The 144,179-nt window shown below is 49.1% G+C and overlaps 2 protein-coding genes across 3 annotated transcripts in view; one reads left to right on the plus strand and one right to left on the minus strand.

Annotated features, from left to right (window-relative positions):
• lamb2l (laminin, beta 2-like) overlaps positions 1–2,487 on the minus strand; it is a 148,159-nt gene extending 145,672 nt beyond the window's left edge. The window contains exon 1 of one of the 2 annotated variants that reach the window (XM_067998345.1): positions 2,409–2,487. The gene's annotated coding sequence lies outside the window, so the exon portion shown is untranslated. Of the gene's footprint in view, positions 1–1,862; positions 1,927–2,408 lie in introns of those variants that run through there. The other variant, XM_067998344.1, reaches the window with a different exon arrangement.
• A 16,199-nt stretch (positions 2,488–18,686) lies between these two features.
• On the plus strand, positions 18,687–80,395 carry aldh1l1 (aldehyde dehydrogenase 1 family, member L1). The gene is made up of 23 exons (XM_067998347.1): positions 18,687–18,800; positions 24,665–24,824; positions 29,966–30,200; positions 33,400–33,565; positions 34,361–34,462; positions 36,298–36,387; positions 39,188–39,322; positions 40,439–40,564; positions 45,158–45,249; positions 46,470–46,617; positions 49,706–49,825; positions 52,066–52,193; positions 53,571–53,721; positions 54,141–54,211; positions 60,355–60,460; positions 62,943–63,030; positions 63,864–63,957; positions 65,066–65,165; positions 69,420–69,518; positions 70,866–71,031; positions 72,895–73,000; positions 75,759–75,958; positions 78,087–80,395. The coding sequence occupies exons 2-23, from the start codon at positions 24,698–24,700 to the stop codon at positions 78,140–78,142; spliced, it is 2,706 nt and encodes a 901-aa protein (XP_067854448.1). The 5' UTR covers positions 18,687–18,800; positions 24,665–24,697; the 3' UTR covers positions 78,143–80,395.
• The last annotated feature ends 63,784 nt before the right edge of the window (positions 80,396–144,179 follow it).

Here is a 144,179-nt window from a genome sequence, read left to right on the forward strand (position 1 = left end):
AGGACTGGACACTGGACACTGGGTGAGGCCCTGATGGGAAATTGACCAGGACGGGACACTGGGTGAGGTCCTGATGGGAAACTGACCAGGGCTGGACACTGGGTAAGGCCCTGATGGGAAATTGACCAGGACTGGACACTGGGTGAGGTCCTGATGGGAAACTGACCAGGGCTGGACACTGGGTGAGGTCCTGATGGGAAATTGACCAGGATTGGACGCTGGGTGAGGTCCTGATGGGAAACTGACCAGGGCTGGACACTGGGTGAGGTCCTGATGGGAAATTGACCAGGATTGGACGCTGGGTGAGGTTCTGATGGGAAACTGACCAGGACTGGACACTGGGTGAGGTCCTGATGGGAAACTGACCAGGACTGGACATTGGGTGAGGTTCTTATGGGAAACTGACCAGGACTGGAAACTGGGTGAAGTCCTGATGGGAAACTGACCAGGACTGGACACTGGGTGGGTTCTGATGGGAAACTGACCAGGACTGGACACTGGGTGGGGGTTTTGATGGGAAACTGACCAGGAGTGGACACTGGTGGGGGTTCTGATGGAAAGCTGACCAGGACTGGACACTGGGTGGGGGTTCTGATGGGAGACTGACCAGGACTGGACACTGGGTGGGGGTTCTGATGGGAGACTGACCAGGACTGGACACTGGGTGGGGGTTCTGATGGGAAACTGACCAGGACTCGACACTGGGTGGGGGTTCTGATGGGAGACTGACCAGGACTGGACACTGGGTGGGGGTTCTGATGGGAGACTGACCAGGACTGGACACTGGGTGGGGGTTCTGATGGGAGACTGACCAGGACTGGACACTGGGTGGGGGTTCTGATGGGAGACTGACCAGGACTGGACACTGGGTGGGGGTTCTGATGGGAAACTGACCAGGACTGGACACTGGGTGGGGGTTCTGATGGGAAGGGCTGTTTGTATTTCAATTCGCCTTCTCACCGACCAAACATTGCTCAGGATTTTTTTAATATGACAAATAGGTAGGAACAAACCCAACGGTCGGTGGCCTCTCCCTGCAGCTCATTAATTTACAAAACCAATCACTGCCTCCCGGTTCAGTAAAGATCCCGGAGGCACAGAAAGGATCAGCGGGGGACTGTCAGCCCCCAGTCCCGGAGACACATCGCGGTCACCCCCCTCTCCTTAAGAGTCGATCCGGGGGGCTGGAGTTATCGAAACAACGTTTACAAAATTAACTGCTCCGTTTATTTCCCCAAACGCTGCAGAGATGAAAAGACTCGCAGTCCAGCCTGTCCCTGCACCTCTCAGAATAAAAGTGAAAACAAACCTTAATTATTTCCACTCAGAGGACAGGACCTCTTTAAATCCTGTATTTGACATTATATTATGTATAAATCACAGCGTTAGAATCACAAAACACGTAAAACCATTGGCAACAAAACAAGTAGAAAATGGAAAGATTCATCTTAACTTTCTGAATGTTTTAAACAACGTTTTTGAAAAATGCTCCTGATTAACGCAACCTTTTTCGAATCCAAAGCACAGACCGAGTCGGTGGAGATGAATCAATCCGTGTCTCACACAGCAGTTTTCAAAAGTTTCTCACACACACAAAAATAAAAAACCCACCCGGCAGATCAAAGATCAGTCTGGGCAAAGGATCAGTAATTCGATGCAAAAAAGGTGAAATCAGCCACAGGTAAAGCAGGCGCGTATCGAGAGAGTTGGATGGGGCAGCCCCCTGGTTCACAGTGAGATTCACCCCCTTCACCACCCCCCCCCCCCCACAGTCAGAAACCTGGAGTAAAAGGGGGCAAATTCCCAGCCTGACACCTGACAGATCGACCCCCACCCCCCCGTCCCAGACTGTGCTGACTTACCTGAGCTCAGCACCTGGAACCAGGGCACAGAGAGAGAGAGAGAGGGAATCAGACACGGTTCTCACTCCTAAAGGCTTTGGGGCGACTCCTGCTGGAAAGTGTGTGTGGGGGGGCGTGGCAGATCATCCGGCCCCCACCCCACCCCCCTCGCCGTGATGCCTTACAATGCCGAATAGCCGACCGCCACTCTCTGCTTAAGCCCCGCGCATCAAGAGTGGCCAATCGAGCCAGGTGAGGCAACTCACAAGCCGAGCAACAGGAGGCAGGCGAGGAACAGGAGGCAAAGTGTGAAAGAACAGGCGGGCAGGGCGGGGGGGGGGGGGGGGGTGGAAAGTTTAGGATGAAAACCTGAATAAACATGGGCAGAATGAATGAATGAATGCAGAGAGTGTGGAGACAAAGCAGGGGGACATCGGACATTGAACTTAACGCTGCAACAAGACAATGGGGAGCTGTTAAAAATAAAAGGAGTGAAAAGGAGATGGAAAAGTTACAGATAAACAGATGTTTTAAATTTCAAGTCACGTTAAATGTGTATCTACTCACAGGGTCTCCTGCACCAGGTAAGGGAATCAGTGTACAGACTTGTACACAGCTCTTGACAGAATGTGTGTGAAAGTCGAGGGGAACTAACTTGATATAAAAAGAAACCTTGAACAAAAACAAACTAGAAATAGCCAATCCCAGAACGTGAGTTATTTTTTTTTCCAAACGGGATGGTGCAGAACAATCAGAATGTAAATTCACTCCGTCTCTCTCTGAAAGCAAGTCCCGTTGCTACGACACTGGAATGCAATGAAGCCCATTCTCCCTCCTGTCCACTCAAACGTATTGAACGGCCGTCTGCAAGCAAAAAGCTTTCTATTCTCAGGCTCTGTGAATTGTTTCTGACAGGTTAGTCTTGCCCCAGGGGGAGTACAGGCGGCCAGGGCTACACGTGGCAAAATTTAAAAGAATCTCAGGACTTTTTACTAGAATGGTACTCGGGATTTCAGTTATGTGGAGAGACTTAGAGAAGCTGGGATTGTTCGCCTTAGAGCAGTAAAGGTTATGAGGAGATTGATTCCTGGGATAAGAGGGTTGTCCTTTGAGGAGAGATTGAGTAGAATGGGCCTATACTCTCTGGAGTTTCGGAGAATGAGAGGTGATCTCATTGAAACATATAAGGTTCTGAGGGGGCTTGACAGGGTTGATGCTGAGAGGCTGTTTCCCCCTGGCTGGTGAGTCCAGACCTGGGGGCATAGTCGCAGGATAAAGGGTCGGCCATTCAGGACTGAGATGAGGAAAAATTTCTTCACTCAAAGGGTTGTGAATATTTGGAATTCTCTACCCCAGAGGGCTGTGGATGCTGAGTCATTGAATATATTCAAGACTGAGATGGATAGATTTTTGGACACCAAGGGAATCAAGGGATATGGGGATAGGGCGGGAAAGTGGAGTTGAGGTCGAAGATCAGCCATGATCTGATTGAATGGCGGAGCAGGCTCGAGGGGCCGAATGGCCTACTCCTGCTCCTATTTCTTATATTCTCAATAGAGGTGTTTGAAACGATGAGGAGATTTGATAGAGTAGATCAGGAGAAACTGTTTCCAGTGGCAGGAGGGTCGTTAATCAGAGGACACAGATTTAAGAAAATTGGCAAAAGAACCAGAGGGGAGATGAGGAGAATTTTTTTTACGCAGCGAGTTTTTCTGATCTGGAATGCGCTGCCTGAAAGGGCGGTGGAAGCAGATTCAATAATAACTTTCAAAAGGGAATTGGATAAATACTTGAAGGGAAAAAATTTACAGGACTATGGGGAAAGAGCAGGGGAATGGGACTAATTGGATAGCTCTTTCAAAGAGCCGGCATAAGTGCAGTGGGCTGAATGGCCTCCTCCTGTGCTGTGTGATTCTATGACTGTAAACGAGCAAATCCAACAAATAACCAAAACCAGTCAACAGGTCGAGTCGGCTGAATTCTGTCTATGAAGGGATTGATCGCCATGCAGGCAAGACACTCAATACTGGAGAGAGAGGTTTCTTCATTCTTGGGATGTGGGCAAAGCTGACATTTATTTATCTATGGAGGAAGTACAAAAACGATTTACTAGGATGATACCAGAACTGTGAGGTTCTACCTATCAGGAAAGATTGAACAGGCTGGGAATCTTTTCTCTAGAAAAGAGAAGACTGAGGGGTGACCTGATAGAGGTCTTTAAAATTATGAAAGGGGTTTGATAGGGTAGATGTAGAGAAGATGTTTCCACTTGTGGGGGAGACCAGAACGAGGGGTCATAAATAGTCACTAATAAATCCCAGAGAGTGGTGAGAATGTGGAACTCACTCCCACATGGAGTAGTTGAGGTGAATAGTGTAGATACATTTAAGGGGAAGCTCGATAAACACATGAGGGAGAAAGGAATAGAAGGATATGCTGATAAGGTGAGATGAAGTAGGGAGGGAGGAGGCTCGTGCGGAGCATAAACACCAGCATAGACCTGTGGGGCCGAATGGCCTGTTTCTGTGCTGTAAATTCTATATAATTTATTCCCATCCCTAGTTGCCCGGAGAAGGTGATATTGGGCCTTCATCTTGAACCACTGGCAGTTTGATATAACTGAGGGGCCTCTTCAGAGGGTAGTCAAGAGTCAACCACATAGGTGTGGGACTGGAGTCACATATAGGCCCAGACCAGGTAAGGACGGCAGGTTTCCTTCCCTAAAGGACATTAGTGAACCAGTTGGGTTTTTACGACAATTGGACAGCTTCACGGTCACTTTTACTGAGACCGGCTTTTTATTTCCAGATTTATTAAATTAAAATCAAATTCTCAAACGGCCAATTTGGGATTTGAAATCACATTCTCTGGGTTATTAGTCCAGTGATAAAACCACCCCACATTTACATGGGGTGTGAGAGGTTGCAGCCCCTAATCTGCTATTTAAGGGGGCTGCTCCCCAACGTTTAGTCCCATGCTTCTGATCTTCGGCCATGCTGAGGGGGGGGAACTTGGCGGAATGGGGTCGGAATCGGGTCGGAGGCAGAAAACGGTGTGGGGGGGTTGGAGATCAGGGGTCTCAGGGCCGAGGGTCAGGAGGCCTGGAACATGGGAAATCAGGGTTCGGGAGAGGCGGTGATCAGGAGGGGAAAGATTGGCGTTCGGGAGGATCGGGGTTTGAGGGGATCAGGATTTGGGGGGATTGGGGTTCGGGAGGATCGGGGATAGGGGATCAGGGTTCGGGGTTAGAGAGGATCGGGGATCGGGGTTCGGAAGGATCGGGGTTAGAGAGGATCGGGTTTCAAGCTGGGTGGGGGGAGAAGCCAATCAGGGTTCGGGAGGATCGAGGTTTGATGGGATAGGGAGACGAGCCAATCGGGGTTCAGGAGGGTCGGGGTTCGGGAGGGTCGGGGTTCAGGAGGGTCGGGGTTCGGGAGGGTCGGGGTTCGGGAGGATCGGGGTTCTGGTGAATTGGGGTTCGGGAGGATCGGGGTTTGATGGGATCGGGAGACGAGCTGATCAGGGTTCGGGAGGATCGGGGTGCGGGAGGATCGGGGTGCGGGAGGGTCGGGGTTCAGGAGGATCGGGGTGCGGGAGGGTCGGGGTGCAGGAGGGTCGGGGTGCGGGAGGGTCGGGGTTCAGGAGGATCGGGGTGCGGGAGGGTCGGGGTGCAGGAAGGTCGGGGTGCGGGAGGGTCGGGGTTCAGGAGGATCGGGGTGCGGGAGGGTCGGGGTGCGGGAGGGTCGGGGTTCAGGAGGATCGGGGTGCGGGAGGGTCGGGGTGCAGGAGGATCGGGGTTCGGGAGGGTCGGGGTGCGGGAGGGTCGGGGTTCAGGAGGATCGGGGTTCAGGTCGGGGTTCGGGGGGTTCGGGTCAGGGTTCAGGAGGATCGGGGTGCGGGAGGATCGGGGTTCGGGAGGATCGGGGTGCGGGAGGATCGGGGTGCGGGAGGATCGGGGTGCGGGAGGATCGGGGTGCGGGAGGATCGGGGTGCGGGAGGGTCGGGGTTCGGGAGGGTCGGGGTTCGGGAGGGTCGGGGTTCAGGAGGATCGGGGTTCGGGAGGGTCGGGGTTCGGGAGGATCGGGGTTCGGGAGGATCGGGGTTCAGGAGGATCGGGGTTCAGGAGGGTCGGGGTTCGGGAGGGTCGGGGTTCAGGAGGGTCGGGGTTCGGGAGGGTCGGGGTTCGGGAGGATCGGGGTTCTGGTGAATTGGGGTTCGGGAGGATCGAGGTTTGATAGGATCGGGAGACGAGCTGATCAGGGTGCGGGAGGATCGGGGTTCAGGAGGATCGGGGTTCAGGTCGGGGTTCGGGGGGTTCGGGTCAGGGTTCGGGAGGATCGGGGTTCGGGTCGGGGTTCGGGGGGTTCGGGAGGATCGGGGTTCGGGAGGATCGGGGTTCGGGTCGGGGTTCGGGGGGTTCGGGGGGTTCGGGTCAGGGTTCGGGAGGATCGGGGTTCAGGTCGGGGTTCGGGGGGTTCGGGTCAGGGTTCGGGAGGATCGGGGTTCGGGTCGGGGTTCGGGGGGTTCGGGTCAGGGTTCGGGAGGGTCGGGGTTCAGGTCGGGGTTCGGGGGGTTCGGGTCAGGGTTCGGGAGGGTCGGGGTTCGGGTCAGGGTTCGGGAGGATCGGGGTTCGGGAGGGTCAGGGTTCGGAGGGGTCGGGGGGAGGAGTGTTTACTTTCAGGTAAGTTACTTACCTTCCTTGTTGTAATTCTCTGTTGCCCATCTGAAAACTCCAGTGCGCTTGTGGATTTCAGTCACATCACCGGACAGTATCCGCCCTCCGCTTCCCCATTCCACCCTTTAGATCCACGCACTTCCAATGGGGAATGACCTGAGTCATGCAATGTCATCCCCCAGAATGCCTCACTTCACTTTGAGTAACTTCCTTCTTTTCTCCCGAAGGCACCGGCTTTAACAGCCCTCCTCATGGAAACTTCTGGAATCTCCCTACTTTCAATCACCCCAGCTGTACTTCCTGGGATCTTGCTCCTCGTGTACGCGAATCAGTAACTGTCAATGTCCGAGTGGCTGTAATTTGTAGAAAGTTTTGCGCCTGCAAAATGATTGGGTAAAAAATTGGGCAAAAAGGTTTTATGCAATGTGATTGGTGAACAGCGAAAGTAGAAATAGCCTATTAGAAAGGAAAACAACAACTTGCATTTATATAGCACCTTTAACGTAGTAAAATGTCCCAAGCTGCTTCACAGGAGCGATTATTGGACAAAAATTTGACACCGAGCCACATAAGGAGATATTAGGACAGGTGACCAAAAGTTTAGTCAAAGAGGCAGGTTTTAAGGAGCATCTTTAAGGAGGAGAGAGAGGCGGAGAGTTTTAGGGAGGGGATTTGATTGCTTTGGGCCAAGACGGCTGAAGGCACGGCCGCCAATGGTGGGGCGAAGGGAGCAGGGGATGCACGAGAGACCAGAATTGGAGGAGCGCAGAGATCTCGGAGGGTTGCACGGCTGGAGGAGGTTAGAGAGATAGGGAGGGGGCGAGGGCCATGGAGGGATTTGAACAAGGATGAGAATTTTAAATTTGAGGCGTTGCCGGTCCAGGAGCCAATGTAGGTCAGCGAGCACAAGGGGTGATGGGTGAACGGGACTTGGTGCGAGTTAGGTCACAGACAGCAGAGGTTTGGATGAGTGGAAAGGAGTTATTTTGTCATCGGCTCTCAGAGCAAGAATCTGGGTAAAGTGAAGAAATGCACAAAAAAAGACTTGCATTTATATAGCGCCTTTCACAACAACAGCCAATGAAGTACTTTTGAAGTGTAGTCACTGTTGTAATGTAGAAAACACGGCAGCTAATTTGCGCACAGCAAGATCCCACAAAAAGCAATGTGATAATGACCAGATAATCTGTTTTAGTGATGTTGGCTGAGGGACAAATATTGGCCCAGAACACCGGGGAGAACTCCCCTGCTCTTCTTTAGTTTAACTTCTCATCTGAAAGACGGCACCTCCAACAGTGCAGCACTTACTCAGTACTGCACAGGAACAGTCGGCCTCGATTTTGTGCTCAAGTCTCTGGAGTGCGGCTTGAACACACGGCCTTCTGATTCAGAGGTGAGAGAGCTGCCCGCTCAGCTATGGCTGACAAACCCCCACATTGTGTGAACAGTTAGAAACTGCAGGAGGTTAGAAAGTTCCTTCGGGATTGGAAGTATCCTCCAGCCCTTCAACCCTCCGAGATCTCTGCGTTCCTCCAATTCTGGCCACTTGCATCTCCGATTTTAATCACTCCACCAATGGCGGTCGTGCCTTAGGAACATAGGAATATAGGAACAGGAGTAGGCCATTCAGCCCCTCGTGCCTGCTCCGCCATTTGATAAGATCATGGCTGATCTGTGATCTAACTCCATATACCTGCCTTTGGCCCATATCCCTTAATACCTTTGGTTGCCAAAAAGCTATCCATCTCACATTTAAATTTAGCAATTGAGCTAGTATCAATTGCCGTTTGCGGAAGAGAGTTCCAAACTTCTACCACCCTTTGTGTGTAGAAATGTTTTCTAATCTCGCTCCTGAAAGGTCTAGCTCTAATTTTTAGACTGTGCCCCCTACTCCTAGAATCCCCAACCAGCGGAAATAGTTTCTCTCTATCCACCCTATCTGTTCCCCTTTTATCTTATAAACTTCGATCAGATCACCCCTTAACCTTCTAAACTCTGGAGAATACAACCCCAATTTGTGTAATCTCTCCTCGTAATTTAACCCTTGAAGTCCGGGTATCATTCTAGTAAACCTACGCTGCACTCCCTCCAAGGCTAGTATGTCCTTCCGAAGGTGCGGTGCCCAGAACTGCTCACAGTACTCCAGGTGCGGTCTAACCAGGGTTTTGTATAGCTGCAGCATAACTTCTGCCCCCTTGTACTCCAGTCCTCTAGATATAAAGGCCAGCATTCCATTAGCCTTATTGATTATTTTCTGCACCTGTTCATGACACTTCAATGATCTATGTACCTGAACCCCTAAGTCCCTTTGGACATCCACTGTTTTTAACTTTTTACCATTTAGAAAGTACCCTGTTCTATCCTTTTTTGATCCAAAGTGGATGACCTCACGTTTGTCTACAGTGAATTCCATTTGCCACAGTTTTACCCATTCACCTAATCTATCAATATCGCTTTGTAATTTTATGTTTTCATCTGCACTGCTTACAATGCCACCAATCTTTGTGTCATCGGCAAACTTAGATATGAGACTTTCTATGCCTTCATCTAAGTGGTTAATAAATATTGTGAATAATTGAGGCCCCAAGACAGATCCCTGCGGGACTCCACTCCTTCTGCAGCCTAGGCCCTTAGCTCTGGAATTCCCTCCCTCTCTCCACCTCTCTACCTCTCTCTCCTCCTTTACGACCCTCCTTAAAACCTACCTCTTTGGTCACCTGTCCTGATATCTCCTTATGTGGCTCGGTGTCAAATTTTATTTGGTAATCGCTCCTATGAAGCGGCTTGGGAGGTTTTACTATGTTAAAGTCGCTATATAAATGCAAGTTGTTGTTGTAGACTCGGGGTATAACTCCTGCCATCGTAGAGAGCTATGATCACCAGAGCTTCTGGCACCTGATGGTTTAGTTAATAGGAATGATTCAATGACAAAGGACATGGTTTAAAATGATAAAGGGTTTTAATAGGATAGATAAAGAGAAACTATTTCTTCTGGTGGGAAAGTCCAGAACTTGGCTTTTTTTCCCTTGAGTACAGAAGGTTGAGGGGTGATCTGATTGAGGTGTTTAAAATGTTCAAGGAATTCGATAGGGTCTATAGAGAGAAACTATTTCCTCTGGTGGGGGGAGTCCAGAACAAGGGGGCAGAACCTTAAAATCAGAGCCGGGCCGTTCAGGGGTGATGTCAGGAAGCACTTCTTCACACAAAGGGGAGTGGGAATCTGGAACTCTCTCCCCCAAAAGGCTGTGGATGCTGGGGGTCAATTGGAGCTTTCAAGACTGAGATCAATGGATTTTTGTTGGGTGAGGGTATCGAGGGATACGGAGCAATGGCAGGAAAATGGAGTTGAGGTGCAGATCAGCCATGATCTAATTGAATGGCGGAGCAAGCTCGACGGGCTGAATGGCCTCCTCCTGTTCCTAATGTTGCCTAAAAAATTGGATATTTGAGTCAGTGAGGCCACAGCGAACTTTCCCGAGAGTGGAAGGAGAGGGTTTGTTTTGCAGTATTCGGTACATGGCCCAGATTATTTATACCCCTGCTGCAAGGTCCTATGTTCTTCATTGGCTGTAAAATGCTTTGGGACGTCCTGAGGTCGTGAAAGGCGCTGTAGAAATGCAAGTCTTTACTTTCTCTTTCTCACACACAGGGCTGTATTATTGAGTTCTGACCTCGGATGGTGTTTTTGTGGAAACTCTTCAGTGATTTGATGGGACTCTGGCATGGCTCACCGCCGCCACCTCGTGCTGCTGTCACCATATTACAACATACTGAAACCACAGACTTCAAGACCATGACATCCCCGACAAATATCTCTTCATTCGTCTCAGGGTTTAATGAAGAAAATCAGACTCTGTCACCTAAGAACACAGGAACAGGAGGAGGCCATTCAGCCCCTTCGAGCCTGTTCTGTCATTCAATTAGATCATAGCTGATCTGTATCTTAACTCCATTTACCCGCCTTGGTTCTGTAACCCTTAATCCCCCTTACCCAACAAAAATCTATCGATCTCAGCTTTTTGGGGGAGAGAGTTCCAGATTTCCACTCCCCTTTGTGTGAAGAAGTGCTTCCTGACATCACCCCTGAACGGCCGAGCTCTAATTTTAAGGTTCTGCCCCCTTGTTCTGGACTCCCCCCACCAGAGGAAATAGTTTCTCTCTATCTACCCTATCAAATCCTTTAATCATCTTAAACACCTCGATTAGATCACCCCTTAATCTTCTATACTCGAGGGAATACAAGCCCAGTCTGTGCAACCTGTCCTCATAATTTAACCCTTTTAGCCCCCGTATCATTCTGCTGACATAAAAACAGAAAATGCTGGAAACACCCAGCAGGTCAGGCAGCCTCTGTGGAGAGAGAAACAGAGTTAACGTTTCAGGTCGAAGACCTTTCGTCAGAACTGGAAGATGTTAAAGAGTTAAAGCTTTTAAGCAAGTAAGGGACTAGAGGGGGTCGATACTGAGGGGATGTTTCCCCTTGTGGGAGAGACTAGAACTAGGGGCCATAGTTTAAAAATAAGGGGTCTCTCATTTAAGACGGAGATGAGGAGAATTTTTTTCTCAGAGGGTCGTGAGTCTGTGGAACTCCCTTCCCCAGAGAGCGGTGGAGGCAGGGTCATTGAATATTTTTAAGGCCGAGTTAGATAGATTCCTGATTAACAAGGGAGTCAAAGGTTATAGTAGGTAGATGGGAAAGTAGGGTTGAGGTCACAATCAGATCAGCCATGGTCTTATCAAATGGCAGAGCAGGCTCGAGGGGCCGAATGGCCTACTCCTGCTCTTAATTTGTATGTTCGTATGTTTGTATGTTCGTATGTAAGTACAGAGCCAGGGAAAGGGGGGGGAAGGCGGAGGGGAGGAAAGAACAAAAGGGAGGGTCTGTGATAGGGTGGAGGGCAGGAGTGATTGAATGACAAAAGGGATGATGGTGCGAGGCGAGGAGGGTGGGAATGGGACAGGGTAAGAAACAAAAGATTGGTCAGGACTAGCTGTAAATGGCAGCAGCAGAACCATTCCCAGCACTGGCTGACCGGAGAAACGGGAGCAGTGGTTCTGATCTGAAGTTATTGGAATCAGTGTTGAGTCCGGAAGGTTGTAAAATGTCTAATCGAAAGGTGAGGTGCTGATCCTCGAGCTTCCGCTGAGCTTCATTGGAACAGTGTAAGAGGCCGAGGACAGAGAGGTCAGAGTGGGAGTGTAACGGGGAATTAAAATGGCCAACGACCGGCAGGTCAGGGTCACACTTGCGGACTGAGCGGAGGTTCAGCAAAGCGATCACGCAGTCTGTGTTTGGTCTCTCCAGTGTAGCGGAGAGCGCACTGTGAGCAGTGAATACAGTACACTAAATTAAAAGCTTGAAAGCAACGGAAACTCGAGGAACAGCACCTCATCTTTCGATTAGACATTTTACAACCTTCCGGACTCAACACTGATTCCAATAACTTCAGATCAGAACCACTGCTCCCGTTTCTCCGGTCAGCCAGTGCTGGGAATGGTTCTGCTGCTGCCATTTACAGCTACTCCTGACCAATCTTTTGTTTCTTACCCTGTCCCATTCCCACCCTCCTTGCCTCGCACCATCATCCCTTCTGTCATTTAATCACTCCTGCCCTCCACCCTATCACAGACCTTCCCTTTTGTTCTTGCCCCCCACCCCTCCCCTCCTTCCCCAACCCCCTTTTCCCTGACTCTGTATTTGCTTAAAAACTTTAACTCTTTAACATCTTCCAGTTTTGACGAGAGGTCTTTAACCTGAATCGTTAACTCTGTTTCTTTCTCCACAGACGCTGCCTCACTCGCTGAGCTGCTCCAGCATTTTCTGTTTTTATTTCAGATTTCCAGCATCCGCAGTATTTTGCTTTTAGCCCCGGTATCATTCTGGTGAATCTGCGCTGCACCCCCTCCAAGGCCAATCTATCCTTCCTGAGGTGCGGTGCCCAGAACTGAACGCAGTCTCTCCAGATGGGGTCTAACCAGAGCTTTATATAACTGTAGCATAACTTTTCCCCCTTGTATTCCAGCTCTTTTGAGATAAAGGCCAACATTCCATTAGACTTTTTGATTATTTTTTCTATCTGTCCACGAGCTTTTATTGATTTTGGTCCTTGGACCCCAAATTCTCTCTGCTCCCCCACAGTTCCCGGCTTCTCACCATTTAGAAAATACTCTGATTTATCTTTCTTAGGTCCAAACTGGATGACCTCACACTTCCCCACATTGAACTCTATCTGCCCCAGTTTCGCCCACTCATTTAACCTCACAATGTCCCTTTGCAACTTTCTGCTCCCATCTACTGTGCCACCTAACTTGGTGTCATCAGCAAACTTGGATATACAGCTCTCTGTTCCTTCATCTAAATTGTAATCAATTTTACAACACCAAGTTATAGTCCAACGATTTTATTTGAAATCTACAAGCTTTCGGAGGCTTCCTCCTTCCTCAGGCCTTCATCTAAGCCATTTATAAATATAGTGAAAAGCTGAGGCCCCAGTACAGATCCCTGGGGGACACCACTAGTCACATCCTGACAATTGGAGTACATGCCCATTCTCCCTGCTCTCTGTCTCCTCCCTCCTGACCAATTCCCTATCCATGTCAAAAGACTGCCTCCAATTCCATGCACCCTCATTTTTGTTAACAGTCTCTTATGTGGAACCTTTTCAAATGCTTTCTGGAAATCCACATAAACCCATAGACACGCCCTTGTCGACCACGTTAGTTACTTCCTCAAAAACTTCAACTAGGCTGGCGAGACATGACGTGCCCTTTACAAATCCATGCTGGCTCTCTCTGATCAGTCCCTACTTGTCCAAGTGCTCAGTCACTCTGTCACCTCAATTTTCTAATCGGTGGAAACGGGACATTGCAAAAACGAGCCTCCGCCCGCCCTCTGTGAGCGGGACCTGTGTGTAATTCAAAGACCAGCTGCATTATTGCCAGGAGATGCGTTCCTTGCATTGCGAACACCAGTGATTGGGAGCTCACCCACTGGGCGGGGGGGCGGAGGGAGGAGATGTGATGTTGCTGCAAGGTTTAAAGGGTTAATTTTCAGCAAATGAGCTGAAACGGTCAACCAGTGGAATCCTTTTCAACGCATGTAGGTCTTACTATGCTGCAAGGGAGCACATTGAACTGTGTGAGAACAATCTGTAACCCCGTTCATCCCTGTTCAATCCCCACCCTGGGCTCTGCCTGTACTCACCAGTGGGGGAATTAGGGAGTCTCTCAGACCTCAGCCAATATTAGTTTTCAACCCAACATTTTGACGTGCAATTGGTTCCCTACAATCACGCACATTAGATCTGTTTCTCATAGGCTGGTGCCGAGCTGGAGGTTACTATGGTGCAAGAGGAGTGTGAAGCAGTGACCTTGTGTGACGAGCACGATACGTTGTACATTAACTGCAGTAACTTGACCTGCTGGAGTCCGTCCAACGTCAAACACTTTCACAGGCATGAGTTGGCAATTTACTTTCGCCACTTCTCTCCCCTCTTCTTCAGAAGACGCTGACTCGTACTGGGGCCCAGTTCCTTCCCCCCGCGGCCCCTGGGAGCTGGTCGACTGTGGGGTCAGCCCGTCCTTCCCCAAACGCCCAGCGCACGTGCCCTTCCCAGCAATCGGGGGAAGGAACGCTGGCCTACATCCCAGTAGCACTGAGGCCAATTGTAGCAATCCCACTGTACGAGCCCAGTGAGGGTCCGATTCAGTGCTGTAATCGCCAGCTAAGTTTCAGTGAAAGATATTCCTCCGTTTGATTAAAATGAACGGTTGAAATATCGGGAGAATGTGAGTCAAGAACAGAAATCTCGGCACCAGAATCTTCAACCTGTGCTCCAGGTGAGTGAGGCTCCACTCCGAGAGGGAATCTCACAATTTCAGGGCTAAATTGCCCTGATGGCTGAGTGACTAAAGACACCGCCCGGTGTGACACTGAGTCACACTGACCCTCAGTGTGTAAATGCACCGCCCGGTGTGACACTGAGTCACACTGACCCTCAGTGTGTAAATGCACCGCCCGGTGTGACACTGAGTCACACTGACCCTCAGTGTGTAAATGCACCGCCCGGTGTGACACTGAGTCACACTGACCCTCAGTGTGTAAATGCACTGCCCGGTGTGACACTGAGTCATTACGTTGAGTAACATTGAATCTACAGCACAGAAACAGGCCACTCGGCCCCACAGGTCTATACTGGCGTTTATGCTCCACATGAGCCTCCTCCCTTCCCTCTTTATCTCATCCTATCAGCATATCCTTCTATTCCTTTCTCCCTCATGTGTTTATCTAGTTTCCCCTGAAATGTATCTACACTATTCACCTCAACTACTCCTTGTGGGAGCGAGTTCCACATTCTCACCACTCTCTGGGTAAAGAAGTTTCTCCTGAATTCCCTATTGGATTTATGAGTGACTATCTTATATTTATGACCTCTAGTTTTGGACTCCCCCACAAGTGGAAACATTTTCTTTATGTCTACCCTATCAAACCCTTTCATTATCTTAAAAGCCTCTATCAAGTCTCCCCTCAGCTTTCTTTTTTTCTGGAGAAAAGAGCCCGAGCCTGTTCAGCCTTTCTTAATTAGTATATCTCTTTCCTGACAAGTATATCACTTATAACTATTGGACTTGCATATTGTTAGTTGAACACTGGGAGGCCCTTTGATGGGAGTAAGCTCATTGCAGCAACTATACCCTGGGGTCTCCTCTTACACTGGAAAGTTCCAGAGTCTCAAATAAAAGCAGCTGTTGTACTGTCACACCAGCTTGAGTGTTCAGTCAGATATAACAGGTACGATGTGGTGACTGGCCCCAGGAGGGTGAGTCTTCGCACTGGGCGAGAACATCAGGAACGTATGAAACATGATGGAGTGGAAAAGCCCAGCTGGTCCATCGAGTCAGACCCATATGATCGTGACGCTTCAAACATCACGATTCACAACAACCCCACCCAACCCACCCCACCCCGACCCCCCCACCTACCAACCCCCCACTCAAACTTCCACCTCCGTAACATCGCCCCTCTCCGCCCCTGCCTCAGCTCATCTGCTGCTGAAACCCTCATCCGTGCTTTTATTACCTCCAGACTTGACGATTCCAATGCTCTCCTGGCCGGCCTCCCATCTTCCACCCTCCATAAACTTGACCTCTACCTGTCACAGATGCATCTGTCCATGACAATATTGGTGGGAGTGACCACCGCACAGTCCTCGTGGAGACAAAGTCCCATCTTCGCACTGAGGACACCATCCAATGTGTTGTGTGGCACTACCACCGTGCTAAATGAGATAGATTCAGAACAGATCTAGCAGCTGGTTGGGGATTCTAGGAGTAGGGGGCACAGTCTAAAAATTAGAGCCAGACCTTTCAGGAGTGAGATTAGAAAACATTTCTACACACAAAGGGTGGTAGAAGTTTGGAACTCTCTTCCGCAAATGGCAATTGATACCAGCTCAATTGCTAAATTTAAATCTGAGATGGATAGCTTTTTGGCAACCAAAGGTATTAAGGGATATGGGCCAAAGGCAGGTATATGGAGCTAGATCACAGATCAGCCATGATCTTATCAAATGGCGGAGCAGGCACGAGGGGCTGAATGGCCTACTCCTGTTCCTATGTTCCTATGTTCAGTTCCATTCGTAACCCCTCAAATAATGAAGCAGTCCGTGCCCGCATGCAGCAAGACTTGGACAACATCCAGGCTTGGGCTGATAAGTGGCAAGTAACATTCACGCCAGACAAGTGCCAGGCAATGACCATCTCCAATAAGAGAGAATATAACCACCTCCCTTTGACATTCAACGGCATTACCATCGCCGAATCCCCCACCATCAACATCCTGGGGGTCACCATTGACCAGAAACTTAACTGGACCAGCCACATAAATACTGTGGCTACAAGAGCAGGTCAGAGGCTGGGTATTCTGCGGTGAGTGACTCACCTCCTGACTCCCCAAAGCCTTTCCACCATCTACAAGGCACAAGTCAGGAGTGTGATGGAATACTCTCCATTTGCCTGGATGAGTCCAGCTCCAACAACACTCAAGAAGCTCGACACCATCCAGACAAAGCAGCCCGCTTGATTGGCACCCCATCCACCACCCTAAACATTCACTCCCTTCGCCACCGGCGCACAGTGGCTGCAGTGTGTACCATCCACAGGATGCACTGCAGCAACTCGCCAAGGCTTCTTTGACAGCACCTCCCAAACCCGCGACCTCTACCACCTAGAAGAACAAGGGCAGCAGGTACATGGGAACAACACCACCTGCACGTTCCCCTCCAAGTCACACACCATCCCGACTTGGAAATATATCGCTGGTTCCTTCATCGTCGCTGGGTCAAAATCCTGGAACTCCCTACCTAACAGCACTGTGGGAGAACCTTCACCACACGGACTGCAGCGGTTCAAGAAGGCGGCTCACCACCACCTTCTCAAGGGCAATTAGGGATGGGCAATAAATGCTGGCCTCGCCAGCGACCCCCACATCCCATGAATGAATTAAAAAAAACTTCAGCTCAACCAAATCTCTGCTGCCCATTTCCTACCTCACACCAAGTCCCGTTCACCCATCACCCCTGAGCTCACTGATCTACATTGGCTCCCAGTCTAACAACCCCTTAAATTTAAAATTCTCATCATCATGTTCAAATCTCTCCATGGCCTCGCCCCTCCCTATCTCTGTAACCTCCAGCCCTACAACCCTCCAAGAACTCTGCGATCCTCCAATTCTGGCCTCTTGCACATCCCCGATTTCCATCGCTCCACCATTGGCGGCCATGCCTTCAGCTGCCTAGGCCCTAAGCTCTGGAATTCCCTCCCTGAACCTCTCCGCCTCTCTACCCCTCTCTCCTCTTATAAGACCCTACTTAAAACCTACCTCTTCGACCGAGCTTTTGGTCACCTGTCTTAATAACTCCTTATGTAGCTCAGAGTTTGAATACACTCCTGTGAAGCACCTTGGGCTGTTTTACTACGTTAAAGGTGCTATATAAATGCAAGTTGTTGTAAAATATGAAGTGGGTTTATGAGGGAGTGAAGTCTATGATGGCCTCGTTCCCAGGCTGTGCTCGAGCTGTCCCTTACACTCAGTTCACCAGCAAAATCACAAGAGGCCACAAGAAGGTCTCACAGCCTCTTGGCTGCAGTTGGTGTCTGGGCCAGAAAGTCTGGAAGAACAAAAGAAGCAAATTCCCTGCAAAATAAAAAAGGAAGATACAGACCATGGAATGGATAAAGGAAATGAAACGTTGTGAACTGGGAATTAGACAGCAAGTCTGGTCCTGAGCTGGAGAGGTCTCAGCTCCCATCCCTGGTCTGTGCTGTGTTAGCTGAGCTCCATTGGAATTGCAGTAGGGGGAGTTACATTTGCCCTACTTATCAGGGTGGGGGAGGGGAAATCAGCCAGGGTTCCTGCTCCTGATCATCGTCCAGTGACCCCTGGGTTAGAGAGAGGGGAAATCAGCCAGGGTTCCTGCTCCTGATCACTGTCCAGTGACCCCTGGGTTAGAGAGAGGGGAAATCAGCCAGGGTTCCTGCTCCTGATCACTGTCCGGTGATCTGATCGAGGTGTTTAAAATGTTAAAAGGATTTGATAGGGTAGATAGAGAGAAACTATTTCCTCTGGTGGGAGAGTCCAGAACAAGGGGGCAGAACCTTAAAATTAGAGCCGGGTCGTTCAGGGGTGATGTCAGGAAGCACTTCCTCACACAAAGGGGAGTGGGAATCTGGAACTCTCTCCCCCGAAAAGGCTGTGGATGCTGGGGGTCGATGGATTTTTGTTGGGTGAGGGTATCGCGGGATATGGAGCAAAGGCGGGTAAATGGAACTGAGGCACAGATCAGCGGTGAGCTAATTGAATGGCGGAGCAAGCTTTGGGAGAGTGGGGAGTGGGGGGCGAGAGAAAGGAAGAACCATAAACTGTAGATATAAAAATAAACTTTGCGTTTCACATCAAATTAAAATGATCTTCATAGGACAGTAGCAGTTTTAATATTGAATTCCAGGGGGAGATTGATTTTTTAAAAAAGCAAGTCAAGTTACTGGGATGCCCAGCTAGTTGGCAGACTGGCACTCGGTCGATTTCTTAAACACACTCGCTCTCCCTCTTGCCCTGTGGAATGGCTCTGGTTCGATGCCAAGCCTGTCACCTGATCCTGCCTCCTCCGGGACCCAGGGCTGCCTCGGGCTCTCCCCCCTCCTCACTCCAGTGCTGGGTCATTCTGTGGGGGACACACAGAGCGGACACTAGGGTTTGCAAACACCCAGGGAGGACGCTGCTGCTGGTAAGTGCTTCTAAAAAAAACCTCAGCTCTCAGTTTCAAGCGAGTTTAGCCTCAGCTGCATCAAAGTCGGTAACACCTCTCTGTCTCTTTCTGTTTAAGGCTCCACCTTGAACCGCTCAGAGTAGAAACAGCGAGCTGCAATATAACGATTGAAATTTAGGGCATTGGATATATTTTATGCAATTAATGGACCGGTGGCAAAGTTTAAAACTTTGACATGTTTGGACCAGGGATTTGTAAAGTTGTCCCGGGACTGTTAATGTTAGAACTTAAACTGCGGTCAAAAAGAAGAGAAAAATCTCTTTGAAACGAACGAACTACAAACTCCAAGTCAGTGCAAACATAACAATACTGGCGTGTGATTTAAGCCCGGAGCGGCCTCTCTCGGTTCTTGTTACTGCATATTTAAAGTTAATGCGATTGGTTTACCAGGTCCAGAAACTCAAACCCGCTGCACCTCCTGTAATATCAAACTGCAAAAGTGTTTTACAAACTTTGTGTTGATATTGTGAAAGAGCGAAATTCACTTCAGGAACGGATTTGTTCATTCCATATTTATTTATCAAATAATAAATGCCTGATCGTGGCCTCGTAGTCATGTTAAAACTCCATAGATTGAAAAGATGAAATTATTACTTTCCTTGGACTAAGTTTGCCGGAAAGTATTTTTTTTGCAACTTTGATGCTGTCACTGAAACTTTGCTAAGGTGCCGTTTGTTGATATCAAAAGTGTTTTCAAAGTTTAATTTCAAGTCTTCGTCTGAAGTCAACATTGCCTTTCGAGTCCAATAAAAACAACCTATTGCTATTTATAACTTTAAATTACCGGTGACTTTTGAACTTCAATAAACTTTAAGGGGAAACCGATCGGTGCGGGGGAAGGGAGCATTGGTGAATATCACATTCTAAAAACATGCAATAGTATTAAATATTAGTATTAATGTCGCTATTGTCCTGGATTTAAGAATGAGCCCAGGTTATTTGCAGGTCTCTTGGATGTTAGTTTCTGCGGAGTGACTGACTGGGACAGAATTGCCTGAGTTACCCGCACTGAGGTGAATCCAAGGTTAATAAGAGAGAGAGAAAGTTTGGCCAACTTTCACCTTTGACCTCGTTGCAAAATACTGCAATGTAATGGGGCTTGTGTAATATGTGTGTCTGATTGGCTAGTGTACATGACATACCCTCACACCCAGGAGACGCCCCCTTTCCGCAGAAGTTGGGAAACACCAGCGTAACTTTATGGCAATGGTCTCACCCTCTCCACCACCGACAGGGCACAAATCAGGAGTGTGATGGAATACTCTCCACTTGCCTGGATGAGTGCAGCTCCAACAACACTCAAGAAGCTCGACACCATCCAGGACAAAGCAGCCCGCTTGATTGGCACCCTATCCACCACCCTAAACATTCACTCCCTTCACCACCGGCGCACCATGGCTGCAGTGTGTACCATCCACAGGATGCACTGCAGCAACTCGCCAAGGCTTCTTCGACAGCACCTCCCAAACCCACGACCTCTACCACCTAGAAGTACAAGGGCAGCAGGCACATGGGAACAACACCACCTGCACGTTCCCCTCCAAGTCACACACCATCCCGACTAGGAAATATATCGCCGTTCCTTCATCGTCGCTGGGTCAAAATCCTGGAACTCCCTTCCTAACAGCACTGTGGGAGAACCTTCACCACACGGACTGCAGCGGTTCAAGAAGGCGGCTCACCACCACCTTCTCAAGGGGCAATTAGAGATGGGCAATAAATGCCGGCCTCGCCAGCGACACCCAAATCCCGAGAATGAATTTAAAAAAAAAATTGTCCAGCGTCTACGTAGATTGTAAAACTTTGACTATTTTAGAACATAAGGAAAGTTTAATTGAAGTGTGGAAAAATATGTTTTTTCTTTGTAAGGACTTTTGTTCCAATGTTGTTCACAAGAATGAAAGATTCCAGTCATAAAGAAAGGCTCAAAAAATTTGGTTTTTTTTCACTAGAGCAGAGAAGAATAAGAGAGATTTAGTAAAGGTGATTGAATAGATGAAAGCCTTTGATTCAGTAAGAGGTGAGCACAGGAGAGCGAGCGTCTGGCTCAGTGATAACCATTCCCGCCTCTGAGTCAGAAGGTGCAGGTTTTGAACCCTCACTCCAGACAGTCCCGGGGAGCGGAGACCGGAGCTCCAGACAGTCCCGGGGAGCGGAGACCGGAGCTCCAGACTGTCCCGGGGAGCGGAGACCGGAGCTCCAGACAGTCCCGGGGAGCGGAGACCGGAGCTCCAGACAGTCCCGGGGAGCGGAGGCCGGAGCTCCAGACAGTCCCGGGGAGCGGAGGCCGGAGCTCCAGACAGTCCCGGGGAGCGGAGGCCGGAGCTCCAGACAGTCCCGGGGAGCGGAGACCGGAGCTCCAGACAGTCCCGGGGAGCGGAGACCGGAGCTCCAGACAGTCCCGGGGAGCGGAGACCGGAGCTCCAGACAGTCCCGGAGAGCGGAGACCGGAGCTCCAGACAGTCCCGGGGAGCGGAGACCGGAGCTCCAGACTGTCTCGGGGAGCGGAGACCGGAGCTCCAGACTGTCTCGAGGAGCGGAGACCGGAGCTCCAGACAGTCCCGGGGAGTGGAGACCGGAGCTCCAGACAGTCCCGGGGAGCGGAGACCGGAGCTTCAGACAGTCCCGGGGAGCGGAGACCGGAACTCCAGACAGTCCCGGGGAGTGGGGACCCGAACTCCAGACAGTCCCGGGGAGCGGAGACCGGAGCTCCAGACAGTCCCGGGGAGTGGAGACCGGAGCTCCAGACAGTCCCGGGGAGTGGAGACCGGAGCTCCAGACAGTCCCGGCCAGCGGAGACCGGAGCTCCAGACAGTCCCGGCCAGCGGAGACCGGAGCTCCAGACAGTCCCGGCCAGCAGAGGCCGGAGCTCCAGACAGTCCCGGGGAGCGGAGACCGGAGCTTCAGACAGTCCTGGGAAGCGGAGACCGGAGCTCCAGACAGTCCCAGTGAGCGGAGACCGGAACTCCAGACTGTCCCGGGGAGCGGAGACCGGAGCTCCAGACTGTCCCGGGGAATGGAGACCGGAGCTCCAGACAGTCCTGTGGTGCAGAGACCGGAGCTCCAGACAGTCCCGGGGAGTGGAGACCGGAGCTCCAGACAGTCCCGGGGAGTGGAGACCGGAGCTCCAGACAGTCCCGGGGAATGGAGACCGGAGCTCCAGACTGTCCCGGGGAGCGGAGACCGGAGCTCCAGACAGTCCCGGGGAGCGGAGACCGGAGCTCCAGACAGTCCCGGGGAGCGGAGACCGGAGCTCCAGACTGTCCCGGGGAGCGGAGACCGGAGCTCCAGACAGTCCCGGGGAGCGGAGACCGGAGCTCCAGACAGTCCCGGGGAGCGGAGACCGGAGCTCCAGACTGTCCCGGGGAGCGGAGACCGGAGCTCCAGACTGTCCCGGGGAATGGAGACCGGAGCTCCAGACAGTCCTGTGGTGCAGAGACCGGAGCTCCAGACAGTCCCGGGGAGTGGAGACCGGAGCTCCAGACAGTCCCGGGGAATGGAGACCGGAGCTCCAGACAGTCCTGTGGTGCAGAGACCGGAGCTCCAGACAGTCCCGGGGAGTGGAGACCGGAGCTCCAGACAGTCCTGGGGAGTAGAGACTGGAGCTCCAGACAGTCCCGGGGAGCGGAGACCGGAGTTCCGGCTCTGAATTCTGGGCTGACATCCAGCGGGATTCTCGTGTTCGCTGGGTGTGGGCGGCCCCTCCTCATTGTTTGGGTTGTGGGAGCCCATAAACCCCCCCCAGATAGGACTAACCCCACTATCGGTCGGTATAGAGACAGTTACGGCCATGGAAGGAGTGTTCATGTCGTGGCCTGTCAGACTGTTAATCAGCCGGCGAATCCTCCCACCACCTCACACTGTTCTCTAAGGGAAGATATGACCAATAAACAAGGGGGCACAGACTGAGGGTTAACACGAGGCTGAAACAAACTTCTTTTACAAGAGGTTTTTCTCATACAAGAAAAGAACAGAAAACGGTGGAAACACACGGCAGGTGAGTTAGTGTCGGTGCAGAGAGCAGAAGGGAAAATATCTCAGGCAGGACCCCCACTTCTGAAGTAAAAATCTCTGCTGTTCGACCGTAACGTGGTCCCCTTCTCAACCTCTCTCCCACCTCCTGGTTCATTACGTAGAATTTACAGCACAGAAACAGGCCATTTATGCTCCACACGAGCCTCCTCCCTCCCTACTTCATCTCACCCTATCAGCATATCCTTCTATTCCTTTCACCCTCATGTGTTTATCCAGCTTCCCTTTAAATGTATCGACACTATTCACCTCAACTACTCCTTGTGGGAGTGAGTTCCACATTCTCACCACTCTCTGGGTAAAGAAGTTTCTCCTGAAATCCCTATTGGATTTATTAGTGACTATCTTATATTTATGGCCCCCCTAGTTCTGGTCTCCCCCACAAGTGGAAACATTTTCTCTACGTCCACCCTATCAAACCCCTTCATAATTTTAAAGACTTCTATCAGGTCACCTCTCAGTCTTCTCTTTTCTAGAGGAAAGAGCCCCAGCCTGATCAGTCCTTCCTGATATTTATATCATTGATCTCGGAATCCCTTGTAATGTGCCCCGGAGCATAAAGACCACTCTTTAAATGTCGTCACTGTTGTGGGAGAGGAAGTAAATCAGGGCAACCAGGGATGGGCATTAAATACCTGTGTCCTCCATATCCCAAGAGCAAATTGCATTGAAATTATAACACGGGAAAAGGCCATTCGGCCCCACCAGTCCATGTGGTGTTTGTCCTCCACACGAGCAGTATCCTAATCCCATGTCCCCGCCCTGTCCCCATATCCCTTTATCCCCCTTTCCTTCAGACACCTCTCTAACCTATTCTTCAATGTTGACATGGTCTCTGCCTCAATCACTAACAGTGCATTCCACGGCCTCACATTCTTCTGTGTGAAAGAGTTTCTTCTGCTCTCTGTCCCAAATCTCTTACATTTAATCTTATATCAATGTCCCCTCGTTCTGGACCCCTCAATCACTGGGAACAATCTGTTTCCATCTACACTGTCCCATCCCTTCATAATATTAAACACCTCTATCAAATTACTCTGTGATCTCCGTTGTTCTAATGAAATCAGCCCCAATTTTTCAAGCCTCTCTGTATATCTGTATTCCCACACGCCAGGCAGCATCCCAGCTAATCTGTGCTCTCCCCTCTCCCTCCTATAATGTGGGGCCAACAACTGCACACAGGCCCCTATCTGTGATCTTATCACTATTACATCGGGACTTTTATTTTCTATACCTCTTGCAATAAAACATTTTTTTAATTGGTTTTCATTTCAGCACAGAGAGAAGTGTGTGGAATATTTGAAGTTTAGAAGGAACAACAACAACTTGCATTTATATAGCACCTTTAACGTAGTAAAGTCACCCCTAGGCCTTTCACAGCAGCATAAATCAGGCAAAATTTGACACCAAGTCACAAAAAGAAATATTAGGACAGATGACCAAAAGCTTGGTCAAAGAGGTAGGTTTTAAGGAGTGTCTTAAAGGAGGAGAGAGAGGCGGAGAGGTTTAGGGAGGGAATTCCAGAGCTCCCAGAATAAAAGAGGAATGAAGCAAACAAGGCCGCAGCACAGAGTGAGAGGTTGGAGGGTTGGAGGAGCTGTGGGTTGTCTCTCAGGTGACCAGGCTTGTTCTTGTATCCTGTCCGGGACCATGAGGGAGGCTCTGGAAGAGTCTCACCAGATTCACACCTGGGACGGACTTGAGCTTTGTAGAGTTACGAGTTGTTGAGGGGAATGAAGTGTTTCCTTGTGGTATTGATATCGATGTATCACATGTTCGGTTTATGTCAGTCTCAGCAGGTCACTGCTCACTGGTGAAGGAGGATGAAGATCGCTGTGATTGGACAGAGCCTCTTTGGCCAAGAGGTGTATAAGGAACTCAAAAAGGCGGGACACGAGATTGTTGGAATATTTACAATCCCAGACAAAGATGGCAAAGAGGATCCTCTCGGTAGGTACAGTCTCTATGGGTACAGTCTCTGTGGGTACAGTCTCACTGTGGGTACAGTCTCTCAGTGGGTACAATCTCTCTATGGGTACAGTCTCTCATTGAGTACAGTCTCTCTGTGGGTACAGTCTCTCTGTCGGTACAATCTCTCAGTGGGTACAATCTCTCTATGGGTACAGTCTCTCATTGAGTACAGTCTCTCTGTGGGTACAGTCTCTCAGTGGGTACAGTCTCTATATGGGTACAGTCTCTCTATGGGTACAGTCTCTCATTGAGTACAGTCTCTCAGTGGGTACAATCTCTCTATGGGTACAGTCTCTCATTGAGTACAGTCTCTCTGTGGGTACAGTCTCTCTGTGGGTACAGTCTCTCAGTGGGTACAGTCTCTCTATGGGTACAGTCTCTCATTGAGTACAGTCTCTCTGTGGGTACAGTCTCTCTGTGGGTACAGTCTCTCTGTGGGTACAGTCTCTCAGTGGGTACAGTCTCTCTATGGGTACAGTATCTCATTGAGTACAGTCTCTCTGTGGGTACAGTATCTGTGGGTACAGTCTCTCTGTGGGTATAGTCTCTCAGTGGGTACAGTCTCTCAGTGGGTACAGTCTCTCTGTGGGTACAGTCTCTCTGTGGGTACAGTCTCTCTGTGGGTACAGCCTCTCAGTGGGTACAGTCCCTCTGTGGTACAGTCCCTCAGTGGGTACAGTCCCTCAGTGGGTACAGTCTCTCTGTGGGTGCAGTCCCACTGTGGGTACAGTCCCTCTGTGGGTACAGTCTCTCGGTGGGTACAGTCCCTCTGTGGGTACAGTCTCTCGGTGGGTACAGTCCCTCAGTGGGTACAGTCTCTCTGGGGGTACAGCCACTCAGTGGGTACAGTCCCTCTGTGGTACAGTCTCTCTGTGGGTACAGTCTCTCTGTGGGTACCGTCCCTCTGTGGGTACAGTCTCACTGTGGGTACAGTCTCACTGTGGGTACAGTCTCACTGTGGGTACAGTCTCTCAGTGGGTACAGTCTCTCAGTGGGTACAGTCCCACTGTGGTACAGTCTCTCTGTAGGTACAGTCTCTTGGTAGGTACAGTCTCTCGGTGGGTACAGTCTCACTGTAGGTACAGTCTCTTGGTGGGTACAGTCTCTCGGTGGGTACAGTCTCTCTGTGGGTACAGTCTCTCGGTGAGTACAGTCCCACTGTGGGTACAGTCTCTCGGTGGGTACAGTCTCTCTGTGGGTACAGTCCCACTGTGGGTACAGTCTCTCTGTAGGTACAGTCCCACTGTAGGTACAGTCCCACTGTGGGTACAGTCTCTCTGTGGGTACAGTCCCACTGTAGGTACAGTCTCTCTGTGGGTACAGTCTCTCTGTAGGTACAGTCTCTCTGTAGGTACAGTCCCACTGTAGGTACAGTCTCTCTGTAGGTACAGTCCCACTGTAGGTACAGTCTCTCTGTAGGTACAGTCCCACTGTGGGTACAGTCTCTCTGTAGGTACAGTCCCACTGTGGGTACAGTCTCTTGGTAGGTACAGTCTCTCGGTGGGTACAGTCTCTCTGTGGGTACAGTCTCTCGGTGGATATGGTCTCTCGGTAGATACAGTGGACATTGTGCTTTAAGAAGCAAATTACCCAAACATTAAACCTGTGGGTGCAATGGTGCCAAGATTCAAAGAATATTAGTGAGTGCCACTCCTGGGTGGTACAGGAGGTTGGCACATTGCCCTACATACCTGCACCTTGCTTCAAGTTCATCCCAGACATGAGACAAGTGTCTCCTCTCTTGTGCCTGTAAGGGTCCTGCATGAAATGGATCTGAGGGAATCTCCGCCCAGTTCTGACGTTGACTGGGCGGGAGTGTCACGCATTCCCTCGTTTCATATCGCAACGAAAGAAAGACAGACTTGCATTTATATAGCGCCTTTCACAACCTCAGGATGTCCCATAGTGCTTCACTGTTGTAATGTAGGAAACTTGGCAGCCAATTTGTGCACAACAAGATCCCACAAACAGCGATGTGATAATGACCAGATAATCTGTTTATTTAGTGATATTGGTTGAGGGATAAATATTGTCCAGGACCCCGGGGAGAACTCCCCTGCTCTTCTTCCTATAGCACCCTGAGATCTTTTCCGTCCCCCTGAAGGGGCAGACGGTTTACCGTCTCATCCGAAATACGGCACCTCTGACTTGTGCTGACTTGGATATTCTCCTGTGTGTCGGACAACTGGTGTCAATGTTTGTTATTCCTCTCCCAGGTTTTATTTCTGCCATGTGAGCACTGTATCCTGTTTGGATATTATCAGTTAGTTCTGGCCTCCCCCGGGTTTTTGTTTGTCGCTGTGTCCTAACGTGTATTGTGCGGCTCAGTCGGTTCCCGGCCCTGCAGAGGGGGATAGATTCTCCACATTTCTCCCGATTGCTTTCTTTCTGGAAAGGGGAGTTTCCCGGAGATCCTCTTCCCCCCCGAAGCACTGACTCTTGCTGGGGTACAGTTCCACAGGCGCCACCAGCTCTGCGATATTTCATCCAAGTTCTTTTCTTCATCTTTAAGCAACAAACAGTTCATCTTGGCAGGCTATTTGACCGTGATGTTTATCACAGCTGAGCTCAATCTGGTCCTCACCTGACAGCTATAAGCTCATACTGTGGATGTCCAAAGGGACTTAGGGGTTCAGGCACATCGATCATTGAAGTGTCATGAACAGGTGCAGAAAATAATCAATAAGGCTAATGGAATGCTGGCCTTTATATCTAGAGGACTAGAGTACAAGGGGGCAGAAGTTATGCTGCAGCGATACAAAACCCTGGTTAGACCGCACCTGGAGTACTGTGAGCAGTTCTGGGCACCGCACCTTCGGAAGGACATATTGGCCTTGGAGGGAGTGCAGCGTAGGTTTACTAGAATGATACCCGGACTTCAAGGGTTAAGTTAGGAGGAGAGATTACACAAATTGGGGTTGTATTCTCTGGAGTTTTGAAGGTTAAGGGGTGATCTGATCGAAGTTTATAAGATATTAAGGGGAACAGATAGGGTGGATAGAGAGAAACTATTTCCGCTGGTTGGGGATTCTAGGAGTAGGGGGCACAGTTTAAAAATTAGAGCTAGACCTTTCAGGAGTGAGATTAGAAAACACTTCTACGCACAAAGGGTTGTAGAAGTTTGGAACTCTCTTCCGCAAACGGCAATTGATACTAGCTCAATTGCTAAATTTAAATCTGAGATAGATAGCTTTTTGGCAACCAAAGGTATTAAGGGATATGGGCCAAAGGCAGGTATATGGAGTTAGATCACAGATCAGCCATGATCTTATCAAATGGCGGAGCAGGCACGAGGGGCTGAATGGCCTGCTCCTGTTTCTATGTTCCTATGTTCCAAGTGTGGGTTACACTTAGTGTACCAAGCAACGGACATCTCCAACAAGAAAGGTCCAGCCACCTCCCCTTGATCTTCAATAGCATCACTGTCGGCAAGTACCCCACCATCAACATCTTGGGGGCGGCCGCCATTGACCAGAAGCTTAATTGGACCAGCTGTACCAATACCATAGCTACAAGAGCAGGTCAGAGGCTGGGTATTCTGCAACGAGTGGCTCACCTCCTGACCTCTCAAAGCCACTTCACCATCTACAGGGCTCTAATCAGGAGTTTGATGGAATATTCATCACGCACCTGGATGGGATGCAGTCACAACAGCACTCAAGAAGCGCGACATTATTCTGGACGGAGCAGTTCGCTTGATCAGAGCCCCAGCCACTGGATTCCGTACCTACTCTCCTCCACCAGCGCACTGTGGCTGCAGTGTGTACCATCCACAGGATGCACTGCAGCAACTCGCCAAGGCTTCTTCGACAGCAACCTCCCAAACCCGCGACCTCTACCACCTAGAAGGATAAGGGCAGCAGGTACATGGGAACAACACCACCTGCACGTTCCCCTCCAAGTCACACGCCATCCCGACTTGGAAATATATCGCCGTTCCTTCATCGTCGCTGGGTCAAAATCCTGGAACTCCCTTCCTAACAGCACTGTGGGAGAACCTTCACCACACTGGGTACAGTAGCATAGTGGTTATGTTACTGGGCTAGTAATCCAGAGGCCCGGACTAATAATCTGGAGTGATAAGTTCCAATCCTGCCATAGCAGCTGAGGAATTTAAATTCAATGAATTAAATAAATTCTGGACTAAAAATACCGGTATCAGTAATGGTGGCCATGAAACTACTGGATTGTTGAAAAAACCCATCTGGTTCACTAATCCCCTTTAGGGAAGGAAACCTGGCCTATATGTGATTCCAGATCCACAGCAATGTGATAGATTCTTAACTGCCTGCTGAAATGGCCAGTGTGCAATCTCACGGACTGTGATAGTTTAAGAAGGCGGCTCACCACCACCTTCTCAAGGGCAATTAGGGATGGGCAATAAATGCTGGCCTTGCCAGTGATGTCCACATCCTGGGAACAAGTAATAAAAACTATATTGTGATCAAGAACTGTAACCTTGGATGACTTTGCCCCATATCCCTAGATCTGTGGCTCTGAGCTCAATTAGCTTTTGCTCTGACTGAGATCAGTGAACTCAACATAGATTGCAGATTGCAGCTGGAACTTTCATGGGCAGCAGGACTCAGTACCTGAATGGGCTGAACAGGCTGGGGCTCTTTTCTCCAGAAAAGAGAAGACTGAGGGGTGACCTGATAGAGGTCTTTAAAATTATGAAAGGGTTTGATAGGGTCGACTTGTGGGGGAGACCAAAACTATGGGTCATAAATATAAGATAGTAACTAATAAATCCAATAGGGAATTCAGGAGAAACTTCTTTACCCAGAGAGTGGTGAGAATGTGGAACTCGCTCCCACAAGGAGTGGTTGAGGTGAATAGTGTAGATACATTTAAGGGGAAGCTGGATAAACACATGAGGGAGAAAGGAATAGAAGGATATGCTGATAGGATGAGATGAAGTAGGGAGGGAGGAGGCTCGTGTGGAGCATAAACACCGGCACAGACCTGTTGGGCCGAATGGCCAGTTTCTGTGCTGTACATGCGATGTACCACTCTAGAGGGACAGATCACCCACTGCGACAATTAGAAAGAGTCACGTTCAGCCTGTGACTGAGGATGGGCTGTGCTTTGAATAACCTTTGTCACATTTTCTCCATCAGCCACAGAAGGTGCGAAGGATGGCACCCCCGTCTTCAAGTACACTCGCTGGCGGACAAAAGGCAAGGCGAACCCAGAGGTGGTGAATGAGTTCTCGAGCCTCGGAGCAGAGCTGAATGTGCTGCCTTTCTGCTCCCAGTTCATTCCGATGGAAGTGATTGACTTCCCTAAACACGGGTCCATCATTTACCACCCGTCCCTACTGCCCAGGCACAGGGGGGCCTCTGCTATCAACTGGTAAGAGGATGCCAGCAAATTAAGAGAATGAAACTTTATCAGTGGATTGCTTAGGCCCCTGCTGGAGTATTGTGATCAACTCTGGGCACCACACTTTAGGAAAGACGTCAAGGCCTTGGAGATAAAAAATTGGAGGTCTATGGGGAAAGAGTGGGGTTACAGTTCCACAGACACTGACTCTCACCGGGGTACAGTTCCACAGACACTGACTCTCACTGGGGGACAGTTCCACAGGCACTGACTCTCACTGGGGGACAGTTCCACAGACACTGACTCTCACTGGGGGACAGTTCCACAGACACTGACTCTCACCGGGGTACAGTTCCACAGACACTGACTCTCACTGGGGTACAGTTCCACAGACACTGACTCTCACCGGGGTACAGTTCCACAGACACTGACTCTCACTGGGTTACAGTTCCACAGACACTGACTCTCACCGGGGTACAGTTCCACAGACACTGACTCTCACTGGGGGACAGTTCCACAGACACTGACTCTCACTGGGGGACAGTTCCACAGACACTGACTCTCACTGGGGGACAGTTCCACAGACACTGACTCTCACTGGGGTACAGTTCCACAGACACTGACTCTCACTGGGGTACAGTTCCACAGACACTGACTCTCACTGGGGGACAGTTCCACAGACACTGACTCTCACTGGGGGACAGTTCCACAGACACTGACTCTCACTGGGGTACAGTTCCACAGACACTGACTCTCACTGGGGTACAGTTCCACAGACACTGACTCTCACTGGGGGACAGTTCCACAGACACTGACTCTCACTGGGGGACAGTTCCACAGGCACTGACTCTCACTGGGGTACAGTTCCACAGGCACTGACACTCACTGGGGGACAGTTCCACAGGCACTGACTCTCATTGGGGTACAGTCCAGACACTGACTCTCACTGGGGGACAGTTCCACAGACACTGACTCTCACTGGGGTACAGTTCCACGGGCACTGACTCTCACTGGGGGACAGTTCCACAGACACTGACTCTCACTGGGCCACAGTTCCACAGACACTGACTCTCACTGGGGTACAGTTCCACAGACAATGACTCTCACTGGGGTACAGTTCCACAGACACTGACTCTCACTGGGGGACAGTTCCACAGACACTGACACTCACTGGGGGACAGTTCCACAGACACTGACTCTCACTGGGGTACAGTTCCACAGACACTGACTCTCACTGGGGTACAGTTCCACAGACACTGACTCTCACTGGGGGACAGTTCCACAGACACTGACTCTCACTGGGGGACAGTTCCACAGACACTGACTCTCACTGGGGGACAGTTCCACAGACACTGACTCTCACTGGGGTACAGTTCCACAGACACTGACTCTCACTGGGGGACAGTTCCACAGACACTGACTCTCACTGGGGGACAGTTCCACAGGCACTGACTCTCACTGGGGTACAGTTCCACAGGCACTGACTCTCACTGGGGGACAGTTCCACAGGCACTGACTCTCATTGGGGTACAGTCCAGACACTGACTCTCACTGGGGGACAGTTCCACAGACACTGACTCTCACTGGGGTACAGTTCCACGGGCACTGACTCTCACTGGGTACAGTTCCACGGGCACTGACTCTCACTGGGGGAGAGTTCCACAGACACTGACTCTCACTGGGCCACAGTTCCACAGGCACTGACTCTCACTGGGGGACAGTTCCACAGACACTGACTCTCACTGGGCCACAGTTCCACAGACACTGACTCTCACTGGGGTACAGTTCCACAGACAATGGCTCTCACTGGGGTACAGTTCCACAGACACTGACTCTCACTGGGGTACAGTTCCACAGACACTGACTCTCACTGGGGTACAGTTCCACAGACAATGACTCTCACTGGGGTACAGTTCCACAGACAATGACTCTCACTGGGGGACAGTTCCACAGACACTGACTCTCACTGGGGTACAGTTCCACAGGCACTGACTCTCACTGGGGTACAGTTCCACAAACACTGACTCTCATTGGGGGACAGTTCCACAGGCACTGACTCTCACTGGGTACAGTTCCACAGGCACTGACTCTCACTGGGGTACAGTTCCACGGGCACTGACTCTCACTGGGTACAGTTCCACGGGCACTGACTCTCACTGGGGGACAGTTCCACAGACACTGACTCTCACTGGGCCACAGTTCCACAGACACTGACTCTCACTGGGGTACAGTTCCACAGGCACTGACTCTCACTGGGGGACAGTTCCACAGACACTGACTCTCACTGGGGGACAGTTCCACAGACACTGACTCTCACTGGGGTACAGTTCCACAGGCACTGACTCTCACTGGGGTACAGTTCCACAGGCACTGACTCTCACTGGGGTACAGTCCCACAGTTACTGACTCTCACTGGGAAACTGCTCCACAGGCACTGACTCTCATTGGGGTACAGTTCCACAGGCACTGACTCTCACTGGGGGACAGTTCCACAGACACTGACTCTCACTGGGCCACAGTTCCACAGACACTGACTCTCACTGGGGTACAGTTCCACAGACACTGACTCTCACTGGGCCACAGTTCCACAGGCACTGACTCTCACTGGGGGACAGTCCCACAGTTACTGACTCTCACTGGGCCACAGTTCCACAGACACTGACTCTCACTGGGGTACAGTTCCACAGACACTGACTCTCACTGGGAAACTGCTCCACAGGCACTGACTCTCACTGGGGTACAGTTCCACAGACACTGACTCTCACTGGGATACAGTTCCACAGACACTGACTCTCACTGGGGTACAGTTCCACAGGCACTGACTCTCACTGGGGTACAGTTCCACAGACACTGACTCTCACTGGGATACAGTTCCACAGACACTGACTCTCACTGGGGTACAGTTCCACAGGCACTGACTCTCACTGGGATACAGTTCCACAGACACTGACTCTCACTGGGGGACAGTTCCACAGACACTGACTCTCACTGGGATACAGTTCCACAGACACTGACTCTCACTGGGGGACAGTTCCACAGACACTGACTCTCACTGGGATACAGTTCCACAGACACTGACTCTCACTGGGGGACAGTTCCACAGACACCTTCCCAACATGCACAATGGGGATGGGACTGGGGATTTTCCTTATCTGTACGGTTTAGGACCACACAAGGTAAATTATCTCACTGTTCGTTACAATGTCTGATTTGCTTGTTTTATCCCCAGGACTCTGATGCACGGGGATAAGAAAGGAGGGTTCAGTATTTTCTGGGCCGATGATGGTTTGGACACAGGTCCCATTCTCATGCAGAAGGAGTGCGAAGTGTTTCCTGATGACACCGTGAACACCGTCTACAACCGATTCCTCTTCCCCGAAGGAATTAAAGGCATGGTACGGCCCACGTGAAACAGGACCCTGCGATCCCTGAGTCTCCACGATGTTTGGAGCTTGTTATCCAAGACTCGGAGATAGACAGAGACCGAGATATTGACTGAGAGACTGTGTTATAGAGAAAGGCTGAAATGTAGGAAATGGGTCAGCCAATTTGCGCACAGCAAGGTCCCACAAACAGCAACGTGACAGTGACCAGTTAATCTGTTTTATTGATGTTGGTTGAGGAATAAATATTGGCCCAGGACACCAGGGAGAACTCCCCTGCTTTTCTTCAAACAGTACCATGGGATCTTGTACATCCACCTGAGAGGCCATCGGGGGTCTCAGTTTAATGTCTCATCCGAAAGACGGTACCTCCGACAGTGCAGCACTCCCTCAGTACTGACCCTCCGACAGTGCAGCGCTCCCTCAGTACTGACCCTCCGACAGTGCAGCGCTCCCTCAGTACTGACCCTCCGACAGTGCAGCGCTCCCTCAGTACTGACCCTCCGACAGTGCTGCACTCCCTCAGTACTGACCCTCCGACAGTGCAGCGCTCCCTCAGTACTGACCCTCCGACAGTGCAGCACTCTCTCAGCACTGGCACTGGGAGTATCAGCCTGGATTATGGGGCTCAAGTCTCTGGAGTGGGGACTCACACCTAGGACCTCCTGACTCGGAGGCGAGAGTGACACCCACTGAGCCATGGTTGACACCTGGGGCTGACATTGGCCATTCTCAGGCAGAGGGTATCAGGATGTCGTCCGATAGCTGGCCTGGACAATATGTAACTTGTGTGTCACCTGTTCCCAGGTGGAATCTGTGGCCCTCATCGCCTCTGGAAAAGCTCCAAGAATCAAACAGCCAGAAGAAGGAGTGACGTATGAGGGAATTCAGAAGAAAGAAAATGCAAAGGTACAGATTCCTTTTTATTTAAAGTCCAATTACGCCACTTTTACTTGTACGATCTTTTTTGAAATAACATTGTTAGTACTGACATCACTGGGGAAGCTCGGGGGAGAGGGGTTACTGAGTGACAGTGTGAGGGAGAGGGATTAACATCAGTAGAGATACAGTCAGTAACACAGGGCGCTGGGGGAGAGGGGTTACTGAGTGACAGTGTGAGGGAGAGGGATTAACATCAGTAGAGATACAGTCAGTAACACAGGGCGCTGGGGGGAGAGGGGTTACTGAGTGACAGTGTGAGGGAGAGGGATTAACATCAGTAGAGATACAGTCAGTAACACAGGGCGCTGGGGGGAGAGGGGTTACTGAGTGACAGTGCGAGGGAGAGGGATTAACATCAGTAGAGATACAGTCAGTAACACAGGGCGCTGGGGGGAGAGGGGTTACTGAGTGACAGTGTGAGGGAGAGGGATTAACATTAGTAGAGATACAGTCAGTAACACAGGGTGCTGGGGGAGAGGGGTTACTGAGTGACAGTGTGAGGGAGAGGGATTAACATCAGTAGAGATACAGTCAGTAACACAGGGCGCTGGGGGGAGAGGGGTTACTGAGTGACAGTATGAGAGAGCTGGATTAACATCAGTAGAGATACAGTCAGTAACACAGGGCGCTGGGGGGAGAGGGGTTACTGAGTGACAGTGTGAGGGAGAGGGATTAACATCAGTAGAGATACAGTCAGTAACACAGGGCGCTGGGGGAGAGGGGTTACTGAGTGACAGTGTGAGGGAGAGGGATTAACATCAGTCGAGATACAGTCAGTGACACAGGGCGCTGGGGGGAGAGGGGTTACTGAGTGACAGTGTGAGGGAGAGGGATTAACATCAGTAGAGATACAGTCAGTAACACAGGGTGCTGGGGGAGAGGGGTTACTGAGTGACAGTGTGAGGGAGAGGGATTAACATCAGTAGAGATACAGTCAGTAACACAGGGTGCTGGGGGGAGAGGGGTTACTGAGTGACAGTGTGAGGGAGAGGGATTAACATCAGTCGAGATACAGTCAGTAACACAGGATGTTCATTGACGTGCATTCCCAGCAGGGCAACAGGACAATGAGTAGAAATTGAAACTCCGACTGGTGTTTCCTTCCCTTGCCCAAAGGCACTGCATTTATTTAGCACCTTTAACATAGTAAAACGTCCCAAGGCACTTCACAGGAGCGTAATCATACGAAAATCGACGCGGAGATCTCGGAGGATTGTAGGTCTGGAGGAGGTCACAGAGACAGGGAGGGGCGAGGCCATGGAGGGATTTGAAAACAAGGATGAGAATTTTAAATTCGAGGCGTTCCTGGAGCAGGAACCAATGTAGGTCAGCGAGCACAGGGGTGATGGGTGAACAGAGCGTGATGGGATAAATAAAAACAGAAAATGCTGGAAACACTCCACAGGTCAGGCAGCATCTGTGTAGAGAGAAACAGAATTAATGCTTTGGGCCAATGACTTTTCATCAGAATGGGAGGAAGTTAAAGATTTAACAGTTTATTTAAGGGAAAAGAACGGGAGCAGTGGTTATGATCTGAAGTTATTGGAATTAGTGTTGAGTCCAGGAGGTTGTAAAGGGTCGAAACGAAAGATGAGATTCTGTTCCTCGAGCTTACGTTGAGATTCATTGGAACAGTGTCAGAGGTCGAGGACAGAGAGGTCAGAGTGATGTGAGTTAGGACACGGGACAGTCTCAGACAACATCAGTAAAAGTACTGGGGTCAGGGGGCGGGGGTGAAGGTTATTAGCCCAATCCCCGCCACCCAAAGGGGCAACTGGCTCATCCATTGCTTTGCTGTTCAGATTAACTGGGACCAGCCAGCGGAGGCCATTCACAACTGGATCCGAGGCAACGACAAAGTGCCGGGAGCTTGGTCAGATGTCAATGGGCAGGTGAGTGCAAGGCCAAGGATAAAAATCCAACTCAACTGGTCTCCATGGTGACCAAAAAAATTGAAATATTCAAAAAATGCCTTGAATTAATCGATTGTAAACAATTTTACAACACCGAGTTATAGTCCAACAAATTTATTTTAAATTCCACAAGCTTTCGGAGGCTTCCTCCTTCGTCAGGTGAACGGAGTGGAAGCCTCCGAAAGCTTGTGGAATTTAAAATAAATTTGTTGGACTATAACTTGGTGTTGTAAAATTGTTTACAATTGTCAACCCCAGTCCATCACCGGCATCTCCACATCTTGAATTAATCGAAGTTGAGGTCCTAATTTCCATGTGTAACCGTGAGGGGGTAGGGTGGGGTAAGGTTGGGTGGGGTGACGTACAAAAGAACATAGGAACAGGAGTAGGCCATTCAGCCCTTCATGCCTGCTCCGCCATTTGATAAGATCATGGCTGATCTGTGATCTAACTCCATATACCTGCCTTTGGCCCATATCCCTTAATACCTTTGGTTGCCAAAAAGCTATCTATCTCAGATTTAAATTTAGCAATTGAGCTAGTATCAGTTGCCGTTTGCGGAAGAGAGTTCCAAACTTCTACAACCCTTTGTGTGTAGAAATGTTTTCTAATCTCGCTCCTGAAAGGTCTGGCTCTAATTTTTAGACTGTGCCCCCTACTCCGAGAATCCCCAACCAGCGGAAATAGTTTCTCTCTATCCACCCTATCTGTTCCCCTTAATATCTTATAATTAGGGGTTATGGGGAGCGGGCAGGAAATTGGACATGAAGCTGAGTTCGGATCGGTCAATGCCCTGTGGGTGGCGGAGAGGGCCCAGGGGCTATGTGGCCGGGTCCTGCTCCGACTTCTTGTGTTCTTCAGATTTGTGGTTGGGATCAGATCAGCCATGATCTTATTGAATGGCGGAGCAGGCTCGAGGGGCCGATTGGCCTACTCCTGCTCCAATTTCTTATGTTCTTATGTTCTTATGTTCTTATAAACTTCAATCAGATCACCCCTTAACCTTCGAAACTCCAGAGAATACAACCCCAATTTGTGCAATCTCTCCTCCTAGCTTAACCCTTGAAGTCCGGGTATCATTCTAGTAAACCTACACTGCACTCCCTCCAAGGCCAATATGTCCTTCCGAAGGTGCGGTGCCCAGAACTGCTCACAGTACTCCAGGTGCGGTCTAACCAGGGTTTTGTATAGCTGCAGCATAACTTCTGCCCCCTTGTACTCTAGTCCTCTAGATATAAAGGCCAGCATTCCATTAGCCTTATTGATTATTTTCTGCACTTGTTTATGACACTTCAATGATCTATGTACCTGTACCCCTAAGTCCCTTTGGACACCCACTGTTTTTAACTTTTACCATTTAGAAAGTACCCTGTTCTATCCTTTTTTGATCCAAAGTGGATGACCTCACATTTGTCTACACTGAATTCCATTTGCCATAGTTTTGCCTATTCACCTAATCTATCAATATCCCTTTGTAATTTTGTTTTCATCTGCACTGCTTACAATGCCACCAATCTTTGTGTCATCGGCAAACTTGGATATGAGACTTTCTATGCCTTCATCTAAGTCATTAATAAATATTGTGAATAATTGAGGCCCCAAGACAGATCCCTGCGGGACTCCACTAGTCACATCCTGCCAATGTGAATACTTACCCATTATCCCTACTCTCTGTCGCCTTTCGCTCAGCCAACTTCCTAACCAAGTCCGTACTTTTCCCTCGATTCCATGGCCCTCTATCTTAGCTAACAGTCTCTTATGTGGGACCTTATCAAATGCCTTCTGGAAGTCCATATAAATAACATCCATTGACATTCCCCTGTCCACTATCGTCACCTCTTCAAAAAATTCAATCAGGTTTGTCAGGCACGACCTACCTTTCACAAATCCATGCTGGCTCTCTCTGATTAACTGAAAATTCTCGAGGTGTTCAGTCACCCTATTGCCCTGGACTTTCCTTTCCCTTTAAAGAGACGGTCACTCAATCACCATTTTAGAGGGGGGAGAAAAGCCAAAATGGTCAATAAGAAACAAAAACTCTCACTTATTCCCCAGGACGTCCCAAAGCATTTCATAGCCAATCAATTATTTTTGAAGTGTAGTCATTTGTTTTGTAGGCAAACATGGCAGCCAACATGCGCACAGCAAGATCTCACAAGCAATGAGATTTATCACCAGATAATCTGTTTTTTAATGATGTTGGTTGAGGAGTAAATATTGGCCCTAGGATGCCGGGGAGAACTCATCTGCTCTTCTTCCAATAGTGCTGTGGGATTTGTTACATCTACCCAAACAGGCAGACAGGGCCTTGATTTACCGTTTCATCTGACAATACAGCACTCCCTCAGCACTGCACGGGAGTATCAGTCTGGATTATGGGCTGAATTGGGCCTTGAACCCATGGCCTTTTGAGTCAGAGGTGAGAGTGCTACTAGCTGAGCCAAGCTGATAGAATCATAGAATGATTACAGCACAGAAGGAGGCCATTCGGCCCATTGAGTCCGTGCCGGCTCGCTGCAAGACTAATCCAGCTAGTCCCACTCCCCTGCCTTCTCCCCGTAGCCCTGCAAATTTTTTCCTTTGAAGTACTTATCCAGTTCCCTTTTGAAGGCCATGATTGAATCTGCCTCCACCACCCCCTCGGGGAGTGCATTCCAGATCCTAACCACTCGCTGTCTAAACAATGATGATATTGGCCTGAACCAATCAGCAGCAACGTGTAGTAGGGAGGAGGGGTGCGTGGCAAAAACGTGACGTCATTTTTTCCCCTTTATTTCAGAAGCTGACGTTTTTCGGCTCGACGCTGATCAGCAACACCCCACCCCAGGGGCAGACGCTGGAGATACCTGGAGCTCAAACACCCGCCCTCGTTGGTAGAAACGGCCTGGTGCTGTTTGGGAATGACGGTAAAATGGTAACAAACCTTTTATGCAAACATTGAATTATGCATCATCTGAAACCCCTCAACAGCAATAACAACAACTTGCATTCATATAATGTCTCTAGTGTAGCAAAACGCCCCAAGGCGCTTCCCAGGAGCAATTATCTGACAAACATAAGAACATAAGAACTAGGAGCAGGAATAGGCCATTCGGCCCCTCGAGCCTGCTCCGCCATTCAATCAGATCATGGCTGATCTTCGTCCTCAACTCCACTTTCCCGCCCGATCCCCATATCCCATAAGAATTTGACACTGAGCCACATAAGGAGATATTAGGACAGATGACCAAAAGCTTGGTCAAAGAGGTAGGTTTTAAGGAGCATCTTAAAGGAGGTGAGAGAGGTAGAGAGGCGGAGAGGTTTAGAGAGGGAGTTCTAGGGCCCAGGCAGCTGAAGGCACGCCTGCCAATGGTGGAGCGATTAAAATTGGGGATGTGCAAGAGGCCTGAATTGGAGGAGCGCAGAGATCTCGGAGGGTTGTAGGGCTGGAGGAGGTTACAGAGATAGGGAGGGGTGAGGCCATGGAGGGATTTGAAAACAAGGATGAGAATTTTAAAATCGAGGCGTTCCCGGATCGGGAGCCAATGTAGGTCAGCGAGCACAGGGGGTGATGGGTGAACGGGACTTGGTGCGAGTTAGGATACGGGGCAGCAGAGTTTTGGATGAGCTGAAGTTTATGTATTGTCTGATTTAAGCAAGGAGAGTGATAAATGTGATACACTGGGGTAAAATTCAATGGAACCCAAAATCGAACAGGTGCTAAAGGGCGAATGAGCCACTATCGCTCATTTTGCATCCCCGCCCAAGTTGAATTTTCATCCCCAATATCCTGTTGGAACTGTAAAAAGTCAGATAGCCCGGTGGTGAGGGATAGATTACTGGAGCCTGGTCTTCAGTTGCTTCCAAGCCTTTATTCACAGAGATCCCATTATACACCGTGCACCCCCTAGATAAGCTCCCATGTAAAAGGATACAAGAGAGTTCCCAATTGGTACCCACCACCTGAATACAATAACACTAATTGATATAAATCACATGGATACAATTAACAGAGACAATGGCTCCTCAAAAGCTTATTGTTCCCTTTCAGGTTTTGGTGAAGAGTCTCCAGTTTGAAGATGGCAAAATGATCCCAGCCTCCAAATACTTTGCTTCTTCAGAAACTTCTTCGTTGGAGCTGACCGAAGAGGAGAAGAAAATCAAAGAGGAAGTCAGAGTAAGAGATTAAGTCCAATAGGGAATAAATCCAATAGGGAATTCAGGAGAAACTTCTTTCCCCAGAGAGTGGTGAGAATGTGGAACTCACTACCACAAGGAGTAGTTGAGGCGAATAGTGTAGATACATTTAAGGGGAAGCTGGATAAACACATGAGGGAGAAAGGAATAGAAGGATATGCTGATAGGGTGAGATGAAGTAGGGAGGGAGGAGGCTCGTGTGGAGCATAAACACCAACATCTTCACTAGAGAAGAAGATTCTGCCATTGTAGCAGGAAAGGAGGAGGTAGTAGTGATATTGGATAGGATAAAAATAGATAAAGAGGAGGTACTTAAAAGATTGGCAGGACTCAAAGTAGAAAAGTCACCCGATCCAGATGGGATGCATCCTCGGTTACTGAGGGAAGTAAGGGTGGAAATTGTGGAGACTCTGGCCACAATCTTCCAATCCTCCTTAGATATGGGGATGGTGCCGGAGGACTGGAGAATTGCAAATGTTACACCCCTGAAGGATAAACCTGGCAATTACAGGCCAGTCAGCCTAATGTCGGTGGTGGGGAAACTTTTAGAGACAATAATCGGGGACAAAATGAATTGGGACTTGGAAAAGTCAGCACAGATTTGTTAAAGGAAAATCGTGTTTGACTAACTTGCTTGAGTTCTTTCATAAAGCAACAGAGAGGGTTGATGTTGTGTATATGAACTTTCAAAAGTCATTTGATAAAGTACCACATAATAGACTTGTTAGCAAAATTAAAGCCCATGGGATTTAAGGAACAGTGACAGCATGGATACAAAATTGGCTCGGGGACAGAAAGCAGAGAGTAGTGGTGAACGGTTGTTTTTCAGACTGGAGGGAAGTATACAGTGGTGTTCCCCAGGGGCCAGTATTAAGACCACTGCTTTTTTTGATATATATTAATGACCTGGATTTGGGTACAGAGGATATAATTTCAAAGTTTGCAGATGACACAAAGCTCAGAAATGTAGTAAACATTGTGGAGGATAGTAACAGACTTCAGGAAGGCTGTGGGGAATTCCTTATTTTGTGTGATTCTTGGACACTGGACGAATAGTCAAGCAGAGAAAGTCACCCTCACTCATGGTAGTTTCATTAATCAAAAGTAATTGTTTAATGATGTTATCGTTCATACGAGCATTCATGAAGCAAAATCAAATCATACAAACGACTTTCCTCTATAACATTCCATTATACACTTAATAATTCACAATGTTATTATGCAGTGACTTAACGATTCATTCATACATCAGGCAATTCATTAATAGATATACAACCTTTAAACCAAGGATTTTGCTCATTGGGCCTGAAGGTTGATCAGCTCTTCAGTCCTTGAGGTCCTCTTCTTGTGTGATGTTCGACTGCAGTGTGCGTTCCTTGTGACTCCCGGGCGGTGAAGAGACTTCTTCTTGCCGTCTTCTTTTTATAAAGTTTTTACCAATAGGGTGTAGGATTGGGGAGGGTCATTCTTTTTGTCCAACCACTCCCTGTCGCTATGCCTCAATCATTAACATACTTCAATGATTGACAGTTTGGATTTTGATCATGTGACCGGAGACCCTTTGATGTAGAAAAGACCATGGGCTCAAAAAGGCCCCTTTACTGTCTCTGTTTATGGCCCTTCATGTAGAGATAGCTTCTTACATTTCTACACCCAGACATTCTTAATGGTCCTGACGTCTCCAATTTTGATGCTTCATTGGCTTCAAATCCATTCCTTACACCATTTGACCATATTCTGGATGCAACACTATTTGATGTTTTACAAATCCCAGTTCTTTGAACAGATTACCAGATAGGAATGAGAGGCCCAATGCTTTTTTCACACCGATCATTGCTTTCCCGATCCGAAGCCTTTGATCTATGTCCTTGTTGCCTTTTCTTACATTACCCCCCGCTGTGTTGAAAAGTTTGTGTTTCCAACAGCCTGTGTGTTTTGAAAACCTGACAATGCTGTAAGCTCAATATTATCCATCGAACTTATGTATTTAATAATCTAGATATCGATCTGCAGGACAATGACCTCGATCCCGAAATTCAGACTTCTCCAATCCCATCAGCGTCAGTGAGGGAAAAACAGAATTTGCGAGGTTTTCAAATGTCTTTGTTTAAAAGGGATACAGTTAACCCTTTCCTTCAAATGTCTTTTGATAAAGGGGTTTTGAACCCCACAGGACATAGACTGGTGAAATGGGCAGACACATGGCAGATGAAATTTAACACAGAGAATTGTGAAATGATGCATTTTGGTAGGAAGAATGAGGAGAGGCAATATAAACTAAATGGTACAATTTAAAGGGGGTGCAGGAACAGAGAGACCTGGGGGTGTATGTACACAAATTGTTGAAGGTGGCAGGACAAGTTGAGAAGGCTGTTAAAAAAGCATAAGGGATCCTGGGCTTTATTAATAGAGGCACAGAGTACAAAAGCAAGGAATTTATGCTAAACCTTTATAAAACACTGGTTGGGCCTCAGCTGGAGTATTGTGTTCAATTCTGGACATCACACTTTAGGAAGGATGTCAAGGCCTTGGAGAGGATGCAGAGGAGATTTACTAGCATGGTACCAGGGATGAGGGACTTCAGTTAATGTGGAGAGACTGGAGAAGCTGGGGTTGATCTCCTTAGAACAGAGAAGGTTAAGAGGAGATTTGATAGAGGTGTTCAAAATTATGAGGGGTTTTGACAGAGTAATTAAGGAGAAACTGTTTCCAGAGGCAGAAGGTAATCAGAGGACACAGATTTAAGGTGCTCAGGAAAAAAGCCAGAGCCGTCATGAGGAAACATTCTTTTACGCAGCGAGTTGTTCTGATCTGGAATGCGCTGCCTGAAAGGACGGTGGAAGCAGATTCAATAATAACTTTCAAAAGGGAATTGGATAAATACTTGAAGGGAAAAATTTGCAGGGCTATGGGGAGAGAACAAGGGAGTGGAACTAATTGGATAGCTCTTTCAAAGAGCCGGCACAGGTACAATGGGCCGAATGGCCTCCTGTGCTGTACCTACTATGATACCATGATACATGGACCAGTTGGGCCGAATGGCCTGTTTCTGTGCTGTATATTCCATGTAATTCTATGTCCTGGGTGCGTTCCTAGCTCAGACTGATGGGCTGCAGGTTTCCTTTCTCTGCTGGCTGTGAGGGGCCTGCATGACATGCGTTTGGGGGGATGTCAACTCAATTCCTCCTGGTTGTGGACCCACAGGACACGACATCACAGCTGATTTGCCACAGCCTTGCTCGACTCGCACAAAGGCTGCAAAATGGGGTATTGGAAAAATGTCACACTGGTGAAGTAAGGGCACTCGTCTGAGGTTGGGACTGAGGCACATTGTTCAGATAGTGTAGAGGGAGCTTTACTCTGTATCTATCCCGTGCTGTACCTGCCCTGGGAGTGTTTGATGGGACAGTGTAGAGGGAGCTTTACTCTGTATCTAACCCATGCTGTACCTGCCCTGGGAGTGTTTGATGGGACAGTGTAGAGGGAGCTTTACTCTGTATCTAACCCATGCTGTACCTGCCCTGGGAGTGTTTGATGGGACAGTGTAGAGGGAGCTTTACTCTGCTTCTAACCCTATACTTGTCCTGGGAGTGTTTGATGGGACAGTGTAGAGGGAGCTTTACTCTGCTTCTAACCCTATACTTGTCCTGGGAGTGTTTGATGGGACAGTGTAGAGGGAGCTTTACTCTGTATCTAACCCGTGCTGTACCTGCCCTGGGGAGTGTTTGATGGGACAGTGTAGAGGGAGCTTTACTTTCTATCTAACCCTATACTTGTCCTGGGAGTGTTTGATGGGACAGTGTAGAGGGAGCTTTACTCTGTATCTATCCCGTGCTGTACCTGCCCTGGGAGTGTTTGATGGGACAATGTAGAGGGAGGTTTACTCTGTATCTAACCCGTGCTGTACCTGCCCTGGGAGTGTTTGATGGGACAGTGTAGAGGGAGCTTTACTCTGTATCTAACCCTGTACCTGCCCTGGGAGTGTTTGATGGGACAGTGTAGAGGGAGCTTTACTCTGTATCTAACCCGTGCTGTACCTGCCCTGGGGAGTGTTTGATGGGACAGTGTAGAGGGAGCTTTACTTTCTATCTAACCCTATACTTGTCCTGGGAGTGTTTGATGGGACAATGTAGAGGGAGGTTTACTCTGTCTCTAACCCATGCTGTACCTGCCCTGGGAGTGTTTGATGGGACAGTGTAGAGGTAGTTTTACTCTGTATCTAACCCGTGCTGTACCTGCCCTGGGAGTGTTTGATGGGACAGTGTAGAGGGAGTTTTACTCTGTTTCTAACCCATGCTGTACCTGCCCTGGGAGTGTTTGATGGGACAGTGTAGAGGGAGCTTTACTCTGTATCTAACCCGTGCTGTACCTGCCCTGGGAGACGTCAATATCGATACTGGCTGCCTCCCATCCTCACCTTGACAAGCACAAAGTTCAGCTAAATAGTTTATAAAAAATGCTAGAAGTTCCGCTCTTTGAGAACGTGCCTCACTGATGAAACCGCTGCTTGTTGACATCGCACTCTGTACCTCCTCCCAGCCATTAATGTTCCTCCATGTTTTGCTTGGACTAGACTCTCTGGAAGGGCGTCCTCTCCAATGTAGCAGAAATTGTGGATTCAACAGATTTCTTCAAGTCGGGAGCTGCCTCGATGGATGTGGTCAGGTAATGTCCCTGCTCCCAGGGTTACAGCGGGCTTATTGACCTTTTGAACTCCACCAAGAGTCTGATTTATGGAGAAGCAATTCAAGGAATGGCTACTGGTGGAAAACTCACTTACCAAAGATGGGGGCCCAATACATGGATGATACCAGAACTGAGAGGTTATAACCATCAGGGAAGATTGAACAGGCTGGGGCTCTTTTCTCTAGAAAAGAGACGGCTGAGGGGTGACCTGATAAGGGTCTTTAAGATTATGAAGGGGTTTGATAGGGTAGACGTAGAGAAGATGTTTCCACTTGTGGGGGAGACCAGAACTAGGGGCCATAAATATAAGATAGACACTAATAAATCCAATAGGGAATTCAGGAGAAACACTGATACTGGAGAATGATAAACATTAAGGTTAAAATCTCTTTGTTTCCACGATTTGCTCCTTGCTGACTCATTCCTCAGTGTAGTTCCATTTACTGGTTAATTACAACTTTAACCGTCAACTGCACCTTCAAGCAGAGTAATGCAGTCATACCCACTCCTGGAACGAGTGCATCCTGAGTTTCCTGCAACTGTTGTTGAATGCACAACAACAACAACTTGCATTTATGTAGCACCTTTAATGTAGTAAAACGTCCCAAGGCGCTTCACAGGAGCGATTATCAAACAGAATTTGACACCAAGCCACATAAGGAGATATTAGGTCAGGTGACCAAAAGCTTGGTCAAAGAGGTAGGTTTTAAGCAGCGTCTTAAAGGAGGAGAGAGAGGGGGAGAGGTTTAGGGAGGGAATTCCAGAGCTTAGGGCCCAGGCAGCTGAAGGCTCGGCCGCCAATGGTGGAGCGATGGAAATCGGGGATGTGCAAGAGGCCAGAATTGGAGGAGCGCAAAGATCTCGGAGGGTTGTAGGGGCTGAGGAGGTTACAGAGATAGGGAGGGGCGAGGCCATGGAGGAATTTGAAAACAAGCACAATAGAAAGAAGGAGCCATTGTGCGTTCCTTTTGTTCCAAACTTAGACGGAAACTAACTCCCCAAACTCCCAACCTAACTCACCCGACTGGAATGGATCGGTCGCCTGTTTTACACACCCAATTTTACTCTTCGTTGACTTCGGTGGGGTGTAAAATCAGGCAGGGTGTAAAATCGGACAGGCTATAAAATCGGGTGCCCGACTCGGGGCTTCAAGATCACCAGCTAAATGTCGGAACCTCCTTTGTCTTTGTTGCCCACAGACTGGTGGAAGAAATCAAGCTGAAGTGTCATGGTCTTCAGCTGCAGAACGAAGATGTCTACATGGCCACCACATTCCAGGACTTCATGCAGATGCTCGTGAGGAAACTCCGAGGGGAAGATGAGGAAGAAGAGCTGGTGATAGACTATGTATGCAGAGTTTGTAATAATAATCCATACACCAAGGATTACCCCTGAGCTCTCTGTTGACACCATGTCCAAAATTCTAATTTCAAAAATTAATTTTTAAAAGTAGAATTACCTCAAGAACATAAGGTTGTAGCAACAAGACACTAGCGTTGTTTCAGCTAGTTTGTGATTGAAGACACAATCCAGATATCTTCTCTCTCCTGTCTGAACCTCCTCTCCCTTCACTCTCTACCGATTCAAGAACTGATTCAAATCCTCTTTGAATCAGAGAATGTTCTAGTCCAAGAACAGCCACCCCATCCCCAGTCTTACCCACTCTCCCGCGCACTCCCCATACCCTTTAATATATCATCCCCAGTCTAATCCCACTCTCCTGCTCATTCCCCATAGCCTTTAATATCCCACCCAGTCTAATCCCATTCCCCTGCTCACTCCCCATACCCTTTAATATCCCACCCAGTCTAATCCCACCCCCCTGCTCACTCCCCATACCCGTTATTCCCCACCCAGTCTAATCCCACTCTCCCCCTCACTCCCCATACCCTTTAATATCCCATCCAGTTTAATCCCACTCTCCCCCTCACTCCCCATACCCTTTAATATCCCACCCAGTCTAATCCCACTCTCCCCCTCACTCCCCATACCCTTTAACATCCCACCCAGTTTAATCCCACTCTCCCCCTCACTCCCCATACCCTTTAATATCCCACCCAGTTTAATCCCACTCTCCCCCTCACTCCCCATACCCTTTAATATCCCACCCAGTCTAATCCCACTCTCCCCCTCACTCCCCATACCCTTTAATATCCCACCCTGTCTAATCCCACTCTCCCCCTCACTCCCCATACCCTTTAATATATCATCCCCAGTCTAATCCCACTCTCCCCCTCACTCCCCATACCCTTTAATATCCCACCCAGTCTAATCCCACTCTCCCCCTCACTCCCCTTACGTTTTAATTTTCCTCTTTTTCAAGCAACTACCGAATTCCCTTTTCAAAGATTTTAGTGCTCTGGTTCAACAATGGAGGTTCTCCAACACTTTGATCCTTGGCTTCAAATCCCTCCCAGTGTCTGGCCCCACCTTACACCCCTGAAACCTCCTCTGGCCCTATGCCCCAGCTCACACTTTCCAATCTATCCTCTCCTAACCTGATGCCCTCTTGTGGGCTTTCCAGCAGGACTCACTGGATTGTGACCAGGAGCAGGAACCCAGGCTGATTTAAAATGAGAAATCGAGGTGAAGGCCTGAGGCCTACAAGGCTGGAAAGTGTCGTTGAGAAGTGAGATAAGTCAAGTCCAGATTCACAAATCATTAAAAGTAGCAACGCAGGTTAACCAAGCACTGGGGCTCATTTCCAGAGGAATAGAATTGAAAAGCAGAGAAGTTATGTTAAACTTGTATAGAACCTTGGTTAGACCACACTGTGAATAGTTCTGGTCTCCATATTATAAAAAGGATATAGAGGCACTGGAGAAAGTGCAAAAAAGATTTACTAGGATGATACCAGAACTGAGAGGTTATACCTATCAGGAAAGATTGAACAGGCTGGGGCTCTTTTCTCTAGAAAAGAGAAGGCTGAGGGGTGACCTGATAGAGGCCTTTAAAATTATGAAGGGGTTCGATAGAGTAGACGTAGAGAAGATGTTTTTACTTGTGGGGGAGACCAAAACTAGGGGCCATAAATATAAAATAGTCACTAATAAATCCAATAGGGAATTCAGGAGAAATTTCTTTACCCAGAGAGTGGTGAGAATGTGGAACTCGCTCCCACAAGGAGTAGTTGAGGCGAATAGTGTAGATACATTTAAGGGGAAGCTGGATAAACACACGAGGGAGAAAGGAATAGAAGGATATGCTGATAGGATGAGATGAAGTAGGGAGGGAGTCTGTGGATGGAAGGGCAGACTGTGGGAGATTAAAAAGTTGCAAAACTATGAAAATTCTGGAAAAGAATGAATTTGCGTCGGTGAGTTAGATTATACGAGCTGTGGAATGATGGAGCTCGCTTGGCCAAATGGGCCTTTCTCATGACTTCTCATGTCATGAGGGAATGTAATCACTGGGATGCTTCCCGGTGCTGTGTCCTGGTCGGCTCGGTGATCTTAGCTGGTTTCACTCCGGCACGACCCTCACAAGGACATAAGGGCCCCGAGTTTCCGCTCGATCGCGCTGGCTTTTTCAACGCAATCCGGCCGAATCAGCGCAAATACATTTCGAATTTGTGCCCAGCCTGATTTGAGTTTCCGCGATCTTTTGCTCAGGCTAAACAAAAAATCGCGAGCAAACTAGCCCCGCCCACAAAACTGGCCTCGTCTCCCCGCTCGAAACAAGAAGGACGGTGAGCTTCCTTTGATCGCGCCCGTCTGCTGCCGCTCGAGGAGGGTTTTAAAATTACATCAGTTTTCTTAGGCACAAAAACACAGTTTAAATGTTTCAAAGTGTTAAAAAATATTAATTTACTAAGAAACTGACTAGTGTACACCAGTGAAAATAGGAAATGCCTCAGTATAGTTTTTTTTGAGTCATTTTCAGTGATTTTAAATCAGGTCACTCACAGGCAGAGGACTGGAGACCTTTATTAAAAATGCTTATTTTTTGTGATAAACCCATTTTCAGTTGCATTAATAAAGCTGCGCTTGGTTTCCACTCTTAAATTCATCAATTGATATTTTTGATTGCCAAAAAAATAATTATGCTCTGTTAAGCTGCCAAATTGCGCTGGTCGATGGCAGATTTTGTGTTTGTGATTATGTTAATGCATTTCAGCGGAAATTCCCCCCGAATGCCGATTGCGCCCAAAGTGGAAACTCCAGTCCAGGGTCCCCAGACCTTAGCTGTTGCCAACCAGCCACTAAGGGCCCTGGAGTTTAGGTCGGCGGTGCGGATCCCCACAGGGTCTGAGTGTACACTCCATATTGGGCAAACATGAACTCTACCTTCGCGGGAGTGTCAGTAGAGGATGGGGACGGGTTTCTGCGTGTGTCAGACACCTGGCTGACCAACCAGAATTTAGGTATCTAATCGCATGCTCCAGGTGATAATCTTTGGCTGTGAATTGCCTTCTGTTTTTTGAATTACTTTACAGTTTGAGATGAGCGCCAATAACCTGACTCTCCGAATCCCTCACCAAGCCTTCATCAACGGGCAGTTTGTCGATGCGGAAGGTGGGAAGTGGTATCAGTCGATCAACCCAACAGATGGCACAGTGAGTTCTCCATCACAGTTAGGTTCACTATCTCCAGTGGAACGAGTTGTAGCGGCCCAGAAATGGGAGAGAGAGACATCCCTGTACACTCTTTCTCTGTTCCCTCTCTGATTCCCTGTGCCCATCTCTCACTCTCTCTCTTATTCTCTCTCACTCACTCTCTCTCATTCACTCTCTCTCTCACGCTTTCTCTTCTCTCTCTCATTCCCTGCCTCTCTCTCTCTCACTCACTCTCTCTCATTCTCTCTCGTCAGGTGAACGATGTGGAAATGTTCACCTGAGGAAGGAGGTAGCCTCCGAAAGCTTGTGAATTTAAAATAAAATTGCTGGACTATAACTTGGTGTTGTAAAATTGTTTACAATTGTCAACCCCAGTCCATCACCGGCATCTCCACATCATTCTCTCTCATTCTCTCTGTCTCTCTCACTCTCTCATTCATTCTCTATCCCTCTCACTCTCTCATTCTTTCATATGCGCTCTCATTCCCCCTCCCCCTACCTCTCTCGAACTGACATTCTCTCTCACACATTCTTTCCCTCTCTGTGTTCTCTCTCTTATTCCCCACCCATATCTCTTGTTCACTGTCTTGCTTTCACTCTCTCTCTCTCACACTCTCTCTCTTTGCTTTCTCTCATTCCCTGTCCCTCTATCTCTCGCTCCGTGTCTCATTGTCTCTCACTTTCTCACTCTGTCTCTCACTCCCTGCCCCCCATCTCTCTCTCACCCTCTCACTCACTCCCTCACTCACCGCCCCCATCTCTCTCTCACTCATTCTCTCTCATTCCCTGCCCTTCTATCTCTCTCACTCTCTCTCATTCACTGCCCCTCACTCTCTCACTTATTCTCTCTCACTCACGCTCTCACTCACTACCCCTCTATCTCTCACTCCCTGCCGCTCTATCTCTCACTCACTCCCTCTCACTCACTGCCCCTCACTCTCTTACTCACTGCCCTCACTCTCTCACTCACTCCCTCTCACTCACTCCCTCTCACTCACTCCCTCTCACTCACTGCCCCTCACTCTCTCACTCACTCCCTCTCACTCACTGCCCCTCACTCTCTGCCCCTCACTCTCTCACTCACCCTCTCTCACTCACTACCCCTCACTCCCTCTCACTCACCGCCCCTCACTCCCTCTCACTCACCGCCCCTCACTCCCTCTCACTCACCGCCCCTCACTCCCTCTCACTCACCGCCCCTCACTCCCTCTCACTCACCGCCCCTCACTCCCTCTCACTCACCGCCCCTCACTCCCTCTCACTCACCGCCCCTCACTCCCTCTCACTCATCGCCCCTCACTCCCTCTCACTCACCGCCCCTCACTCCCTCTCACTCACCGCCCCTCACTCCCTCTCACTCACCGCCCCTCACTCCCTCTCACTCACCGCCCCTCACTCCCTCTCACTCACCGCCCCTCACTCCCTCTCACTCATCGCCCCTCACTCCCTCTCACTCCCTCTCACTCACTGCCCCTCACTCCCTCTCACTCACCGCCCCTCACTCCCTCTCACTCACCGCCCCTCACTCCCTCTCACTCACCGCCCCTCACTCCCTCTCACTCACCGCCCCTCACTCCCTCTCACTCACCGCCCCTCACTCCCTCTCACTCACCGCCCCTCACTCCCTCTCACTCACCGCCCCTCACTCCCTCTCCCTCTCACTCACTGCCCCTCACTCCCTCTTACTCATCGCCCCTCACTCCCTCTCACTCACCGCCCCTCACTCCCTCTCACTCATCGCCCCTCACTCCCTCTCACTCACTGCCCCTCACTCCCTCTCACTCACCGCCCCTCACTCCCTCTCACTCACCGCCCCTCACTCCCTCTCACTCACCGCCCCTCACTCCCTCTCACTCACCGCCCCTCACTCCCTCTCACTCACCGCCCCTCACTCCCTCTCACTCACCGCCCCTCACTCCCTCTCACTCACCGCCCCTCACTCCCTCTCACTCACCGCCCCTCACTCCCTCTCACTCATCGCCCCTCACTCCCTCTCACTCACTGCCCCTCACTCCCTCTCACTCACTGCCCCTCACTCCCTCTCACTCCCTCTCACTCACCGCTCCTCACTCCCTCTCACTCACTGCCCCTCACTCCCTCACTCACCGCCCCTCATTCACTCTCACTCACCGCCCCTCACTCCCTCTCACTCACCGCCCCTCTCACTCACTGCCCCTCACTCCCTCTCACTCACTGCCCCTGTACCTCACGTTCACAGTCTCTCTGTCTCCTTCTCTCAGGTGATCTGTAAGGTGTCCCTGGCCCAGGTATCTGATGTAGACAGAGCTGTGGAAGCTGCAAAGGAGGCATTTGAGAATGGAGAGTGGGGGAGGATGAACCCCAGGGACCGGGGCAGACTGATCTACAGGTAAAGTACTGAAAGCAAGAAAAACACGATCCAGCCATTAAAGAGACAGAATCAACATTTTACAAAGAAAATAAACACAATACAAATCCCAGAGATTGGCTCCTAATCTCAGCTCTAAGAGGGTGGCTGCCATTGGATTACAGTGCCCAAGTGTTTGGAAGGTTCTGGAATACAATGGAAATAGATTCAGGATTAAGAGCTTCATTTCTCACATACTCACCCTGGAGAGGGATGGAAATAATGGAGAATGGAATATTAGTCCCCTTTTGCTGCCATTGTCAGAATCAAACACTCCCAGGGCAGGTACAGGGTTAGATACAGAGTAAAGCTCCCTCTACACTGTCCCATCAAACACTCCCAGGGCAGGTACAGGGTTAGATACAGAGTAAAGCTCCCTCTACACTGTCCCATCAAACACTCCCAGGGCAGGTACAGGGTTAGATACAGAGTAAAGCTCCCTCTACACTGTCCCATCAAACACTCCCAGGGTCAGGGACAGGGTTAGATACAGAGTAAAGCTCCCTCTACACTGTCCCATCAAACACTCCCAGGGCAGGTACAGCACGGGTTAGATACAACAACAAAACAACAACAACTTGTATTTATATAGCGCCTTTAATGTAGTAAAACATCTCAAGGTGCTTTATAGGAGCGATTGTCAAAATTTGACACCGAGCCACATAAGGAGATATTAGGACAGGTGACCAAAAGCTTGGTCAAAGAGGTGGGTTTTAAGGAGCGCCTTAAAGAAGGAGAAAAAGGGCGGAGAGGTTTAGGGAGGGAATTCCAGAGCTTAGGGGCCAGGCAGCTGAAGGCACGGCCGCCAATGGTGGAAAGAATAAAATCAGGGATGTGCAAGAGGCCAGAATCGGAGGAACGCAGAGACCTCCGAGAGGTGTAGGACTGGAGGAGGTTACAGAGATGGGGAGGGGTGTAGGACTGGAGGAGGTTACAGAGATGGGGAGGGGTGTAGGACTGGAGGAGGTTACAGAGATAGGGAGGGGCGAGTCCATAGAGCGATTTGAACCCAAAAATGGGAATTTTAAAATGGAGGCGTTGCCGGACCAGCAGCCAGTGCAGGTCAGTGAGCGCAGGGGGTGATGAACATTCACCGTCCAGACTCACACACGGAGAGCCCCCTTGGGTCTCGCATCAGTGAGCAGCCCTATCCCGGGGAGAGGAGGGGAAGGGAGAAAGCTGGGCAGAGGGAAACCCGAGTCAAATCTCCATTGATTAGCTCGGCCCAGTTATTTACAGATATAAAGAAATATTATTACAAGCAGTCTGGAAAATCTTGCCCTCGCGGATGGTTCATCGCTGCCTGAATTTAAATGCGGACTGATTGCCGCTGAGGATCTGAATTCTCCTCACCTGCAGGCTGGCCGACCTGATGGAGCAGCACCAGGAGGAACTGGCAACAATTGAGGCCATCGACTCGGGGGCCGTTTACACGCTGGCGCTGAAAACCCACGTGGGGATGTCCATCCAGACATTCCGCTACTTTGCTGGATGGTGCGACAAGATTCAGGTTTGTGGCGGTCGTTACCTGCAGCTCCTGAACTACCCATGCATGGCTCACAAAACACCTGTACACCTGCGCACACCTGGATACCTGCACATACCTGGATACCTGCAATCATGCACACACCTGGATACATGCACACACCTGGATACCTGCAATCATGCACACATCTGTAATCATGCAGACACATAGATACCTGCAATCATGCACACACCTGGATACCTACACATACCTGGATACCTGCACACCTGCACTCACCTGGATACCTGTACACCTGCGCACACTTGGATACCTGTACACCTGCATACACCTGGATACCTGCACACATGTATACTTGTAAAGCAGTGCACCTGTACACCTGCACCGGTTGATGAGGGGAAGAGGTTTGTTTAATCACTAATGCTGCCTATCCCCTCTCTCTGTAGGGCTGCACCATCCCCATTAACCAAGCTCGGCCCAATCGCAACTTAACCTTTACTAAGAGGGAGCCAATTGGGTAAGAGTTTGACCTACACTTTAACATTGATGTTTTCCTGCGGGCTGGAGAATCTGTGGCCGAGTTTGTAACATCTGACCATTACCGCTGTAGTAATGGGGAGTAAAGGGGTACGGGACAGAGTGCTTGATTAACAGGGGGTTAACCAAACCCCAACCTATGCCAAAACTCTATGATTGATTCAATTGGCTGATTCTCAACACCGAATGCCACAAGCCCTCACCTTTGAACTCTCCCTCTACCAGCTCACTGCCCCATTGTGACAGGTAGAGTAGCCTAGAGGTCATGAGTTCAAATCACACTTTGGTAAATTGTAAAAGTGAATTCATTAAATTTGGTAATTTGTGGGCTGGCATCAGGAAAATGACCATGAAACTGAAGCAAAACCCAACTGGTTCATTGACATCCTTCGAGGAAGGGAACCTGCCGTCCTGTAGGGGGTGGTGGTCTGTGTCAGCTTCACCTCTGACTTCTGAGCGGTCCGAATCGCTCCCACTCCCTGGGTTCTAGACCTTGGACTTATTTGGGGGTTGTAACAAAAAAATGCAGCAGACAACTGGTTTTGGTACAAGAAAAGAAACTGGGTTTATTGAAGTCACAAATGAACTTATAACATTAGGATAACACTGAGATACAAAGTACACCTTAGTTAAGAATGGGGAACACACGGCATAACGAGGGAAAATCACCCTACTAATCCCCTTACCCTTGTCCCACCCCCAAAACCTAACTAAATTGAACTATGATGTGGAGATGCCGGTGATGGACTGGGGTTGACAATTGTAAACAATTTTACAACACCAAGTTATAGTCCAGCAATTTTATTTTAAATTCACAAGCTTTCGGAGATTTTCTCCTTCCTCAGGTAAATGTTTCAAGATCTCCTTGAAGCCTACGCATTTATACATATTGAATAATACATGGTGTTTACAGACTGCCTCTGCAACTGCCCGTTGCCAAGGCAATCACCGTGTTCAGACAGAGAGGTGTCATCTGCAGAACCCCCGAATACACATTCAACAAAAAAACAAACAGGGAAAAAAAACAGAGAAAAAAAAAGAGAAAAAAAAAACAGAGAGAGAGGCAGAAACATCCGGAAGGCAGAGAGAGCCAGCAAATGACCCATTATATTAAAAACAGATAACATTTGTTCGCTGGTGGGGTAACGTGTAGCGTGACATGAACCCAAGATCCCGGTTCAGGCCGTCCTCATGGGTGCGGAACTTGGCTATCAATTTCTGCTCGACGATTTTGCGTTGTCGTGTGTCTCGAAGGCCGCCTTGGAGTACGCTTACCCGAAGGTCGGTGGATGAATGTCCATGACTGCTGAAGTGTTCCCCGACTGGGAGGGAACCCTCCTGTTTGGCGATTGTTGCGCGGTGTCCGTTCATCCGTTGTCGCAGCGTCTGCATGGTCTCGCCAATGTACCATGCTCTGGGGCATCCTTTCCTGCAACGTATGAGGTAGACAACGTTGGCCGAGTCACAGGAGTATGAACCATGCACCTGGTGGGTGGTGTCATCTCGTGTGATGGTGGTATCTGTGTCGATGATCTGGCATGTCTTGCAGAGGTTACCGTGGCAGGGTTGTGTGGCGTCGTGGACGCTGTTCTCTTGAAAGCTGGGTAGTTTGCTGCGAACGATGGTCTGTTTGAGGTTGGGTGGCTGTTTAAAGGCGAGTAGTGGAGGTGTGGGGATGGCCATAGCGAGGTGTTTGTCCTCATTGATGACATGTTGAAGGCTGCGGAGAACATGGCGTAGTTTCTCCGCTCCGGGGAAGTACTGGACGACAAAGGGTACTCTGTTGGTTGCGTCCCGTGTTAGTCTCCTGAGGAGGTCTATGCGATTTTTTGCTGTGGCCCGTCGGAACTGTCGATCGATGAGTCGAGCGTCATATCCCGTTCTTACTAGGGCGTCTTTCAGCGTCTGTAGGTGTCCATCGCGTTCCTCCTCGTCTGAGCAGACCCTGTGTATTCGCAGGGCCTGTCCATAGGGGATGGCCTCTTTGACGTGGTTAGGGTGGAAGCTGGAAAAGTGGAGCATCGTGAGGTTGTCCGTGGGCTTGCGGTAGAGTGAGGTGCTGAGGTGCCCGTCTTTGATGGAGATTCGTGTGTCCAAGAAAGAAACTGATTCTGAGGAGTAGTCCATGGTGAGCTTGATGGTGGGATGGAACTTGTTGATGTTATCGTGTAGTCTCTTTAGTGATTCCTTGCCGTGGGTCCATAGAAAGAAAATGTCGTCGATGTATCTGGTGTATAGTGTTGGTTGGAGGTCTTGTGCAGTGAAGAAGTCCTGCTCGAACTTGTGCATGAAAATGTTGGCGTATTGGGGTGCGAATTTGGTCCCCATGGCTGTTCCGTGTGTTTGGGTAAAGAACTGGTTATCGAAGGTGAAGACATTGTGATCCAGGATGAAGCGGATGAGTTGTAGGATGGCTTCCGGAGATTGGCTGTTGTTGGTGTTGAGTATTGATGCTGTCGCAGCGATGCCGTCATCGTGGGGGATACTGGTGTATAGTGCCGAGACGTCCATCGTGGTGAGAAGTGTTCCTGGTTCAACTGGTCCGTGGGTACTGAGTTTTTGTAGGAAGTCTGTAGTGTCGCGACAGAAGCTGGGGGTTCCCTGTACGATGGGTTTCAGGATGCCCTCGATGTATCCAGAGAGGTTCTCACACAGGGTTCCGTTGCCTGATACGATGGGACGTCCGGGTGTGTTGGCTTTGTGTATCTTTGGGAGGCAGTAGAAGTCTCCCACGCGGGGATTACGTGGGATGAGAATGCGTAGGATGCTTTGAAGGTCTGGATCGAAGGTCTTGATCAGTTTGTTGAGCTGGTGGGTGTGTTCTTTGGTCGGATCTGCGGGTAACCGTCTGTAGTGTTCCTGGTTGTCCAGTTGTCGGTATGCTTCTTTGCAATAGTCTGTTCTGTTCTGTATGACTATGGCTCCTCCTTTGTCCGCTGGTTTGATGACGATGTTGCGGTTGGTCTTGAGAGCGTTGATGGCGTTGCGTTGTGCTCGGGTGACATTCTGGACTGTCTTCTGAGTGCGGCTGATGAATCTGGCATTGACGCATTTCCTGACAGCTTGAGCATACATGTCCAGCTGAGGGCAGCGACCCTCCGGAGGAGTCCAGTTTGACTCTTTCCTCTTCGGTTGCTGTACCGCGGATCCCTCTGTCTGCTGTTCCGGATCGTCGATTGTCTCATTGGGTTCGCTGCTGAAATCTTGGGGTTTGTGGTAGAATTCCCGGAGCCTCATTCTCCTGATGAATTCCTCTGTGTCCGCCGCGAGACTAGTGGGGTCCATTTTGGTAGTGGGGCAGAAATTGAGCCCTCGGCTGAGAACTTCGATTTCGTCTGGTTGAAGGGTGTGGTCGGATAAATTGACAATAGACTTCCCTGTGGTTGCAACCGTGGTACCAGGGGAAGCTTGGTCGTTGCTGGTGGTGATGCCGAGTTTCTCAAGCTTCCTGCTCTTGGTTTTCATGTAGGCAGCGTAGTTCCGTTGCCTCGTCTGTTTGGCGGTATAACGTAGCTGGTCTGCTGTGTCCTGAGTACAGGTTGAGAGTATGGACTCTATCTTGGTTTCGAGGTTGTGGCGTCTGCTGTAGAGTTGGTGTATGAGATGGTTGCGGAGTGTGCGAGAGGTACGGCGGCAGAGTCTCTCAGCGTAATCCGAGTTGTATGTGGACTTGAGTGGGTTCGTGATCTGGAGTCCTTTCGGGATCTTGTCTGCTTTCTTGCAGCTCTGTAAAAACTTGATGTCTGTGTCTAAATGCGCGATCTTCTTGGATATCCTTTCCACTGTGAGCCGGCAGTTTGTGGTGTCGATGGTAGTCATGATGTGGAGATGTTGAAATTGAACTAGGAGAGGTCAGGGATCATGCTCACCAAACCAGGGTTCCTTGACAGTTCGAAATCCAGCCAGGTAAGCCGGTTTCAGTTTTGGGGTACGCTCTTTGTGTCCTCTGGGCCCTGCCGTCCCCACGTGTTCCTGGTCTGTGGAATCTGCGAAGGTTCTTCAGTTGGATCGAGTCTGTTGGTGCGGTGAGGCGCAGTTGTGGGTGGGCGATCTTCGTGGAGGGCTGCGGTTGCCTTGTTGTTGCTCCAAAACTGCTGTTTAAAACTCAACTGCTTAGAACCTGCTCCAAAACCAACTCTGTGCTTCGTAACTGGTCGCCCAGTTATACTGTTTTTCGAATTTCTTATCTGATTCCAAAACAAGGTTCGTTCTTTGTCTGATTATGGTGGGCTTCTTCCGGTGATTGTTGGTTTCTTGTCCCCGTAACTAGTCTTGAACTGAAAGCCATTGTATTGATGGGTTTGCATAATTGCATTGATTGCTAAGCGATAATTTATGCAAGGTTTTGATGGGCTTTAGTTTCGTGTAAGCTGAAGTCTTTCTCTGGGTTGACAGTTGTAAACAATTTTACAACACCAAGTTATAGTCCAACAATTTTATTTTAAAACCCACAAGCTTTCGGAGGCTTCCTCCTTCCTCAGGTGAATGTGGAAATGAAATCCTCGAACCTATCGCATTTATAATTCACAGAACAATGTCTGGTGATTACAGAGAGTCTTTTCAACTGCCCGTTGCCAAGGCAACCAAAGTGTTCAGACAGATAGGTGTTACCTACAGGGCCACCGAATATACAAACGGCCAGAACAAAAAAAACAGAGGAGATGCCAATTAAAAAAAACAGAGCGAGAGAGGCAGAAACATAGAAACATCCGGAAGGAAAAGACAGCAATTGACCCGTTATATTAAAAACAGATAACATTTGTTCGCTGGTGGGGTTACGTGTAGCGTGACATGAACCCAAGATCCCGGTTGAGGCCGTCCTCATGGGTGCGGAACTTGGCTATCAATTTCTGCTCGACGATTTTGCGTTGTCGTGTGTCTCGAAGGCCGCCTTGGAGAACGCTTACTCGAAGGTCGGTGGCTGAATGTCCTTGACTGCTGAAGTGTTCCCCGACTGGGAGGGAACCCTCCTGTCTGGCGATTGTTACGCGGTGTCCGTTCATCCGTTGTCGCAGCGTCTGCATGGTCTCGCCAATGTACCATGCTCCGGGGCATCCTTTCCTGCAACGTATGAGGTGGACAGCGTTGGCCGAGTCACAGGAGTATGAACCATGTACCTGGTGGGTGGTGTCCTCTCGTGTGATGGTGGTATCTGTGTTGATGATCTGGCATGTCTTGCAGAGGTTACTGTGGCAGGGTTGTGTGGTGTCGTGGACGCTGTTCTCCTGAAAGCTGGGTAATTTGTTTTGGGTTGATTGTTTGATCTCTGGGTTGATTGTTTTAAAAGGGAAGAATGCGTATTCTGTCTACTCTCATTGTCTGGTTTTCAGGAACAATCCACACTGTCCTAACAAGCCCGGGCATGTCTGCAGGGATCCATATTTAACCCAGCAGTTGGGTCCTCTGCCATAAAAGTCCAAAAGTCACATCCTCGTTGATGATATGAAAAATGTGGGAATTTTGAGAACCCTTCAGTCCTTAACTAGTCTGGCCAATTCTTGACTCCAGTGTAAACCAGTTGGGTTTTTATGACAATCCGACAGCTTCAATAAGTCACTTTTACTGACACCAGCTTTTTATTTCCATTTTGTTTTTAAACTGAATTCAAACTGCCACGGTGGGATTTGAACTCATGTTCTGCTGGGTTGTTAGTCTAGGCCTTTGGATTATTAGTCCAGCAACATAACCATTACAGCACCATACCCTACAATATATATTGAAAAAAAGACTTGCATTTATATAGCACCTTTCACGACCCAAAGCGCTTTACAGCCAATGAAGTACTTTTTGAAGTGTAGTCACTGTTGTAATGTAGCAAACACGGCAGCCAAATTGTGCACAGCAAGATCCCACAAACAGCAATGAGATAATAAGCAGGTAACCGGTTCTATTAGTTGAGGGATAAATATCGGCCAGCACCTCCAACAGTGCAGCACATCCTCAGGTCGAGCACTGGATTATGGGGCTCAAGTCTCTGGGACTTCGAACCCATGACCTTCTGACCTCAGAGGTGAAAGTGCTACCCACTGAGCCACGGCAGACACCGTAGTGCGTGTTGGTTAATTGCGATATTTTTACAATGATCTAGACCCGGGGAACACTCTTGGTTTTCTGTTGACGCAGGGTGTGTGGCATTGTGATCCCGTGGAATTATCCACTTATGATGCTGGCGTGGAAGGCCGCAGCCTGCCTTGCCGCTGGTAACACCGTGGTTCTGAAGCCGGCACAGGTGAGTTGACCTTCTCACATTTTTCAAGCGTACGGCAGAATTGTTGTTGTTATCATACAAGCACGGATGGCCAAGTCCCAACATTGGTGCAGTGTTTGGGATATGGTTAACTGGGTTGGAAACTCTGCCCAAAGCCTGAGCTATCCAGACCAGGAGGGTCCCAGGCCTGGTGAACCGGGGCAGCAGTCTAGAACAATTGGCCTCAGGACCCCAGAGCCAACTTGATGTAAAACCTCCAATAGGTGAGAGTGTCAAAGATGTTGGTCCCGAGTCCGTTTCTCAGTAGCTGTGAGGTAACTTGTGCCAAGTAGATTCTTTGAAGGGAGAGTTGGGATAATGGGCAGGTGCTCAAATTGGCAGGGTGTGACTAGTGGTGTCCCACAGGGATCGGTGTTGGGGCCTCAACTATTCACTGTATTTATTAATGACTTAGATGACGGGATAGAGAGTCACATATCCAGGTTTGCCGATGATACAAAGATAGGCAGCATTGTAAGCAGTGTAGATGGAAGCATAAAATTACAGAGAGATATTAATAGATTAAGTGAATGGGCAAAACTGTGGCAAATGGATTTCAATATAAACAAGTGTGAGGTCATCCACACCGGTTCACCAGGCCAGAGGTTCAAACCTGGGACCCTCCTGGTCTGGATGGCTCAGGCTTGGGCAGAGTTTCCAAAAGGATAAATCAGAGTACTTTCTAAATGGTGAAAAGCTCGAAACAGTGGAGGTCCAAAGAGACTTAGGGGTCCGTGTACATAGATCATTAAAATGTCATGGACAGGTACAGAAAATAATCAAAAAGGCTAATGGAATGCTGGCCTTTATATCTAGAGGACTAGAATACAAGGGGGCAGAAGTTATGCTACAGCTATACAAAACCCTGGTTAGACCGCACCTGGTGTACTGTGTTCAGTTCTGGGCACCGCACCTTAGGATATATTGGCCTTGGAGGGAGTGCAGCGTAGATTTACTAGAATGGTACCTGGACTCCAAGGGTTAAATTACGAGGAGAGATTACACAAACTAGGGTTGTATTCCCTGGAATTTAGAAGATTAAGGGGTGATTTGATCGAAGTTTTCAAGATATTAAGGGGAACGATAGGGTAGATAGAGAGAAACTATTTCCGCTGGTTGGGGAGTCTAGGAGTAGGGGGCAGCGCCTAAAAATTAGAGCCAGGATTTTCAGGAGTGAAATTAGAAACATAGAAAATAGGAGCAGGAGTAGGCCATTCGGCCCTTCAAGCCTGCTCTGTCATTCAATATGATCATGGCTGATCCACTATCTCAATACCATATTCCCGCTCTCTCCCCATACCCCTTAGGAAACACTTCTACACGCAAAGGGTGGTAGAAGTTTGTAACTCTCATCTGCAAACCGGAGTTGATGTTAGCTCAATTGTTAATTTTTAATCTGAGATTGATAGATTTTTGTTAACCAAAGGTATTAAGGGATATGGGGCTAAGGCGGGTATATGGAGTTAGGTCACAGATCAGCCATGATCTCATTGAATGGTGGAACAGGCTCGATGGGCTGAATGGCCTCCTCCTGTTCCTATGATTTCATTTGGTAATATAGTGGCTGAAAGCTTGACACAACTTTGTGATCGATCCTCCAAATTCCTTAGAATTAAACAGGCTTAATTGGTGTTCCAGGTCCATTCACGGCCTGCATTCCTTTCTGGTGGGACCTCTGAGTAGCACAGCTAGAATTCTGCAGCTTGTCAAGCCCTTTAGACAAGGCATCTGGGTAATGCCCTTGGGCAAAGTGGCTGAGTGAGGCTTTGGGGCGTTGGGCCCCAGGTAGGGAGACTGGATGAGGCCTGTGGGCCCCCCTTGGTCAGCGAGATCTGGGGATAAGGTGAGAGGCCTTTGGGGAAGGCCTGTGGGCAGAATGGGTGTGTAAGTGATTCGGTCTCCAAACGGCAGTTGGTGCTAGCTCATAGAGTCATAGAGTCATAGAGTCATACAGCACGGATAGAGGCCCTTCGGCCCATCGTGTCCGCGCCGGCCATCAACCCCTGTCTACTCTAATCCCATATTCCAGCATTTGGTCCGTAGCCTTGTATGCTGTGGCATTTCAAGTGCTCATCCAAATGCTTCTTGAATGTTGTGAGGGTTCCTGCCTCCACAACCCTCTCAGACAGTGAGTTCCAGACTCCAACCACCCTCTGGGTGAAAAAGTTCTTTCTCAAATCCCCTCTAAACCTCCCGCCTTTTACCTTGAATCTATGTCCCCTTGTTACAGAAGCCTCAACGAAGGGAAAAAGCTCCTTAGTATCCATCCTATCTGTGCCCCTCATAATTTTGTACACCTCAATCATGTCCCCCCTCAATTGTTAATTTTAAATCAGAGATTGATAGATTTTTTTTTTAACCAAAGGTATTAAGTGGTTGGGTGGGATCTCTTGAGTGTGTAGGATGGGTGAGGCATCTTCGCAATGTTTTATTAATGTAAGGAACGTCCTATTCATTCTGACAGGTGACGCCCTTGACAGCGTTGAAATTTGCGGAGCTCGCGGCGAAGGCTGGATTCCCAAAGGGCGTGGTGAACATCTTACCAGGAGCAGGTAGGCTGAAAGTATGGCGCCAAGTGCACAGAAAGCCACCCAGGCAGCGGGCAGTAGCTTGGCATTCGATGGGAGGCCTTAACACCCTAGATACGTGGAGCACCTCAGCCGCTCAAATCAGTTGACAATAAACAAGACTTGAATGTTGCTCTTGGGCCAGCAGTAAAAGATCAGTCATCGGCCTTTCTCTGAGACTCACCCCTAGTGTTGGAGGAATGAGTTACAAGAAAGTAAGAAAGACTTGCATTTATATAGCACCTTTCAGACTTCAGGACGTCCCAAAGCACTTTACAGCCAATGAAGTACTTTTTTTTAAAGTGTAGTCACTGTAATGTAAGAATTAACGTGGCAGCCAAGATCCCACAAACAGTAACGTGATAATGACCAGATAATCTGTTTTAGTGATGTTGGTTGAGGGATAAATATTGGACAGGACACCGGGAGAACTCCCCTGCTCTTATTCAAAATAGTGGCTGTGGGATCTTTTATATCCTCCTGAGAGGGCAGACGGGGCCTCGGTTTAACGTCTCATCTGAAAGACGGCACCTCCGACAGTGCAGCACTCCCTCAGTACTGCACTGGAGCGTCAACCTGGATTATGGGCTCAAATCTCTGGAATGGGACTTCAACCCACAAACTTCTGACACCTTGTAATGTCTCCGATGAAGCCCTTCTCCAGCTTCCCCATAGTAAAGAAACATTCATCCCTTGTTGGCCCATCCTTTTCCCAGAGCGAGGACCCCCTGGACCAGTGACCAGTCCTAACCCTTGTCCCTGTTGCTGTCAGCTTCTGCTTTGGGCTTCCGCTGAAAGATTATTTTTCTGTCTGACAGGCTCGTTGATTGGACAGAGAATAGCTGACCACCCGGATGTGAGAAAGCTTGGGTTCACGGGGTCAACTCCAGTCGGGAAGCAAATCATGAAAAGGTAACTGGTGAATCAAACAGATTGTAGTGAGATAATCGACTTTACTTCATTAAAGAAAGAAACTGGCATTTCTCCAGCACCTTTCACTGACCTCAGGACATCCCAAAGCGCTTCATCGCCAATTAAATAGTTTTGAAGTGTAGTGGTTGAATTACTGGACTAATAATTCAGAGACCGTGAGTTCAAATCCTACAATGGCTGTTTGAGAATTTGAATTCAGTTCAAAAAAAGTCTGGAAATATTGGCTCTCGATGGCCTTTTCTCACTCTGGATTTTCTTGTGGGATGAAAGTCTCTTCTCTCTGCTGGCTGGCAAGACACAAAGTCCTTGCTCACCTCCAGACTCGACTATTCCATTGCTCTCCTGGCCGGCCTCCCATGTTCCACCCTCCGTAAACTTGAGCTCATCCAAAACTCTGCTGCCCCGTATCCTAACTCGCACCAAGTCCCGTTCACCCATCACCCCCTGTGCTCACTGACCTACACTGGCTCCTGGTCCAGCAAAGCCTCGATTTTTAAAATTTCATCATTGTGTTCCAATCCCTCCATGGCCCTCGCCCCTCCCTATCTCTGTAACCTCCTCCAGCCCTACAACCCTCCGAGATCTCTGCGCTTTTCCAATTCTTGCCTCTTGTGCAACCCCCACTCCCTTCGCCCCACCATTGGCAGCCGTGCCTTCGGTGGTCTAGACCCTAAGCTCTGGAATTCCCTCCCCAAACCTCGTCGCCTCTCTCTCCTCCTTTCAGGCTCAGCTTAAAACCCACCTTTTCAGCCAAGCTTTTGGTCACCCCAGGACCTCCTGGGAAGGGTATAAAAACATCGGCTCCAGTTTCCTACCTGACGGGCTCCCCAGTGAACCCCCACGGTCTGAGGCTGAAGACAAGGTCAGGTTTGGCTGTAATTTCCCTTGTCCCACAGTCAAGGAGGCCGCTGGAGCCCTTGGTGTGAAACCCTGGTGTTTGTAGAATCCCCAGTTGGGTGAAGGGCTGTTTTTCTTTCAGAGGCATCAGCGAGGTGATGGGAGGGAGGGAGGGAGGGAGTGTGGGAATGAAAAAGTGACCAGAACCCAGCTCGCCCAGGATTGTAAATTGTGCTTTGTTCCCCTGCAGCTGTGCAGCGAGTAATGTGAAGAAAGTCTCTCTGGAGTTAGGAGGCAAGTCTCCACTCATTATCTTCAGTGACTGTGATTTAGACAAGGCTGTACGCACGGTAAGGACACAAATCAAAATCAGCGGTTTGAGGCGTTTGAATCTAGAGGGGTGATTTTAACCTAATCTGTCCGTCGGAAACCCAAGGGATCGGATATAACACTGGCTTTACATCCCGCCCGATCTGACTCTATATTGAATTCACTGAAGGGTAATATTGGGCAGAGTGTAAAACCGGCATTCCACCCAATCCCACGGCTTTCCCGCCCGGAGAGTTCGGTTAAAATTACCCCTCTATAGAAGTCAACTATATCAGAAGTAGTGGGGGCTGCAGACAGACTCACCCACCCCAAGTCACAGCCTCCGATTGGTACGTTTCGCTAACTGTGAAGACCAAAACCACAGGTTCAGTCCCCAGACTCTGCTGATCTGAGGTGAGGTGGGCTGCGGTGGATCTCCGCACCTCTGGGTTAAGGAGGGGGGAGAGGGAAGGGGATCAATCAGCCTGGGTTCCTGCTCCTGATCACTGCTTACTGACTCCTGTTGGAAAAGTGGGCATGTAGATGTCGTATGAGGCCAGGAACAGGCTTGGCCCGTGATGCCCCGCTTGGTTGAACAGCCTATCGACACTCCACTGTCTAGGCTTATATATTGCGACTGGCCACTTGGAATAGTCGAGTCTGGAAGAGGAGGAGAGGGGAGGGAGAGGAGGAGGAGAGGGGAGGGAGAGGAGGAGGAGAGGGAGGGAGGGAGGGAGAGGAGGAGGGGAGGGGAGAGGGAGAGGGGAGGGGAGGGGGAGGGGGAGGGAGAGGAGGCGGGGAGGGGAGGGGAGGAGGGGAGGGGAGGGGGTTTTCCTGATTCTGTCACTAACTCCAGTGTAGGGGATGTCACAGTAACACAGACACGAGAGAGAAAAAAATAACAGGACAGGGCTATAATATAGTGGTTATTGTATTAATGACCGCTAGTAATTCATTGGTCAGACTAGTAATTCATTGGTCATGAGTTCGAAACCCACCAGGGCAAGTTATGAAATGGAAACAGAGAGTAGGAATAAACGGGTCTTTTTCCGGGTGGCAGGCAGTGACTAGTGGGGTACCGCAGGGATCAGTGCTTGGGCCCCAGCTATTCACAATATATATCAATAATTTGGATGAGGGAACCAAATGTAATATTTCCAAGTTTGCAGATGACACAAAGCTGGGGTGGAATGTGAGCTGTGAGGAGGATGCAAAGAGGCTCCAATGTGATTTAGACAAGTTGGGTGAGTGGGCAAGAACATGGCAGATGCAGTATAACGTGGATAAATGTGAGGTTATCCACTTTGGTTGTAAAAACAGAAAGGCAGATTATTATCTGAATGGTGATAGATTGGGAAAAGGGGAGGTGCAACGAGACCTGGGTGTCCTTGTACACCAGTCGCTGAAAGCGAGCATTCAGGTGCAGCAAACAGTTAGGAAGGCGAATGGTATATTGGCCTTCATTGCAAGAGGATTTGAGTACAGGAGCAGGGATGTCTTACTGCAGTTATACAGGGCCTTGGTGAGACCACACCTGGAGTATTGTGTGCAGTTTTGGTCTCCTTATCTGAGGAAGGATGTCCTTGCCATGGAGGGAGTGCAACAAAGGTTTACCAGACTGATTCCTGGGATGGCAGGACTGATGTATGAGGAAAGATTGGGTTGACTAGGCCTATATTCACAAGAGTTTAGAAGAATGAGGGGTGATCTCATTGAAACATGTAAAATTCTAACAGGACTAGACAGACTAGATGCAGGGAGGATGTTCCCGATGGCTGGGGAGTCCAGAACTGAGATGAGGAGAAATTTCTTCACTCAGAGGGTGGTGAACCTGTGGAATCTTACAACACCAGGTTATAGTCCAACAAATTTATTTTAAAATCACAAGCTTTCGGAGATTATCTCCTTCGTCAGATGAATGAATGAAAAGGTTCTCAAATCGCATATCTTATACTATGTTGGGACAGCATCACACCAATCAAAAGGTGTCGTTGTTATTCAAACAGGCCAGTCATGGAGAACAGCACGTCCCAGTACACTAGATACACATTGTGTCTATTACACAGGCAGGCAGAAAGAAACTCAAAATGGCAGAGAGAGAGAGAGAGAATTTTTAAAAACATATACATTTTTTCCCCCTTTTTGCTGGTGGGGTTACGTGTAGCGTGACATGAACCCAAGATCCCGGTTGAGGCCGTCCTCATGGGTGCGGAACTTGGCTATCAACTTCTGCTCGACGATTTTGCGTTGTCGTGTGTCTCGAAGGCCGCCTTGGAGAACGCTTACCCGAAGATCGGTGGCTGAATGTCCTTGACTGCTAAAGTGTTCCCCGACTGGGAGGGAACCCTCCTGTTTGGCGATTGTTGCGCGGTGTCCGTTCATCCGTTGTCGCAGCGTCTGCATGGTCTCGCCAATGTACCATGCTCCGGGGCATCCTTTCCTGCAACGTATGAGGTAAACAACGTTGGCCGAGTCACAGGAGTATGAACCGTGTACCTGGTGGGTGGTGTCCTCTCGTGTGATGGTGGTATCCGTGTCGATGATCTGGCGTGTCTTGCAGAGGTTGCCGTGGCAGGGTTGTGTGGTGTCGTGGACGCTGTTCTCCTGAAAACTGGGTAACTTGCTGCGAACTATGGTCTGTTTGAGGTTGGGTGGCTGTTTAAAGGCGAGCAGTGGAGTCGTGGGGATGGCCTTAGCGAGGTGTTCGTCGTCATCGATGACATGTTGAAGGCTGCGGAGAACATGGTGTAGTTTCTCCGCTCCAGGGAAGTACTGGACGATGAAGGGTACTCTGTTGGTTGCGTCCCGTGTTTGTCTTCTGAGGAGGTCTATGCGATTCTTCGCTGTGGCCCGTCGGAACTGTCGATCGACAAGTCAAGCGTCATATCCCGTTCTTACGAGGGCGTCTTTCAGCGTCTGTAGGTGTCCATCGCGTTCCTCCTCGTCTGAGCAGATCCTGTGTATTCGTAGGGCCTGTCCATAGGGGATGGCCTCTTTGACGTGGTTGGGGTGGAAGCTGGAAAAGTGGAGCATCGTGAGGTTGTCCGTGGGCTTGCGGTAGAGTGAGGTGCTGAGGTGCCCGTCTTTGATGGAGATTTGTGTGTCCAAGAAAGAAACTGATTCTGAGGAGTAGTCCATGGTGAGTTTGATGGTGGGATGGAACTTGTTGATATTATCGTGTAGTCTCTTCAGTGATTCTTCGCCGTGGGTCCATAGGAAGAAAATGTCGTCGATGTATCTGGTGTATAGCGTTGGTTGGAGGTCCTGTGCAGTGAAGAAGTCGTGCTCGAACTTGTGCATGAAAATGTTGGCGTATTGGGGTGCGAATTTGGTCCCCATGGCTGTTCCGTGTGTTTGGGTAAAGAACTGGTTATCGAAGGTGAAGACATTGTGATCCAGGATGAAGCGGATGAGTTGTAGGAGGGCGTCTGGAGATTGGCTGTTGTTGGTGTTGAGTACTGAGGCTGTTGCAGTGATGCCGTCATCGTGGGGGATACTGGTGTAGAGTGCCGAGACGTCCATCGTGGTGAGAAGTGTTCCTGGTTCAACTGGTCTGTGGGTGCTGAGTTTTTGTAGGAAGTCTGTAGTGTCGCGACAGAAGCTGGGGGTTCCCTGTACGATGGGTTTCAGGATGCCCTCGACGTATCCAGAGAGGTTCTGACACAGGGTTCCGTTGCCTGATACGATAGGACGTCCGGGTGTGTTGGCTTTATGTATCTTTGGGAGGCAGTAGAAGTCTCCCACGCGGGGAGTACGTGGGATGAGAGTGCGTAGGATGCTTTGAAGGTCTGGATCCACATCACTACCACAGAATGCAGTGGAGGCCAAGTCATTAGATGTATTCAAGAAGGAGATAGATATATTTCTTAATGCTAAAGGGATCAAGGGATAGGGGGAAAAAGCGGGAACAGGGTACTGAGTTAGACGATCAGCCATGATCATTTTGAATGGCGGAGCAGGTCTACTCTTGCTCCTATTTTCTATGTTTCTATGTAATTCAATAAATCTGGTAATTTGTGGGCCAGCACCAGTAAAAGTGACTATGAAGCTGTCGGGTTGCCGTAAAATTATAACTGGTTTGTTAATGTCCTCCAGCAAATGGAACCTGCCGTCCTTACCCAGTCTGGGTCTACATGTGACTCCAGTCCCACACCACCTGGTTGATGCTTAAAGCCCTCAGGGCAACTAGGGATGGGCAATAAATACTGGTCGCTCACACCCAGAGAACAAATATTCAAATCCATGGGCCAGTGAGTGCTGCTGCATTACATTTAACCCTTGCTGTGTTTTCCCAGGGGATGGCGGCTGTGTTCTTTAACAAGGGAGAGAACTGTATTGCTGCAGGAAGACTCTTTGTAGAAGAACTTATCCATGATCAATTTCTATGCAAAGTGGTGAGTCTTACAGTTTGCCACCTGTCTGGATCTGAAGGACAATCAGTTTCAGATACTTACTCAATTAGCAAAGTGCGGAATGAGACTAAGCCGCTCAGCCTATCAAAGTCCATTCCCCGTCAACCGTGGCTCAATGGGTAGCACTCTCACCTCTAAGTCAGAAGGTCATGGTCTCCGGAGACTTGAGCACTGTCGGAGGTGCCGTCTTTCAGGTGAGACGATAAACCAAGGCTCCGCCTGCCCTCCCAGGTGGATGTGAAAGATCCCATGGCCACCATTTCAAAGAAGAGTAGGGGAGTTCTCCCTGGTGTCTTCGGCCAATATTTATCCCTCAACCACCTTCTCACCGTATCCCTCAACCCCACCTACCCATCTCCTCACCGTATCCCTCAATCCTGCCTTCTCACCATATCCCTCAATCCTACCTACCCACCTTCTCATCATATCCCTCAACCCCTTCTCTCTCCAGAAACACATCCAGTTGCCTCTTGATCCCACTTATATTGTCAACTTATTTCATAACTCAATTCCCTTTTGGGTGAATAGGTTCCACCCGATATCCCTTCTTACTCCTAACTTCCTCAGGGAAAAATTTGCCTGGATCGGCTTTGCTAATTCCCTTCATAATCTAGAAACTTTCCAAGGGTTCATTAAATATCCCTAGTAAATTATTGGCAAAGACTTGCTTATGATTGTGTCAGCTGTGGCTCAGTGGGTAGCACACTCCTGCCTCCAAGTTAGAAGGTCGTGGCTTTAAGTCCCACTCCAGAGTCTTGAGCATAAAATCCAGGCTCCCAGTACCGTACTGAGGGCATCCTGTCGGAGGTGCCGTCTTTCGGATGAGACGTTAAACTGAGGCCCTGTTTACCTGTTCAGCTGGATGTTAAAGGTCCCACGGCCACTATTTAAAGAAGAGCCGGGAAGTTCTTCCAGTGTCCTGGGGCCAACATTCCTCCTCCATCCAACATCACCAAAAAACAGATTAACTCGTCATTGTTGTTTGCATTTATTGTTTGTGAGTTCTTGCTGTGCACAAATTGGCTGATATATTTGCCTCTTTGACAGTGGCAATGGATCAAAACAGTAATGACTGGAATTTTAAAAGGCAGGAGGAGGCCATTCAGCCCATCGCAGCTCTTTGAACGAGCTGCACCTTTAGTCCCAGTCCCCTGCCCATCCCCCATCCTCTCTTAAAAATGTTCTTTTACAAATATTTATGCACTTCCCTTTTAAAAGCTTTTATGGACTCTACTTCCAACAAATTCTGGGATGTCCTGAGGAAGTGATCAGGTGCTATATAAATGCAATTCATTTCTTTCCTTCTTTCTTGTTTTCATTTCCTCATAGATAGAAGAGGTGAAGAAAATGAAGATTGGTGACCCCTTGGACAGGTCAACGGATCACGGACCTCAGAACCATAAGGCCCACCTGGACAAGCTGATAGAGTACTGCGCTACGGGGGTGAAGGAAGGGGCCACACTGGTCTATGGAGGGAAGCAGGTACCCAGGCCTGGTAGGTGATCCCAGCGGAGAGTCCACACAAACCGGTAATCCTGGTATCCAGGGCCCTTTTTGGAAGGAGTCCGTACAAAGTGTTGAGCGAGAAAGAAAAAGACTTGCATTTATATAGCACCTTTCACAACCTCAGGACGTCCCAAAACGCCTTGCAGCCAACAAAGCACTTTTCTTCGGTAGTCACTGTTGTAATGTAGGAAACGCAGCAGCCAATTTGCGCACAGCAAGATCCCACAAACAGCAAGGTGATAATGACCAGGTAATGTGTTTTTTAGCGATGCTGGTTGAGGGATAAATATTGGCCCCAGGAAGAACTCCCCATGCTCTTCTTCAAAATAGTGGCCATGAGATCATTTAGGTCTCATCCGAAAGACGGCACCTCTGACAGTGCAGCACTCCCTCAGTACTGGAAGTGTCAGCCTGGATTCTGAGCTCAAGTCTCTGGAGTGGGATTTGAACCCATGACCTTCTGACTCAGAGGCGAGAGTGCTGCTCACTGAGCCACAGCTGACGCTGGACAGCCCTGACTTTGACTGTGACGTCCCGAAAAGGCAAGGAACCACTCGGGGGCGGGGGGGGGGGGAAACTGGAATTGAAAAGTGGGCGTGGTGTAAAACTTGGCTGCCGATTCGTTATCATCCGTTACACGTTTACCAATGTCACCCCCTCAGTAGCTGGGGGAGTGGGGACGGTGGTGGAGGGAGTGGAGGGAGTGGAGGGAGTGAATGGGGGTGAGTGGAGGGAGTGTGGGGGTCACACACAAAGCATTGCCACTTGGGAGAGATAGTATCATAGTATATTATAGCACAGAAGGAAGCCATTCGGCCCATCGTGCCTGTGCTGGCTCTTTGAAAGAGCTATCCAATTAGTCCCACTGCCCTGCTCTTTCCCCATAGCCCTGTAAATTTTTCCTTTTCAACTATTTATCCATTTCCCTTTTGAAAGTTACTGTTGAATCTGCTTCCACCGCCCTTTATCAAACCCCTTCATGATTTTGAACACCTCTATCAAATCTCCCCTTAACCTTCTCTGCTCTAAGGAGAACAATCTCAGCTTCTCCAGTCTCTCCACATAACTGAAGTCCCTCATCCCTGGTACCATTCTAATGAATCTCTGATGAACCCTCTCTAAGGCCTTAACATCCTTCCAACATTTTGGTGCCCGGAATTGAACACAATACTCCAGCTGAGGCCGAACCAGTGTTTTGTGAAGGATTATACACCAAGGAGCAGCAGATGCCTGTGAAACTGGACCCCAGTGTCTTCAGGAGAGTTAGGGCAATTCTGGGAGAAGGAGGATGGGAATCATGGGATGTACCTGCTGAGCTGAATCTCAACACACAGGGAACAGTGCCGGCGTTCATTCCTAGGCTATAATTTTGCACTGCTCACAGTGAGGATTTGCCCAGACTCTTGAGATTAACAGGGACAGAGTTGAGTTTCAGTAATGTAGAAATTTAACCCAAGGGACGGCGGAAATTGATGGGTAAAAAATAGTTTCGTGTCTGCGGAACAGAACACGTCACATTTCAGGCTTCAAGATCACTATCAATTACTCCAAAGACATGTCAAGCTCCCTCTACACTGTCCCATCAAACACTCCCAGGGCAGGTACAACACGGGTTAGATACAGAGTAAAGCTCCCTCTACACTGTCCCATCAAACACTCCCAGGGCAGGTACAGCACGGGTTAGATACAGAGTAAAGCTCCCTCTACACTGTCCCATCAAACACTCCCAGGGCAGGTACAGCACGGGTTAGATACAGAGTAAAGCTCCCTCTACACTGTCCCATCAAACACTCCCAGGGCAGGTACAGCATATTTAATGTACAGTCACCCTGAGTTGCCGTTTCCATTGCAGGGTTTTTCTTTGAACCGACCGTGTTTGTAGACGTGCAGGACGATATGTTCATTGCAAAGGAGGAATCCTTCGGGCCCATCATGATCATCTCCAAGTTCCAAAACGGGTAGGTACTCTCATACCTCCTGCTACAAGTGCACCAGGGAGTCTCTAGATCATTATAAAAAACACAGGGCAGAATCATAGAAAGATACAGCACAGGAGTAGGCCATTTGGCCCATCGTGCCTGTGCTCACTCTTTGAAAGAACTTTCCAATTAGTCCCACTGCCCCTGCTCTTTTCTCGTAGCCCTTGCAAATTTTCACTCAGCAAGTATTTATCCAATTCCCTTTTGAAAGTTACTATTGAATCTGCTTCCACCGCCCTTTCATAAGAACATAAGAAATAGGAGCAGGAGTAGGCCATATGGCCCCTCAACTCCACTTTCCCGCCCGATCCCCATATCCCTTGATTCCCCTCGAGTCCAGAAATCTATCGATCTCAGTGTTGAATATATTCAACGACTCAGCATCCACAGCCCTCTGGGGTAAAGAATTCCAAAGATCCACAACTCTCTGAGTGAAGAAACTCCTTCTCATCTCAGTCTTGAAGTCCGACCCCTTATCCTGCGACTGTGCCCCCTAGTTCTACAATCTTCAACCAGGGGAAACAACCTCTCAGCATCTACCCTGTCAAGCCCCCTCATAATCTTATATGTTTCAATGAGATCTCCTCTCATTCTTCTAAACTCCAGAGAGTATAGGCCCATTCTATTCAATCTCTCCTCATAGGACAACCCTCTCATCCCAGGAATCAATCTAGTGAACCTTTGTTGCACCGCCTCTAAGGCAAGTATATCCTTCCTTAGATAAGGAGAACAAAACTGTACGCAGTACTCCAGGTGAGGTCTCACCAAAGCCCTGTACAATTGCAGTAAGACTTCCTTACCCTTGTACTCCAGCCCCTTGCAATAAAGGCCAACATGCCATTTGCTTTCCTAATTGCTTGCTGTACCTGCATATTAACATTTTGTGTTTCTTGTACGAGGATACCCAAGTCTCTCTCAACATCAACATTTAATAGTTTCTCACCATTTAAAAAATATACCGTTTTTCTATTCTTCCTACCAAAGTGAATAACCTCACATTTCCCCACATTATACTCCATCTGCCACCTTCTTGCCCACTCACTTAACCTGTCTATATCCCTTTGCAGACTCTTTGTGCCCTCCTCACAGCTAACTTTCCCACCAAGCTTTGTATCATCAGCAAACTTGGATACATTACACTCGGTCCCTTCATCTAAGTCGTTAATATAGATTGTAAATAGCTGAGGCCCAAGCACTGATCCTTGTGGTACCCCACTAGTTACAGCCTGACAACCTGAGAATGACCCGTTTATCCCTACTCTCTGTTTTCTGTCCATTAACCAATCTTCTATCCATGGTATTATATTACCCCCAACCCCATGAGCCCTTATCTTGTGTAACAACCTTTTATGTGGCACCTTATCGAATGCCTTTTGAAAATTCAAATATACGACATCCACTGGTTCCCCTTTATCTACCCTGCTAGTTACATCCTCAAAAAACTCTAATAAATTTGTCAAACACAATTTCCCTTTCATAAAACCATGCTGACTCTGCCTGATCATATTATGATTTTCTAAATGCCCTGTTACCACTTCCTTAATAATGGATTCCAGTATTTTCCCGACGACTGATGTCAGGCTAACTGGCCTGTAGTTCCCTGTTTTCTCTCTCCCTCCTTTCTTGAATAGCGGGGTTACATTTGCCACCTTCCAATCCACTGGGACCGTTCCAGAATCTAGGGAATTTTGGAAGATCACAACCAATGCATCCACTATCTCTGCTGCCACCTCTTTTCGAACCCTCGGATGTCGGCCATCAGATCCAGGGGATTTGTCGGCTTTTAGTTCCTTTCAGGCAGCGCATTCCAGATCGTAACAACTCTCTGCATAAAAAACTGTTTCCTGATCTCCCCTCTGGCTCCTCTGCCGATCACCTTAAATCTGTGTCCTCTGGTTACCGACCCTCCTCGCTGTTGGAAACTCGATCAAAACTGTCCATGTCGGAGGAGACTGGCGAGGTAGAGAGAGGTGCGATCCCCTGGAGGAATTTGGAGACAAGGATGGGTATTTTGAATTCAATACACTAGTGGGTGCGGTAATGTAGGGGTTATGTTACTGGACTAATAATTCAGAGAATGTGAGTTTCAATCCCTCAGGAATAGGGGCACGAGTCTCGTAATTTAACCACTATAGTACCGTGTGGGGGTTATGTTACTGGTCTGGTAATCCAGAGGCCTGGACTAATAATCCAGAGAACGTGAATTCAAATCCCACCATTGGTAGTTCGAGAATTTGAATTCAGTTTTAAAATAATCTGGAAATAAAAAGCCGGTCTCAGTAAAAGTGACCATGAAGCTTTCGGATTGTTGTAAAAACCCAACTGGTTCACTCATGTCCTTTAGGGAAGGAAACCTGCCGTCCTTACCCGGTCTGGGCCTCCATGTGACTCCAGCCCCCCACACCCAATGTGGTTGAGTTGTAACAAGCCCCTCAGTTGTATCAAAAACCCGTTACCGGTGGTTTAAGGAGATGGCGGCCCACCACCTTCTGAAGGGGCAACGAGGGACGGGCAATAAATTCCGGCCTTGTCAGTGACACCCACATCCCGAGAATGAATCTTTTTTAAACTGAGGGACAGGGAGCCAGTGGAGTTACAGAGCTTCAGCGCTGATGAGCTTTCACAGATTGACCCTCCGCTCCCCGAATCCCTCCCTGTTTCACCACCGCGTGAAACATCTGACTATTATCTGGAGAACGGTATCCACCTGCTCACCTTGTGTTCCTCTGTTGGTCAGGGATCTCGATGGCGTCTTGAAACGTGCCAACCACACAGAGTTCGGTCTGGCCTCCGGCGTCTTCACCCGCGATATCAGCAAGGCCCTGTACGTCAGCGAGAAACTTCAGGCTGGGACCGTGTTCATCAACACCTACAACAAGACCGATGTGGCCGCACCGTTTGGGGGCTTCAAGCAATCCGGCTTTGGCAAAGATTTAGGTAGGGCATCTGTACGGGAGAAAGAAAGGGCAGTGCCTGGCTCGGCATTGCCCCTAGGGGCTAAGCCGCACAGACCAGGATGGTCCAAGGTTCGATCTTTCCACTTGTGTCGTGTTAGCTGATCTCAGCCAGAGAAACAGCAACAACTTGCATTTATATAGAGCCTTTAACGTAGGAAAACGACCCAAGGTGCTTCACAGGAGACAAAAATTGAGACCAAGCCAAAGGAGGAGGCATGGGGACAGGTGTGCAAAAGCTTGGTCAAAGAGGTGGATTTTAAGGAGCATCCTAAAGGAGGTGGGGAGGCAGAGAGGTTTAGAGGGGGAGTTCAAGAGTTTAGGATCTAGACAGTTGAAGGCACGGCCGCCAATGGTGGAGCGAAGGGATTGGAGGATGTGCAAGAGGCCAGAGTTAGAGGAGCGCAGAGATCTCGGAGGGTTGTAGGGCTGGAGGAGGTTACAGAGAAAGGGAGGGGCGAGGCCATGGTGTGGATTTGAACAGCAGTAGGAACAATACAACCTTTTTGAACATTGTTCTCGGGATGTGGGCATCGCTGGCAAGGCCGGCATTTATTGGCCATCCCGAGTTGGCCCTTGAGAAGGTGGTGGTGAGCCGCCTTCTTGAACCACTGCAGTCCGTGCGGTGAAAGTTCTCCCACAGTGCTCTTGGGTCAGGAGTTTCAGGATTTTGACCCAGCAACAATGAAGGAACGGCCGATATATCTCCAAGTCAGGATGGTGTGTGACTCGGAGGGGAACTTGGAGCTGACGGTGTTCCCATGCACCTACTGCCCTTGTCCTTCTAGGGGGTGGAGGTCGCGGGTTTGGGAGGTACTGTCCAACTTGGACTAGGGGTTCGTTAACCAGTGACTCCTGCTGGAAAGTGAGTGAGTGCGTGGGTCTGCGTGTACCTGTTTGTGTGTGAGTGCGTGGGTCTGCGTGTACCTGTTTGTGTGTGAGTGTGTGGGTCTGCGTGTACCTGTTTGTGTGTGGGTGCGTGGGTCTGCGTGTACCTGTTTGTGTGTGAGTGCGTGGGTCTGCGTGTACCTGTTTGTGTGTGGGTGCACGGGTCTGTGTGTACCTGTTTGTGTGTGGGTGCACAGGTCTGTGTGTACCTGTTTGTGTGTGGGTGCACAGGTCTGCGTGTACCTGTTTGTGTGTGAGTGCGTGGGTCTGTGTGTACCTGTTTGTGTGTGGGTGCACAGGTCTGCGTGTACCTGTTTGTGTGTGAGTGCGTGGGTCTGTGTGTACCTGTTTGTGTGTGGGTGCACAGGTCTGCGTGTACCTGTTTGTGTGTGAGTGCGTGGGTCTGTGTGTACCTGTTTGTGTGTGGGTGCACAGGTCTGTGTGTACCTGTTTGTGTGTGAGTGCGTGGGTCTGTGTGTACCTGTTTGTGTGTGAATGCACAGGTCTGCGTGTACCTGTTTGTGTGTGAGTGCACAGGTCTGCGTGTACCTGTTTGTGTGTGGGTGCACAGGTCTGCGTGTACCTGTTTGTGTGTGGGTGCACAGGTCTGCGTGTACCTGTTTGTGTGTGAATGCACAGGTCTGCGTGTACCTGTTTGTGTGTGAGTGCACAGGTCTGCGTGTACCTGTTTGTGTGTGGGTGCACAGGTCTGCGTGTACCTGTTTGTGTGTGGGTGCACAGGTCTGCGTGTACCTGTTTGTGTGTGGGTAAGAACAAGCTCAGACTCCACTGTGATGCCACACACAGTTGAGTAGCTTGCAGACACTCAGCGGATGAATGTCCATGGTGGAGGGAGGGGGTTCACCCAATTGTCCAACATAACATTGGCGGAAAAGCTACAGAAACCCTGGAAAGGTGGAAGGGGTGGGGGAGGGGGGCAATCAGGAACGCCCCCAGGGAAATTCACCCCTTCTTTGTCTCAAAATGAATGACTACGTGGGGGTTAGTATCCAGCACCTCCCCCCACACAGGGATTCAGAGGGCGGGAAAGGCGTAAATCAGATCACGGAACAGGCTTGAGGGGCTGAATGGCCTCCTCCTGTTCCTAATGTTCTTAAAATTGGTGGGGGAATGGGGTTGGGATGAGGAGGGCGTCACTCTCGAGTAAAGACCTGTTCCCGTTTACGGTATGAAGCTGGAACTGCTGCTCTTTTACTCCACAGGCCAGGAAGCATTGAATGAGTATCTGAAGACCAAAACAGTGACGATCGAATATTAACAGAGGAGGAGAGAAAGGAGGAGAAGGAAAGAAAGCCAAAGATTGGCTCCACCAGAGAGAGAGGAGATTCACCCATCATGGTGCTTTCTGAAATGTAATAAATAATCAGATGGACTTTCGCCAATGATTAATTAACGATCTCTCTTTAGCCACATGTCCGCTGCCATTCCCCAGGTATTCGTACAATGAGCTACCATCGACACTATTGTTGTAATCATTGGTTCCGATCTGAAAAAAGAACCTTTCAGCTGAAATCATTTGGATTTTTACAATCGGTAAGAGTTAATCATCACTTAAATAGATAGGAATAGGAGGCCATTCAGCCCCTCGAGCCTGTTCCGCCATTCAATTAGATCATGGCGATCTGTTCCTCAACTCCATTTACCCGCCTTTGCTCCGTATCCCTCGATACCCTCACCAAATAAAAATCTAACGATCTCAGTCTTGAAATCTCCAATTAACCCCCAGCATCCACAGCCTTTTTGGGGGAGAGAGTTCCAGATTTCCACTCCCCTTTGTGTGAAGAAGTGCTTCCTGACATCACCCCTGAACGGCCTGGCTCTAATTTTAAGGTTCTGCCCCCTTGTTCTGGACTCCCCCCACCAGAGGAAATAGTTTCTCTCTATCTACCCTATCAAATTCCTTTATCATTATAAACACCTCAATTAGATCTCCCCTCAACCTTCTATTCTCTCCCTCTCTCTCCTGGCCCATGCTCGAGCACCCAGCCCTCATGTCCGTTATTAACGGGTGAGGCTTTGGGGGGAAGTTATTACAATCCCACCCGATCCTGCCCTCACCAGACATCCAGAACACACCTGCATTCCCCCGCGGGGGTAAATGAACTCATCAGCCGCAGAATCTCTGTTCCGCTTCTTCTCTTCCCTAGCCCAGGGACACTAAACCCAATTGTAGCCTCCCTGGCTGAGACCAAAGATAGACCCTGGGATCTTCCCGATCTCTGTGGCTCGGTATCACTCGGTACCACTCTGTGTCCCCAATAAACCACTGAGGGATTCAATTACAAGGGTTCGATTGTAGCATTCGAAATCCCAGATAGAATCATAGAAAGGTTACAGCACGGAGGGAGGCCATTCGGCCCATTGAGTCCACTCTGGCTCTATGCAAGAGCAATCCAGCTAGTCCCACTCCCCCACCTATCCCCGTAGCCCTGCAAATTTTTTCCTTTCAAGTATTTATCCAGTTCCCTTTTGAAGGCCATGATTGAATCTGCCTCCACCACCCCCTCGGGCAGTGCATTCCAGATCCTAACCACTCGCTGTGTAAAAAAGTTTTTCCTCATGTCACCTTTGGTTCTTTTGTCAATCACCTTAAATCTATGTCCTCTGGTTCTTGACCCTTCCACCAATGGGAGCAGTTTCTCTCTATCTACTCTGTCTGGACCCTTCATGATTTTGAATACCTCGATCAAATCTCCTCGCAACCATCTCTGTTCCAAGGAGAACAATCCCAGCTTCTCCAGTCTATCCACGTAACTATAGTCCCTCATCCCTGGAATCATTCTAGTAAATCTCTTCTGCACCCTCTCTAAGGCCTTCACATTTTTCCTAAAGTGCGGTGCCCAGAACTGGACACAATACTCCAGTTGTGGCCGAACCAGTGTTTTATAAAGGTTCATCATGACTTCCATACTTTTACACTCTATGCCTCTATTTATAAAGCCCAGAATCCCGTATGCTTTCACACTTTGTGCCTATCCAATCCAATGGGAACAGTTTCTCTCTATCTATTCTGTCTAGACCTTTTAGATCCTATCCAATGGGGCCCCATCGGGCCAGGAATGTACCAATTGGAACCCGAAGAGCCCTCAACGCGACTTTCTCCCCCGCTCCACCCCAGAGCTCGTAACTCGACCGGATGTGTCGTGTAAGCTGGACGAGGGACCATTCACTGCGAGAAACAGGGCACAGCGACAGTGACTGCTCGAATTAAACTGGCTGTTCGCATCTCTCACACGTTTCTCAAAGACTCCACATGCCCGGTATCGGACGGTTTACAAACTCATTCTCCTCTCCTGGTTCATGATTGCTGAGTTCGGGGTGGGTCCTATGTAAAAATGTATTTACATTTCAATTCTCTGCACAGTCTCTGTCCACCATTTATCTTTTGTACTTTGCAGTAGATATTGGAGATTAATGCAGCGTTACTGAAGTTTAATATACCCATAACAAATGCTGTTTAATTAGAAATGTTGTACATTTTAATTCAATAAAGGATAGTAACTCTTGGAAATCTCTCAATTCTTCCATCCAATCTCTCTGGCATTCTGTTATGGTTTGTTATAGGAAGAAGAAGCTGCATTTATATAGCGCCTTTCACAACCTCAGGACGTCCCAAAGCACTTTACAGCCAATGAAGTACTTTCGAAGTGTAGTCACTGTTGTAATGTAGGAAACGCAGCAGCCAATTTATGCACAGCAAGATCCCACAGACAGCAATGTGATAATGACCAGATATTTAGTCATGTTGGTTGTGGGATAAATATTGGCCAGGACACAGGGGAGAACTCCCCTGCTGTTCTTCGAATAATGTGATGGGATCTTTTACGTCCATCTGAGAGGGCAGATGGGCTTAATGTTTCATCCAAAAGACAGGACCTCTAACAGTGCAGCACTCCCTCGGTACTGCACTGGGAGCGTCGGCCTGGATTATAGGTCCAAGTCCCTGGAGTGGGTCTTAAACCCGTGACCTTCTGCCTCAGAGGCGAGAGTGCTGCCCACTGTGCCAAGGCTGACAAAGCTATAGCTCCGTTGGGGGAGAAGATGACAGGGTGAGAGGAGGGAAGGGGATGGGGAGGAGAGAGCTGTTGAGGGTGAGGAAAAGGAAGAGGGGGAGGGCAGGGGGAGAGGAAGGAGATTGGGGCGGAGGGTGGGAGGGGGCAGAGTACAGGGGATGGTCGACCAATGGGATGTGCGGTGCGTTGCTGATTCACTGTATACTTTCAAATAAAGAGCTGGACCAATTTCGGGCTGGGGCGGAGATCATGACCTGCAAAAGGTGCGGGGAGATACTACCTGATATAAATTATGGTCCGTGTGATCTCCTAGACTAGTTTCGATCGCCAAAAGGGTCAGAGGGGAATTTTCCAGATTTATTTTGCCATAAATTGGCCTCTCTCTGTTTTTTTGCCTCTCCCCAGAGGTCACACAGCTGCTGGGGTGAGGGGTCGGGTAGGGGGTTGTCAACCCCCCAGGAATGGCCTGGAGTCTTCAGGAATTAGAACATAAGAACATAAGAAATAGGAGCAGGAGTAGGCCAATCGGCCCCTCGAGCCTGCTCCGCCATTCAATAAGATCATGGCTGATCTGATCCTAACCTCAAATCTAAATTCATGTCCAATTTCCTGCCCGCTCCCCGTAATCCCTAATTCCCTTTTCTTCTAGGAAACTGTCGATTTCTGTTTTAAATTTATTTAATGATGTAGCTTCCACAGCTTCCTGGGGCAGCAAATTCCACAGACCTACTACCCCCTGAGTGAAGAAGTTTCTCCTCATCTCAGTTTTGAAAGAGCAGCCCCTTATTCTAAGATTATGCCCCCTCGTTCTAGTTTCACCCATCCTTGGGAACATCCTCACCGCATCCACCCGATCAAGCCCCTTCACAATCTTATATGTTTCAATAAGATCGCCTCTCATTCTTCTGAACTCCAATGAGTAGAGTCCCAATCTACTCAACCTCTCCTCATATGTCCGCCCCCTCATCCCCGGGATTAACCGAGTGAACCTTCTTTGTACTGCCTCGAGAGCAAGTATGTCTTTTCTTAAGTATGGAGACCAAAACTGTATGGATTAAGGATTAATCTCCAGGTTACTACTGAGAGAAAAAAACCTGGGGAGAAAAATCATAGGGTCATTAAAAAAATTGTATTTTTGAATAATCTTTGAACACTTTTGTTTAACAAATATAAAAATATCATAGTTGGGAGGAAAAAGGCTGTTTTGACTATCAGTCAAGAATCGTTCAATCGGGTAACAAAGAATCTGTTCACTTTCCAATTGGGTTGGGAAGACCGGGCATGGAGAGGGTGGACATGTCGGGCGACCAATGACAGGAGTGTGGGGGCAGGGCATGGAGAGGGTGGACATGTCGGGCGACCAATGACAGGAGTGTGGGGGCAGGGCATGGAGAGGGTGGACATGTCGGGCGACCAATGACAGGAGTGTGGGGGCAGGGCATGGAGAGGATGGACATGTCGGGCGACCAATGACAGGAGTGTGGGGGGCGGGGCATGGAGAGGATGGACATGTCGGGCGACCAATGACAGGAGTGTGGGGGCAGGGCATGGAGAGGATGGACATGTCGGGCGACCAATGACAGGAGTGTGGGGGCGGGGCATGGAGAGGATGGACATGTCGGGCGACCAATGGCAGGAGTGTGGGGGCGGGGCATGGAGAGGATGGACATGTCGGGCGACCAATGGCAGGAATGTGGGGGCAGGGCATGGAGAGGATGGACATGTCAGGCGACCAATGACGGGAGTGTGGGGGGGGGGGCGGGGCAGGGAGAGGATGGACATGTCAGGTGACCAATGACGGGAGTGTGGGGGCGGTTGGCGGGAGGAGGTCATGTGACGAAACTTCGAGGAATACATCCAACCAGAATTGGCCACACAAGTGGTGGGGTGAGTGGGGGAGAGGTTGGGGGGTTGAGAGGGATTGTGGGGAGGGGGTGGGGGTGGGTTGGATGGGGTATGGGTGGTTGTTGTGAATCGTGAAGTTTCAGGCATCACGGTGTATGAGTTGGGCTCGATGGACCAGCTGGGCATTTCCACTCCATCATCTTTCATACATTCCTGATGTTCTCACCCAGTGCGGTGACTCACGCTCCTGGGGCCATTGTAGCAAAATTCATGCCTGTTATGTCTGACTGAACACTCGAGCTGGTGTGGTAGTACAACAGCTGCTTTCATTTGAGACTTCGGAACGTTCTGCCAATGATACAGAATTCCAGTGTAACAAGAGACCTTGGGGTGTTGTTACTGCAATGAGCTTACTCCCATCAGGGGGCCTCCTAGTGTTCAACTAACAATATGCAAGTACAATACTTATAAGCAATGTACTTATCAAGAAATTCTGAACAGGTTCGGGCTTTTTTCTCTAGAAAAGAGAAAGCTGAGGGGAGACCTGATAATGGTTTTTAAGTTATGATAGGGTTTGATAGGGTAGACGTGGAGAAAATGTTTCCACTTGTGGGGGAGACCAGAACTAGAGGTCATAAATATAAGATAGTCACTAATAAATCCAATAGGGAATTCAGGAGAAACTTCTTTACCCAGAGAGTGGTGAGAATGTGGAACTCGCTCCCACAAGGAGTAGTTGAGGCGAATAGTGTAGATACATTTAAGGGGAAGCTGGATAAACACATGAGGGAGAAAGGAATAGAAGGATATGCTGATAGGGTGAGATGAAGTTAGGAGGGAGGAGGCTCGTGTGGAGCATAAACACCGGCATGGACCAGTTGGGCCGAATGGCCTGTCTCTGTGCTGTAGATTCAATGTTACTCAATGTAATACGTATCACTGAGCATCATGTTTACACCGATTTTCCGGGTTTCCTTGGATTTTCCTCGGAGGTTATGGTGGACGATCAGGGACCTCCCACGCAGATGGAAACCCACTGATTTTTGGTGACTCTGTAGGGCAGATGGGGTCCCATCAGGATCTGCCGGTGTAGCCACTCTTCACCTGCCGAGGGTCAGTGTGACTCAGTGTCACACCGGACGGTGCATTTACACACTGAGGGTCAGTGTGACTCAGTGTCACACCAGGCGGTGCATTTACTCACTGAGGGTCAGTGTGACTCAGTGTCACACCGGACGGTGCATTTACACACTGAGGGTCAGTGTGACTCAGTGTCACACCGGGTGGTGCATTTACTCACTGAGGGTCAGTGTGACTCAGTGTCACACCGGGCGGTGCATTTACACACTGAGGGTCAGTGTGACTCAGTGTCACACCGGGCGGTGCATTTACACACTGAGGGTCAGTGTGACTCAGTGTCACACCGGGCAGTGCATTTACTCACTGAGGGTCAGTGTGACTCAGTGTCACACCGGGCGGTGTCTTTAGTCACTCAGCCATCAGGGCAATTTAGCCCTGAAATTGTGAGATTCCCTCCCGGAGTGGAGCCTCACTCACCTGGAGCACAGGTTGAAGATTCTGGTGCCGAGATTTCTGTTCTTGACTCACATTCTCCCGATATTTCAACCGTTCATTTTAATCAAACGGAGGAATATCTTTCACTGAAACTTAGCTGACGATTACAGCACTGAATCGGACCCTCACTGGGCTCGTACAGTGGGATTGCTACAATTGGCCTCAGTGCCACTGGTTTGGAGGGCAGCGTTCCTTCCCCCGATTGCTGGGAAGGGCACGTGCGCTGGGCGTTTGGGGAAGGACGGGCTGACCCCACAGTCGACCAGCTCCCAGAGGCCGCGGGGGGAAGGAACTGGGCCCCAGTACGAGTCAGCGTCTTCTGGAGAAGAGGGGAGAGAAGTGGCGAAAGTAAATTGCCAACTCATGCCTGTGAAAGTGTTTGACGTTGGACGGACTCCAGCAGGTCAAGTTACTGCAGTTAATGTACAACGTATCGTGCTCGTCACACAAGGTCACTGCTTCACACTCCTCTTGCACCATAGTAACCTCCAGCTCGGCACCAGCCTATGAGAAACAGATCTAATGTGCATGATTGTAGGGAGCCAATTGTACGTCAAAATGTTGCGTTGAAAACTAATATTGGTTGAGGTCTGAGAGACTCCCTAATTCCCCCACTGGTGAGTACAGGCAGAGCCCAGGGTGGGGATTGAACAGGGATGAACGGGGTTACAGATTTTTCTCCCTTGCACCACAGTAAGAGAGGTGTCAGTAGTGGTGCAGTGGATAGCCCTCTCGCCTCTGAGTTAGAAGGTCGAGTATTCATGCCTAACTTCAGAAATTTGAGCATTTAATCCCAGGCTGATACTCCCAGTGTGGTACTGAGAGCACTGCACTGTCAGAGGTGCCAGATTTCAGATAAAATGTTAAACCAAGGCCCTGCCTGCCCTCTCAAGTGGCTGTAAAAGATCCCATGGCCACTATTTCAAAGGAGAGTTCTCTCTGGTGTCTTGGCCAATATTTATCCCTAAACTAACATCACTAAAACAGATGATCGGGTCAATATCACATTGCTGATGTGGGATCTTGCTGTTTGCAAATTGTCTGGTGTGATTCCTACAGTGACTACAATCCATTGGCTGTAAAGTGCTTTGGGAGGTCGTGAAAGTTCTTTCTTTTACATGAGTTGGAAAGGATTTCACCGGTTGACTGTTTCAGCTCGTTTGCTGAAAATCAGCCCTTTAAATCTTGCAGCAACATCACATCTCCTCCCTCCGCCCCCCCGCCCAGTGGGTAAGCTCCCAATCACTGGTGTTCGCAATGCAAGGAACGCATCTCCTGGCAATAATGCAGCTGGTCTTAGAATTACACACAGGTCCCGCTCACAGAGGGCGGGTGGAGGCTCGTTTTTGCAATGTCCCGTTTACACCGATCAGAGTGACTGATTATCATCATGAAACCCTCAGGCCAATGATGAGCTATTTGATGGGTAGTTTATGGTCTGTGGTGTCGGTGTGTTGTAATACGGCGACACCAGCACCAGGTGGCGACCGTGAGCTGTGCCAGAGTCCCATCAAATCACTGAAGAGTTTCCGCAAGAACCGTTCGGGGCTCGGATTTTCCGTTAGGGGTGCGATCGGCAAAGTGCGCCCAGAATGCACCGCACACTGCGTCAGGTTTATTGCCGAGGTGAAGTTATGTTGGGGTTTCCCCGCGGCCTCATTAGCGTAAGTTTGAACGTAAAATCTCCTCTTGAATCAGCGCAATCAAGGATCGCAATCGATTCGTGACTGGAACACGGTCAATAAGGTCTCAAGGTGCTGGGTGATGGGGAGTCGTAGAAAAGGCAAAGAACACAAAGATTTACCTTCAGAGTGAAGCTGAAGATCACAAGGTAAGAAACTCCTACAATTCACTTTAGCTCACTGCTGTATTCCATTAACTAATTACCGCAGCAGGACAGGAAGTGCCTATCATAGTGTCATAGTAGGTACAGCACAGGAGGAGGCCATTCGGCCCATCGTGCCTGTGCCGGCTCGTTGAAAGAGCTATCCAATTAGTCCCACTCCCCTGCTCTTTCCCCATAGCCCTGCAAATTTTCCCCCTTCAAGTATTTCTCCAGTTCCCTTTTGAAAGTTATTATTGAATCTGCTTCCACCGCCCTTTCAGGCAGCGCATTCCAGATCATCACAACTCACTGCATAAAAATATTTCTCCTCATCTCCCCCTCTGGCCTTTTTGCCGATCACCTTAAATCTGTGTCCTCTGGTTACCGACCCTCCTGCCACTGGAAACAGTTTCTCCTTATTTACTCTCTCAAAACCCTTCATGATTTTGAACACCGAGGAACATAGGAACAGGAGTAGACCATATAGCCCCTCGAGCCATCCAAAGAGATCATGGCTGACCTGTGACCTAACTCCATTTACCCGCCTTAGCCCCATATCCTTGAATGTCTTTGGTTAACAAAAATCTATCAATCTCAGATTTGAAATTAACAATTGAGCTAGTTTCTGGAAGAGAGTTCCAAACTTCTACCACCCTTTGCATGTAGAAGTGTTTCCTAACTTCACTCTTGAAAGTCCTGGCTCTAATTTTTGGGCTATGTCCCCTAGTCCTAGACTCCCAGATCAGCAGAAATAATTTCTCTCGATCAAATCTCCCCTTAACCTTCTCTGCTGTAAGGAGAACAAGGTGTGGAGATGCCGGTGATGGACTGGGGTTGACAATTGTAAACAATTTTACAACACCAAGTTATAGTCCAGCAATTTTATTTTAAATTCCACAAGCTTTCGGAGGCTTCCTCCTTCCTCACACCATTCACCTGAGGAAGGAGGAAGCCTCCGAAAGCTTGTGGAATTTAAAATAAATTTGTTGGACTATAACTTGGTGTTGTAAAATTGTTTACTAAGGAGAACAATCCCAGCTTCTCCAGTCTCTCCACATAACTGAAGTCCCTCATCCCTGGATCCATTCTAGTAAATCTCCTCTGCACCCTCTCCAAGGCCTTGACATCCTTCCTAAAGTGTGGTGCCCAGAATTGAACACAATACTCCAGCTGAGGCCTCACCAGTATTTTATGAAGGTTTAGCATAACTTCCTTGCTTTTGTACTCTGTGCCTCTATTAATAAAGCCCAGGATCCCCCATGCTTTTTTAACATCCTTCTCAACTTGTCCTGCCACCTTCAGCGATTTGTGTACATACTTCCCCAGGTCTCTCTGTTCCTGCACCCCCTTTAAAATTGTATCATTTAGTTTATATTGCCTCTCCTTATTCTTCCTACCAAAATGCAGCACTTCACATTTTTCTCCGTTAAATTTCATCTGCCATGTGTCTGCCCATTTCAGCAGTCCGTCTCTGTCCTCCTGAAGTCTGTTACTATCCTTCACATTATTTACTACATTTCCAAGTTTCATGTCATCAGCAAACTTTAAAATAATATCCTCTATATCCAATATCCAGGTCATTAATATATATCAAAAAGAGCAGTGGTCCTAATACTGACCCCGGGGGACACCACTGTATACTTCCCTCCAGTCTGAAAAACAACCGTTCACCACTACTCTCTGTTTTCTGTCCCCGAGCCAATTTTGTATCCACGCTGTCACTGTCTCTTTAATTTTGCCAACAAGTCTATTATGTGGTACTTTATCAAATGCCTTTTGAAAGTCCATATACACAACATCAACCGCACTACCCTCATCAACCCTCTCCGTTACCTAATGAAAGAACTCAAGCAAGTGAGTCAAACACGATTTTCCTTTAACAAATCCGTGCTGACTTTGCCAAATGCCAATTTATTTTGTCCCTGATTATTGTCTCTAAAAGTTTCCCCACCACCGATGTTAGTCTGACTGGCCTGTAATTGCCGGGTTTATCCCTCTCCCCTTTTTTGATGTGGAGATGCCGGTGATGGACTGGGGTTGACAATTGTAAACAATTTTACAACACCAAGTTATGGACGCCATCCTACAACTCATCCGCTTCATCCTGGATCACAATGTCTTCACCTTCGATAACCAGTTCTTTACCCAAACACACGGAACAGCCATGGGGACCAAATTCGCACCCCAATACGCCAACATTTTCATGCACAAGTTCGAGCAGGACTTCTTCACTGCACAGGACCTCCAACCAACGCTATACACCAGATACATCGACGACATTTTCTTTCTATGGACCCACGGTGAGGAATCACTAAAGAGACTACACGATAACATCAACAAGTTCCATCCCACCATTAAGCTCACCATGGACTACTCCTCAGAATCAGTTTCTTTCTTGGACACACGAATCTCCCATCAAAGACGGGCACCTCAGCACCTCACTCTACCGCAAGCCCACGGACAACCTCACGATGCTCCACTTTTCCAGCTTCCACCCTAACCACGTCAAAGAGGCCATCCCTTATGGACAGGCCCTGCGAATACACAGGGTCTGCTCAGACGAGGAGGAACGCGATGGACACCTACAGACGCTGAAAGACGCCCTAGTAAGAACGGGATATGATGCTCGATTCATCGATCGACAGTTCCGACGGGCCACAGCGAAAAATCGCATAGACCTCCTCAGGAGACTAACACGGGACGCAATCAACAGAGTACCCTTTGTCGTCCAGTACTTCCCCGGAGCGGAGAAACTACGCCATGTTCTCCGCAGCCTTCAACATGTCATCAATGACGACGAACACCTCGCTATGGCCATCCCCACACCTCCACTACTCGCCTTCAAACAGCCACCCAACCTCAAACAGACCATCGTTCGCAGTAAATTACCTAGCTTTCAAGAGAACAGCGTCCACGACACCACACAACCCTGCCACGATAACCTCTGCAAGACATGCCAGATCATCGACACAGATACCACCATCATACGAGAGGACACCACCCACCAGCTGCATGGTTCATACTCCTGTGACTCGGCCAACGTTGTCTACCTCATACGTTGCAGGAAAGGATGCCCCAGAGCATGGTACATTGGCGAGACCATGCAGACGCTGCGACAACGGATGAACGGACACCGCGCAACAATCGCCAGACAGGAGGGTTCCCTCCCAGTCGGGGAACACTTCAGCAGTCATGGACATTCATCCACCGACCTTCGGGTAAGCGTACTCCAAGGCAGCCTTTGAGACACACGACAACGCAAAATCGTCGAGCAGAAATTGATAGCCAAGTTCCGCACCCATGAGGACGGCCTCAACCGGGATCTTGGGTTCATGTCACGCTACACGTAACCCCACCAGCGAACAAATGTTATCTGTTTTTAATATAACGGGTCAGTTGCTGTCTTTTCTATGTTTCTACCTCTCTATCTCTGTTTTTTTTTTGTTTTTTGTTTTTTTTTGGTGATTTGTATATTCTGAGACCTTGCAGGTAACACCTGTCTGTCTGCACACTGATTGCCTTGGCAACGGGCAGTTGAAAAAACTGTCTGTAATCACCAAGCATTGTTCTGTGAATTATAAATGCGATTTCATTTCGAGGATTTCATTTCCACATCGTTCACCTGAGGAAGGAGGAAGCCTCCGAAAGCTTGTGAATTTAAAATGAAATTGCTGGACTATAACTTGGTGTTGTAAAATTGTTTACAATTCCCCTTTTTTCAACAGGGATGTAACATTTGCAATCCTCCAGTCCTCCGGCACCATCCCCATATCTAAGGAGGATTGGAAGATTGTGGCCAGAGCCTCTGCAATTTCCACCCTTACTTCCCTCAGTAACCGAGGATGCATCCCATCTGGACCGGGTGACTTTTCTACTTTGAGTCCTGCCAACCTTTTAAGTACCTCCTCTTTATTTTTATCCTATCCAATATCACTACTACCTCCTCCTTTACTCTACAGTGGCAGCATCCTCTTCTCCAGTGAAGACCAATGTGAAATATTCATTCAGTACCTCAGCCACGCCCTCTGCCTCCACAAGAAGATCTCCTTTTCTGACCCTTTTACTATTTAGATGTTTATAAAAGACTTCAATCTGTGTGACTTCAATTGACTGATGGTCACAGCAGGTACAGGTGATTAACGCCAGCTTGATGTGACCCACGGGAGCCTGTGCGCCCGAGAATCTGGGCACGATGCAATGGACCCGCGTAATGAGCAGAAAGTGGCCGTTGCAACCTGGGGGCGTGGCCTGTTTAGTCGGCCGTCGAATGGACTTTTGAAACAACGTAAAAGGTCGCAGATACTCCAGCGTGAAGTGGTCACGGGCACAACTCACTTGTGCTGAAAATTCCGCCGCCTTTACCGCTATTTCATTCAATTCCACCCAGATTGCGCTGATATTTGGGTGGAAATCATACGGAAACTCAAGGCCTGACTGTGGTCAAAGCACAAAATATGGTCACATTTCATGCTGTAACGGGGAGTCAAGAGTGTGCGGATATCGCCCTCTATAGACACGGGGCACCAGTAGAGTGCGGATATCACCCTTTATACACATGGGGGCACCAGTAGAATGCGGATATCGCCTTTTATAGACAGGGGGATACCAGTAGAGTGCGGATATCGCCCTTTATACACATGGGGGCACCAGTAGAATGCGGATATCGCCCTTTATAGACACGGGGATACCAGTAGAATGCGGATATCGCCCTTTATAGACATGGAGGCACCAGCAGAGTGCGGATATCACACTTTATAGACAGGGGGGCACCAGTAGAGTGCGGATATCGCCCTTTATAGACACGGGGATACCAATAGAGTGCGGATATTGCCCTTTATAGACATGGCGGCACCAGCAGAGTGCGGATATCGCCCTTTATAGACATGGGGGCACTAGTAGAGTGCGGATATCACCCTTTATAGACACGGGGCACCAGTAGAGTGCGGATATCGCCCTTTATAGACGGGGGATACCAGTAGAGTGCGGATATTGCCCTTTATAGATAGGGGGATACCAGTAGAGTGCAGATATCGCCCTTTATAGACACGGGGATACCAGTAGAGTGCAGATATCGCCTTTTATAGACGGGGGATACCAGTAGAGTGCAGATATCGCCCTTTATAGACAGGGGGATACCAGTAGAGTGCAGATATCGCCCTTTATAGACAGGGGGACACCAGTACAGTGCAGATATCGCCCTTTATAGACACGGGGCACCAGTAGAGTGCGGATATCGCCCTTTATAGACAGGGGGATACCAGTAGAGTGCGGATATCGCCCTTTATAGACACGGGGATACCAGTAGAATGCAGATATCACCCTTTATAGACACGGGGATACCAGTAGAGTGCGGATATTGCCCTTTAAAGACAGGGGGCACCAGTAGAGTGCAGATATCGCACTTTATAGACAGGGGGCACCAGTAGAGTGCGGATATCGCCCTTTATAGACACGGGGATACCAGTAGAGTGCGGATATCACCCTTTATAGACACAGGGCACCAGTAGAATGCGGATATCGCCCATTATAGACACGGGGCACCAGAGAATGCGGATATCGCCCTTTATAGACAGGGGGATACCAGTAGAGTGCAGATATCGCACTTTATAGACAGGGGGCACCAGTAGAGTGCGGATATCGCCCTTTATAGACACGGGGATACCAGTAGAGTGCGGATATCACCCTTTATAGACATGGGGGCACTAGTAGAGTGCGGATATCACCATTTATAGACACGGGGCACCAGTAGAGTGTGGATATCGCCCTTTATAGACAGGGGGATACCAGTAGAGTGCGGATATCGCCCTTTATAGACACGGGGATACCAGTAGAGTGCGGATATTGCCCTTTATAGACAGGGGGATACCAGTAGAGTGCAGATATTGCCCTTTAAAGACAGGGGGCACCAGTAGAGTGTGGATATCGCCGTTTATAGACACGGGGATACCAGTAGAGTGCGGATATCACCATTTATAGACACGGGGCACCAGTAGAGTGCGGATATCGCCCTTTATAGACACGGGGATACCAGTAGAGTGCGGATATCGCCCTTTATAGACACGGGGATACCAGTAGAGTGCGGATATCGCCCTTTATAGACACGGGGATACCAGTAGAGTGCGGATATTGCCCTTTATAGACAGGGGGATACCAGTAGAGTGCAGATATTGCCCTTTAAAGACAGGGGGCACCAGTAGAGTGTGGATATCACCCTTTATAGACACAGGGCACTAGTAGATTGAGGATATCGCCCTTTATAAACACGGGGCACCAGCAGAATGCGGATATCGCCCTTTATAGACATTGGGGCACTAGTAGAGTGCAGATATCGACCTTTATAGACAGGGGGCACAAGTAGAGTGTGGATATCGCCCTTTATAGACAGGGGGATACCAGTAGAGTGCAGATATCGCCCTTTATAGACAGGGGGATACCAATAGAGTGCGGATATCGCCCTTTATAGACATGGGGGCACTAGTAGAGTGCGGATATCACCCTTTATGGACACGGGGCACCAGTAGAGTGCGGATATCGCCCTTTATAGACAGGGGGATACCAGTAGAGTGCAGATATCGCCCTTTATAGACACGGGGATACCAGTCGAGTGCGGATATCGCCCTTTATGGACACGGGGATACCAGTCGAGTGCAGATATCGCCCTTTATAGACACGGGGATACCAGTAGAGTGCGGATATCGCCCTTCATAGACACGGGGATAACAGTAGAGTGCGGATATCACCCTTTATAGACACGGGGATACCAGTAGAGTGCGGATATCGCCCTTTATGGACACAGGGATACCAGTAGAGTGCAGATATCGCCCTTTATAGACACGGGGATACCAGTAGAGTGCAGATATCACCCTTTATAGACAGGGGGATGACAGTCGAGTGTGGATATCGCCCTTTAAAGACAGGGGGACACCAGTAGAGTGCGGATATCGCCCTTTATAGACATGGGGGCACCAGTGGATTGCGGATATCACCCTTTATAGACACGGGGCACCAGTTGAATGCGGATATCGCCCTTTATGGACATGGGGGCACTAGTAGAGTGCGCATATCGCCCTTTATAGACACGGGGCACCAGTAGAGTGCGGATATCGCCCTTTATAGACATGGGGGCACCAGTAGAGTGCGGATATCGCCTTTTATAGACAGGGGGATACCAGTGGATTGCGGATATCACCCTTTATAGACACGGGGCACCAGTAGAATGCGGATATCACCCTTTATAGACAGGGGGATACCAGTAGAGTGCAGATATCGCCCTTATAGATGGTGGATACCAGTAGAGTGCAGATATCGCCCTTTATAGACAGGGGGATACCAGTAGAGTGCAGATATCGCCCTTTATAGACACGGGGATACCAGTAGAGTGCGGATATCACCCTTTATGGACACGGGGATACCAGTAGAGTGCGGATATCGCTCTTTATAGACAGTGGGATACCGGTAGAGTGCAGATATCTCCCTTTATAGACGGGGGATACCAGTAGAGTGCAGATATCGCCCTTTATGGACACGGGGATACCAGTAGAGTGCAGATATCACCCTTTATAGACACGGGGATACCTGTAGAGTGCGGATATCACCCTTTATGGACACGGGGATACCAGTACAGTGCAGATATCGCCCTTTATAGACACGGGGATACCAGTAGAGTGCGGATATCGCCCTTTATAGACAGGGGGATACCAGTAGAGTGCGGATATCGCCCTTTAAAGACACGGGGATACCAGTAGAGTGCAGATATCGCCCTTTATAGACAGGGGGATACCAGTAGAGTGCAGATATCGCCCTTTATAGACACGGGGATACCAGTAGAGTGCGGATATCACCCTTTATGGACACGGGGATACCAGTAGAGTGCGGATATCGCTCTTTATAGACAGTGGGATAACGGTAGAGTGCAGATATCGCCCTTTATAGATGGGGGATACCAGTAGAGTGCAGATATCGCCCTTTATGGACACGGGGATACCAGTAGAGTGCAGATATCACCCTTTATAGACACGGGGATACCAGTAGAGTGCGGATATCACCCTTTATGGACACGGGGATACCAGTACAGTGCAGATATCGCCCTTTATAGACACGGGGATACCAGTAGAGTGTGGATATCGCCCTTTATAGAAAGGGGGATACCAGTAGAGTGCGGATATCGTCCTTTATAGACACAGGGATACCAGTAGAGTGCAGATATCGACCTTTATAGACACGGGGATACCAGTCGAGTGCGGATATCGCCCTTTATTGACACGGGGATACCAGTAGAGTGCAGATATCACCCTTAATAGACAGGGGGATACCACTGGAGTGCAGATATCGCCCTTTATAGACACGGGGATATCTGTAGAGTGCGGATATCGCCCTTTATAGACACGGGGATACCAGTAGAGTGCGGATATTGCCCTTTATAGACAGGGGGGCACCAGTAGAGTGCAGATATCACCCTTTATAGACACGGGGATATCTGTAGAGTGCGGATATCGTCATTTATAGACACGGGGATACCAGTAGAGTGCGGATATTGCCCTTTATAGACAGGGGGGCACCAGTAGAGTGCAGATATCACCCTTTATAGACACGTGGATACCAGTAGAGTGCGGATATCGCCATTTATAGACAGGGGGGAATCATTAGAGTGCGGATATCACCATTTATAAACATGGGGGCGCCAATAGAGTGCAGATATCGCCCTTTATCGACAGGGGGATACCAGTAGAGTGCGGATATCGCCCTTTATGGACAGGGGGATACCAGTAGAGTGCAGATATCGCCCTTTATCGACACGGGGATACCAGTAGAGTGCAGATATCGCCCTTTATAGACAGGGGGATACCAGTAGAGTGCGGATATCGCCCTTTATAGACAGGGGGATACCAGTAGAGTGCAGATATCGCCCTTTATAGACACGGGGATATCAGTAGAGTGTGGATATTGCCCTTTATAGACAGGGGGATACCAGTAGAGTGCAGATATTGCCCTTTAAAGACAGGGGGCACCAGTAGAGTGCGGATATCGCCCTTTATAGACAGGGGGATACCAGTAGAGTGCGGATATCGACCTTTATAGACAGGGGGCACCAGTAGAGTGCGGATATCGCCCTTTATAGACAGGGGGATACCAGTAGAGTGCGGATATCGCCCTTTATAGACATGGGGGCACTAGTAGAGTGCGGATATCACCCTTTATGGACACGGGGCACCAGTAGAGTGCGGATATCGCCCTTTATAGACAGGGGGATACCAGTAGAGTGCAGATATCGCCCTTTATAGACAGGGGGATACCAGTAGAGTGCGGATATCGCCCTTTATAGACATGGGAGCACTAGTAGAGTGCGGATATCACCCTTTATGGACACGGGGCATCAGTAGAGTGCGGATATCGCCCTTTATAGACAGGGGGATACCAGTAGAGTGCAGATATCGCCCTTTATAGACACGGGGATACCAGTAGTGTGCAGATATCGCCCTTTATAGACACGGGGATACCAATAGAGTGCGGATATCGCCCTTTATGGACACGGGGATACCAGTAGAGTGCAGATATGGCCCTTTATAGACACGGGGATACCAGTAGAGTGCGGATATCGCCCTTTATGGACACGGGGATACCAGTAGAGTGCGGATATCGCCCTTTATAGACACGGGGATACCAGTAGAGTGCGGATATCGCCCTTTATGGACACGGGGATACCAGTAGAGTGCAGATATCGCCCTTTATGGACACGGGGATACCAGTAGAGTGCAGATATCACCCTTTATAGACAGGGGGATGACAGTCGAGTGTGGATATCGCCATTTAAAGACAGGGGGACACCAGTAGAGTGCGGATATCGCCCTTTATAGACATGGGGGCACCAGTAGAGTGCAGTTATCGCCATTTATAGACAGGGGGACACCACTGGATTCCGGATATCACCCTTTATAGACACGGGGCACCAGTTGAATGCGGATATCGCCCTTTATCGACATGGGGGCACTAGTAGAGTGCCGATATCGCCCTTTATAGACAGGGGGGCACTAGTAGAGTGCCGATATCACCCTTTATAGACGGGGGATACCAGTAGAGTGCGCATATCGCCCTTTATAGACACGGGGCACCAGTAGAGTGCGGATATCGCCCTTTATAGACATGGGGGCACCAGTAGAGTGCGGATATCGCCTTTTATAGACAGGGGGATACCAGTGGATTGCGGATATCACCCTTCATAGACATGGGGCACCAGTAGAATGCGGATATCACCCTTTATAGACAGGAGGATACCAGTAGAGTGCAGATATCGCCCTTTATAGATGGTGGATACCAGTAGAGTGCAGATATCGCCCTTTATAGACAGGGGGTTACCAGTAGAGTGCAGATATCGCCCTTTATAGACACGGGGATACCAGTAGAGTGCGGATATCGCCGTTTATAGACAGTGGGATACCGGTAGAGTGCAGATATCGCCCTTTATAGACAGGGGGATACCAGTAGAGTGCGGATATTGCCCTTTATAGACAGAGGGATACCAGTAGAGTGCAGATATCGCCCTTTATGGACACGGGGATACCAGTAGAGTGCAGATATCGCCCTTTATAGACACGGGGATACCAGTAGAGTGCGGATATCACCCTTTATAGACACGGGGATACCAGTAGAGTGCGGATATCACCCTTTATGGACATGGGGATACCAGTACAGTGCAGATATCGCCCTTTATAGACACGGGGATACCAGTAGAGTGTGGATATCGCCCTTTATTGACACGGGGATACCAGTAGAGTGCAGATATCACCCTTTATAGACACGGGGATACCACTGGAGTGCAGATATCGCCCTTTATGAACAGGGGGACACCAGTAGAGTGCGGATATCGCCCTTTATGGACAGGGGGATACCAGTAGAGTGCGGATATCGTCATTTATAGACACGGGGATACCAGTAGAATGCGGATATCACCCTTTATAGACAGGGGGGCACCAGTAGAGTGCAGATATCACCCTTTATAGACACGGGGATATCTGTAGAGTGCGGATATCGTCATTTATAGACACGGGGTTACCAGTAGAGTGCGGATATTGCCCTTTATAGACAGGGGGCACCAGTAGAGTGCAGATATCACCCTTTATAGACACGGGGATACCAGTAGAGTGCGGATATCGTCATTTATAGACACGGGGATACCAGTAGAGTGCGGATATTGCCCTTTATAGACAGGGGGGCACCAGTAGAGTGCAGATATCACCCTTTATAGACACGGGGATACCAGTAGAGTGCGGATATCGCCATTTATAGACAGGGGGAAATCATTAGAGTGCGGATATCGCCATTTATAGATATGGGGGCGCCAATAGAGTGCAGATATCACCCTTTATAGACACAGGGCACCAGTAGAATGCGGATATCGCCCTTTATAGACAGGGGGACACCAGTAGATTGCGGATATCACCCTTTATAGACACGAGGCACCAGTAGAATGCGGATATCGCCCTTTATGGACATGGGGGCACTAGTAGAGTGCAGATATCGACCTTTATAGACAGGGGGCACCAGTAGAGTGCGGATATCGCCCTTTATAGACATGGGGGCACTAGTAGAGTGCGGATATCGCCCTTTATAGACAGGGGGATACCAGTAGAGTGCGGATATCGCCCTTTATAGACACGGGGATACCAGTACAGTGCAGATATCGCCCTTTATGGACACGGGGCACCAGTAGAGTGTGGATATCGCCTTTTATAGACAGGGGGATACCAGTGGATTGCGGATATCACCCTTTATAGACACGGGGCACCAGTAGAATGCGGATATGACCCTTTATAGACAGGGGGATACCAGTAGAGTGCAGATATCGCCCTTTATAGATGGTGGATACCAGTAGAGTGCAGATATCGCCCTTTATAGACAGGGGGATACCAGTAGAGTGCAGATATCGCCCTTTATAGACACGGGGATACCAGTAGAGTGCGGATATCACCCTTTATGGACACGGGGATACCAATAGATTGCAGGTATCGCCCTTTATAGACACGGGGATACCAGTAGAGTGCGGATATCGCCCTTTATAGACAGTGGGATACCGGTAGAGTGCAGATATCGCCCTTTATAGACAGGGGGATACCAGTAGAGTGCGGATATTCCCCTTTATAGACAGAGGGATACCAGTAGAGTGCAGATATCGCCCTTTATGGACACGGGGATACCAGTAGAGTGCAGATATCGCCCTTTATAGACACGGGGATACCAGTAGAGTGCGGATATCACCCTTTATAGACACGGGGATACCAGTAGAGTGCGGATATCACCCTTTATGGACACGGGGATACCAGTAGAGTGCGGATATCGCCCTTTATAGACAGGGGGATACCAGTAGAGTGCGGATATCGTCCTTTATAGACAGGGGGATACCAGTAGAGTGCAGATATCACCCTTTATAGACAGGGGGATACCACTGGAGTGCAGATATCGCCCTTTATGAACAGGGGGACACCAGTAGAGTGCGGATATCGCCCTTTATGGACAGGGGGATACCAGTAGAGTGCGGATATCGTCATTTATAGACACGGGGATACCAGTAGAGTGCAGATATCACCCTTTATAGACACGGGGATACCACTGGAGTGCAGATATCGCCCTTTATGAACAGGGGGACACCAGTAGAGTGCGGATATCGCCCTTTATGGACAGGGGGATACCAGTAGAGTGCGGATATCGTCATTTATAGACACGGGGATACCAGTAGAGTGCGGATATTGCCCTTTATAGACAGGGGGCACCAGTAGAGTGCAGATATCACCCTTTATAGACACGGGGATATCTGTAGAGTGCGGATATCGCCATTTATAGACACGGGGATACCAGTAGAGTGCGGATATCGTCATTTATAGACACGGGGATACCAGTAGAGTGCGGATATCATCATTTATAGACACGGGGATACCAGTAGAGTGCGGATATCACCCTTTATAGACACGGGGATATCTGTAGAGTGCGGATATCGTCATTTATAGACAGGGGGGCACCAGTAGAGTGCAGATATCGACCTTTATAGACAGGGGGATACCAGTAGAGTGCGGATATCGCCCTTTATAGACAGGGGGTTACCAGTAGAGTGCAGATATCGCCCTTTATAGACAGGGGGATACCAGTAGAGTGCAGATATCGCCCTTTATAGACAGGGGGATACCAGTCAACTTCATTTCTTTTTTGGGAGTTCAGAGAGATGGAAGAATGTTTGATTGATTGGTGAATTCTGGCCTGTGATTAGCATTGGCTCTGAGCCCCCGCCCTCCTGTTATTCAGGATTCCGGTCTATTTAAAGCTTCCCTTGGGTAGATTCCACAACCACAGTGATGCTATTATTGGCCGCTGCCCTTGCTGCCGCCACAAGGTCAGCCTAACATGGCCGAACAGCCGGCTGGTATTAGCCAATGTCAGGGTTCCAATGAAAACCATCCATTCGGTACCAGAGGCAGGGGACAGTAAACCCCACCCCCCACAATGAGATTCAGCCCCTTCAGGAGAGGAGGGAGCGGAGAAGCCTGCTAGAGCGAGCGGAACTTTCAACAGAAGCCCGGCTGACACCTTGCACTGGAGTCGGACACATTGAAGATGATATTTGGCAGCGGTGCATAATTAAGGCGCTATTTATAACCCGACTCAGTCAGGTGACAAAATTCCTCTGTTCTGGGACATTCGCCAGTTCTATCTCTCTCTCTCTCTCTGCTGTTGGCCCATGCAATGGAAACGAGTTTCCAAATTCGATTTTTTAAAATCTCCCCTTTTGTGCTCGTTACTGTATTTACGCTTCTGAGATAATTCAAGGTTCCCTTTCATCTCCCTCCACCCTCCCCCCTCCGCCCCGAGTCCAGCGCCCGAGCTGCTCACAAGGATCAAAGGGGTTTAAATGATTTATGAATGTTTCTTTGATGGTATCTTTCTCTGCGCACGCTCTCAGCACAAATCCATGGTCAGCTAGTCAACAATGGATTTACACAACTGGTCTGAATGGGTTATCACTGTCGTTTTATTTATTTGTTCTTGGGATCTGGGTAACACAGTCAAGGCTGTATTTATCACCCATGCATAGTTGTCTTGAGGTCATTAAGAGTCAACCATCTAGTGTGATCCCGTTGAATGTCAAGGGGAGGTTCGACTCTCTCTTAGAATCATAGAATGATACAGCACAGAAGGAGGCCATTCAGCCCATCGTGCCTGTGCCGGCTCTTTGAAAGAGCTATCCAATTAGTCCCACTCACCCCCTGCTCTTTCCCCATAGCCCCGCAAATTTTTTCTTTTTCAAGTATTTATCCAATTCCCTTTTGAAAGTTATTATTGAATCTGCTTCCACCGCCCTTTCAGGCAGCGCATTCCAGATCAGAACAACTCGCTGCATAAAATTTATTTTCCCCACGTCTCCTGTAGAATCAGTATAGGTGGAGATAAGAAATAACAAGGGGCAGAAAACATTGTTGGGAGTAATTTATAGGCCCCCGAATAGTAGTTATTGTTGGACAGTGCATTAATCAAGAAATAATAGGAGCTTATAACAAAGGGAATGCAATAATCATGGGGGATTCAATCTTCATATAAACTGGGCAAATCAAATTGACAAAGGTAGTCTGGAGAACGAGTTCATGGAAAGCATTGGACACAGTTTCCTGGAGCAATATCATGGAACCAACCAGGGAACAGGCTATTTTAGATCTTATATTGTGTAATGAGATAGGGTTAATTAGTAATCTCACAGTAGATAGAATTTCACATTGAGTTTGAGATTGACATACTTAAGTCCGAAACTAGAGTCTTAAACTTAAATAAAGCCAATTGCATAGGTATGAGGAGCGAGTTGGCTAAGGTAGATTGGGAAATTAGATTAAAAGCTATGACGGTAGATAAGCAATGGCGAACATTTAAAGAAATATTTCAAAATTATCAACAAATATACATTCCATTGAGAAATAAAAACCCCACAGGAAAAGTGATCCATCCATGGCTAACTAAAGAAATTAAGGAGAGTATTAGATTAAAAGAAGAGGCCTATAATGTTGCCAAGAAGAGTAGTAAGCCTGAGGATTGGGGGAGTTTTAGAAACCAGCAAAGGATGACCAAATAATTGATAAAGAGGGAGAAAATAGAATAGATCAGTGCTTGGGCCTCAGCTATTTACAATCTATATTAATGACTTAGATGAAGGGACCGAGTGTAATGTATCCAAGTTTGCTGACGATACAAAGCTAGGTGGGAAAGTGAGCTGTGAGGAGGACACAAAGAGTCTGCAAAGGGATATAGACAGGTTAAGTGAGTGGGCAAGAAGGTGGCAGATGGAGTATAATGTGGGGAAATGTGAGGTTATTCACTTTGGTAGGAAAAATAGAAAAACAGAATATTTTTTAAATGGTGAGAAACTATTAAACGTTGGTGTTCAGAGAGATTTGGGTGTCCTTGTACCCGAAACACAGAAAGCTAACATACAGGTACAGCAAGTAATTAGGAAAGCAAATGGCAGGTTGGCCTTTATTGCAAGAGGGTTGGAGTACAAGAGTAAGGAAGTCTTACTGCAATTGTACAGGACTTTGGTGAGACTTCCTGGAGTACTATGTACAGTTTTGGTCTCCTTATCTAAGGAAGGATATACTTGCCTTAGAGGCGGTGCAACGAAGGTTCACTAGATTGATTCCTGGGATGAGAGGGTTGTCCTATGAGGAGAGATTGAGTAGAATGGGCCTATACTCTCTGGAGTTTAGAAGAATGAGAGGTGATCTCATTGAAACATATAAGATTCTAAGAGGGCTTGACAGGGTAGATGCTGAGAGGATGGTTCCCCCGGCTTGAGAGTCTCAAACTGGATAAGGGGTCGGCCATTTAAGACTGAGATGAGGAGGAATTTCTTCACACAGAGGGTCATGACTATTTGGAATTCTCTACCCCAGAGGGCTGTGGATGCTGAGTCATTGAGTATATTCAAGACTGAAATCGATATATTTTTGGACTCTAAGGGAATCAAGGGATATGGGGATTGGGCGGGAAAGTGGAGTTGAGGTAGAAGATCAGCCATGATCATATTGAATGGCGGAGCAGGCTCGAGGGGCCATATGGCCTACTCCTGCTCCTATTTCTAATTTTTAAAATGTCACCTCTGATTCTTTTGCCAATTACCTTAAATCTGTGTCCTCTGTTTACTGACCCTCCTGCCACTGGAAACATTTTCTCCTTATTTACTCTATCAAAACCTTTCATGATTTTGAACACCTCGATGTTGGAGATGGTCATTGCCTTGGCACTTGTGTAGCATGACTGTCACTTGCCATGTATCAGCCTAAGCCTGGATGTTGTCCAGGTCTGGCTGTATGCGGGCTCGGACTGCTTCATTATTTGAGGGGTTGCGAATGGAACTGAACACTGTGCAATCATCAGCGAACATCCCCACTTCTGACCTTATGATGGGGGGAAGGTCATTGATGAAGCAGCTGAAGATGGTTAGGCCTAGGACACTGCCCTGAGGAACTCCTGCAGTGATGTCCTGGGACTGAGATGATTGGCCTCCAATTACCACAGTAATGTTCCTTTGTGCTAGGTATGACTCCAGTCTCTGGAGAATTTCCCCCCGATTCCCATTGACCAGTTTTAGTAGAGCTCCTTGGTGCCACTCGGTCAAATGCTGCCTTGATGTCAAGGGCAGTCATTCTCACCTCACCTCTGGAATTCAGCTCTTTTGTCCATGTTTGGACCAAGGCTGTAATGAGGTCTGGAGCCGAGTGGTCCTGGCGGAACCCAAACCGAGCATCGGTGAGCAGGTTATTGGTGAGTAAGTGCCGCTTGATAGCACTGTCGACGACACCTTCCATCACTTTGCTGATGATTGAGAGTAGACTGATGGGGCGGTAATTGGCCGGATTGGATTTGTCCTGCTTTTTGTGGACAGGACATACCTGGGCAATTTTCCACATTGTCGGGTAGATGCCAGTGTTGTAGTTGTACTGGAACAGTTTGGCTAGAGGCGCAGCTCATTCTGGAGCACAAGACTTCAGCACTACAGCCGGGATGTTGTCAGGGCCCATAGCCTTTGCTGTATCCAGTGCACTCAGCCGTTTCTTGATATCATGTGGAGTGAATTGAATTGGCTGAAGACTGGCTTCCGTGATGGTGGGGATATCGGGAGGAGGCTGAGATGGATCATCCACTCGGCACTTCTGGCTGAAGATGGTTGCAAACGCTTCAGCCTTGTCTTTTGCACTCACGTGCTGGACTCCATTGAGGATGGGGATGTTCATGGAGCCTCCTCCTCCCGTTAGTTGTTTAATTGTCCACCACCATTCTCAGGAGCCTATCGCCTGTTTGAGGTCCCCACTGCAAGATTGTTTTGCCCAATGGCAGTCAGCCCCGTCACCAGGCAAAACCAGGCCTGCATGCGGCCTAACCGGTGACCCTTAAAGGGACCGCTACAGACCACAGCCAGCAAGGTACGTTTGTTCCAAATACTTGCCTGTATGTGGGGCAAGGAGGAGCAGGAGTCCCAACCCCCACATTACAACCGTGAACCTCTGCCCCTCCCCAGTTCGACCCCGACTCTACCGCACGCTCCCCCCTTCTCCGACCCCCAACCCTCGCTCCCCCCCCACTCCAACCCCCATCCCCACCGCTCGCTCCCGTCTCCCCCCACTCTGACCCCAACCATTACCCTTTGATCCCCCCTCCCGCTCCGATCCCCACCGCTCGCTCCCCCCTCGCTCACCCCTCACTCCCCACCTTCGACCCCGACCCCCACCACTCACTCCCCCCTCACTCCCCCCATCCCCTGACCCCAACCCCCACCACTCGCTCCCCCCTCGCTCACCCCTCACTCCCCCCAACCCCCGACCCTGACCCCCACCACTCACTCCCCCCTCGCTCACCCCTCACTCCCCCCAACCCCCGACCCTGACCCCCACCACTCACTCCCCCCTCGCTCACCCCTCACTCCCCCCAACCCCCGACCCCGACCCCCACCACTCACTCCCCCCTCGCTCACCCCTCACTCCCCCCCCCCCGACCCCGACCCCCACCACTCACTCCCCCCTCGCTCACCCCTCACTCCCCCCCCCTCCGACCCCAACCCCCACCACTCACTCCCCCCTCGCTCACCCCTCACTCCCCCCCCCCCCGACCCCAACCCCCACCACTCACTCCCCCCTCGCTCACCCCTCACTCCCCCCCACCCCCGACCCTGACCCCCACCACTCACTCCCCCCTCGCTCACCCCTCACTCCCCCCCCTCCGACCCCGACCCCCATCACTCACTCCCCCCTCGCTCACCCCTCACTCCCCCCCACCCCCGACCCTGACCCCCACCACTCACTCCCCCCTCGCTCACCCCTCACTCCCCCCCACCCCTGACCCCGACCCCCACCACTCACTCCCCCCTCGCTCACCCCTCACTCCCCCCATCCCCTGACCCTGACCCCCACCGATCACGACGCCGGGCCCCCCTTCCCCCGATTGAAGGTTCCGGACTGACAAGCTGCGGGTGCCAATCGCAATTTATTCCAACAAGGCCCGAGGATAAATTTCGGATGGTTCTGTGGCCCCTCCCTTGGGACGCGCGAGTTCAGCCCCCTGATCGTATCACGCCCCCTGTCAGGCGCTATCGAATTCAGGCCCCCAGATGAGGCAATGCAAGCAGGGCAATGGGATGGGAGGGGGCAAAGGCAAGAACTTGCATTTATACAGCACATTTCACCATCTCGGGGCATCCCAAAGCACTTTACAGCCAATTAAATACTTTTTTGAAATTTGATCTCTGTTCTAATGTAGGGAAACGCAGCAGCCAATTTGCGCACAGCAAGATCCCAATCTGTTCTTTAGTGATGTTAGTTGAGGGATAAATATTGGCCAGGGCACTGGGAGATCTCTCCTGCTTTGTTTTGAACAGTGACCGTGAGAGGGCAGACGAGGCCTCGGTTTAACATCTCCTCCGACGCTGCAGCACTCCCTCATTACTGGCACCGTCAGCTCAAGTCTCTGGGGTGGGGCTCAAACCCACGACCTCCTGACTCAGAGGTGAGAGAGCTGAGCCATGGCGGACACGAAACTCAGACGGAGGTCCCCACTCGGCTGCTGCACCTCCCAATGACTGCCCACAGAGGGAGCCTGAGTGCTGTTGGCTTAAACACACAGTCGAAGAAAGAAAATAGGAACATATCGACTATTCGATGAAACGAACATCAAATCTCAGTCAGACCACACTCGGATACAGAGTTAGACCACACTCGGGTACAGAGTTAGACCACACTCGGATACAGAGTTAGACCACACTCTGATACAGAGTTAGACCACACTCGGATACAGAGTTAGACCACACTCGGATACAGAGTTAGACCACACTCGAGTACAGAGTTAGACCACACTCAGGTACAGAGTTAGACCACACTCGGATACAGAGTTAGAGCACACTCGGATACAGAGTTAGAGCACACTCGGATACAGAGTTAGAGCACACTCGGATACAGAGTTAGACCACACTCGGATACAGAGTTAGACCACACTCGGGTACAGAGTTAGAACACACTCGGGTACAGAGTTAGAGCACACTCGGATACAGAGTTAGAGCACACTCGGATACAGAGTTAGAGCACACTCGGATACAGAGTTAGACCACACTCGGATACAGAGTTAGACCACACTCGGGTACAGAGTTAGACCACACTCTGATACAGAGTTAGACCACACTCGGATACAGAGTTAGACCACACTCGGATAAAGAGTTAGACCACACTCGGGTACAGAGTTAGACCACACTCGGGTACAGAGTTAGACCACACACTGATACAGAGTTAGACCACACTCTGATACAGAGTTAGACCACACTCGGATACAGAGTTAGACCACACTCGGATACAGAGTTAGACCACACTCTGATACAGAGTTAGACCACACTCTGATACAGAGTTAGACCACACTCGGGTACAGAGTTAGACCACACTCGGGTACAGAGTTAGACCAGACTCGGATACAGAGTTGGACCACACTCGGATACAGAGTTAGACCACACTCGGATACAGAGTTAGACCACACTCGGATACAGAGTTAGACCACACTCGGATACAGAGTTAGACCACACTCGGATACAGAGTTGGACCACACTCGGATACAGAGTTAGACCACACTCGGATACAGAGTTAGACCACACTCGGATACAGAGTTAGACCACACTCGGATACAGAGTTAGACCACACTCGGATACAGAGTTAGACCACACTCGGATACAGAGTTAGACCACACTCGGATACAGAGTTGGACCACACTCGGATACAGAGTTAGACCACACTCGGATACAGAGTTAGACCACACTCGGATACAGAGTTAGACCACACTCGGGTACAGAGTTAGACCAGACTCGGATACAGAGTTAAACCACACTCGGATACAGAGTTAGACCACACTCGGATACAGAGTTAGACCACACTCGGATACAGAGTTAGACCACACTCGGATACAGAGTCAGACCACACTCGGATACAGAGTCAGACCACACTCGGATACGGAGTTAGACCACACTCTGAGACAGAGTTAGACCACACTCGGATACAGAGTTAGACCACACTCGGATACAGAGTTAGACCACACTCGGATACAGAGTTAGACCACACTCGGATACAGAGTTAGACCACACTCGGATACAGAGTTAGACCACACTCGGATACAGAGTTAGACCACACTCGGATACAGAGTTGGACCACACTCGGATACAGAGTTAGACCACACTCGGATACAGAGTTAGACCACACTCGGGTACAGAGTTAGACCACACTCGGATACAGAGTTAGACCACACTCGGATACAGAGTTAGACCACACTCGGATACAGAGTTAGACCACACTCTGATACAGACTTAGAGCACACTCTGATACAGAGTTAGACCACACTCTGATACAGAGTTAGACCACACTCGGATCCAAAGTTAGACCACAATCTGATACAGAGTTAGACCACACTCGGATACAGAGTTAGACCACACTCGGATACAGAGTCAGACCAAACTCGGATACAGAGTCAGACCACACTCGGATACAGAGTCAGACCACACTCGGATACAGAGTCAGACCACACTCGGATACAGAGTCAGACCACACTCGGATACAGAGTTAGACCACACTCGGATACAGAGTGAGACCACACTCGGATACAGAGTTCGACCACACTCGGATACAGAGTTAGACCACACTCGGATACAGAGTTAGACCACACTCTGATACAGAGTTAGACCACACTCGGATACAGAGTTAGACCACACTCGGATACAGAGTTAGACCACACTCGGATACAGAGTTAGACCACACTCGGGTACAGAGTTAGACCACACTCGGGTACAGAGTTGGACCACACTCGGATACAGAGTTAGACCACACTCGGGGACAGAGTCAGACCACACTCGGATACAGAGTCAGACCACACTCGGATACAGAGTCAGACCACACTCGGATACAGAGTCAGACCACACTCGGATACAGAGTCAGACCACACTCGGATACAGAGTCAGAGCACACTCGGATACAGAGTCAGAGCACACTCGGATACAGAGTCAGAGCACACTCGGATACAGAGTCAGAGCACACTCGGATACGGAGTTAGAGCACACTCGGATACGGAGTTAGACCACACTCGGATACAAAGTTAGACCGCACTCTGATACAGAGTGAGACCACACTCGGGTACAGAGTTAGACCACACTTGGGTACAGAGTTAGACCACACTCGGGTACAGAGTTAGACCACACTCGGATACAGAGTTAGACCACACTCGGATACAGAGTGAGACCACACTCGGATACAGAGTTAGACCACACTCTGATACAGAGTTAGACCACACTCGGGTACAGAGTGAGACCACACTCGGATACAGATTTAGACCACACTCGGATAAAGAGTTAGAACACACTCGGGTACAGAGTTAGACCACACTCGGGTACAGAGTTAGAACACACTCGGATACAGAGTTAGACCACACTCGGATACAGAGTTAGACCACACTCGGGTACAGAGTTAGACCACACTCGGGTACAGAGTTAGACCACACTCGGATACAGAGTTAGACCACACTCTGATACAGAGTTAGACCACACTCGGATCCAGAGTCAGACCACACTCGGATACAGAGTCAGACCACACTCGGGTACAGAGTTAGACCACACTCGGATACAGAGTTAGACCACACTCGGATACAGAGTTGGACCACACTCGGGTACAGAGTTAGACCACACTCGGGTACAGAGTTAGGCCACACTCGGGTACAGAGTTAGACCACACTCGGATACAGAGTCAGACCACACTCGGATACAGAGTTAGACCACACTCGAGTACAGAGTTAGACCACACTCAGGTACAGAGTTAGACCACACTCAGGTACAGAGTTAGACCACACTCGGATACAGAGTTAGACCACACTCGGATACAGAGTTAGACCACACTCAGGTACAGAGTTAGACCACACTCGGATACAGATTTAGACCACACTCGGATACAGATTTAGACCACACTCGGATACAGATTTAGACCACACTCGAGTACAGAGTTAGACCACACTCGGGTGCAGAGTTAGACCACACTCGGGTGCAGAGTTAGACCACACTCGGATACAGAGTTAGACCACACTCGGATACAGAGTTAGACCACACTCGGATGCAGAGTTAGACCACACTCGGATACAGAGTTAGACCACACTCGGGTACAGAGTTAAACCACACTCGGGTACAGAGTTAGACCACACTCTGATACAGAGTTAGACCACACTCGGATACAGAGTTAGACCACACTCGGATACAGAGTTAGACCACACTCGGATAGAGAGTTAGACCACACTCGGGTACAGAGTTAGACCACACTCCGGTACAGAGTTAGGCCACACTCGGATACAGAGTTAGACCACACTCGAGTACAGAGTTAGACCACACTCGAGTACAGAGTTAGACCACACTCGGATACAGAGTCAGACCACACTCGGGTACAGAGTTAGACCACACTCCGGTACAGAGTTAGGCCACACTCGGATACAGAGTTAGACCACACTCGAGTACAGAGTTAGACCACACTCGAGTACAGAGTTAGACCACACTCTGATACAGAGATAGACCACACTCGAGTACAGAGTTAGACCACACTCGAGTACAGAGTTAGACCACACTCGGATACAGAGTTAGACCACACTCGAGTACAGAGTTAGACCACACTCAGGTACAGAGTTAGACCACACTCAGGTACAGAGTTAGAGCACACTCGGATACAGAGTTAGACCTCACTCGAGTACAGAGTTAGACCACACTCAGGTACAGAGTTAGACCACACTCGGATACAAAGTTAGACCACAATCGAGTACAGAGTTAGACGACACTCGAGTACAGAGTTAGACCACACTCGGATTCAGAGTTAGACCACACTCGGGTGCAGAGTGAGACCACACTCGGATACAGAGTTAGACCACACTCGGATACAGAGTTAGACCACACTCGGGTACAGAGTTAGACCACACTAGGATACAGAGTTAGACCACACTCTGATACAGAGTTAGACCACACTCGGATACAGAGTTAGACCACACTCGGATACAGAGTTAGACCACACTCTGATACAGAGTTAGACCACACTCGGGTACAGAGTTAGACCACACTCTGATACAGAGTTAGACCACACTCTGATACAGAGTTAGACCACACTCGGATCCAGAGTCAGACCACACTCGGATACAGAGTCAGACCACACTCGGATACAGAGTTAGACCACACTCGGATACAGAGTTGGACCACACTCGGGTACAGAGTTAGACCACACTCGGGTACAGAGATAGACCACACTCGGATACAGAGTCAGACCACACTCGGATACAGAGTCAGACCACACTCGGATACAGAGTTGGACCATACTCGGGTACAGAGTTAGACCACACTCAGGTACAGAGTTAGGCCACACTCGGATACAGAGTTAGACCACACTCGAGTACAGAGTTAGACCACACTCGAGTACAGAGTTAGACCACACTCTGATACAGAGATAGACCACACTCGAGTACAGAGTTAGACCACACTCGAGTACAGAGTTAGACCACACTCGGATACAGAGTTAGACCACACTCGAGTACAGAGTTAGACCACACTCAGGTACAGAGTTAGACCACACTCAGGTGCAGAGTTAGAGCACACTCGGATACAGAGTTAGACCTCACTCGAGTACAGAGTTAGACCACACTCAGGTACAGAGTTAGACCACACTCGGATACAAAGTTAGACCACAATCGAGTACAGAGTTAGACCACACTCTGATACAGAGATAGACCACACTCAGATACAGAGTTAGACCACACTCGAGTACAGAGTTAGACCACACTCGAGTAGAGAGTTAGACCACACTCTGATACAGAGATAGACCACACTCGGATACAGATTTAGACCACACTCGAGTACAGAGTTAGACCACACTCGGATACAGAGTTAGACCACACTCGGGTGCAGAGTTGGACCACACTCGGATACAGAGTTAGACCACACTCGGATACAGAGTTAGACCACACTCTGATACAGAGTTAGACCACACTAGGATACAGAGTTAGACCACACTCTGATACAGAGTTAGACCACACTCGGATACAGAGTTAGACCACACTCGGATACAGAGTTAGACCACACTCGGATACAGAGTTAGACCACACTCGGATACAGAGTTAGACCACACTCGGATACAGAGTTAGACCACACTCGGATCCAGAGTCAGACCACACTCGGATACAGAGTCAGACCACACTCGGATACAGAGTTAGACCACACTCGGATACAGAGTTGGACCACACTCGGGTACAGAGTTGGACCACACTCGGGTACAGAGTTAGGCCACACTCGGGTACAGATTTAGACCACACTCGGATACAGAGTCAGACCACACTCGGATACAGAGTTAGACCACACTCGGATACAGAGTTAGACCACACTCGGGTACAGAGTTAGACCACACTCAGGTACAGAGTAAGACCACACTCAGGTACAGAGTGAGACCACACTCGGATACAGAGTTAGACCACACTCGAGTACAGAGTTAGACCACACTCTGATACAGAGTTAGACCACACTCGAGTACAGAGATAGACCACACTCGAGTACAGAGTTAGACCACACTCGGATACAGAGTTAGACCACACTCGGATACAGAGTTAGACCACACTCGGATACAGAGTTAGACCACACTCGGGTACAGAGTTAGACCACACTCTGATACAGAGTTAGACCACACTCTGATACAGAGTTAGACCACACTCGGATCCAGAGTCAGACCACACTCGGATACAGAGTCAGACCACACTCGGGTACAGAGTTAGACCACACTCGGGTACAGAGTCAGACCACACTCGGATACAGAGTCTGACCAAACTCGGATACAGAGTCAGACCACACTCGGATACAGAGTCAGACCACATTCGGATACAGAGTTAGACCACACTCGGGTACAGAGTTAGACCACACTCAGGTACAGAGTTAGGCCACACTCGGATACAGAGTTAGACCACACTCGAGTACAGAGTTAGACCACACTCGAGTACAGAGTTAGACCACACTCTGATACAGAGATAGACCACACTCGAGTACAGAGTTAGACCACACTCGAGTACAGAGTTAGACCACACTCGGATACAGAGTTAGACCACACTCGAGTACAGAGTTAGACCACACTCAGGTACAGAGTAAGACCACACTCAGGTACAGAGTTAGAGCACACTCGGATACAGAGTTAGACCTCACTCGAGTGCAGAGTTAGACCACACTCAGGTACAGAGTTAGACCACACTCGGATACAAAGTTAGACCACAATCGAGTACAGAGTTAGACGACACTCGAGTACAGAGTTAGACCACACTCGGATACAGAGTTAGACCACACTCGGGTGCAGAGTTAGACCACACTCGGATACAGAGTTAGACCACACTCGGATACAGAGTTAGACCACACTAGGATACAGAGTTAGACCACACTCGGATACAGAGTTAGACCACACTCGGATACAGAGTTAGACCACACTCGGATACAGAGTTAGACCACACTCGGGTACAGAGTTAGACGACACTCGGATACAGAGTTAGACCACACTCGGATACAGAGTTAGACCACTCTCGGATACAGAGTTAGACCACACTCGGGTACAGAGTTAGACCACACTAGGATACAGAGTTCGACCACACTCTGATACAGAGTTAGACCACACTCGGATACAGAGTTAGACCACACTCGGATACAGAGTTAGACCACACTCGGATACAGAGTTAGACCACACTCGGGTACAGAGTTAGACCACACTCTGATACAGAGTTAGACCACACTCTGATACAGAGTTAGACCACACTCGGATCCAGAGTCAGACCACACTCGGATACAGAGTCAGACCACACTCGGATACAGAGTTAGACCACACTCGGATCCAGAGTCAGACCACACTCGGATCCAGAGTCAGACCACACTCGGATACAGAGTCAGACCACACTCGGATACAGAGTTAGACCACACTCGGATACAGAGTTAGACCACACTCGGATACAGAGTTGGACCACACTCGGGTACAGAGTTAGACCACACTCGGGTACAGAGTTAGACCACACTCGGATACAAAGTCAGACCACACTCGGATACAGAGTCAGACCACACTCGGATACAGAGTCAGACCACACTCGGATACAGAGTTAGACCATACTCGGGTACAGAGTTAGACCACACTCAGGTACAGAGTTAGGCCACACTCGGATACAGAGTTAGACCACACTCGAGTACAGAGTTAGACCACACTCGAGTACAGAGTTAGACCACACTCTGATACAGATATAGACCACACTCGAGTACAGAGTTAGACCACACTCGAGTACAGAGTTAGACCACACTCGGATACAGAGTTAGACCACACTCGAGTACAGAGTTAGACCACACTCAGGTACAGAGTTAGACCACACTCAGGTGCAGAGTTAGAGCACACTCGGATACAGAGTTAGACCTCACTCGAGTACAGAGTTAGACCACACTCAGGTACAGAGTTAGACCACACTCGGATACAAAGTTAGACCACAATCGAGTACAGAGTTAGACCACACTCTGATACAGAGATAGACCACACTCGGATACAGAGTTAGACCACACTCGAGTACAGAGTTAGACCACACTCGAGTACAGAGTTAGACCACACTCTGATACAGAGATAGACCACACTCGGATACAGATTTAGACCACACTCGGGTACAGAGTTAGACCACACTAGGATACAGAGTTAGACCACACTCTGATACAGAGTTAGACCACACTCGGATACAGAGTTAGACCACACTCGGATACAGAGTTAGACCACACTCGGATACAGAGTTAGACCACACTCGGATACAGAGTTAGACCACACTCGGATACAGAGTTAGACCACACTCGGATCCAGAGTCAGACCACACTCGGATACAGAGTCAGACCACACTCGGATACAGAGTTAGACCACACTCGGATACAGAGTTGGACCACACTCGGGTACAGAGTTGGACCACACTCGGGTACAGAGTTAGGCCACACTCGGGTACAGATTTAGACCACACTCGGATACAGAGTCAGACCACACTCGGATACAGAGTTAGACCACACTCGGATACAGAGTTAGACCACACTCGGGTACAGAGTTAGACCACACTCAGGTACAGAGTTAGACCACACTCAGGTACAGAGTGAGACCACACTCGGATACAGAGTTAGACCACACTCGAGTACAGAGTTAGACCACACTCTGATACAGAGTTAGACCACACTCGAGTACAGAGATAGACCACACTCGAGTACAGAGTTAGACCACACTCGGATACAGAGTTAGACCACACTCGGATACAGAGTTAGACCACACTCGGATACAGAGTTAGACCACACTCGGGTACAGAGTTAGACCACACTCTGATACAGAGTTAGACCACACTCTGATACAGAGTTAGACCACACTCGGATCCAGAGTCAGACCACACTCGGATACAGAGTCAGACCACACTCGGGTACAGAGTTAGACCACACTCGGGTACAGAGTCAGACCACACTCGGATACAGAGTCTGACCAAACTCGGATACAGAGTCAGACCACACTCGGATACAGAGTCAGACCACACTCGGATACAGAGTTAGACCACACTCGGGTACAGAGTTAGACCACACTCAGGTACAGAGTTAGGCCACACTCGGATACAGAGTTAGACCACACTCGAGTACAGAGTTAGACCACACTCGAGTACAGAGTTAGACCACACTCTGATACAGAGATAGACCACACTCGAGTACAGAGTTAGACCACACTCGAGTACAGAGTTAGACCACACTCGGATACAGAGTTAGACCACACTCGAGTACAGAGTTAGACCACACTCAGGTACAGAGTAAGACCACACTCAGGTACAGAGTTAGAGCACACTCGGATACAGAGTTAGACCTCACTCGAGTGCAGAGTTAGACCACACTCAGGTACAGAGTTAGACCACACTCGGATACAAAGTTAGACCACAATCGAGTACAGAGTTGGACGACACTCGAGTACAGAGTTAGACCACACTCGGGTACAGAGTTAGACCACACTAGGATACAGAGTTAGACCACACTCGGATACAGAGTTAGACCACACTCGGATACAGAGTTAGACCACACTCGGATACAGAGTTAGACCACACTCGGATACAGAGTTAGACCACACTCGGATACAGAGTTAGACCACACTCGGGTACAGAGTTCGACCACACTCGGATACAGAGTTAGACCACACTCGGATCCAGAGTCAGACCACACTCGGATACAGAGTCAGACCACACTCGGATACAGAGTTAGACCACACTCGGATACAGAGTTGGACCACACTCGGGTACAGAGTTAGACCACACTCGGGTACAGAGTTAGGCCACACTCGGGTACAGATTTAGACCACACTCGGATACAGAGTCAGACCACACTCGGATACAGAGTTAGACCACACTCGGATACAGAGTTAGACCACACTCGGGTACAGAGTTAGACCACACTCAGGTACAGAGTTAGACCACACTCAGGTACAGAGTTAGACCACACTCGGATACAGAGTTAGACCACACTCGAGTACAGAGTTAGACCACACTCTGATACAGAGTTAGACCACACTCGAGTACAGAGATAGACCACACTTGAGTACAGAGTTAGACCACACTCGGATACAGAGTTAGACCACACTCGAGTACAGAGTTAGACCACACTCAGGTACAGAGTTAGACCACACTCGGATACAGAGTTAGAGCACACTCGGATACAGAGTTAGACCTCACTCGAGTACAGAGTTAGACCACACTCGAGTACAGAGTTAGACCACACTCAGGTACAAAGTTAGACCACACTCAAGTACAGAGTTAGACCACACTCGAGTACAGAATTAGACCACACTCGGATACAGAGTTAGACCACACTCGGGTGCAGAGTTAGACCACACTCGGATAGAGAGTTAGACCACACTCGGATACAGAGTTAGACCACACTCGGGTACAGAGTTAGACCACACTAGGATACAGAGTTAGACCACACTCGGATACAGAGTTAGACCACACTCGGATGCAGAGTTAGACCACACTCGGATACAGAGTTAGACCACACTCGGGTACAGAGTTGGACCACACTCGGGTACAGAGTTAGACCACACTCGGATACAGAGTTAGACCACACTCGGATACAGAGTTAGACCACACTCTGATACAGAGTTAGACCACACTCGGATACAGAGTTAGACCACACTCGGATACAGAGTTAGACCACACTCGGGGACAGAGTTAGACCACACTCGGATACAGAGTTAGACCACACTAGGATACAGAGTTAGACCACACTAGGATACAGCGTTAGACCACACTCGGATACAGAGTTAGACCACACTCGGATACAGAGTTAGACCACACTCGGATCCAAAGTTAGACCACACTCAGATACAGAGTTAGACCACACTCGGACACAGAGTTAGACCACACTCGGGTACAGATTTAGACCACACTCGGGTACAGAGTTAGACCACACTCGGATACAGAGTCAGACCACACTCGGATACAGAGTCAGACCACAATCGGATACAGAGTTAGACCACACTCGGGTACAGAGTTAGACCACACTCAGGTACAGAGTTAGACCACACTCGGATACAGAGTTAGAGCACACTCGGATACAGAGTTAGACCACACTCGAGTACAGAGTTAGACCACACTCAGGTACAGAGTTGGACCACACTCGGATACAGATTTAGACCACACTCGAGTACAGAGTTAGACCACACTCGAGTACAGAGTCAGACCACACTCGGATACAGAGTTAGACCACACTCTGATACAGAGTTAGACCACACTCGGGGACAGAGTTAGACCACACTCGGATACAGAGTTAGACCACACTCGGATAACGAGTTAGACCACACTCGGGTACAGAGTTAGACCACACTCGGATTCAGAGTTAGACCATACTCAGATCCAAAGTTGGACCACACTCAGATACAGAGTTAGACCACACTCGGACACAGAGTTAGACCACACTCGGGTACAGAGTTAGACCACACTCGGACACAGAGTTAGACCACACTCGGATACAGAGTTAGACCACACTCGGATAAAGAGTTAGACCACACTCGGATACAGAGTTAGACCACACTCGGGTACAGAGTTAGACCACACTCGGATACAGAGTTAGACCACACTCGGATACAGAGTTCGACCACACTCTGATACAGAGTTAGACCACACTCGGATACAGAGTTAGACCACATTCGGATACAGAGTTAGACCACACTCGGATACAGAGTTAGACCACACTCGGATACAGAGTGAGACCACACTTGGGTACATAGTGAGATCACACTCGGATACAGAGTTAGACCAGACTCGGATACAGAGTTAGACCACACTCGGGTACAGAGTTAGACCACACTCGGATACAGAGTTAGACCACACTCGGATACAGAGTTAGACCACACTCGGATACAGAGTTAGACAACACTCGGATACAGAGTTAGACCAGACTCGGATACGGAGTTAGACCACACTCGGATACAGAGTTAGACCACACTCGGATACAGAGTTAGACCAGACTCGGATACAGAGTTAGACCACACTCGGATACAGAGTTAGACCACACTCGGATACAGTGTTAGAGCAAACTCGGATACAGAGTTAGACCACACTCGGGTACAGAGTTAGACCACACTCGGATACAGAGTTAGACAACACTCTGATACAGAGTTAGACCACACTCGGATACAGAGTTAGACCACACTCGGATACAGAGTTAGAGCACACTCGGATACAGAGTTAGACCACACTCGGATACAGAGTTAGACCACACTCGGGTACAGAGTTAGACCACACTCGGATACAGAGTTAGACCACACTCTGATACAGAGTTAGACCACACTCAGATACAGAGTTAGACCACACTCGGACACAGAGTTAGACCACACTCGGGTACAGAGTTAGACCACACTCGGATACAGAGTTAGACCACACTCGGGTACAGAGTTACACCACACTCGGATACAGAGTTAGACAACACTCTGATACAGAGTTAGACCACACTCGGATACAGAGTTAGACCACACTCGGATACAGAGTTAGAGCACACTCGGATACAGAGTTAGACCACACTCTGAGACAGAGTTAGACCACACTCGGGGACAGAGTTAGACCACACTCGGATACAGAGTTAGACCACACTCAGATACAGAGTTAGACCACACTCGGATACAGAGTTAGACCACACTCGGGTACAGAGTTAGACCACACTCGGATCCAAAGTTAGACCACACTCCGATACAGAGTTAGACCACACTCAGATACAGAGTTAGACCACACTCGGACACAGAGTTAGACCACACTCGGGTCCAGAGTTAGACCACACTCGGACACAGAGTTAGACCAAACTCTGATACAGAGTTAGACCACAGTCAGATACAGAGTTAGACCACACTCGGACACAGAGTTAGACCACACTCTGATACAGAGGTAGACCACACTCGGATACAGAGTTAGACCACACTCTGATACAGAGTTAGACCACACTCAGATACAGAGTTAGACCACACTCGGGTACAGAGTTAGACCACACTCGGATACAGAGTTAGACCACACTCGGATACAGAGTCAGACCAGACTCGGATACAGAGTCAGACCACACTCGGATACTGAGTCAGAGCACACTCGGATACAGAGTCAGAGCACACTCGGATACAGAGTCAGAGCACACTCGGATACAGAGTTAGACCACACTCTGATACAGAGTTAGACCACACTCAGGTACAGAGTTAGACCACACTCGGATACAGAGTTAGAGCACACTCGGATACAGAGTTAGACCTCACTCGAGTACAGAGTTTGACCACACTCGAGTACAGAGTTAGACCACACTCAGGTACAAAGTTAGACCACACTCGAGTACAGAGTTAGACCACACTCGAGTACAGAGTTAGACCACACTCGGATACAGAGTTAGACCACACTCGGGTGCAGAGTTAGACCACACTCGGATAGAGAGTTAGACCACACTCGGATACAGAGTTAGACCACACTCGGGTACAGATTTAGACCACACTAGGATACAGAGTTAGACCACACTAGGATACAGAGTTAGACCACACTCGGATACAGAGTTAGACCACACTCGGATACAGAGTTAGACCACACTCGGGTACAGAGTTAGACCACACTCGGGTACAGAGTTAGACCACACTCGGATACAGAGTTAGACCACACTCGGATACAGAGTTAGACCACACTCGGACACAGAGTTAGACCACACTCGGGTACAGAGTTAGACCACACTCGGATACAGAGTTAGACCACACTCGGATCCAAAGTTAGACCACACTCCGATACAGAGTTAGACCACACTCAGATACAGAGTTAGACCACACTCGGACACAGAGTTAGACCACACTCGGGTCCAGAGTTAGACCACACTCGGACACAGAGTTAGACCAAACTCTGATACAGAGTTAGACCACAGTCAGATACAGAGTTAGACCACACTCGGACACAGAGTTAGACCACACTCTGATACAGAGGTAGACCACACTCGGATACAGAGTTAGACCACACTCTGATACAGAGTTAGACCACACTCAGATACAGAGTTAGACCACACTCGGGTACAGAGTTAGACCACACTCGGATACAGAGTTAGACCACACTCGGATACAGAGTCAGACCAGACTCGGATACAGAGTCAGACCACACTCGGATACTGAGTCAGAGCACACTCGGATACAGAGTCAGAGCACACTCGGATACAGAGTCAGAGCACACTCGGATACAGAGTTAGACCACACTCTGATACAGAGTTAGACCACACTCAGGTACAGAGTTAGACCACACTCGGATACAGAGTTAGAGCACACTCGGATACAGAGTTAGACCTCACTCGAGTACAGAGTTAGACCACACTCGAGTACAGAGTTAGACCACACTCAGGTACAAAGTTAGACCACACTCGAGTACAGAGTTAGACCACACTCGAGTACAGAGTTAGACCACACTCGGATACAGAGTTAGACCACACTCGGGTGCAGAGTTAGACCACACTCGGATAGAGAGTTAGACCACACTCGGATACAGAGTTAGACCACACTCGGGTACAGATTTAGACCACACTAGGATACAGAGTTAGACCACACTAGGATACAGAGTTAGACCACACTCGGATACAGAGTTAGACCACACTCGGATACAGAGTTAGACCACACTCGGGTACAGAGTTAGACCACACTCGGGTACAGAGTTAGACCACACTCGGATACAGAGTTAGACCACACTCGGATACAGAGTTAGACCACACTCGGACACAGAGTTAGACCACACTCGGGTACAGAGTTAGACCACACTCGGATACAGAGTTAGACCACACTCGGATACAGAGTTAGACCACACTCTGATACAGAGTTAGACCACACTCGGATACAGAGTTAGACCACACTCGGATACAGAGTTAGACCACACTCGGATACAGAGTCAGACCACACTCGGATACAGAGTCAGACCACACTCTGATACAGAGTTAGACCACACTCGGATACAGAGTTAGACCAAACTGGGATACAGAGTTAGACCACACTAGGATACAGAGTTAGACCACACTAGGATACAGCGTTAGACCACACTCGGATACAGAGTTAGACCACACTCGGATACAGAGTTAGACCACACTCGGATCCAAAGTTAGACCACACTCAGATCCAGAGTTAGACCACACTCGGACACAGAGTTAGACCACACTCGGGTACAGAGTCAGACCACAATCGGATACAGAGTTAGACCACACTCGGGTACAGAGTTAGACCACACTCAGGTACAGAGTTAGACCACACTCGGATACAGAGTTAGAGCACACTCGGATACAGAGTTAGACCACACTCGAGTACAGAGTTAGACCACACTCAGGTACAGAGTTAGACCACACTCGGATACAGATTTAGACCACACTCGAGTACAGAGTTAGACCACACTCGAGTACAGAGTCAGACCACACTCAGATACAGAGTTAGACCACACTCTGATACAGAGTTAGACCACACTCGGGGACAGAGTTAGACCACACTCGGATACAGAGTTAGACCACACTCGGATAACGAGTTAGACCACACTCGGGTACAGAGTTAGACCACACTCGGATTCAGAGTTAGACCATACTCAGATCCAAAGTTGGACCACACTCAGATACAGAGTTAGACCACACTCGGGTACAGAGTTAGACCACACTCGGACACAGAGTTAGACCACACTCGGATACAGAGTTAGACCACACTCGGACACAGAGTTAGACCACACTCTGATACAGAGTTAGACCACTCTCGGATACAGAGTTAGACCACACTCGGATACAGAGTTAGACCACACTCGGATAAAGAGTTAGACCACACTCGGATACAGAGTTAGACCACACTCGGGTACAGAGTTAGACCACACTCGGATACAGAGTTAGACCACACTCGGATACAGAGTTCGACCACACTCGGATACAGAGTTAGACCACATTCGGATACTGAGTTAGACCACACTCGGATACAGAGTTAGACCACACTTGGTTACATAGTTAGATCACACTCGGATACAGAGTTAGACCAGACTCGGATACAGAGTTAGAGCACACTCGGATACAGAGTTAGACCACACTCTGATACAGAGTTAGACCACACTCGGGGACAGAGTTAGACCACACTCGGATACAGAGTTAGACCACACTCAGATACAGAGTTAGACCACACTCGGATACAGAGTTAGACCACACTCGGGGACAGAGTTAGACCACACTCGGATACAGAGTTAGACCACACTCGGATACAGAGTTAGACCACACTCGGGTACAGAGTTAGACCACACTCGGATCCAAAGTTAGACCACACTCCGATACAGAGTTAGACCACACTCAGATACAGAGTTAGACCACACTCGGACACAGAGTTAGACCACACTCTGATACAGAGTTAGACCACACTCAGATACAGAGTTAGACCACACTCGGACACAGAGTTAGACCACACTCTGATACAGAGTTAGACCACACTCAGATACAGAGTTAGACCACACTCGGACACAGAGTTAGACCACACTCTGATACAGAGTTAGACCACACTCGGATACAGAGTTAGACCACACTCTGATACAGAGTTAGACCACACTCAGATACAGAGTTAGACCACACTCGGGTACAGAGTTAGACCACACTCGGATACAGAGTTAGACCACACTCGGATACAGAGTCAGACCAGACTCGGATACAGAGTTAGACCACACTCGGATACAGAGTTAGACCACACTCGGATACAGAGTTAGACCACACTCTGATACAGAGTTAGACCACACTCGGGTACAGAGTTAGACCACACTTGGATACAGAGTCAGACCAGACTCGGATACAGAGTTAGACCACACTCGGGTACAGAGTTAGACCACACTCGGATACAGAGTCAGACCAGACTCGGATACAGAGTTAGAGCACACTCGGGTACAGAGTTAGACCACACTCGGGTACAGAGTTAGACCACACTCGGATACAGAGTTAGACCACACTCGGGTACAGAGTTACACCACACTCGGATACAGAGTTAGACCACACTCGGATACAGAGTTAGACCACACTCGGGTACAGAGTTAGACCACACTCGGATACAGAGTCAGACCAGACTCGGATACAGAGTTAGACCACACTCGGATACAGAGTTAGACCACACTCGGGGACAGAGTTAGACCACACTCGGGTGCAGAGTTAGACCACACTCTGATACAGAGTTAGACCACACTCAGATACAGAGTTAGACCACACTCGGATACAGAGTTAGACCACACTCGGATACAGAGTCAGACCACACTCGGATACAGAGTCAGACCACACTCGGATACAGAGTTAGACCACACTCAGATACAGAGTCAGACCACACTCGGATACAGAGTTAGACCACACTCGGATACAGAGTTAGACCACACTCTGATACAGAGTTAGACCACACTCTGATACAGAGTTAGACCACACTCTGATACAGAGTTAGACCACACTCAGATACAGAGTTAGACCACACTCGGGTACAGTTAGACCACACTCAGATACAGAGTTAGACCACACTCGGATACAGAGTTAGACCACACTCTAATACAGAGTTAGACCACACTAGGATACAGAGTTAGACCACACTCGGATACAGAGTTAGAGCACACTCAGATACAGAGTTAGACCACACTCGATACAGAGTTAGACCACACTCGGATTCAGAGTTGGACCACACTCGGATACAGAGTTAGACCACATTCGGATACAGAGTTAGACCACACTCGGATACAGAGTTAGACCACACTCGGATACAGAGTTAGACCACACTCGGATACAGAGTTAGACCACACTCGGGTACAAAGTTAGACCACACTCGGATCCAAAGTTAGACCACACTCAGATACAGAGTTAGACCACACTCGGATACAGAGTTAGACCACACTAGGATACAGAGTTAGACCACACTCGGGTACAAAGTTAGACCACACTCAGATCCAAAGTTAGACCACACTCGGATCCAAAGTTAGACCACACTCAGATACAGAGTTAGACCACACTCGGGTACAGAGTTAGACCACACTCGGGTACAGAGTTAGACCACACTCGGATACAGAGTTAGACCACACTCGGATTCAGAGTTGGACCACACTCGGATACAGAGTTAGACCACACTCGGATACAGAGTTAGACCACACTCGGATACAGAGTTAGGCCACACTCGGATACAGAGTTAGACCACACTCGGATACAGAGTTAGACCACACTCGGATACAGAGATAGACGACACTCGGATACAGAGTTAGACCACACTTGGATACAGAGTTAGACCACACTCGGATACAGAGTTAGACCACACTCTGATACAGAGTTAGACCACACTCAGATACAGAGTTAGACCACACTCTAATACAGAGTTAGACCACACTAGGATACAGAGTTAGACCACACTCGGGTACAAAGTTTGACCACACTCGGATCCAAAGTTAGACCACACTCGGATCCAAAGTTAGACCACACTCGGATACAGAGTTAGAGCACACTCAGATACAGAGTTAGACCACACTCGATACAGAGTTAGACCACACTCGGATTCAGAGTTGGACCACACTCGGATACAGAGTTAGACCACATTCGGATACAGAGTTAGACCACACTCGGATACAGAGTTAGACCACACTCGGATACAGAGTTAGACCACACTCGGATACAGAGTTAGACCACACTCGGGTACAAAGTTAGACCACACTCGGATCCAAAGTTAGACCACACTCAGATACAGAGTTAGACCACACTCGGATACAGAGTTAGACCACACTAGGATACAGAGTTAGACCACACTCGGGTACAAAGTTAGACCACACTCAGATCCAAAGTTAGACCACACTCGGATCCAAAGTTAGACCACACTCAGATACAGAGTTAGACCACACTCGGATACAGAGTTAGACCACACTCGGGTACAGAGTTAGACCACACTCGGGTACAGAGTTAGACCACACTCGGATACAGAGTTAGACCACACTCGGATACAGAGTTAGACCACACTCGGATTCAGAGTTGGACCACACTCGGATACAGAGTTAGACCACACTCGGATACAGAGTTAGACCACACTCGGATACAGAGTTAGACCACACTCGGATACAGAGTTAGACCACACTCGGATACAGAGATAGACGACACTCGGATACAGAGTTAGACCACACTTGGATACAGAGTTAGACCACACTTGGAGCACTGTGCACAGTTCTGGTCTCCCATATTTTAAAAAGGATATAGCGGCACTGGAAATGGTGCAAGAAAGATTTACAAGGATGTTACCAGAACTGAGAGGTTATACCTGTCAGGAAAGACTGAACAGGCTGGGGCTCTTTTCTCTGGTAAAGAGAGGACTGAGGGGTGACCTGATCGAGGTCTTTCAGATAAAGAAAGGGGTAGACGTAGAGAAGATGTTTCCACTTGTGGGGGAGACCAGAACTCGGGGCCATAAATATAAGACAGTCACTAATAAATCCAATAGGGAATTCAGGAGAAACTTCTTTACCTAGAGAGTGGTGAGAATGTGGAACTCGCTCCCACAAGGAGTGGTTGAGGTGAATAGTGTAGATACATTTAAGGGGAAGCTGGATAAACACATGAGGGAGAAAGGAATAGAAGGATATGCTGATAGGGTGAGATGAAGTAGGGAGAGAGGAGGCTCGTGTGGAGCATAAACACCGGGATAGACCAGTTGGGCCGAATGGCCTGTTTCTGTGCTGTACATTCTGTGTAATTCTGTATAAAATACTAAGATTTCTATTTTCAACACCAGCTTTAATTTCAATCACAGAATAAATCCTTCCTGTCGTTTTTCTGAGTGGAATTCAAACAATTTAATGGCATTTTTTTAACAAAGAGAGAAATATTGGGGATTGCCATTAGAAATTAAAGGGATGCCGCTCTTCAAAAACAAACTTCAGACAAAACCATCAAACTGATGCGCCAAACCCGCCTCAGTGTGTCCCCCGTCACCATCCCGTGTCACACCTGCCTGTCGAGGCAGAAATGGGACATGGACCAGCTCAGACCCTCAGTTCAAGGGTCAGTGGGGCCCACCTCAGGCTCCAGGGGTAGGAGGTGCTGTCGATGGCGTAGGACGCCACGCATCAAAGTTTGGGCAGACTCGACTGAGCCTCCTCTTTTCATCTCTCTCCCTTTCACTTTCTCTCTATCCCTTTTCTCTTTTCGTGTCAGTCATGGCTCAGTGGGTAGCGCTCTCGCCTCTGAGTTCGTGGCTTCAGGTCCCACTCCAGAGACTTAAGCACAAAATCTGGGCTGACACTCCCAGTGTAGTACTGAGGGAGAGCTGCACTGTCGGAGGGTCAGTACTGAGGGAGCGCTGCACTGTCGGAGGGTCAGTACTGAGGGAGCGCTGCACTGTCGGAGGGTCAGTACTGAGGGAGCGCTGCACTGTCGGAGGGTCAGTACTGAGGGAGCGCTGCACTGTCAGAGGGTCAGTACTGAGGGAGAGCTGCACTGTCGGAGGGTCAGTACTGAGGGAGCGCTGCACTGTCGGAGGGTCAGTACTGAGGGAGAGCTGCACTGTCGGAGGGTCAGTACTGAGGGAGCGCTGCACTGTCGGAGGGTCAGTACTGAGGGAGAGCTGCACTGTCGGAGGGTCAGTACTGAGGGAGCGCTGCACTGTCGGAGGGTCAGTACTGAGGGAGTGCTGCACTGTCGGAGGGTCAGTACTGAGGGAGCGCTGCACTGTCGGAGGGTCAGTACTGAGGGAGCGCTGCACTGTCAGAGGGTCAGTACTGAGGGAGTACTGCACTGTCGGAGGTCCGTCTTTTAGATGAGACGTTAAATCAAGACCCCCATCTGCCCTCTCGGATGGATGTAAAAGATCCCAGGGCCTCTATTTCTGAGGAGAGCAGCGGAGGATAATTCTCCTGCATTAGAAGAGGCGCCTTGAAATATTGTCTCCTTACTGATCCCTGCTCCTCTCTTGAAGGCACTGAGGGATGGGTTCCATTGGCACTGCCTGCTGTCCAGTACCTCACTCAAGGGGCCAACTCCTCGTGTCTGAGTGTTGGTCCAATGTCCACAAACACTTTGTAGTTGGGAACATAAGAACAGGAGGAGGCCATTCAGCCCCTCAAGCCTGCTCTGCCATTCAATTAGATCATGGCTGATCTGTACCTCAACCCCATTTACCCGCCGAGTGACCTCAGTCTTGAAAATTCCAATTGACCCCCGGCCTCAACAGCTTTTTGGGGGAGAGAGTTCCAGATTTTGTGTGAAGAAGTGCTTCCTGACATCACCCCTGAACGGCCTGGCTCTAATTTAAGATTCTGCCCCTTGGTCTGGATTTCCCCACTAGAGGAAATAATTTCTCCATACCCACACTATCGAATTCCTTGAACATGTTAAACACTTCAATCAGATCACCACCCAACCTTCTATACTCGAGGGAATACAAGCCTAGTTTATGCAGCCTGGCCTCGTAATTTAACCCTCTAAGTCCCGGTTTGAGATATGGAGCAGGCAGCCTGATTTCCCCTCTCTATAACCCTGAGGTACTGGGCGGCTCGACAATTTCCCCGGCTGAGATCAGCACAAAGGGGTTGGGGGGAGTGGGAGTGGGGAGGGGGAGGGAGGTGAACCCTGAGATCCTGTGATGGGATCGGTGCCGTCTCACACTTCCACTCTCACTAGGCCGTGAGGTGGGTCCGTTCTAATGTTCCAACCTGACTTTTTGTGGTCTGTGTATTGCTGCTGAGTGACCGGGGAGGACTCATTAACACAATCTGATACTTTTCTGGACAGCAGCTGTGAGACTGAACAATCATCCAATACAACGAATACTATCTTTACTTTCTATTATCAAACTGCTCCCAGCTTCCCACAAGTTTCTTTGAATCGCGGTTGCCAAGGACAACAGAGAGGGTAATCATCGGGGTTATTCCTGGTCGGTACATTGGAAGACTTCGAGCACAGCCCGTGTGCGTTCTCTCGCGAGGCACTGGTTTGAAAGCCATGTTGTGAAAGGGAACCTGGTGTCCAAACAAAGCTTCCCCGCTCCAGACTCTTGAGCCTCATAATCCAGGCCGACACTCCCAGTGCAGTACTGAGGGAGTGCAGCACTGTCGGAGGGTCAGTACTGAGGGAGTGCTGCACTGTCGGAGGGTCAGTACTGAGAGAGCGCTGCACTGTCGGAGGGTCAGTACTGAGGGAGTGCTGCACTGTCGGAGGGTCAGTACTGAGGGAGCGCTGCACTGTCGGAGGGTCAGTACTAAGGGAGCGCTGCACTGTCAGAGGGGCCGTCTTTCTGATGAGACATTAAACCAGGGCCCTGTGTGCCCTCTCAGATGGACGTAAAAGATTTCACGATCACTATTTCAGGGGAAGAGTAGGGTTGTCCTCCCCGGTGTCCTGGGGCCAATATTCTGCCCCTCAAACAACATCACCAAAATAAAAACAGCAAGATCCCACAAACAGCATTTTCACTGCTGTTTGAGGGATCTTGCTGTACGCAAGTTGGCTGCTGACATCACGATAATGTAAATCATCGATGCACATCGTGTCACAATCGCGCTGCTTCCTGCCTCCTCTCCAGCTTCTCCTGGAAAACGTTACTCAAACAGCAACCCCCTTTGAAATAACTTTTAGCTTTCTGTTAACAATGAAAAACAGATGTAGAGGGAGCTTTACTCTGTATCTAACCCGTGCTGTACCTGCCCTGGGAGTGTTTGATGGGACAGTGTAGAGGGAGCTTTACTCTGTATCTAACTCTGTACCCGGCCTGGGAGCATTTGATGAACATTCTCCAGTGTTCACCTTTATGTGCACACCGTTATACTAAGAATTTTTTTTAACCGGCCCGGTGATAACCTGCATTGACCTTGGGCTGCTGTTAGTATTTTATCTCATTATAGTTTGAGGGGCAGCTAGTACCTGGTGTGATGTTCAATGGGCTGAATTCCTTGCATTTTACTTGGCTGACGGGTTCTAGCAGCTGACCTGAGGCAATGGTATAGAACGATGCTCGATCTGGATCTCCAGTTACAGGAGACCTACTCCCACACCACTCCCACACTCTGTGCTGAGGTGCCGTCTTTCAGATGAGACGTTAAACCGAGGCCCCGTCTGCCCTCTCAGGTGGATGTAAAAGATCCCACGGCCACTATTTCGAAGAAAGAGCAGGTGAGTTCTCCAAGATGTCCTGAAGCAATATTTATCCCTCAACCAACATCACTAAAAAAACAGATTTTTCTGCTCGTTTATCTCAATGCTGTTTGTGGGATCTTGCTGTGCGCAAATTGACTGCGACGTTTCCTACATTACAACAGTGACTACACTTCACAGTAATTCATGGGCTGTAAAGCACTTTGGGACATCCTGAGGCCGTGCCAGGCACAATATAAATACAAGTTCCTTCAAGTCGATCTTTGAATGCAAGAATGTGAAGACCCTGCTGTTTGATGTGGTTCTCCAGGTAATGATGAACATCCAGTGAAAGGCTAAATCATTCCTGATGAGTGTGTGACCTTCTTTTCAATTGATGAAGGAGGCCTTGGGCAATCGCGATTTTCTTCGTATCTTAAAACCAATTTCCCTGGCGACTCAGTACTGACTGTACTATTGGGTATAGCACGGAGCCATGCAGGCCAGTTGGTCACCGGTCTGGGCGAAGCAGGTTATCTGAGCCAAATAGCAGTGAGAGATGCTACAATTCCCCTCAGTAGCTCCAGCCCCGGAACATGAACAGGAGGAGGCCATTCAGCCCCTTGAGCCTATTTCAGCCCATTCAATTAGATCATGGCTGATCTGTATCTTAACTCTATTTACCCGCCTTGGTTCCATAACCCTTAATCCCCTTACCCAACAAAAATCGATCAATCTCAGTTTTGAAATTTTCAATTGACCCCCAGCTTTTTGGGGGAGAGAGTTCCAGATTTCCACTCCCCTTTGTGTGAGGAAGTGCTTCCTGACATCACCCCTGAACGGCCTGGCTCTAATTTTAAGGTTCTGCCCCCTTGTTCTGGACTCTCCCCACCGGAGGAAATAGTTTCTCTCTATCGACCCTATCAAATCCCATTAATCATCTTAAACACCTCGATTAGATCAGCCCTTAACCCGATGGAGAGGGTATAAATCAGCCAAGGTTCCTGCTCGTGATCATCTCCCAGTGACTCCTGTTGCAAGGAGTGTGTGGATATCTGGTGAGACTGGGCTGTGATGCCCTCCATGCCAGAATAGCCAGCTAGGCTCACACAAGGAGAGTGGCCATGAGAGAGGTAAGTAGCACCCGTGGAATTGTGGGGTTCAGTCCCTTCAGGAGAGGGAGGTCGGGAAGCTGTCCTGCCTCTAAACCCAACACCTCCACATTTTAATCTGTCAAAAGGAGCTGATAATTCCTACTGAGCTGTGTGGAAGAGTTTGTTACAGTTCAGGCAGTTTTATTGCTTCCTTTTGCTGCAGAGACAGCTGTGGCTCACTGGGTTACACACTCACCTCTGTGTTAGCAAGCGCATGGGTTCAAATCCCACTCCAGTATACAATCTACATTGGTTCTCCTAGTGTCAGTGCTGAGGGAGAGCTGCACTGTCGGAGGGTCAGTACTGAGGGAGCGCCGCACTGTCGGAGGGTCGGTACTGAGGGAGCGCTGCACTGTCGGAGGGTCGGTACTGAGGGAGCGCTGCACTGTCGGAGGGTCAGTACTGAGGGAGCACCGCACTGTCGGAGGGTCAGTACTGAGGGAGCGCTGCACTGTCGGAGGGTCGGTACTGAGGGAGCGCTGCACTGTCGGAGGGTCAGTACTGAGGGAGCGTCGCACTGTCGGAGGGTCAGCGCTGAGGGAGCGCCGCACTGTCGGAGGGTCAGTACTGAGGGAGCGCCGCACTGTCGGAGGGTCAGTACTGAGGGAGCGCCGCACTGTCGGAGGGTCAGTACTGAGGGAGCGCTGCACTGTCGGAGGGTCAGTACTGAGGGAGTGCTGCACTGTCGGAGGGTCAGTACTGAGGGAGCGCTGCACTGTCGGAGGGTCAGTACTGAAGGAGAGCTGCACTGTCGGAGGGTCGGTACTGAGGGAGAGCTACACTGTCGGAGGGTCAGTACTGAGGGAGCGCCGCACTGTCGGAGGGTCAGTACTGAGGGAGCGCTGCACTGTCGGAGGGTCAGTACTGAGGGAGTGCTACACTGTCGGAGGGTCAGTACTGAGGGAGCGCTGCACTGTCGGAGGGTCAGTACTGAGGGAGCGCCGCACTGTCGGAGGGTCGGTGCTGAGGGAGCGCTGCACTCTCGGAGGGTCGGTGCTGAGGGAGCGCTGCACTGTCGGAGGGTCGGTACTGAGGGAGCGCCGCACTGTCGGAGGGTCGGTGCTGAGGGAGCGCTGCACTCTCGGAGGGTCGGTGCTGAGGGAGCGCTGCACTCTCGGAGGGTCGGTGCTGAGGGAGCGCTGCACTGTCAGAGGTGCCGCCTTTAGGATGTGATGTTAAACCGAGGTCACCTCTGCCCCTCTCAGGTAGATGTAAAAGATCCTGTGGCCACTATTTCAAAGAAGGACAGGGGAGTTCGTCCTGGGCCAATATTTATCCCTCAACCAATATCACTAAAAATAGATGATCTGGTTATTATCACATTGCTGTTTGTGGGATCTTGATGTGTGCAAATTGGCTGCCATGATTTATACATTACAACAGTGACTACACTTCAAATAGTACTTCATTGGCTGTAAAGTGCTTTGGGATCTCCTGAGGATGTGAAAGATGCTATAGAAATGCAAATCTTTCTTTCTTTTCTAACCCTTTCTTGAAATCCAAATAAAATTTGCATATAACCCTAAAATCAGGCTGACGGATGTTATTTATTAATTCACAGGTTTCAGGCTTGTTCTCTTCAAACTGGCTGAATATCAAAACTATTAACTTTATTCTCAGAACAAGCTGTTCACAACACAGCTCCTCATCTGTAAATAATCAGCCTTCCAAATCTGCAGCTTGCTACATTGGTACAATTGATGGACCATGAACCAAAATCGGTGCAGCTCCGCAGATCCCTGGTTAATAGCTGTCTGGCTTCTGTCAGGTGTTGAATCACACCGAGAGCAGGGCTACAGGACCATAAACTACCAACTCTGGGCAGAAATCAGGCAGTCCCATTCCATCAGCAAGTCCAAGATTTGGTAGGGTTCAGGCAAAGATGTTTAGCGATTTTTTCCCACAAATTTTTGTGCATTTTGACATTGGGAATAGAATACTTTCCATTTCAGGCAACCAGGGACAGCATCAAATATTATTGCATTAGATACAGGGTAAAGCTCCCTCTACACTGTCCCATCAAACACTCCCAGGGCAGGTACAGCACGGGTTAGATACAGAGTAAAGCTCCCTCTACACTGTCCCATCAAACACTCCCAGGGCAGGTACAGCACGGGTTAGATACAGAGTAAAGCTCCCTCTACACTGTTCCATCAAACACTCCCAGGGCAGGTACAGCACGGGTTAGATACAGAGTAAGGCTCCCTCTACACTGTCCCATCAAACACTCCCAGGGCAGGTACAGCACGGGTTAGATACAGAGTAAAGCTCCCTCTACACTGTCCCATCAAACACTCCCACAGCATTATTCGAAGAGCAGGGGAGTTCTCCCCGGTGTCCAGGGCCAATATTTATCCGTCAACCAGCACCTGGAACAGGTGATCTGGTCATTATCTCATTGCTGTCCATGGGACCTTGCTGTGTGCTGGGAACATGGGATTGGTGGATTTAACCTTACAGTTGAAGAATGGACTACTGAGAGTGTTACAGGTATTGATTAAGAAACTGCAAGATCCTAAAAGCAGATTGCCAATCAGCCTCCCCATGTCCACTGTCAGCAGTTCAAAATTGGACCCGGGGAATCCAAGAGAAGATGCTTAAAATGCCTTCAGCCTTCAATGGGGTTTGTGTAAATTATCTGTCCAGCTTTCAGTCGTATTCTACGATTTGCTGATTCAGATAGTGTCCAGCCAGCCAGATAGGATAAAGTTCCACTCTCTGTGTTAAAGATCACCAGATCCTGTACTCCAGTCCCAACCTGCTGCTCCAAACCACCGCTAGTTTCTTTGAGAGATTGAGACTGTGGAGGATATCAGAACTTTAAAGGTCAAAAAAAAGACGGCCCAGATCTTGCTAGAAAAATAACAGTGTGTGAACGACACACCCCGTTATTAATCGTTATTAATGCGCAAGTCGGCCAGCAAGTTCGGGGATTAGGAGATCCCCCAGGAGTTACAAATCTCTAGAATTTGCTGGTCGATTGACACCACTCCAACCGCCTGCTTCACACAAATGGCATCTCACCCCATTATTTTTAAGAACTTGCTGGATTTTCACATTAATTGCCCATTAAACTTGCGACAGAAAGTTAAGTCTGGTAATTAATAGCGTAAGTACCTTTTTAACGAGGTGTTAAATTTTAATGGCGGCCAATCAACCTCTCTGGTCCAGAAAGGGAACAATTTAAAGTGTGGAGTCTCATTCTGGCAGGTGGTAAATTGTTGGAGATTTTAAAACTGTCAAATTTAAAATGCTGACATTTTTTTATACTTTACCTTTCAGTCTCTTTCTTTTCTCTCTCTTTTGAGCTGAAGGGTTCAGGAAAAAGTGTACCTGACGGGCACAGTGATGATCACCCCAGCAAGATCCGGCCCGTTACAGATGGACCGTCACAATTTACCAGCACCGAGCACGAGTACGGGCTCTCAATGGTGGTCCACAAAGAACTCCCTAACCTGGGGCTTGTGCCCATGGTCTTCTGTCTCGGAGACGAGAGAGCTACACACTGAACCACAGCTGACACCATGAAGGGAAAGCAAAGGATAGGCCTGTGACTAAAGGCCTCGTAAATTAACCATTCAACCAAATGTCCAGCGGCAGGCAGTGTGGAATCGAGGATTTACCATTCCACTGAACACCACGAGCCTGAGATGACATAATTTAGACCATCAGCACATGCACAATCCCAGGACGCATGTTCCTGCAGTCCAGTGACGCTGGAATTAATATAAGAGTGGGCTGACTGGTAAACAGTGAACACCTTGCAGTGACGAACAATGTAATAAAGGCCCGTGAGATATTTCTGTTTGGGATTCCAGGACACACTGCGTAGATTTTCCTTAACAAAGTGATCAGTAGCAGCACAGCAGCAGTAGTGATGAGAAGGGATGTGTTGTGTCATCCAAGATTCTACTGGGATATCACAGGACTGATTTCGGTCCTATCCGTCCAATTTATGAAGAATTACATAGAATTTACAGCACAGAAACAGGCCATTCGGCCCCACTGGTCTATTCCGGTGTTTATGCTCCACACGAGCCTCCTCCCTCCCTACTTCATCTCACCCTATCTGCATATCGATAACACTACACGATAACATCAACAAGTTCCATCCCACCATCAAGCTCACCATGGACTACTCCTCAGAATCAGTTTCTTTCTTGGACACACGAATCTCCATCAAAGACGGGCACCTCAGCACCTCACTCTACCGCAAGCCCACGGACAACCTCACGATGCTCCACTTTTCCAGCTTCCACCCTAACCACGTCAAAGAGGCCATCCCCTATGGACAGGCCCTGCGAATACACAGGGTCTGCTCAGACGAGGAGGAACGCGATGGACACCTACAGACGCTGAAAGACGCCCTAGTAAGAACGGGATATGACGCTCGACTCATCGATCGACAGTTCCGACGGGCCACAGCAAAAAATCGCATAGACCTCCTCAGGAGACTAACACGGGACGCAACCAACAGAGTACCCTTTGTCGTCCAGTACTTCCCCGGAGCGGAGAAACTACGCCATGTTCTCCGCAGCCTTCAACATGTCATCAATGAGGACAAACACCTCGCTATGGCCATCCCCACACCTCCACTACTCGCCTTTAAACAGCCACCCAACCTCAAACAGACCATCGTTCGCAGCAAACTACCTAGCTTTCAAGAGAACAGCATCCACGACGCCACACAACCCTGCCACGGTAACCTCTGCAAGACATGCCAGATCATCGACACAGATACCACCATCACACGAGATGACACCACCCACCAGGTGCATGGTTCATACTCCTGTGACTCAGCCAACGTTGTCTACCTCATACGTTGCAGGAAAGGATGCCCCAGAGCATGGTACATTGGCGAGACCATGCAGACGCTGCGACAACGGATGAACGGACACCGCGCAACAATCGCCAAACAGGAGGGTTCCCTCCCAGTCGGGGAACACTTCAGCAGTCATGGACATTCATCCACCGACCTTCGGGTAAGCGTACTCCAAGGCGGCCTTCGAGACACACGACAACGCAAAATCGTCGAGCAGAAATTGATAGCCAAGTTCCGCACCCATGAGGACGGCCTCAAACGGGATCTTGGGTTCATGTCACGCTACACGTTACCCCACCAGCGAACAAATGTTATCTGTTTTTAATATAATGGGTCATTTGCTGGCTCTCTCTGCCTTCCGGATGTTTCTGCCTCTCTCTGTGTTTTTTTTTTCTCTGTTTTTTTTCCCTGTTTGTTTTTTTGTTGAATGTGTATTCGGAGGTTCTGCAGGTAACACCTCTCTGTCTGAACACGGTGATTGCCTTGGCAACGGGCAGTTGCAGGGGCAGTCTGTAAACACCATGTATTATTGTTCAATATGTATAAATGCGTAGGCTTCAAGGAGATCTTGAAACATTTGCCTGAGGAAGGAGAAAATCTCCGAAAGCTTGTGAATTTAAAATAAAATTGCTGGACTATAACTTGGTGTTGTAAAATTGTTTACAATTATCTGCATATCCTTCTATTCCTTTCTCCCTCATGTGTTTATCCAGCTTCCCCTTAAATGTATCTACACTATTCACCTCAACTACTCCTTGTGGGAGCGAGTTCCACATTCTCACCACTCTCTGGGTAAAGAAGTTTCTCCTGAATTCCTTGTTGGATTTATTAGTCACTATCTTATATTTACGGCCCCAGTTTTGGACTCCCCCACATGCCTGACACTGCCCTGACTCCTTTATATTGCATTTCACAAGTGTCCTGTCAGAAAAGTTGTTACCGGATCAGTACCCGAGGTCTGAGCAGGGCCCGAGAGCAGGATTTCAAGAGCACAGAGCAGAGGCCGAGGCCATCGACAGAGAGACATCAGAGGGCGGTCGAGCCACTTTCCCACTGTGCCCATATAAGCAGACGGGGGTCCTTCAGCCTGGCGTCAGGTTTCCCTTTCGAAATCCGACTCATCCTGAATCAGTGCCAGGAATCCTGGCTCGCAGTTAGTCTGAAGTGACAAGGGAGATGGCCTCAGGCAACCTCGTCCACTCGAGTTTAACCCATTGGACACCAACGATTGGTTCACTAATCCATCCTCACTTTTCTCCTGGGGCAGGCAGCAAGAGAATGCGTTCAACCCAATCCTGAACCCCTGATTCCTGACCCCTCCTCTGTCCTGACCCCCAACCCCTCCTCCAACCTGACCCCCGACCCCTCCTCCGTCCTGACCGTCGGCCCCTCCTCCACCCCTACCCCGACCTCTCCTCTGTCCTAACCTCCGACCCCTCCTCCGTCCTGACGCCCAACCCATCCTCCCTCCCGACCCCCGACCGCTCCTCCCTCCCAACCCCCCCCCACTCCTCTGTAAGAAGCTTTACTCTGTACCTAACCCGTGCTGTACCTGCCCTGGGAGTGTTTGATGGGACAGTGTAGAGGGAGCTTTACTCTGTATCTAACCCTGTACCTGCCCTGGGAGTGTTTGATGGGACAGTGTAGAGGGAGCTTTACTCAGTATCTAACCCGTGCTGTACCTGCCCTGGGAGTGCCTGAAGTGGCCTGTGTTGCATCACCAGGATGAGTAAAAAAGTTCAATGGAAATTTAAAAAATTTGCAAGTCATTGTTGTTTATTTTTCGGGCTCTGATTTGAACTTACGATTCTGGTTAAACATGTGCCACGATTGATATTTCCATGTAAATCAGTGACAAGATTATCGTCCCCTTGTGACTCGATTTCGAGCATAGTAGAAAGATCAAGATTGTTTATTCCTGTGAAATGTTTTTACTCAGCTGGTGGTGAAGGTTTTCAGTCAGGCTCGGGACGAAGCAGAGTCGAAAACCTGTTATTTATAAAGTTGTTTCCAGTCTCACTGCATCTGTCTCCCCGTGATGTTCAGATAGAATTACACAAAATTTACAGCACAGAAACAGGCCATTCGGCCCAACTGGTCTATCCCGGTGTTTATGCTCCACACGAGCCTCCTCCCTCCCTACTTCATCTCACCCTATCAGCATATCCTTCTATTCCTTTCTCCCTCATGTGTTTATCCAGCTTCCCCTTAAATGTATCTACACTATTCACCTCAACCACTCCATGTGGGAGTGAGTTCCACATTCTCACCACTCTCTGGGTGAGGAAGTTTCTCCTGAATTCCCTATTGGATTTATTAGTGACTATCTTATATTTATGGCCCCTAGTTTTGGTCTCCCCCAAAAGTGGAGACATCTTGTCTACGTCCACCCTATCAAACCCTTTCATAATCTGAAAGACCTCGATCAGGTCACCCCTCAGCCTTCCTTTCTCTAGAGATGAGAGCCCCAGCCTGTTCAGTCTTTCTTGATAGGTGTAATCTCTCAGTTCTGATATCATCCTAGTAATTCTTTTTTTGCACCTTCTCCAGTGCCTCTATATCCCTTTTATAATATGGAGATTAGAACTGTTCACAGTCCTCCAAGTGTGGTCTAACCAAGGTTCTATACAAGTTTAACAAAACTTCTCTGCTTTTCTCTGCTCAGTGCTACCACTGAGCTGCCCTGTCGGAGGGTCAGTACTGAGGGAGTGCTGCACTATCGGAGGGTCAGTACTGAGGGAGTGCTGCACTGTCGGAGGGTCAGTACTGAGGGAGTGCTGCACTGTCGGAGGGTCAGTACTGAGGGAGTGCTGCACTGTCGGAGGGTCAGTACTGAGGGAGTGCTGCACTGTCATAGAGTCAGTACTGAGGGAGTGCTGCACCGTTGGAGGGTCAGTACTAAGGGAGTGCTGCACTGTCGGAGGGTCAGTACTGAGGGAGTGCTGCACTGTCGGAGGGTCAGTACTGAGGGAGTGCTGCACTGTCGGAGGGTCAGTACTGAGGGAGTGCTGCACTGTCGGAGGGTCAGTACTGAGGGAGTGCTGCACTGTCGGAGGGTCAGTACTGAGGGAGTGCTGCACTGTCGGAGGTGCCGTCCTTCGGACGAGACGTTAAACCAAGGCCACAAACAGACAGACATACACACACACACACACACACACACACAAACGCACACACACAGACGCACGAGGAAACATTTTTTATGCAGCGAGTTGTTATGATCTGGAATGCGCTGCCTGAAAGGGCGGTGAAAGCAGATTCAATAATAACTTTCAAAAGGGAATTGGATAAATACTTGAAGGAGAAAAATTTGCAGGGCTATGGGGAAATCGATGAGGAGTGGGACAAATGGATAGCTCTTTCAAAGAGCCGGCACAGGCATGATGGGCCGAATGGCCTCCTCCTGTGCTGTACCTAATATGATACTATGATACACACACAGACATATACACAAATGCACACACACTCACAGACATACAGACAAATAAGTGCACACATGCACTAGTGCACAAATACATACACACACTTACAAGAATACACAAGTGTGTGTGTATATATTTAAACACACCCACGTACACACACACAATTATAATCGGTATTTGAAAAGCAAGAATATGAACGGATCCGGGGGAAGGGCAGGGATCGTGCTGGATGCCTGTAGCTGAAGGGCTAGCACTGGCACAGACGGGATGGGCTGAATGGCCTCCTTCTGTGCTGCCATTGCTTTGAATTTGGGCTCAGCAGTGAGTGGTTCGCCCTGTAGCGATCCCCTGGACCAGATTGTTGTTTTAGGAGCCTGGTTTCATCAGTCAGACTCAGTCAGCGAGTGTTTAATGGGCCTTTTCCTGTAATTTGAGTAGCAATTTCTATGAGAGCTTTTCATTCACATTAAACGAGCTGGGTCGGTACACAATTCAGGGCAGTGTGTACCCACACCTGGTTAACTCGCGGGTAGCAGGATTAGGAAGGGATTCTTTGTGCTCGTGACGATATCAATACGCACACGTGCACACACACTCTTCAACAGCAATCTCAGGAGAGGGTGGACTCTACGCTACATGGTGGGGAGAGGGCCAGTTACTGCACTGAAAATGTGGAGGAGATAGGAGCAAGATTAGCTCTAAAGGGACTTCCCCCCCCCACTCCCGTTAGGTCCGTTAGTAAATTCCCCCTCCCCGGATTGTGTGGTGCCAATTGCCCCCGATCACTCCCCAGCGACCCCTGCTGGCAAGTGTGAGCTTGCAGCTGTCAGAGAAGTGCCGCGATGCCCTCCACAGCCAAATTGCCCTCGTGGAGACTCCCAAATTTCCTTGGCCATTCAAGGTGTGGTCCTCCTGGTTCCACATCACAGCTATAGCCCCCCTCTGCCCCCCCAACACACACACACACTGTCCTCCTCCCCCCACCCCCTCAGGACATGTCAAAGGCCCATGTTCAGGGCTGCTCTTGAGCTCTTCTGATGGTCGAGCAGCTTATTCGGGTTCTTTGGGGCTTCACGTCCGAAGAAGAGCAGGAAGTTCTCCTCGTCTCTTGGTCAATACTCCCCCCCTTAACCAACAACACTAAAAAAAATATTCATGGGCCATTCATCTCATTGCTGCCTGTGGGATCTTGCTGTACAAGATGGCTGCCCTATTTGCCTTACAGAACAGTCATTACTCTTCAAAGCAAAGTCCCACAAACTGTGGAGCTGTTTTTGACGCTCTGAGCAATGTCCTAGGCTGCCGGATAAATGCCAGCTTTTGTTTTCTTTCTAACCTTCAGCTCACTGGGGAGTCGATTAAAAATGAAGCTCGCCCTCATTAAATGGGTTTTTGCTTTGGATTAGAACTGAACTCAGAGAGTTTACTCCAGGAATAAAAGCGCATTCTTTACACGATTAACTTTGAGAGTATTTGCCCTTCAGTCACGTGAGTCAAGACCATCGTGACCAGAAAATTCCTCCCCCCGCCTCCCCACAGCCATCTAATCTCCTGCGAGAGGCAAAAAACACAGAGAAAGACACAGGGATTTCAAAGGTCGGCCATCGGCTGTGAAGTGCTTCAGGATGTGAAAGGTGCTATATTGCAAATTATTCCTTCCTCCCTCCCTTTCGAGGAGTGAATAGTGTCAGCAACTTCAAGAAGGAGCTGAACAGATATTTGGCAGAGAAGATGATTGAGAGGTTTAAAAGGCACATAGTGTTTGGGATCTTTTGAACTTTGGGCTGAGCATATAATGGTCTCTACCTTCCTATATTCACCTTTACTGCAACATTTTAAAACATTTTTAAAATGTATTCATTCATGGTATGTGGGCGTCGCTGGCGAGGCCGGCATTTATTGCCCATCCCTAATTGCCCTTGAGAAGGTGGTGGTGAGCCGCCTTCTTGAACCGCTGCAGTCCGTGTGGTGACGGTTCTCCCACAGTGCTGTTAGGAAGGGAGTTCCAGGATCTTGACCCAGCGATAATGAAGGAACGGCGATATATTTCCAAGTCGGGATGGTGTGTGACTCGGAGGGGAACGTGCAGGTGGTGTTGTTCCCATGTGCCTGCTGCCCTTGTCCTTCTAGGTGGTAGAGGTCGTGGGTTTGGGAGGTGCTGTCGAAGAAGCCTTGGCAAGTTGCTGCAGTGCATCCTGTAGATGGTACACACTGCAGCCACAGTGTGCCAGTGGTGAAGGGAGTGAATGTTTAGGGTGGTGGATGGGGTGCCAATCAAGCGGGCTGCTTTGTCCTGGATGGTGTCGAGCTTCTTGAGTGTTGTTGGAGCTGCACTCATCCAGGCAAGTGGAGAGTATTCCATCACACTCCTGACTTGTGCCTTGTAGATGGTGGAAAGGCTTTGGGGAGTCAGGAGATGAGTCACTCACTGCAGAATACCCAGCCTCTGACCTGCTCTCATAGCCACAGTATTTATATGGCTGGTCCAGTTAAGTTTCTGGTTAATGGTGACCCCCAGGATGTTGATGGTGGGGGATTCGGCGACGGTAATGCCGTTGAATGTCATGGGGAGGTGGTTAGACTCTCTCTTGTTGGAGATGGTCATTGCCTGGCACTTGTCTGGCGCGAATGTTACTTGCCACTTATCAGCCCAAGCCTGGATGTTGTCCAGGTCTTGCTGCATGTGGCACGGACTGCTTCATTATCTGAGGGGTTGCGAATGGAACTGAACACTGTGCAATCATCAGCGAATATCCCCATTTCTGACCTTATGATGGAGGGAAGGTCATTGATGAAGCAGCTGAAGATGGTTGGGCCTAGGAAACTGCCCTGAGGAACTCCTGCAGCAATGTCCCGGGGCTGAGATGATTGGCCTCCAACAACCACTAACATCTTCCTTTGTGCTAGGTATGACTCCAACCACTGGAGAGTTTTCCCCCTGATTCCCATTGACTTTAATTTTACTAGGGCTCCTTGGTGCCACACTCAGTCAAATGCTGCCTTGCTGTCAAGGGCAGTCACTCTCACCTCACCTCTGGAATTCAGCTCTTTTGTCCACGTTTGGACCAAGGCTGTAATGAGGCCTGGAGCCGAATGGCCCTGGCGGAACCCAAACTGAGCATCGGTGAGCAGGTTATTGGTGAGTAAGTGCCGCTTGATAGCACTGTCGACAACACCTTCCATCACTTTGCTGATGATTGAGAGCAGACTGATGGGGCGGTAATTGGCTGGATTGGATTTATCCTGCTTTTTGTGGACAGGACATACCTGGGCAATTTTCCACATTGTCGGGTAGATGCCAGTGTTGTCGCTGTACTGGAACAGCTTGGCTAGAGGCGCAGCTAGTTCTGGAGCACAAGTCTTCAGCACTACAGCCGGGATGTTGTTGGGGCCCATAACCTTTGCTGTATCCAGTGCACTCAGCCGTTTCTTGATATCACGTGGAGTTAATCGAATTGGCTGAAGTCTGGCTTCTGTGATGGTGGGGATATCGGGAGGAGGCAGAGATGGATCATCCACTCGGCATTTCTGGCTGAAGATGGTTGCAAACGCTTCAGCCTTGTCTTTTGCACTCACGTGCTGGACTCTGCCATTAGAATCATAGAATCATAGAATCATAGAAGTTACAACATGGAAACAGGCCCTTCGGCCCAACATGTCCATGTCGTCCAGTTTATACCACTAAGCTAGTCCCAATTTCCTGCACTTGGCCCATATCCCTCTATACCCATCTTACCCATGTAACTGTCCAAATGCTTTTTAAAAGACAAAATTGTTGAGGATGAGGATGTTTACAGAGCCTCCTCCTCCCGTTAGTTGTTTAATCGTCCACCACCATTCACGACTGGATATGGCAGGACTGCAGAGCTTTGATCTGATCCGTTGGTTGTGGAATCGCTTAGCTCTGTCTATAGCATGTTGCTTCCGCTGTTTAGCATGCATGTAGTCCTGTGTTGTAGCTTCACCAGGTTGGCACCTCATTTTTAGGTATGCCTGGTGCTGCTCCTGGCATGCTCTTCTACACTCCTCATTGAACCAGGGTTGATCCCCTGGCTTGATGGTAATAGTAGAGTGAGGAATATGTCGGGCCATGAGGTTATAGATTGTGCTGGAATACAATTCTGCTACTGCTGATGAATGCCCAGTTTTGAGCTGCTAGATCTGTTCTGAATCTATCCCATTTAGCATGGTGGTAGTGCCACACAAGACGATGGACGGTGTCCTCAGTGTGAAGACGGGACTTCATCTCCACGAGGACTGTGCGGTGGTCACTCCTACCAATACTGTCATGGACAGATGCATTTGCGACAGGTAGATTGGTGAGGAGGAGGTCAAGTAAGTTTTTCCCTCGTGTTGGTTCTCTCACCACCTGCCACAGGCCCAGTCTGGCAGCTATGTCCTTCAGGACTCGGCCAGCTTGGTCAGTAGGGGTGCTACCGAGCCACTCTTGGTGATGGACATTGAAGTCCCCCACCCAGAGTACATTCTGTGCCCTTGCTACCCTCAGTGCTTCCTCCAAGTGGTGCTCAACATGGAGGAGGACTGATTCATCAGCTGAGGGAGGGCGGTAGGTGGTAATCAGCAGGAGGTTTCCTTGCCCATGTTTGACCTAATGCCATGAGATTTCATGGGGTCCAGAGTCAGTGTTGAGGACTCCCAGGGCCACTCCCTCCTGACTGTATATCACTGTACCGCCACCTCTGGTGGGTCTGTCCTGCCGGTGGGACAGGACATACCCAGGGATGGTGATGGAAGAGTCTGGGACATTGGCTGAAAGATATGATTCTGTGAGTATGGCTATGTCAGGCTGTTGCTTGACTAGTCTGTGGGACAGCTCTCCCAATTTTGGCACAAGTCCCCAGATGTTAGTGAGGAGGACCTTGCAGGGTCAACTGGGCTTGGTTTTCCTTTGCCTTTGTCGTGTCCGGTGCCTAATAGTCTGATGCCCGGTGATCCGTCTAGTTTCATTCTTATTATGACTCTTTGTAGCAGGATTGTACAACTGAGTAGCTTGCTCGGCCATTGCTCCCGAACAACCCAAAAACTTGACAAGTAGAAACACATCTCGTCCCTTCTGCAGGTACTATCACGCGGAGGGATGCAAGATCATTAGCAGGTCCACCTTGGTACCCGTGGGACACAGGAATTAAAGATGTCAAAGAAAAATGCAGCTATAGAACCATAAGTGGTTTACAGCACAGAAGAAGGCCATTCAGCCCATTGTGTCTCTGCTGGCTCTTTGCTGGAGCAGTCCAAAAACTAATCCCACCATCAAGTTCTCTCCATTTAGCCCTGTGTCTTCCTCTGTTTCAAATATTTATTCAATTTTCTCTTCAAAAAATTCGACGGTCTCTGCCTCAATCAGTCCCAGTAGCAAAACATTCCATGCTCCAATAACCCTCTGTGTAAAAACATTTCCCTGACCTCTCTCCACACTGCTGCAGGCTGTGCCCCGGTAATGCATTCCCCCAAGAGAGATCATGTCAGAAAGTTCATCCTAGTGATTTTATACTAAGTACATAACTGCTGTGACTGAACCTGTCATAATAGACAATAAATTCACCAGAATGATACTGGGGCTAAAAGGGTTAAATTACGAGGACAGGTTGCATAGTCTCGGCTTGTGTTCCCTCGAGTATAGAAGATTAAGGGGTGATCTGATTGAGGTGTTTAAGATGATTAAAGGATTTGATAGGGTAGATAGAGAGAAACTATTTCCTCTGGTGGGGAGAGTCCAGAACAAGGGGGCAGAACCTTAAAATTAGAGCCGGGTCGTTCAGGGGTGATGTCAGGAAGCACTTCTTCACACAAAGGGGAGTGGGAATCTGGAACTCTCTCCCCCAAAAAGCTGTTGAGACTGGGGGTCAATTGAAAATTTCAACACTGAGATTGATAAATTTTTGTTCGGCATGGATATTAAAGGTTACGGAACCAAGGAGGGTAGAGGGAGTTAAGATACAGATCAGCCATGATCTAATTGAATGGTGGAACAGGCTCGAGGGGCTGAATGGCCTCCTCCTGTTCCTATGTTCCTAAACATGGACCCCAGAGAAGGACTGATTGACTGGTTGGTCACTGGTAACTAGTTGGTCACTAGTTGGTCACTGGTTGACTGGTTGATCACTGGTTAACTGGTTGATCACTGGTTGGTCACTGGTTAACTGGTTGATCACTGGTTGACTGATTGGTCACTGGTTAACTGGTTGGTCACTGGTTGGTGACTGGTGTGCGATGGAACATCTTGTTATGTGTAATTGAAATGCTGCGGAGGGGACGCTCAGTGTGTGTAAACTAATAATCCACTGGCAACATGGCGGAAGTGATTAATGTTTGAAGAGCTGCCGCGGCCTCAGATCAAATGAAGTTGACTTTTGAGACGTGACTTAACCCTTTGCACGCTGACTTTCCATCTAAAACTGAGCAATCGATCAGAAAAACAAAAAAACAGGAATATCGAAGCGTCATCGACC

Source organism: Heptranchias perlo, chromosome 17 (genome assembly GCF_035084215.1).
Source record: "Heptranchias perlo isolate sHepPer1 chromosome 17, sHepPer1.hap1, whole genome shotgun sequence".
Taxonomy (NCBI): Eukaryota; Metazoa; Chordata; class Chondrichthyes; order Hexanchiformes; family Hexanchidae; genus Heptranchias; species Heptranchias perlo.

Coding starts and splice junctions, on each gene's coding strand:
- aldh1l1 (XM_067998347.1), top strand. CDS start 24,698: ATGAAGATCGCTGTGATTGGACAGAGCCTCTTTGGCCAAGAGGTGTAT. Junction 52,194..53,570: donor CGGGGCAGACTGATCTACAG/GTAAAGTACTGA, acceptor CCTCACCTGCAG/GCTGGCCGACCTGATGGAGC. Junction 71,032..72,894: donor GAAGCAGGTACCCAGGCCTG/GTAGGTGATCCC, acceptor TTTCCATTGCAG/GGTTTTTCTTTGAACCGACC.